Here is a 103,198-nt window from a genome sequence, read left to right as displayed (position 1 = left end):
TTATCCTCCTAACCAAACCTAGAGTAGACTCTTAAGTAGATATATACATTGCCTGAGTGAAGATTGGGTACAGACTTAGAATGGGGTGACAGTGGAGCACATCCTCATGGAACATGCATAGCTACACACAACTCATGCCTTTGTTACTGCAAGGCCCCAATGCCCTTTCTCTTGGAATCCTTGTCCCACCTACACCCCTCATCCAGGGCAACTTGCTTTCAACTTTTGGTGCTTTTTTCCCCTTGGCATCAAAATTAGCTCTCTTCTCTGCTGCCAGAGGTCTGTGCATGTGTCTCACTGGATGTGATTCTACTGTGCCCCTAATTCTCTCAAACTATTGGATTCAGGGTCTCCCACTAGACTGCCTGATGCCACACCTGATGGAAAATCCTCTTCCCCTACCTGCTGCCCTCCATTAGCAGAGCAGAGGTCACATTCCACAGAGTGATCTCTGCCATCAAATATCAGCTAACCTTAGTCTGGCAGACTTATTTTTCAAAGTCCTTCAGGAATCACTTAATGGCACACTGCTACAGGAATTAGTTTACTGCTAGGCACATAACAACAAGCACCCCTGTCCTCATGATCATTGGTCATCCCTTTCTCAAATTCAATTGTTGTTTTTTTATTCCAATTCTGGCCAGCTGATTCTAATGCACCTCCACTTTCTGCCACTTTCACAGGAGTAGGCTGCCTGAAATTGATGTGGCCAAGCAGTGCCTCCTTTATAAACAAACCACCATTTGTTACTTTCTAAAAATAAGCCTTTTTAGTTCTATGGAACATTATGTTCCATTCTCCAGAGCTGAAAGGCTTTATATTTTTAGGCTAACAAGTGGTGGTTTATATCTCCCCAGAGCTGCTGCAATCTCATTCTTTGTCAGTAGCTAACAGCTTCAACCTGATGGCAAGTAGCTATGGAAAATACATTGGACTTGATATCTCTTTTTGGGGACACCACCAGAATGAGGCTTTAGTTTAATAAATGAAGTGGTAGATAACTTGGAGTTGGAAAATCTTAGAGGACAGGGAACCCCTTGAACTTGTCCAAGGTAAATATCTGTCTAAAAAGAATGAAGACAAGAACATTTGTTTAAAATTATTATCTATAGCCTTTATAGAAACTAGGATCCTTATCCCAATTTTTATTCTCACTGGTAAGTTGGATTCCCAAACAAGGCCTCCTATCCCGCTCAGGAATCTAGGATTACCCCAAGGGGCTACTTTTATCTTCTTAATGTCATCAGCTCAAGCCCCCATCTCAATATTAATTGCCAGTCAGAGTTAGTATCTTTCATATCATCAATCCTTCCCCAAGTACCATTTAAACAATATTAATAATTTTTACAAAGGGATATTTGTTAAGAAGATAAGTGAGAACAGTAATACAAACATTTCTACCCCCCACTCAGGGGCACTTTCTTCCCCATGCCACTGTGGCCTCTGAGGAGAGCAGGCTCAAACTTAAGGCAATTTCCTACAAAGCATCTTTCTCCATTAAGATCTATACCCTTCCCAAAGCTCCATAGCCAGTACTATTGCTCCTCCTTCATTGCCTTCAATCTACTCCTATACTTGAGCTTTCCTTCTCATTAGGCTTGGCTGATTGCAAAATCTGGTGTGTACTTAAGCTCCTAGCTGTCTGGTGGCTCACTGTCCTATCCTTTTAAAGCTTTCAAAGTCACAGCCTAATTGGATATTCCTTCATTTAAGAACAGGAAAGAACAAATGTAAAGAGGTAAAGAACAGAGACCCATATTCACAGACCATATGCCAGCTCAGGTGAAGCATCTCTCCCCATTCAGAAGCTTACAGCTTGTTTCCCTTACTTCAATCAGGCAGGAAAAAGGAAACCAATTATTGATTTCAATGCCGTAAACATTTATTAAGTCCCTACTATGTGCTAGGCGCTGTGCTAAGTGCTGGGGATGCAATTAATCAAAAGAAAGACAAATTCTGCCCTCAAAGAGCTTACGATCTAAGGGGGGGGGGCAATACATAAAAGGAGGCAGGAAGGGAGGAGGAGAGGGACCAGACACTAGGGGTTATCTTGTTTCTGTGGAGTTGAAACCAAGCAGGCCAACAGATGAAAAGTGGAGTTATCTGAGTCCAGTTTCTGTGTTCAGTAAAGGAAGGCATTGGGAGGAATTTGGTGTTCACCCTACAATGCTCCATTTAGAGGGAAAGAGGAGGCTGAGGGAAGTGCTGTCAATAAAAGCTTGAGTTAGCAGCCTGGTGATAAGATTAGAAGTGATGAGTTTCCCGGGAGGGGCATCTTGTTCCATAGAGTTGAAACCAGGCAGGGTTTTGTTGTTGTTGTTGTTGTTCAGTCTTTTCAGTTGTGTCTGACTCTTCATGACCCCATTTGGGGTTTTCTTGGCAAAAATCCTGGGGTATTTTGCCATTTCGTTCCCCAGCTCATTTTATGGATGAGGAACTGAGGCAAACAGGGTTAAGTAACTTGCCCAGGGTCACATAGCTAGTAAGTGTCTAAAGCTAGATTTGAATTCAGGAAGATAAGTCTTCTTGATTCTAAGCCCAGTGCTCTATGCATGTATCAGTTAGCTGCCCCAAAAGACCCACAGTCAGTGTTATTTTTTTAAAGCATTCTCAGTCTAGCTCAGCAGCCATTTTTTTTTTTTTTTGGTGAGGCAGTTGGGGTTAAGTGACTTGCCCAGGGTCACACAGCTAGTAAGTGTTAAGTGTCAGAGACTGGATTTGAACTCAGGTACTCCTGAATCCAGGGCCGGTGCCTTATCCACTGCGCCATCTAGCTGCCCCTCAGCAGCCATTTTTAAAAAAGAAACATTTTAATTTAAAGTTTTGAGTTTTAAATTTTATCTCTCCTTCCTTCTCTCTCCTACTTCTTTTTTAAATTTTCTTTTGTTTTTTTCCAATTACATGTAAAGACATTTTTTTGAGTTCCAAATTTTTCTCCCACCCTTTCTTCCCTCCCTGATCCAAGGCCAGCAAGCAATCTGATATAGGTTATACATTAAAATCATGTTAAACATATTTCCACATTAGCCATGTTGTAAGAGAAGGATCAGAACAAAAAGAAGAAAACACAAAAAAAGAATAAATAAGAACAATAACAAAAAAGCAACAACAAAGGTGAAAATAGTGTTCTTCAATCTGCATTCAGATTCCAGTTTCTTTTTCTGGATGTGGAGGGTATTTTCCACCATAAGTCTTTTGGCATTGTCTTGTATTGCTGAGAAGAGTTAAGTCTATCACAGTTGATCATCCCACAGTTGATACCAGGTACAATGTTCTCTTGGTTTTGCTCATTTCACTCAGCAAGTCATGATAATTCTTGAAGACAATCTTCTGTGTTATAGAGGTGTTGCAGTTTCTGTCATTGTGGGTAACAACAATGAAATTGTATACCCTTGAAATATTTCAAATATTGCAGTATTTGTTGATACATTATATAACCCTTGACTTAAAAGTCCACTTGCATAAGTCTCTCCTCCTTGGTGGGGATTGATTACTCAATGTTCCTCCTGATTTGTGGGATGGAATTGAAGGAGGGGGAATCTTGGACTTCTGGCTTCCAGATATGAGAAAGATGTCACCCTGGAAGAGAAAGAATCTTGGAAAAAGTCAACATGTAGAAAAGCCCATAGTTTTTCTTTTTTTTTTCCCTTTTTTTTAAAGCCCCTAGTTTTTCTCTCCTTTCAGGCACCTGAAGAGGGTCTGACAATTTGTGACTTCTTTATAGAAGCTGAAAACCAGAAAACCAGCCTCTTTCCTCCTTTAATTCCAACCCTCATGTCAACTAGAGCATTGAGTAATCCATCTCCACCAATGAGGAGAGTCTTATGCAAATGAACCTTTAAGCCAAGGGCTACAATTCTATGCCTTCCTTTCCAGTTGTGGAAAATGAGAGCATCAAACACTATTTTTTCAAACTCAAGTAGCAGAATCAAGTAATAAGCATTTGTTAGGTGCCAAGCACCTTATATAGGCACTGTGTTAATTGTTAGGAATACAAATACAAAAGTAAGACATTCCCTGCCCTCAAGAAGCTCACCTTCCACAAGAGGAGAAAAGGAAAGGATAGGTATGACCACAGAGTCATAGATTTAGAATTGAGAAGAACTTTGGAGGCCACCTAGTTCAAACACCTAATTTTATAGATGAGGAAACTAAAGTCCACTTTAGTTAAATGATGTTCCCAAAGTTACATAGCTGTTAAGTGCAAGGTTAAGGTTCAAGCTTTAAATAGGTGAGCTATTTAAAAAACATAAAGTATAGCATCTTCCTAACAATTGGGCATACTTCCACGAGGTCCAGACCCGTGGGAGAAATTCAGCATTGGCTGGTCATTTAGCACTGAAACAAAAGCGAGTTGCTAGAAGGTCTACAATTAAAACTAATGTTATCTACTGTTGAACTTTTGGACAGTGACACTGTGCTAGACAGAAGAGGTTCCATCAGGGAGCCTTGGTAGGAAGGTTATAAAGGGAGATGATACTGTTGACTCATTGTTGACTCATATCATATATTGATTAATGTATTTAAAAAATTAAGCCTGAAAATAGTTTAGAGGTGAGTAACCATAATGAAGAAAAAAACTAGTAAGTAGGTCCTATGAGATAAGGTAATGCAATTAGTGTTATTTATTATGGGGGAAAAGATATTGAGGAGTTATTGAATAAGTATGACTTTATGTATATAAAGGACTAGGCAGAAAATGATTCCCAATTGCTTTCTATCTCCACTAAGAGTTGAACAAGAACATAAAGTTAAAATTTAAGGAGGGATTTTGTCTTAGGGAAACTTTTCCTCATATTAAATGTTAAGAAGTATAATTTAGTTGTCCAAATAATTTTTTAAATTCTCCTTCCTTCCTTCCTTCCTTTTTTTTCTTTCTCTTTATTTTTAAAAATATTTTATTTTTTCCAATTGTATGTAAAAATAATTTTTAGCATTCATTTTAAAATTTTTTTAGTTCCAAATTCTCTCCATTTCCTTTTTACCCTCCCCCCTCATTAAGGAGGCAAGAAATTTGACATAAATTATACATGTGCAGTCATATGAAACATATTTCCATATTAGTCATGCTGTGAAAGAAAATACAGACAAAAAAAAGAACAAACAATAAAAATAAAAAATTTTTTAAAAGTATGTTTCAATCTGCATTCAGACTCCATCAGTTCTTTCTCTGGAGGTAGATATCATTTTTCATCACAAATCCTTTGAGATTTGTTTTGGATCATTATATCACTGAGAATAGCTAAGTTATTGACAGTTTATCATCACATGATATTGCTGTTACTGTGAACACTGTTCTGGTTCTGTTCACTTTACTCTGCATCAATTCATGTAAGTCCAGTTTTTTCTGAAACCATCCTGCTCATTATTTCTTTTCTTTTTTTTTTTTGAGGGGAAAAGTTAAAGATAATTCTCTTTAACGTTTCCTTCAGCAGGAAAGAATATATTGTAAATTTTTACCAAAGAAAGCTTGAGACTTTTCCAGCCTTCTTATACCTTAGTCCGTTACTTAGAATCTATGGGCTAGTGACACTGGCCTTCGTGCTATTCCTTGAATAGGACACTTCATCTTCTGACTTGGAGGGTTGTTTAATTTTTCTCAATTTATTATTTATTTATTTAAAAAACATTCTTTTCTTTAAAAAAATTAGTGTAATATGATATCAATTATACACATGAAATCATGCAAAACATATTTCCATATTAGCCATTTTTTGGGGGGAGGCAATTGGGGTTAAGTGACTTGCCCAGGGTCACACAGCTAGTAAGTGTTAAGTGTCTGAGGCCAAATTTGAACTCAGGTCCTCCTGACTCCAGGGCTGGTGCTTTATCCACTGTGCCACCTAGCTGCCCCCTAGCCATATTTTTTAAAAGCAAAAAAAAAAAAAGGAAAAAAAAATATATTTCAATTTGCTCTCAGAGTTCATTATTTTTTTCACTGGAGGTGGATAGTATTTTTCATCATGAGTCCTTTGGAATTGTTTTGGAAAATTGTATTGTAGACTGAGACAAACCTCATTTCCCCCTCAATCTTAATAGTATATTTTATTTTTTCCAGTTACATGTAAAGATAGGAACATTCATTTTTATAAGATTTTGAGTTCCAAATTTTTCTCCCTCTCTCCCTTCTCCCCTCCACAAGACAGCAACCAATATGATATAGGTTATATATGCACAGTCATGTTAAACATATTTCCACATTAGTCATGTTGTGAAAGAAGAATCAGAATAAAAGGGGAAAACCTTAAGAAAGAAAAACAAAAAAAAGTGAAAATAGTATGGTTCAATATTCATTCAGATTCCACAGTTCTTTTTCTGGATGTGGAGATTATTTTCTATCATGAGACCTTTGGAATTATCTTGGATCATTGTATTGCTGAGAAGAGTCAAGCCTATCACAGCTGATCATCACCAATGTTGCTGTTACTGTGTATAATGTTCTCCTGGCTTCAGGAAAAACTCTCAATGAAATTTAAATCTCTAGTTCTTGAAAGGGGAAGACCAGAGAATGCAAAGGTCAGTTCTTGAGATTTAAATCCCCTTCTTCCTAAATGGGAAGGAAACCAAAGAAAGACAATGCCTATAAAGTTAAAGAAAGGTTTTTATTAAGCAAGGGAGAAAAGAAAATTTTAACAGGCTGCATGAGTACTGTCCAGCCTATGCTGAAAAAACACCAGGTAATAAATTATATGGGTTTATATACATTTTAAACAAAGACTGTTAAGGAATCTTGGAGGGAAAGGTGGGCTTAGAAAGGAATGAGTCAGTGGATTCCATTCCCAAGGGGAGGGGGATGAGGAATTCCAGGGGTCAAGGAGGTGGCCTTTGATACACAAATCAAAAAGCATCCTTGGTGATAAGCAGTTCCCAGTTCAAGGCTTGATTAGGAGTTGTCTTGATAAGGAGATCTCTTAAGAACAAGATAATTCTGAGAATCCCATAACCAGAGTTGGGAGGGAGCTGGAGACAATATGACCATAAATGGGATATGTTCATAGTCTCATAACTTGCAGTCAGGTAAGATAGGAATGTCATTTGAAGGTCCATAAACCACCATCACCAAATAGTTCAGGATCTGCTTCAATGCTGGTATGAGCTTAATTGGCTTCAGAGTTACTAATTTTCCAGCTAGGTCGACTCTGGTCATTGCAAAGGATTGTTGGTTGTTGGTGTGTTAGCCAGTGCAGCCAGTCCTCATAAGTTGTTCTGATTACCTGGATAATTGAAGGACTCAAGCAAATCAAGTTATTCATTTTCACATTGTGATCAAAGCAACTCTTTCACATTTAATGGTCATTATAACATTGCTTTTAGTGTGCACAATGATCTACCAGTTCTTCTCACTTCATTTTGCATTAGTTCATATAGGTCTTGCCATATTTTTCTAAAGCCATCCTCCTCATTCATTCCCTCAGCATAATAGTACTCCATCACAATCATATGTCACAACTTGTTCAGCCATTCCCCAATTGATGAGTATCCCCTCAATGTCTAATTCTTTGCCATCACAAAAATTGCTGCTACAAATATTTTTGTACACATAGGTCCTTTTGCTTAGATCGAATAGAGTAGCAGCTGCCCACTGCAGACTCAACTGACTTGATCCAGTTGGGCAACACAGATCTTTCCTTTCTTTTTTCTTTTTTTTCTCCCTCTCCTCCCTCTTCCTTTCCCTCTCCCTTACCTGCAAGCACTCTGCACAAAGGAATATAAATTTCTGCAAAAAACCTCAGTAATATTTCTTTGGGTTTACCTGTAAGATGTTTTCTAAGGATCACTCTTTTTTTTTTTTTAGGCAATGGGGGTTAAGTGACTTGCCCACAGTCACACAGCTAGTAAGTGTCAAGTGTCTGAGGCCAGATTTGAACTCAGGTACTTCTGAATCCAGGGCTGGTGCTTTAACCACTGCGCCATCTAGCTGCCCCCAGGATCACTCTTAAACCTAAATAACTCTGGCCCTCAATTGGCCAACAATAGGTCCCAGCCTAGGCCTCATTTTGCCATTGTTTGGCCTCTTGATGGCTCAGGGTGAGGCTAAATAATAATTACATTTTGGGGGGACAGAAACCCTGAGGGTTTTTCTCTCCACCTCTCCTTTTATCTATTTTTTTTTTTTTACTAAGTAAAAGAGGACTTTCTTTGCCTTCTTTCTTACCTAGCCTTTATCACTGAATGGGCATTGCCTCAGGCAAACTGAGACTTGGGAAAGGCCTTAACTTAAAAGCCAAGGTCTCCCACAGCATCTGTCCATCTCCAGTTGTTCTGGTAATATATCTTGCCACTAGACCCAGATGGCTCTGGAGGAGAGAGTGAGGTTGGTGACTTTGTACAGCCCTTCCTCACTTAAATCCAATTCATTGCAAGCCATGACATCTGTCACAGTCCTCTTCGAGAATGAAGGACAAACAACAATAGTGGCATTACTGATCAAAAGGCATGCCCAGTTTTATAGCATATTGGACCTAATTCCAAATTGTTCTCCAGAATGGTTGAACCGGTTCACTCCTCCACCAACAATTCATTACTGTACCTATTTTTCCTTCATGTTCTTCAGCATTTGTCATTTCTGATAGATGTGAGATGGTACCTCAGAGTTGTTTTAATTTGCATTTCTCTAATGAATAGCAATTTAGAGCATTTTTTCATATGATTATTAATAGCTTTGGTTTCTTCTTTTGAAAACTACCTATTTAGAACCTTTGACCATTTATCAATTGGGGAATGGATATTATTTTTATGTTTGACTTGGTTCTATACTCAGTATACAGAGATGAGGGACTTGTAAAAAATTTTGATATTACTTCATTGTCCATGGTATCTTATAGCAAAATGTAATTTCCCTGATTATCCCTGCTTTTACTTTGTCGGAGATCATGATTGTTATACCTGTCCTTTTTTTTTTTTTAAGTTTAGTTGAAACATATTACTTTGGGGGGGCAGGGCAATGAGGGTTAAGTGACTTGCTCAGGGTCGCACAGCTAGTAAGTGTCAAGTGTCTGAGGTCAGATTTGAACTCAGGTCTTCCTGAATCCAGGGCCAGTGCTTTATCCACTGCACCACCTAGCTGCTCCCAAAGCATATTACTTTTCATACCATGTCTTTATATTTCAGGTGTGTCTCTTGTAGACAACATATTATTAGATTCTGGTTTCTAATCTATTCTGCCATCTGCTTCTGTTTTATGGGAGAATTCATCCCATTGACATTCATAATTATGATTATTAACTGTGTATTTCTCTCCATTCAATTTTCTTCTGTATATTCTTCTCTCTCTCTCTCTCTCTCTCTCTCTCTCTCTCTCTCTCTCTCCTGTCTCTCCTCAAAGGTCTATTTTACTTCTAACTGCTGCCTCTTTTAATCTGTCCCACATTTTATTATCCTCCCCCCCTTCTCTTATCCTGTTCCCCTCCTATTTCCCTATTGGGAAAGTTATATATCTATACACAACTAAGTGTGTGTATATATATTCTTTCTCTTTTAACCAATTCTGATGAGAGGTTCAAACATTGCCTGTCACCCGCCCCCATTTTCCCCTCCATTGTAAAAGCTCTTCCTTATATGCCTCTTTTAAATGAGAAAATTTTCCCTATTCTACATTTCCCTTCCCCCTTCTCCCAGTACATCCCTCTTTCTCACCCCTTCCTTTTTTTCCAGATCATTCCAACATAATCGACTCAAATCCATATCCCTGTCTATGTAAACTGCTTTTAACTGCTCTAATAGTGATAGTTTTTAGAAGTTACACATATCATCTTCTCATATAGCTAACAGTTTAACTTTATTATAATTACTCTTTCATGTTTACCTTTTTATGTTTGTCTTGAGGCTTGTGTTTGAATATCAGATTTTCTGTTCAGTTCTGGTCTTTTCATCAGGATTCCTTGAAAGACCTCTATTTCATTAAATATCCATTTTCCTCAGAAGAATTATATTCAGTTTTGCTGGGTAGGTTATTCTTGGTTGTAACCCCAGCCTCTTTGCCCTCCAGAATATCATATTCCAAGCCTTCCAGTCCCTTAATATGAAAGCCACTAAATCTTGTATGATCCTTACTGTGGTGGCACAATATTTGAATTGTTTCTTTCTGGCTACTTAAAGCATTTTATCTTTGACCTGAACGCTCTGGAATTTGGCTAAAATATTTCTGGGAGTTTTCATTTGGGAATCTCTTTCAGGAAGTGATCAGTGGATTCTTTCAATTTCTATTTTAGCCTCTGGTTCTGAGATATCAGGGCATTTTTCCTTGATAATTTCTTGAAACATAACATTTAGGCTCTTTTTTTGCTCCTTGCTTTCAAGTGGTCCAATAATTCTTGTTATCTCTCCTTATCTTTTTTCTAGATCAGTTGTTTTCCAATGAGATATTTCTTTCTCTAATTTTTTTTATTCTTTTGACATTGTTTTATTGTTTCTTGGAGTTTTATGGAGTTGTTAGATACCACTTGCCCAATTCTCATTTTTAAAGAATTATTTTCTTTAATAAACTTTTGTTCCTCTTTTTCCATTTGGCCAACTATGTTTTCTAAGGAGTTTTTTCTTTTCCCCCCAATTTTAATAGTATTTTTTTCTAGTTACAAGTAAAGATAGTTTTCAACATTTGTTTTTATAAGATTTTGAGTTCCAAATTTTTCTTCCTCCCTTCCCTCCTCTACAAGATAGCAACCAGTCTGATATAGGTTTTATATACACACACACACACACACACACACACACACACACACACACACAATCGTGTTAAGCATATTTCCACATTAGTCATGTGAAAGAAGAATCAGAACAAAGAGGAAATACTTAAAAAAAACAAAAAACAAAAAAGTGCATTCAGATTCCATCTGAAGAGTATTTTCCATCACAAATCCTTTGGAATTGTCTTGGATCATTGTATTGCTAAGAAGAGCCAAGTCTATCACAGCTGATAATCACACAATGTTGCTGTTATTGTGTACAGTGTTCTCCTGGTTCTGCTCACTTCACTCAGCATCAGTCTACTTAAGTCCAGGTTTTTCTGAAATCTGCCTGCTCATCATTTCTTTTTGTTTTGTTTTGTTTTTTGTGGGGCAATGGGGGTTAAGTGACTTGCCCAGGGTCACACAGCTGCTAAGTGTCAAGTGTCTGAGGCCAGATTTGAACTCAGGTACTCCTGAATCCAGGGCTGGTGCTTTATCCACTGCGCCACCAAGCTGCCCCCTCATCATTTCTTATAGCACAATAGTATTCCATTACATTCATACACTACAACTTGTTCAGTCATTCCTCAGTTGATGGGCATCCCCTCAATTTCCAATTCTTTGACACCACAAAGAGAGCCGTTATAAATATCTTTGTGATACAGACCTAGTACTGGTATTGCTGGATCAAAGGGTATGCACAGTTGTATATTGAGTTCTTTTTTCAGTTAATTTTTGTGCGCCTTTTACCATTAGGCCAATTGTATTTTTAAGGTGTCATTTTCTTTAGTCAATAAAAGAGTGAGAAAAGCAGTACTGGGGTATAATCTCAAAAATGTCACAATGATAGCTATCCAAATTAAAGACAAACCATAGAACATCATAGTAGTACAAGTCTATCCTCCAACCAGTAATACCAAAAAGGACAGAGTTGTTCAGTTCTATGAAGACCTACAACATCTCCAGAAATAATGCCAAAAACATGTCACATTCATCACACGGGATTGAAATGCTAAAGTAGATAATAAAAAAGATAACTGGAATACCAGGCAAATTAGACCTTAGATTAAAAAATGAAGCAGGGCAGAGAATAATAGAGAGCTTTGTTAAGATAACTCATTGGAGATAGCAAATACTCTTTTTCAAAACCTCAAAAGTTGACTCTTCACATGGACATCACCAAATGGTCAATATAGAAATCAGACTGATTTTATACTTTGCCACCAATGGTGAAGCAGCTCTACTCAGTCAATTAAAACAAGACCTGAAGCTGACTATGGCTCAACTCATGAGATTCTTGTTACAAGATTCAGACTTAAATGGAAGACAGTAGGGAAAACCATCAGATCATAAAGGTATGGCTTAAATAACATCTCTTATGTATATGAAGTGGAGGTGATGAATAGATTTAAGGGAGTAGATCTGATAGAATGTCTGAATAACTCTGGACAGAAATCTGCAATATTTTACAGGATGCAGCAACAAAAATGAAAAGCTGTTCCCTGTGGTTGGATCTCTTCCTTATCTTCACCTCCTGGCTTCTCTGCTTTCCTTAAAATCTCAGTTAAAGTCCCATCTTCTGCAAGAAGCTTGTCCCAGTCCTCCTTAACCTTATACCTTCCCTCTGAAACTACCCCCAATATATCCTGCATATCTATTATTTGCACAAAGCTGTTTACTTGAGAAGAAGGGCTTTTTTTTTTTTTTTTTTTTTTGCCTTTTTCTGTATCCCTAGTGCTTAACACAGTGCCTGACTGGAGTAGATGCTTAATAAATGCTCGTTCACTGAACTAGTGCCATCTGTTGGAAGCTATGGGGAATTTCAGGGACAGTGATAAATTACATCAAGCTGATTATTAAAACTCTTTTGAAGGGAACCCCCAGTGAAAATGACCATAAAAATCTCAGTAGCAGACATATACTGAGGAGTCACCAGAGAAATAACTCCAGCTGGGAATCTATCCAGGACTCTATTCTAAGTGACTATGCTGCTCCTGGTTAAGTATCATTTCCCATAAATTCTGTTAAAGTCCTAGACAAACTGTAAGTAAATATATTCATTCTTTAAGCTTTATGAATTGTGTGTTTTCAAGGGAAGTTGATGATAACACCCTAGAGGGTGTCAGGTTGTGTAGTTCTCAGATTATCTGTATGACGGTGACAACTCAGAGAGGTGAGCAGGGTTCTGATGTCTCTTTATGTCATGTGAGGTTTTCTGAACCAAGGGACACATCCATAATTTGAGGATTTTTAAGATTAGTAGAGATGGAGTGATCACAGTATCATAAGATTTAGGGTTGGAAGGCACTTTAGATAGAGCTACCTATTTTTAAAATGGGGGGGAGGAGCCCAGAGAAGGAGAGCACAAGTGATGGTGGTTATTAATTTAACCCCCCAAATCAGTTAAAAGCAGGATAATGCAAAGAGAAGAGAGAAAGCACCAGGAGCTTTTGTTCGTTTGAAAAGTTTCTAAAATCCTTAAAGGATATTTTAAAACTATTCAGTGAAGTGATTAGCATTGTCTCTTATTTAGTCCTCTGGCTTCTCCTCAATTGGAGTGTGTTGGGGCTTGGGTTAGGGGATGGGCTTTAGTCAAAAGCCTGGGAATTACAATTTCACCAAAAAATAACCACTAACAGCAATATGCAGTGTGTGACTGAACCATTCATCTCTTCTGGGCTGCACACCAGCATAAACAGAAAGAACAACGGGGGACTACTGGTCTGGAAAACAAGGCCTCAATGAGTTTTGAAACTCTTTCCCTTCCTCCTACTCCTCTCCCCACCTCTGTTCCCTCTGTCCTGCCAATTACTTGAATCGGTGACTCGGCAACAAACTCTCATCTCCTTAGGCACACACTCCTTCTTGGGCTTGGACACTGGCTCCCAAGATCCTTTTCATTTTGGCCAAGTCCTCTCTACTGTAAACTTGGTGAAGCAGGAGAAGCGGCCGCCGCAGCAGCAGCAGAAGCAACAGCAAGCACAGCAGCTCCGGGACTGCTCCACCAAGCACCTTACAAACTTGGCGGCCTTTCTCAGTGCTTGGGAACGCAATGTGACTAAACTCCCTCCTCAGCGGCCTACACATACATCCCAGTAGAAGCAGTTCTGTGCCAAATGGCTGGGATTTAGGTGGTCGGAGTCACAAAACAGACCCACATTTCCATCTGTAAAGTACACGGCAGTATCACACTGCCGTTTCCATAGGTTGAATTTACTGATACTGTGGCTAATGTACTATATAAACAGTGTGTGTGTGTGTGTGTGTGTGTGTGTATAGACGCATCGAATGAACAAGGTATTTGACACTTTATGAAATGGCCCATATAAAAGGAAAGTCCTTTTAAAGCTCCTTTAGCATTATGACGAGTCCTTCCCGGGAGGAAACATAAACACGGTGTCTACTGCTTGTTAGCGAATACAGTTATGTCCCTCGAACAGTGCGTCAAGTCCCTGCTTTTCGTTCTGGGACCCTTCACAACAAGTGAACCCCAACTATCCCCCATCTCCATCACCCAAGGGCAGGCGAGCATGCGCCTGAATCTCCAGTTTTCAGTTTATTCCTGTGGATCGGTCTGGCGGACTTGCAGATAAGTGCGTCACGGCTCCCCATGTTCGTGGAAAAGAGAGGGCGCGTTTCTCTGAGGAAGGGAAGGCAGGCAAGTGTACGGCCAGTGCTCCTATTCCTCTAGTGGGAAGGGGGGAGAGCCAGTCGAGTGTTGTAGGGGCGGAGACACCCCAGCTGGGGGACACAGGCCACTATAGAAGCTCAAGTTGCCCAGCCCACCCAGAGCTTGTCTCTCCTGGCTGCTTGGGGGAAAGACTGCTTTCTCTGCGGTCGTACAGTAAAAGAGTTCTTTTCCTTTTTCTTTACTCTTCCTCTCCGGCTCCTTTTCTTCCTCTCCTCTTCCCCTTGCCTCTTCAAACCCCTCTTCTTCACTATCTCCCCACACCCCCCACGCCCTTAGTTTCCTCTATCGCAGTAGCAAATAGCTGCGATTTCCTCTTGGGGAAACTACGTGGATCCTTCCCCAGGCTCCTCGCTCCGCCCCAGTGTCCTTTCCCCTCTCCCGTGAAGAGACCTGAGCCGGGGTCTGAAGTGAGAAGAGAGGTTCTCTAGCCCGGGGCTGGGAGCAGGGAGAGTGGTGGGAGGAGAGCAGCTGGCATCTGACCCATCTCCGCCATGTGACTCTATCTTCCACCCACCTACCCCCCGCCCGGGCGCGCCCTCCCTCCCAGCGCCCCGGCCCCCATTTGCCGTTCGCCCCGCACCATGTTTCAGCGGGATCGGGGGCAGCTAACGTCGCCCCTGCAGCATCCCAACCTCAGGAGACAGGTAGAGCCTGTGCTACTATTTCGCCTCTTCTACTGTACCTTCTTGGTGTGCACCAAAGAGATCGCAGCCCTCACTGACTTCTCCGGTAAGAGGCGCCCTCCGTCATTCTCTGTTCACCTGCCTTCCCTCTGAGAGCCACAGGTGGGCCAGGAGAGACAACAGTGGTGGCAGCACCGGTGGTGGCCGCCGCCAAAATGGGTATGGCTGGATGGGTTTCTGGGTGGTTGGATGGAAGATTTTCAAGGCTCTAGCCTCCTCTTGTTCTTAGCCCTTAGCTTTGGAGGCTATCGGAGAAGAGAGTAGAATTTCCTTAGAAAGGTGAGATAAACGAGAAAGGAATGTCTAGACCTCTGGACATGTGGAACCCTCCAGGTATGTGGCCTGTCTCAGCTCTGAGCTGGCCCATACTAAAGTAAATTTGGTGACCCTTGCTATTACGCAGCTAAATACACATATTCTGTTCTAGAAAGTTTGCCTCTGTTGACAAGGAACGTGCGTTTTGCGGGGAGAACCCTTGTTCTCCCACCCAGTATCTGCACGTACTCACTTGCATCGAGGATAGATAGTTTGAACTGGAGACTAGGACTGAGAAAGAAGCAAGCAGCAGGAGAGACATAAACCCATTTTAGGAAGTTCACGGTTACAGTTCATTACTGGGAGAGCGGGGGCGGGGGGGTGGTGGTGGCAGGGAGGGCAGGTACCTAACAAACCAGGGCTTCTTAAACTTTTTCCACTCGCGAACCCTTTTCGCCCGAGAAATTTTTACGCGACCCCGGCTATATAGATATATAAAATCGGGATACACAACCTTTTACTGTTTTCGACCCCCACATTCAGTCACGCGACCCCGTATGGGGTCGAGACCCATAGATCCGTGGCTTGATCTATGTATACAGAGCGCAGGAAAGACAAAGGGGAGGAAGGGAAAAAGCAATGGAAATTATTTTATAACTAAGTAGCAACAACCCTTCATCTTTTCCTATCCCTCTATCCTTCTTTAAGCTGAGTGATTAGACGGTTTAATGGATTTAGGGGATTCTGGTCAAGTCTCTACTGTAGTTAGTGTCGGCATGCAGGTGCAGCATGTTTGTCAAAAGAAAAACATTCCAAAGGTTGGTTGTAGAAACAGCATTATTGTCAAAGTTGTGCTTGTAAAGAGCAGCACAGTATGATTGAAACAGGCTTGTGCCCACTTAACTTAACTTTGGAGTCTCTGACCTCCTGGAGCTCCTAATTTAGCTACTATGTTAAAGCTATGGTAAATATATGGCCTCTCTCCGGAGTGTTGCAGAGGGCTTTATAACAGGCATGGATGGTTGATGTACCCAGCAGCCAGGTCTGGTTGCAATGGGATATAATGCATTTCAGAGGACTTACTGAAAAACATTTCTTGTGTACTGAAAGTCAAGACTTAGGTATCTTATTTACTTATAGAGAATATGTCATTGTTAAATGAGAGAACTTAGGTCAGTGGTTCTTTGCTTTGAATATTTAATACCAACTTAATGTTCCCACGTGGCAGTAACCCTGGCAAAGCAAGCCAAGATATGCCTATTTGGCAAGAAAACCGTGGTCCTCAAAATCAAACAGAAAGGCAAGATAGCTTCACTAAATGTCTTGGGAAAATGTACTGTACTCTTTCAAGAATTATTGACTTAAAAAAAACCCTCTTAGTTGCGAAGTTCTGTATCTGTTGCTAGTTTGATCCATGGTAAGCACTTAGTTTAAAAATAATAGGTGGCATAACTATTAAACTCACTGTGTTGACATCATTGAAGCTGAACAAATTTTGTAGGTAAACTGGGTTTCAAACCTTAGCTTGTTCTCATAGAAATTACAGTTGAAATTGTTTTCTTGATGTTTTTTCCCACACCATCAAATTGATGACGTATAAAAATTCTATTTATAGGAGACATATACCTTAACAGTAAAATTCTGAACAGTAATGATTGTCAAATTCACTAACAAAAACACCTCCATTGAAGAGAATTGAACATTTTAAAAATAGAGAATATGTCCTGTCAGAGTCATAACTAGGATGCCATGACTGGAGTTTTGATAAAGGAAGCTAATATTTAGAGGGTACAGAATTTGAAATAATGATTTTTTTAAAATTTGTGCAATTTACCTGTGTAACCTGTATCTAATTACTTACCATCTCAGGGAGGGGAAAGAGGAGGGAGGGAGGAAGAGATAGAATGTGGAACTCAAAACTTTAAAACAATGTTTTAACATGTAATGGGGGGAAATTATATATGTATGTATATACTATATATATACATGTATATATATATACATTTTTACAGATGAGGAAACTGAGGCAAACAGGGTTAAGCAACTTGCTCAGGGTCACACAGCTAGTATGTGTCTGAGGCTGGATTTGAACTCACAGTCTTCCTGACTCCTGGCCTGGCACTCTATGAGCTTCAGCACCTAGCTGCTTCTAAACTGGTAAATTTACCTTGAATAATAAAGTCAGCCAGTATCAGGCAAGAGACACAATTAGCTCAAAACAAAGGTATTTGCTAAAGTGGCATCCTAAGAATGCTAATTACAGTGCAAAGAGTAGGCATAAACTTAGACAACAGTATCAGATATAACATTTTAAAATAATAATTTGTTATACCAGGAAGCTGCTAGTGATGCCCTCCTCACTCTATCCCCTCCAGTAACACCAAATGAAGTCCCTTCCTTGCCTCCCCCCCTCCTCCTTTGGGGAAATATCCAGCATCTCTCAAGGTGGCTCCTTATGGGCCAGCATCAGGGTCTTTCTTCTATGCACCTCTCCCTTTCTGCCTTATCAGTTGATTCAAGGGTTAGTTTAATGTTGTTTGCCCAGGCATCATTTCATCCTTTTACCTCTGGGTGCTGAAAAATGGCTTATGGCTCTGTATCATGCAAAGAAACTTGAGCTGTGACTCATTTTTCTAAATCAGATGATTTTCCCTCCCCATCATATCCCAACTTTTGGTGTGAAAGTTATGTTGGTTCCTGGTAGACAGTTCTGTGACTAAGTTGAGGCAGAGAAACTCTAGTAGCCCATGCTACTGTTCGGCCTTGTTACAATCTGTTCACGTTTCTTTCTCATCATGTTGGGACAATGCAGAGATCTGTAGACAGGTGAAAAAGTTTTTAGTGACTCTTTTAGGTATAGGTGGGGAAAACAGATTCCCTAAACCCTGTAAGTAGATTTAAATTTTAAAGCTATTCATGTGAAACATACAGAAAATATAGTGGAGGGGGAAGATTTTTAGAAAACCTTCAGGAATAAGATTAAGCCTCCTGAAATTGTCCTGATCTGGCCTATTCTAATATCTACACTGATCATAACTTTTGATGATACCTGCATCATCACGCAGATGTGACACCACCCAGAGATATGACAGCAAGGAAAACGACCCATGTCTTAAGATAACAAACTGAATGTTGCGTTTGTTTGTTTGTTTTTTGGAGGGTTTTATTTGATTCTGACTGCAGAACACCAAACCCCTCTTGAACTTCAAAGATGCAGGCATTCTTCAGGGCAGGCCCTCTGGTTTGCTTTTTATAAGCTTGGCAGGGTTTGTGCAGTAACAAAGCTGTATGCTATAAAGAACCCTTGCAGCCTTCCCTATGGAGAGCCCTGCAGTAATCACTGTATGTAAGAGTTTGGACTTTTGTGATGTGCATATACATTTGTTTTGCTAAATAAGGACAACATGAAAAAAAAAAAATGAGTCAGAAAGAGGGAGGAGGGCAAAGGGAACTTCATGCTTCCCTTTATCTTGTTTTCCCAGGGTAGAAGAACCACATAAAAAGGCAGCGGCAGAATGTCAAGAGGTCACAATCATCTTTGTTCCTTATAAAATTCAGCAGCAAGAGATTAGCAATGCAGGGTATTGGAAGGAAATTTTCATTGCAACTCTTTCTTGAAGTGGCATATTTTTTCCCTGTGATTTCTGCTTTGGGTGATTCTAGCTTCAGATTCCAACTCCCTGCCTTTCCCCCTTCTGCCTGCCGGCTCTGCCCCGCCTCTCCCTCCCAATTCGTTTTTATTTCCTTTGCTTTCTCCACATAGGCTCACATGCTGGTAACTTACTCTAATCATCCCTGAGTTTGTTTTGAGACCCTGTATGAAACCCCATACCCAGTTTTTTCTCTAAATATGTTACAGAGGTGTTGCCAGAGTTAACTGGAAAACTTTCACCACTACATTAAAAATGTATCCCAGGGAATCCAAGAGAATTTCATGCAAAATTGGTACTTCTGTTCTTTAATCCTGTTCTCAAATGTATTTGGACTTCATCCATTTTCCTCTTCCCAAACTAATTCTGTCCTTTTGAACACATTCCTAATCCTGAGAAGTGAGCTCAAGAAGGCCAGACTTTTCATTGACTTTTCCCCTAAGACAAGGATAACATCATTTCCAAAAATCTTTTCTGTTGAGAGAGCAATACTATGAAGGAAGGTCCGAGTTATAGCATGAGAGAGAAAGATAATAAAGACCCACCATTCTGTGCATTGTAAAAGGAACAACGTAAAACAATAGGGTCTTTTGACATCCCCTAAGGATAACTTTTAAACTTCCCACTCCTAAAGGCTGAGATTTTGGCCGCACCTTCATGCTTGGGGCCCCTAAGGGGAGCATATAAAGAAGGGAAACAGCTGATGACTTAAATTACCACTCTCCTTTGGAGGGAGCAAACTTCTTTATCTCCCTTCCTCTTTCTTCTGTTCTTCTTCTCATCCCTTTCCCTTTTCTCTCTACTTACTAAGACTCTAAGTAGTTGGTGAGATTGTGGTTGGGCTGGGGGGAAGAGAGGAGGGAGGAGAAGAAGGGAGAGTTTTTCCAGGTCATTTTTCTACTCCCTCACAAAAACTTTAATTTCTGCCCCCACCCCCATCTGTAGGCAGATACATTATGGTCACGCATGGTCCTCAGTCTTCACTTTCTCTTCTCTTCAGTCAGTTGCCAAGTCTTGTCAATTCTACATTCACAAGATCTCTCTTATCTGTCCCCTTCTCTCTATTAATATAGACAGTTCTCGGCACCTCTCACCTTGACCTTTACAATATCCTCTTAATCAGTCTTCCTGCCTCAAGTCTCTTCCTTTTCCAGTTTAGCATAACCATCCTCCACACAACTGCTAGCTAACATGATATTCCTAAAACAGAAGTCTAACTATGTCACTCCCCTACTCAATAAATTATTAGTGACTTCTGATTTCTTCTAGGATCAAAACCAATTTTTTCTCTTTGGCATTTAAAGTTCTTCATATCCGGACTCCAGTCTAACTTTCCAATCATATTATACATTACTTCTCTTCAAATAAAGGTAACTAAGTGGCACAGTGGATCGAGTCCTGGGTTTGGAGTTTGGGGTTTTGAGTCGGGAAACCCTGAATTCAAATCTGGTCTCAGATACTTGCTGTGTGACCCTAGGCAAGTAGTTTTATCTGTTTTCCTTAGTTTCTTCAATTGTAAAATGGAGATAATAATAGCACCTTCTTTCTACCCAGGGTTGTTATGAGGTAGAAGTGAAATAACATGTATTTGTTTTCATAAATTTTGTATATACTTGGGTATACTTCTTGTCTCCCCCTTTAGAATGTAGGTTCTTTGAAGGCAAGAACTGATTCATTATTATTTCTGCATCACCATTGCCTATCACAGTGCTTAACACTGATAATTTTCTTGTTCAACTGATTCAATTTTGCCCTAGTTCATGGGGTATGGTAGAGAGGATAGTATGGTGATTGAGGGCCTCATTTTGCTGAGAGGATTTCCTCTAACTCAAAAAAAAAGTTTCCAGATGGTAGTAATGATTTATCAGGCCCAAGCAAATAGTGCTTAATGTAGTAGGAGCTGATTGGGGAACCCTGATCAGTTAGGCCTAATCATCTGATTGATAAAATTAAGAGTGTCAATTTTTTTGAGTGCATATTAAAGGGTCAGCCATTGCTGGTGAGTGTTGTCAGAGCCGATAGACAATAAATTTGCTCCAGAGTGAATTTTTTGCACCCTTTCATTGACTCGGGCAAACTGGTCAGACTGGGAGTTGAAAATTAGTAAAACTGATCCTGGTCTAAGATTGAAGACAATAAGCTCTTAGGATCACTTCTAAAAGTATCAGTGAGAGAATAGGGAGGGGATTTGTTTTTTTACTCTCCTCTTGAGCAAGAGCATCTTGCAGCAATGTTCTTGAATTCCATGTTTCCTATAGCCATCCACTTCTTCTGTATGTGGGCCTGGAGATTATATTTATTTCCAAATACATAGCTATGCAAATTCATAAACAAAAAAAATTAGGAAATTCTCAAAAGTTGCCATTTGTCTTTGTAGATGTAAAGCTTGCCCCAACCAAAAGACAAATATGAAAGTTTTTAAAAAAAAAAAACAAAAAACAAAGAGAAAATGGGGGGTGGGCGGGGAGGGCTTATGACCTTTTCCTCTTAGAGGGAAAATCTGATCCCAAGTGTTAAGGGCTAAAATTCTTGCTAGTCTGTCTAAAATATCTAATGAGTGGTCGCCAATCAATTACAAGCTTTAGCAAGAGTTAGACTTTTAAGCATTTATTAAGGAGAATAAGAATTTGGTAAAGAGAGAGAGAAAGGCCTAGATTCCTATCTATTAAAGGGAGAGCACATTTCTAGCTCCCTTCTCCGCCAGCGTCCTCAGGAAAGAGACCCAGAGTCAGCGCCAGTCTCTTCCTTCCTCCTCCCACTAGTCTGCGTCACTTCCTCCCCGCCAAAGAAAAGACTCCTGGTCTTGCCCTCAAAGACCTTCGCTTCATGGGCAGAACTCTTCTACAGTAAGTATCCAGCAGGTGGCGTCATTCCAATCGTTACAGTCCCCCCTGTTGTTCCTCAAGAAACAAAATGTTTCCTTGACGGAACAGTAAAAACAATATAATAACTATTGCTAACTAATAATATGTGAACAACAATATAGAAAAGGAAGAGAGGAAAGTTTTGTCCAGAGGGGCGATTTTTTGTCCTCATGAACCGACGCTTTGACATTAGTCTTGCAAAGGGAGGGCCTCTGCAGAGAATACATGTTACAGATGGTGTATATTATAACAGAAAGAGAAAAAACCAATAACAACAACAAATCAAAACTGTTCATTTAAAATCTCTGAAAGTCTTTTCTCAGATGTCCTCTAGGTGTAGTCGTGGAATGGAAGTCTTTTTCAGGGGTTGATGTGTGGATGCTGGTAATCAGCCAGGAAAATTTCCTACAAAATCGAGCTTAACACAACTTTAAAATAGCTTTGTCAATAATCAAATCAAACAATGAAAGTTCTCAAAAACATGTCTAAGGGAATTCATAATCTTAGTTGTTACACATGAAACATATAATAAAACAAAAATTGAACCATTCTTTACAATTATATTATTATTATAGTCCCCCTTTATGGAGGGTAATTGAGAAGACAATTGCTGCGATATTAATTTTTAAAAATAATTTTTATCTTTGTTTCATCACTTTTTGCATCATCTGCCTAATTATCCTCATGCCATTATGAGAAATTAGAAAATCTAATATAATTGGTAACAGGTGTCAAGGCCAAATTCAACACTGTATTTATCATGACACCTGAGATAATTATGGGGGTTACCATAAAAGAACAGAGAAATGATGGGATATGAGCATTCCCACACTTGAGCAATATATACTGCCCATACAGTATGCCAGGCTTAAAATAGGTGGATGGAATATACGTCCATGCCACCGAACATATTGGAGGAAACTGAGTCAGACTTAATCAGATCCATGGGATTAAGATGTCCATGGCATCAGGCATATAGGAGGGAGCATAGAAGCCAGGTGTAGAAGTGAGATGGGTGGGATGAATACTTCCAGCCATCTGTACAATATTGTGGGGAAAAATAAAATAAAATATTAAACCAAGAGAATCCAACCTCAACATTTGTCAAAAGCCGTTCTCTCGGCCATACCTTGACTTCATGCATGTCTCCCCTCATGTGACAGTTCAGTGTCTGCTCTTGCATGTATTCCTCTTGTGATTGGATGGCACCTTGGCCAACTGGCATCTGATAACTCAGAATAAAGGTAATTAGTGTCTTAAATGATAAGTTCCCATAATCCAAGTCTCATATGGATTTAAAAATTGAGGATAATAAATGATTGCAAAAAATGTGAATACATCTTGACTCAGAACACAATATATAATTATGCAACAATTTCAAATAATACCCCTTTTTTTAACTTAGTATACAATTACTTTTTTGAAAAATCTGAACATATTTAAATACAAGTTAAAGCACAACACAATCTCAAAGAAAACTTTTACAAATGTTCCCCTCTTTTTTTTTTTTTTTGGAATATGCTTATCAAAAATAATACTTCTAGAATCAATTTACACTTGCCATGGCAAACAATTTGCCAGGGAAATGCTTTAAAGAGTTTGATCAAAGAATCAGTTGAGAAAAAATAACAAAAACAAACAACTCAGAATATGGGAGCACAATACTCCTAGAATTAACATTGTATAATAAAATCAAAACCATCTTGCAATGTTTCAAAATTAGATAGAGAAATGAATAGAAGAAAATACACATGGAACAATAAAATACAGTGAAATTCAAACTAAGGAAATCTAAATGAATATGAACTTAATATCAATAAGAGTATTATAAAATATAAACTTGATCACATGACTATAAAAAGCTTTTACAAATATTCTCCTTGTTTTAGAAACTAAGTATAAGACACAATCTCAAAAGCATGAAAATCTCTATGAAAATAAACCCATACCATTAATTTCAAAATGTATATATAATAGCACAGAAATCCTATGTAACCTCTGAACTGATACTATTACTCTGAGTGAATTCAGAACACTTTTGATTCCGATATCTAAAATCCCCAATACTCATATCAATACCTTGCTGTTTACTTCTACATTTCTGTAAAATATATATACTTCCATGGCAAAAGAAGCGGAGTCTTGAACTATGGTGATGATTGTCATTCTCATTCAGCTTAAGTTTTTCTTCTTTAACCCCTCTATATTGTCTGTCAGTCTTTTCACCATACAAATGCTTTATAAGATTACTAATTAAAGACAAAAGCAGGTTAGCAAAATTATGAACAAAATGAGTATATCTGGAATTTAAAGGGTTTTCTAAGGTTGTCTCAGAAGCACAGCCAGGCTGGGGAAGGGCTGAGCCTGAAGCTGCAAATGTAGTTAGACAAAGTTGAGCATGCGCATCAGATCTCTGGACTTCCCAGGCAGGGGAAGCTATGGGCTTGGCCATAGGAGGAGTAGAGGGTGGGGTCTGGAGAGGAGGGGAGGGACCAGAGCAATTTGAATCAGACTTGATTTTGAACTCAGGCCTGGATTCCTCTTCCCCCACTTTGCCTCCAGGTGCTAGGGGATTAAAAGCTTCTAGAGGGTGGGTCATTGCCTCTAGGCATGCAAAATTAGAGCAACAATTAGTGTTAGAACTGGGAAAAGCTGCAGGAATCTCTTCAGGTTTCTCTGAAAAAGCATGGTTGGGAGAGTGGGAGATATTTCCTTGTGTGAGTAAGTTGCTGGCTCTTCTAACAAAGATAAAAAGAAAAATAGAAAATCCACAAAAACAAAGCATTAACATGATCTTATCTCCCATTTGTCTGGTTAAACAGACTAAAATCAAAAATAGGGTAATTAGGGAGTTTAAAAGGTCCATTCGAAAAAATTTAAAGGGAAAACACAGCCAGTACGCTAGTACTTAGCAGTTAAAGGGAGAGGGAGGGGAAATTTCTTACCCAACCAGAAGATCAGAAGAAGACTGAGGGTTAGCTTTCCTCTTCGTGGTCAGCCATCTGTTAAGGGCTAAAATTCTAGCTAAACTGTCTAAAATATTTAATGAGTGGTCGCCAATCAATTACAAGCTTTAGCAAGAGTTAGACTTTTAAGCATTTATTAAGGAGAATAAGAATTTGGTAAAGAGAGAGAGAAAGGCCTAGATTCCTATCTATTAAAGGGAGAGCACATTTCTAGCTCCCTTCTCCGCCAGCGTCCTCAGGAAAGAGACCCAGAGTCAGCGCCAGTCTCTTCCTTCCTCCTCCCACTAGTCTGCGTCACTTCCTCCCCGCCAAAGAAAAGACTCCTGGTCTTGCCCTCAAAGACCTTTGCTTCATGGGCAGAACTCTTCTACAGTAAGTATCCAGCAGGTGGCGTCATTCCAATCGTTACACAAGTAAGCCCCTAGAGCATGTGGTACTCTTCCAACAGGTAGCGGGGACCTGAGGTCAACTAGAAGTCACCTCTCTCCTTCAGCTGAGAATACAAACTATCTAAGGTGAAAATTCCCAATGAGCCTCAACATTGTAGTGCCCCTTTTGGTCGCTGGTCCACTCTGGTCTAAACCTTCATCATCTTATGCCTGGATTATTGCAACAGCCTGCTGGTGGGTCTGACTGCCTAAAGTCTCTCCCCACTCCAAACCATTCTCCATTTAGACACCAAAGTGATTTTTCTACCATGCCCCTCACCTACTCAATAAACTCCGTATTGCCTTCAGGATCAAATACAAAATCCCATTTGACATTCAAAGCCTTTCGTTTTCTTTCTTTCTTTCTTTCTTTCTTTCTTTCTTTCTTTCTTTCTTTCTTTCTTTCTTTCTTTCTTTCTTTCTTTCTTTCTTTCTTTCTTTCTTTCTTTCTTTCTTTCTTTCTGGGGCAGTGAGGGTTAAGTGAGTTGCCCAGGGTCGCACAGCTAGTAAGTGTCAAGTGTCTGAGTTTGAATTTGAACTCAGGTCCTCCTGAATCTAGGACCAGTGCTTTATCCACTTTGCCACCTAGCTGCCCCGTTCAAAGCCTTTCTTAACCTAGCCCCACCCTCCCTTTCCAGTCTTTTTACACTTTACTTTCCACCATATATTACATCGATCCAGTGACTCTGGGAATTTTGTCTGGCTGTCCTCCATCTGTGGAATGTTCTCCCTTTTCATCTTTGCCTACTGGCTCCCATGACTTCCTTTAAGTTCCAACTAAAATCCCATTTTCCATGGGAAGCTTGTCCCAACCTTTCTCATTTCTCGTGCCTTCCCTCTCTTTCCTGTTTATCCTGTATAAAGCTAATTTGTACATATCTGTTTGTTTATCGTCTCCATTAAATTGTAAGCTCCATGAAGGCAGGATCGTCTGCCTCTTTTTGTAGCCACAGTGTTTAGCTCAGTGCCTTGCACACAGTAGGTACTTAACAAATGTTTATTGACTAATTGACTATATCCCTCTTTCACTTTCTAGTTAAATTCCCCTGGAGGCATCAGTATGCCAGTTCAAGAGTACCTTTTGAGTTCTACTCCCAAAACTCTTTAAGACCCTACTGATGTGTTTATCTTTCAATTGTAAGCCAAAGGAAACAATTAGCTCAGAGGCAAGGCAATTACTGGAATAGCATCGAAAGAAGATATTTAATAGAACATCCTCAACTCATAAACTTAGGGCACACTCTCCCCCACCATCAAAGGAGAGAGTGAGTGAGCAAGTATAGAGATCAAGCGTGAGGACGAAGAGTGTGTGTATGGACAACTCACACCTGGAACACCATAAGCTCTTGCTGTCCCCTTGTGATGTCCCCAAATTGCACCTCACTAGGTCAGACATTGTGACTAGTTGAATTGCTTTGCTGGATTTTTTTTGCCTGTTAGTCACAATTTCCATGGTCCTGACTAAACTGAACTCTGATTAAGCACATAGAACTAGCCTCTCCGAGTGTCAACACTGAGGCTTGCCATCTCCCAGGCGGTAGGATTTCAGTTTCTGGTTGGTGCCAAGTCTCTGTCTCTGTCTCTCTGTTTCTGTCTCTGTCTGTCTCTGTCTTTCTCTGTCTCTCTGTCTCTCCCTATCTCTCTGTCTCTCTGTCTTTGTCTCTGTCTCTCTCTCTCTGACTGTCTCTGTCTCTCTCTCTGACTGTCTCTGTCTCTCTGTCTGTCTCTCCCTCCCTCCCTCCCTCCTTCCCCCACCCCCTCACAGTCTCCCTCTCCCTCTCTTGACATAAGAGATTGGGTTTCAGGAAGTGATATCCTTGAATTTCCCTCTGATGCTGCATATAAACACATGTCTTTTATTGTTTTGTGTTTCTCCTACGAGATGCCGTTACATGGGAGGGCATAAGAAATCCCTTTCCCCATCTTGCTGCCCTTTGCTGGTTTCAACTCTACGTTTCAGCCAGGATCACTTTCACCATTTTTGAACACTGTCTCTTTCTTTAATTTGCCCATCTCCATGAGTAGATGGATAAAAAGCCCCATGACCATCCATGGGACAAGTCCATTGTTTCTGTCAGTCCCCAGTAATGGTTTCTGATCCTTTAATATGCAAAAGGACCACCAAAATCTAACACCCTTTATTTCCTCAAGCAGGTCAGATCCCTTGATCAAATTCACCTTCCGCACTACAAACATTGTCAGGACACCACCTCTTTTACATTATGAACTTGAACAAATTTCTAGGTCTCAATTTTTCCACCTGTAAGATGTTGTCAACGATCTCTTAATTTCCAACTTTAATGGCCCTTTCTCAATAGTCATCCTTTTTCATTTTTTTCTTCAGCATTTGAAATTATTGATCACTCCCTTGTCCTGTATACTATCTTCTCTCTGGGTTTTTGTGATGCATTCCCTTACTGGTTTTCCTACCTACTTGACAGCTCTTTCACAGTTTTCCTTTACACATTCGTTATTCATTTCATACCATCTAACTGTAAGATTCTGTCCTGAGTTTTCTTTTTTTCCTCTGTACTTACTCACTTGGTGACCTCATTCAGGTCTGATTAGTTCCATTACTCCCAGATCTATATATCCTGCTCTAGTCTTTCATATTAGAAAATTTACACTGGGCATTTCAAACTGAACGTATTGAAGTTATATAAAATTCAACATACCTAAAACAAAACTCATTTTCCCCCTAAAACATCCCAATTCCAAACTTTCCTATTATTGCTGAGGGCACTACTATCCTTCCAGTCAGCCAGACTCCCAACTTAGGTGTTCGATCCTAATTTTTGTTCAACCCACATGCTAATGAGTTGCCAAATTTAGCTTTTTTATGGCCAAATCTCTTGCATACATCCTTTCCTCACCATGAATACAGCCACCATTCTCATTCAGGTCGTCTTCATGTCTTGATTGGACTACTGTAGTTGTTTTCTATTTGGTCTCTCTGCCTCAAGTTTCTCTAACACTACCTTCACACAGCTGCCAAAGTGGTTTACCCAAAGGGTAAGACTTCTACCTTAAATCTGTCTCTTCTCCCAATATGACTATTTCTTTTGATGGTACCACTAACTTTCTGGTTCTTTACATAACTTCCAAAATAATCTTCCTAAAACCGCATTCCCATGTTCAAAAACCTGCAGTGGTCTTGAACATGTTGTCCTTTGTTGCTTCCGGAAATGATATAAAATTTTCTGGCTTCAAACTATCTTTCCAGCCTCTTTCACATACTCTCCTTTCCATCCAAATTGAACTACTCTTTTTAAAAATAGTATTTTTAAAAATTTCTTAAACTAACAAGCATTTGTTTTCTTTCTCCCACTCAACCCTCATTGGAAAAAAGAAAAAAAGCCCTAATAAAAATATATACATACATATACACACACATATACATAGTTCAATAAAACAAATCTCCACATTGATCGTATCCAATGTCTCATTCAGTATTTTGAATCTATCACTTCTTTCACAAGAAACATAGCATGATTCATCAACAGCCCTCCAGAATTATGCTTGGTCATCACACTGATCAGAGTTCTTAAGTCTTTCAAAGTTGTTTGTCTTCACAATGTTGTTATTGTACAAACTGTTCTGCTGGTCCTCCTCACTTCACTTTTCATTTATTCATATAAATCTTCTGAGGTTTCTGTGAAGTTGTATTTTTTGACATTTCTCATGGAACAATAGAATATTTGCCATTTCCCAACTGATGGACAGTTCTTTGCCACTACAAAAAATGGTTTCTACAAATATTTTTCCCATATGGCTCTTTTTTTCCTTTTTAAAAATCTCTTTGGAGTATGGACCTAGTAATGGTATTTCTGGGTCAAAGGCCATGGACAGTTAAGTGACTTTGGGAGCATAATTGCAAATTACTGTTTTTGGAACCTCTTGCCTCCATGCTGTGGTGTAAACCATCACCATCCCTGCCATATACTCCCTCCTCATCTCTTCTATTCAGAATCTTTATCCTCTTTCAAGGTTAAGTTTAGGTACTAGATCTTGTGTGTAGTTTTCCCTGGTTACTTCTATGTATTCTCTCATTCCCTATATAGATGTTCTCTCCTTCTCTATATTTTCTTGTAGTGTCCTGAGTGTACCTCTTCTTACCTACCTTGACCTCTAATATACTTATATTATGATATATTTACATAATTTATTTATAGATGTATATAATATGAATAAAATATATTTATAATGAGGTACTTATACCTAATTAGAATGTTAGCACCTTGAAGTGCAAAAAGTTTCATCTTTCCATTTTAAATTCCCTTACCCTAGCATATGACTTGCTTAAAAAATGTTTGTGGAACAGTTGAACAAAAAAAACTAGGAAAAAGTGGTATCCTAATGAAGTAGGGAATGATGGGGTGGCCTGGACAGGTGCTTTAATTTTTTAGGAAAGACAGTTAAAATTAAAGCATAAAGAGGACTATCTGGGTAAGTCTTGGGTAAGGCACACATTAGAGAAGAACATCAAGGCAGTAAGTAGTAAATAGATGTCTGGGTCCTGGGTATAGATAGCTGAAATGGAGGGTGATGAGGGATAGGGAGTGGACCAAAGATGACTTTGCCTACTGAACAGTTTTGTCCAATATTGGTCCCATAGGAGATTTTGTCAATTGTCCAAGATGGATGAATCTGCTTTTAACCTCAAATCTCAAAAGGAAGATCAACAGAGGAAAAGGTTGAAGTTACTGACATAAGTACAAGGGGGTGTAGGGGCCAAATTTTAATTGGGGAGTGTTAGGAGGCTCGACGAAATATTAGGGCAGGGAAGAAAATTAACAGCCTCTTTCAAAAACAGAACAGGGTTTATTAACAAGAATGAACTTAAAAACACAAGTAAGATTAGTAGAATTAAGGACAAGGAAAAAAGGGAATGGGGAAAGGAAAATTATATGACCTGTGATCACACCACCACCTGGGGCTCAGCAGAGCACACAGTTGTGTCCTGTCTCTCTCCAGCTAAAATGCCAGAATGGTGAATCTTCTCCCCTCTCCTTACCAGCAACCCTGTCTCTCCCAGGAAGCAGGGTGGACACACACACAGCCTGAAGCTAATTGGCTGACAGCCCTGATTGACAGAATTAACAGATGGCTGTAGAACAGTCAGCCTCCCAGCTTCCACATGCTGAAGGTCACCTGACTGCCCTCACCCAGATTCCCATCATTATAATTTGGCCAGGCCCACGTAGGCTTTGGTATGAGGTGGGTGGAGCACTGTTGCTGGCGCTGAGGCAGTGCTGGGGCTTCTAAATCACAATTAATTCTTTACAGGGGAAATGGGAAGATACATCTAACTAATTTGGTCAGCTGATGTGCTAAGATCCCCTTGTTTGGTCAAGCATTTTCTAGGGAAATGAATGGACCTCCCCACATCATACCACCATACTACCCCACACCCATTTTGGCCTCTGACATGGCCTTCCTCTGTCAGGTCTGTTGAGTATAACTAAGGCGTACTATGAGAGATTTCCCATCAAGTCTCAAGAGTGCCTATAGCCAAGTATGACATAGTGAAAAGAGTCGGGAACCTAGAGGATCTGGGTCCTGGTCCCGGCTTTATTATGTAATTAGCTTAGGTGATTGATTTAATTTTTATGGGCCTCAATTTCCTCAATATCTGTAAAATAAGAGGATGAGAATAAATGATTTATAGGATTCATTTAAGCTCTAAAATATTAAAATGTTACTGGCAGTTTATACTGTTGCCACATTTGAACTGGCTTTACAGCATTCCAGGTCAAGAGAGAGTAAGGAAACACTGCAGGATCAAGCCATATATTTGGATAGCTGTCTCATTTAACTGGTGACAGAACCAGGGACAATAGATACAGGTTTTCTCAAATGCAGTTGTGGTGCTTAAATAATAGACAGACTCTCTCTCTCTCTCTCTCTCTCTCTCTCCTCTTTGTTGTATGTGTTTCTCTCTCTTTGTCTCTCTTTCTCTGTCTATCTGTCTCTGTCTCTGCTGTCTTCTATGAAGATGTTAATATATCCAGGGATCATTAACTTCCAAAGGAATCTCTTGTAAATTTCTCCTTTCCTTTCCTTTCCTTTCCTTTCCTTTCCTTTCCTTTCCTTTCCTTTCCTTTCCTTTCCTTTCCTTTCCTTTCCTTTCCTTTCCTTTCCTTTCCTTTCCTTTCCTTTCCTTTCCTTTCCTTTCCTTTCCTGTCCTGTCCTGTCCTGTCCTGTCCTGTCCTGTCCTGTCCTGTCCTGTCCTGTCCTGTCCTGTTCATGCCTCAAAGAGGCAGATTTAGGCTAGTGGAACTTCTCAACAATTAGAGTTCAGCTGACTGGGAAGCCTCAGAAGTTAGTGGGTTCCTAGGATTGGAGGTCTTTCAGCAATATACAACTTGTTGGTATCTTGGAAAAAGGTTTCTTGGTTAAGTGTGTATGTGTGCATGTGTATAAGGATATATCTATCTATAGGTATAGCTATGACTGTACATCCATAGTTATCTGTCTGTCTGTCTGTCTCTCTCTCTCTCTCTCTATCTATCATCTATCAATATAGCTACAACCACTAGGGACAGTGAGTACTCAGCCAACCTTCCCATGGTCTTTTTTGTGTGTGTGTGAAATGTGAAATTTATTACATCTTTAAACTATCTTTATACACTCTTCTATATCACAGAGCTGACCACCAGGTAACCAACATTTTTGCATTTCCCTCTGAATAGCTTATTTTTCTTCTTCAAAGTCGGTTGGCTTCTTCCTCTTTGATTTCTCAAACTCCTGGGTTCCCCAGGTATAGAGGAAGTAAAAGCCTATAAATGGAGGGGGGGGGGGCGACCCGCAGAATGGAGTCCTGCGTCCTGCATAACATATTCGGGATGCCCTTCGTGAAGTAGCAGGGGAAGGCTTTCTGTTCGAACGGGGACAGGCTGTAGGAAATGATGTGCCTCACCCGGATCAGGTTCCCAAAGTGGCGGCCCATCTTCGCGGCGCCTTCGGTCCTGTGTCAGGACACTTCGTCCTCCAAAAGCTGCCTTCCCATGGTCTTTGATTTAATTATTTTGTATTTTGGCTTCAGGTGCAACACCTATATATACCTATTTGTCTACCCCTTCCCCCTCTTTCACCCCCCCCCCCACCTTCTCTGGATTTGAATTTCTCTTAAGGAATAAGTTGACCCTTATTGTTACTTATTGTCTGAGGCATGGGTTTCCCACACATCACATACAAGACAAAATTAAAATTCAAAACTCAATCCTATGGGTCTGAAATGTGTATTTGCAAACTGTTTTATTCAGTGTTTGCTTAAAATGTGCCATGAATACAAATGATCTAATTTAGGGTTTGGGGGAAGCAGGGGGCAAGAAATATAAGAATGATCTCTAAGATAAGTCTTTAATTCCAATGAGTATAATAGAATGTAATCCCATTTCAAATCTTTCAGCATTCCTTTAATGAGTACAAATGAGTTCCTTTCCCCTTGCAATGTGAGGTGAATAATCTGGGTAAAATAACCCTTTTTGTCTGAAAGGTTCCATGCTATCCATATTTGTGACAGCTTTCTGGTAGTATTCAGAGGCAGAGGGAAGTTGTCTTTTCTGCCAAGTTTTCCTTTTTTTCCCCTCTTGACTGGGAAGATTTTTCACTCTTTTCAGTAGCCCCTACTTCCAAAATTCTCAGGCTCTAGTATTATGAACAGAAACAAGAGAGAGTCCTTCTACATCAGAATCTTGTTCCTACATTAATTAGGAAGAAGAGATTCATCAGAGCCCATTCTCCTTAACAATATGAGTGAGCAAGGGAGCCAGAGAGAGGGAGAGAGAGGGAGGGGGGGGGGGAGGAGAGAGAGAAGGAGGGGGGGAAGAGGGAGAGGGAGAGAGAGAAAGAGAATGCCAAAAAGCCAATTTGTTTCATTTGAAGAAAATGTTTTCTATGTAAATCTGACTTGGAATGTATGTCTGCTAATTAGATCCTCTTTACCATTAACACAATCACTAAAAGAAAGAAAAAGAACATAAAATTTATTTGTTCATTTATTTAAAATTTAATTTTAAATTTTCATGTTTTCATTGCTATTATTTATATTTTTAAAAAAGAGAGAAATAGAACCCTTCTAACAAATATGCATGGTTGGGCAAAACAAGTTTCCATCTTGGCTATGTCCAAAAATGTATTTCAGGGCAGCTAGGTGACAGAGTGGATAGAGTACTGGGCCTAGAGTCTGGAAGACTTCAGTTTAAATTTTGCCTCAGATACACACCTCAGATGTGACCCTGGGAAAGTGCCTTAACCCTGTTTGCCTCAATTTCCTCATCTGTAAAATGAACTAGAGAAGGAAATGGCAAACATTCCAGTATCTTTGCCAAGAAAACCCCAAATGCAGTCACCAAGAGTTGGACAGGACTGAAATGACTGAACTATAGCACTAAAAATGTATGTCTCATTCTGCATCTTGACCCATCACCTCTGTCATGAGTTATACAGCATCCTTCATGTTGTAGTTGGTCCTTGCATTGATTAGGATCCTTAAGTCCTTTTAAACTTTTTTGTCTTTATAGTGCATTTATTGTGGCAATTGTTTTCTCGGTTCTGTTCACTTTGCCTGGCATCAAAATGAACCTGAAGAATTCATGAAATGGAAAGATTTATAGGAATTGATGCAAAATGAAGTGAGAACTAGGAATAAAATAGATACAATAATAACAATGTAAAGGAAAAGAATAGCAAAAACAAAATAGAAACCTATTGCTGTGTAATTATTTGACTAATTCACATATATATATAATTAGTAAGTAATTATATTACTATGTAACTATATTACCAAGCTTGCCCTTCCCACACCACTCCCAAATAGAGTAGTTAGTGTAGTCAAATGGAAAGCAGACTACTCATGGTTCCATTGAACCTGGATTCAAATTCCTGCAATGATGCTTACTGCCCATGTTACCTTGGACTAGTCGATCAACCTCTCTGGACAGCAACTTCACCTATATAATGACGAGGTTGGATTAGATGGCAACTGACCCTCTCCAGCTCTAAAACTATGACCTTAAAAGGTTGAAAATGTTCTTTCCTCCTCCTCCTCCTCCTTTCTTTGTGAATAGCAATCAAGCTTTCCCAGCCTGTGTCCCTGTGTGGTATGGTCACACTTTGGGAACAACTCCCATCCCTTTTTAGCACTTCAACTATATGTTACGCATTATGCTAAGAACCAGAGATGCAAATACAAAAGAGAGACAATTCCTGTTCTTAGAGGAAAATATATTCTAATGAGGGAGACAAAATATACAGGAAAGTGATAGCTCTGGAAAGATGCTTTGGCCTGAGTAGTTTCTGGGAGGATAGTGGAACCACAGGGCAATTTATTGATTTGATCTTTTCAGAAGTAGTGGTAATATTGGATTACTGTGTAATAGTGCATGTACAAAGTGCTTCTAATAGTGTTGTTTCTACCCCCACCCTCCATATGGAGGTGCTGAAGAACTTGGTTTCTGTTTCATGGACTGATTGGTGCCTTGGAAAGACTGGAGAATGTGTAGATATTCTATGACTGATTCTGGTCAGCTAACTATAGAGTGAAGAAAACACTTGGGTTATGTAGGTATTCAAAATGGTCTATCAGCTTCAGATGCTTCTTCTTTGCCTTAGCACTGTTGAGGAAGCTTGGTGACTCTTTATTTCACTTATGACAAGTGAAGGGAGTGGGGCATATGACCTTGTGAATTCAAAAGGTCTGGAAAGCACCTTGGCATCCATAGCATTCCATAGTTCAATTTGCCATAGCTCACAAGTTCAAAAGCTCCATTTCCTTCAGTTGTAGGTCAAGGAAAGATAATTTAAGAATAATTGATCCCCCAGAAAATCACAACCACTGTTGTTCCCTGCTCCTAGGACTTTTTAATGGTATTTTTTATTACATGTAAAGACAAATTTTAATTTGTTTAAAATTTTTGAGTTCCAAATGTCTCCCTGTCTCACCACCCTGGTCCGTAAGACTCTCCTAGGATTTTAAGAACATTTCCATATATAGAAAAAGAAAAAGAGGATTGTATATGAACCCACAAGTCTCTATCATTTACAACTTTTTTTTTAAGTTATTTATTTAAATGGTGTAACAAGAATAATAGTTACAAACCATCTCCACAACACTATGGCCATAGTCTCTTATAAATATAGAGAGTCCAAGAGGGTGGAAGAGTGGTCACAAATCCAGGTATAATTCTAGCTCCTCATCAGGCTCTTACAGCTTATTTTTTAAAAGTATATAATAAATTCAATGCATTAGTTCCAAAGGTCTCTTGCTTATCTGTCTCCCTCTGTACTTCTTTCTGTTTTCTTCCGTGCTTTAAAAATGTCATTTACAGTATTTCTTTTCTTTTTTTTTTGAAACAATCATTAGATTCCTTCCCCCTCTTTCTAGCTTAGTTCCCCCTGCCCTTCCCCATGCCAACCCTCCTTGTATATATACCCTCTGGGCGCACTGTCCCAGAGTCATGATACTGTCATTTACTTAGGGTTCTAGGGTTACCCTTAAGTGGGTTGAGGCATATTTTACTAAGCCCCAAAACTCTAGCCCTTTCCCAATTGAGTCCCCCCGCCCACTGTTAGCCACCAGTGAGTGACTAGTATGGTAGTTTCAGTTAATGAATTGACATTGATAATTTTTAAAAAGGGGAAATTTACTTCAAAAATAGAGTAATAACAGAAGAACAAACATTTCTCCCCCAAAACCTTGGGAACACACTCTGTTCTGTATCTCCTTGGTCTTTGGGGAGAGTGGGCTTAGACTTAATGCAGTTTCTACATAGTATTGGTCCAACCAAGTTTATATCCAAATGCAGCATTGTTGCAGGATAATGAGTCCTAGTCTTAGCTATCTTGGGCTTGGTGCTGAAGGTTGAAAGTATACTCTGGGCATCAATGCCAGGCTGACTGATATGGACTCAATTTTTAACCTCCTGGACTCCTAGATGGCTCGCTTCTCCTCACCTTTTGAAACTCACAAGGTTGTAATCTCCAACTTCCTTCCCTAGAATAGAAGAACAAACACCAAGAACTGAGACCCATCTTCACAGGCCCAGATGGCCTCTTATGGGGAACCTACAGCAATGTCTTTCACTAGGCACCATCCAGCAAAGAAGAAATCAGCCAAAGAGAAATCCAACCATGAGAGAGGAACAGTTTGAGGCCAACTAAAGTCTTTTGAAGGTGCAATGCTAGCCAAAGATGCATGTGTCCATCTTCCCAATTCACTCTGCACAAATTCTTAGAAGTCTTCCCAAGCTTTCACTGAATCTGTCTCTTGCATCTTTACTTATGGTATAATAGTATTTCGTTACATTCATATACTATGCTATGTTCAGGCATCCCCAGTAAGGGCACTCCATTAAGTTTCCAGTTATTTGCTACAACAAGAAAGTGCTGCTGTAGGTATTTTTGTACATCTAGGTCTTTTCCCTCTATCACTTCTCAGTGGGGGCATATGACTAGTAGTGGTATCTCTGTATTAGAAGAAATGTATGCATAGTTCTGAGATTCTGGAGGGTATGATTTCAAATTGTTTTCCAGAATGGTAAGACTTCCTTGAGTTATTTTCCAGTTCAGTCAGTTTTGATAATAGATACCTCATTTTTTTCATTTTCTTCAATTTTTAAACTCTGTTTTACTTTTTCTTATTGTGTCATGAATCCATTGAGTTCCATTTGCTTTATTCTATTTTTTAGGGAGTTCTTTTCTTGAGGGAAAAGTTTTCTACTTTTTGTTCTAAATGATTAATTTTTTTCCCCATTTTTTCCCTTCCAAACTATTATTTCATTTATTTAATTTCCTGCTTCACTTCTTCTAACCAGTCTAGTAGTCCTCATGGTCAAGTCATTTTTTTTCCTCTGAAAAAGGAAAGTAGTTGCTTGTGGTTGCTATGGGGTTACTTTCTTCTTGATTTACTTCTCGAATTTCTAGTATACTAAAATATTTCTTAATAATGCTTGTTATTTAAAACTTTTTACTCATATTCAATCTCAGTTCCTAGATTAGGGTTTCACATTTGGCCTAGTCCCCTTCAGCACTCTTAGATGAATTACAACGATCTTGTTTGATCCTGTGTGACTGTTTGCTGCTGCCAATATGGATGGTGTAGTTGGTATTGGGTCTCATCACCTGCCTTGATCCCTGGCTTATGTCTTAGTTTCCTGATGATCCACAGTGGGCTTAAACCTTGTCTGGTCTTTTTTTTTCCTAATTGGGAGTTGGTCCTTTTCCTTGCTGTGGCCCTGACAGTCACAAGTGGAATGTTGGAGATCTTATTGGTTTAGGCCCTCTTGGTGCAGGCATCCAGGCACTGAGTTGTTCTTTTCTACTGATGAGGGATGGGCAGTGCATGGTGGGGTTCTGTGAAGTGATCTTTCAGGGCTGATTCTGTTTTGACAGAATAGGGCCAGCCAGGTACTCAGTTATTTCCATACTTTTCAAGTACACTGGCTGGGTTCAAGTTCATGAAGGTACATTGTGCTTATTCCCTCCCTCTCTCTCTAATATCCGATCTGGTTATCAGAGTTTGGGCTGGTTTCCCTTGTATGAGCTCCCATTTCCACTTCTACTGCCACTTCATGTTTACCTGAACTCATCCTGCCTCTCCTGGTCCCTGTACCACACAACACTGGCTTCTGTCTATTTTTCAGCAGTTCTAGACTAGGTCTATTTCTTTTTAAAATTTCTTTGTCATTGGTCTTCCTAAGATCATTTTAAAGTATTTTGGGGGTTTCTATGTGAGAGCTGGGCTTTTCTATGATCATTCATACCTCTTTCATAACCAAAAGTCTTAGTTTTTAATGTGTACAAGTGTGTGCTTGTGTCTATATACTGAGTGGGCAGAGAGGGGGAATACATTGTACCATTTAACTTTGGTCATCGATTAAAAAAAATAACCTCAATGAGAATTGCCCCAAACATACAAATTTACAATAATCTGTTTTTTTCACCCTCTCCCAACACATATGCATATTTTTGCACATGTAAAGCTTAGGCTGTCCTGGGAATTGGAACCTTTACAATTCTAGTTTGATCAAAAGGAGCATCAGACTTGATTCCACAGAAATAGCTATCTTGCATGTCTCCCTACATCTTGCCTTACTTAGCTTTATGTCCAGCCATTGCCCAGAATACAATAAGCAGTCACTGGCCTGCAAATCTTTTCTTCCTCCTTCCTGCATCTTTCAGTCAGTTGACAGGTATAATTAAAATATTTCCCCCCTCTGGCCAAACACAGAGAAAATATTGTATTGTTTCAGAAGGATTTAAAGTGCAGGATCATGGTAGGATGGGTGTGCATGCTTTGCAAAGGATTGTGAGTCACTACCCTTGAATTTCTAAGCATTTTAAGAACTTTGTTGAAAAAGGTCTATTGTGTGGATCTTGGCAGTGAAGAAAATGCCATGCCTGTCCAAACTCTATTTCAAATTTAATTTTAAAGTGGGTGAGGTGAGAATGCTATCCAATCAAAGGACAATGGAATTCTGCACACATCTTTCTCATTCTCACTCCTTTTGGTGAGAAAGGACTTAGATTTTTCAGAATCAATGAACATTCTGAAATGAGGCATAAACAGGGGCCTTTTGATTCATTTGAAAGGTGGCCGCGTGGTGAGCTGCTGTGCTGAAGAATCCAGCTGGAGCTAGGAAAACTCTGAGCAGTTTTGGCAAACAGCTGCCTGTGATAAGCAACTTTTTTCTCTGCCCATACCACTTGTTTTAGAGCTCTCTTCCCAGCCTTCTAATCATTAGTAAAATAGATACTTCAACCTTGTCATCCAGAAAGTTCCCTTAAAGCCCCAAATTAACACAGAGGGCCCAGACAATAACTATAGGAAATAGCCTAAAATAAAGCAAAAGCCAATCAAAAAATTTAAAAAGTCATTAGTGAAAAATGAAAGACACAGATTAAACCCTTATTTTATTAAGTAATGATCAACAATGGTACTGTTGTGGGAAGGAAAGACTGGTTTAAAAAGTTTCCAATTACAATACATAACTAGACATGAAGACTGAGTCTCTTGTCTTTAAAATGCAATCAGACCTCCCAGTAGAAGGCAAGCTAGAATGTAGAGACTGTTAAATTGTTGTCTTTTGTTATCCCTGGAGCCTAGCACAGTGCCTGGAGCATAGTTAGTAAGCATTCAATAAGTGCTTATTGATGGACTAACATTGTAAAGGAAAGCAACTGTGAAAGACTTAATAATTCTAATCAATGCAATGATCAATCAAGTCCAGAGGACTAATGATGAAGCATGCATCTCACCTCTTAGCAGAGAGGTAATGGACTAGAGGTGCAGAATGAAACATACATTTTCTGACATAGCCTATATGTGGCTTCTCTCTCTCTCTCTCTCTCTCTCTCCATATTCATGCTTATACACATATACAATATATATGCACTATATGTGCATATACACACATATGCATATGTACATATATATCCATCCATCTATCTATCTATCTATCTATCTATCTATCTATCTATCTATCTATCTATCTATCTATCTATCTATCTATCTATCTGTCTGTCTGCCTGTCTATGAAAAGCTTTTTTTGGGTGAAAGGAAAGATGATTAGTGATAATGATCCCTCCCCAAATATACCTCCAATGAAAGAAAAGAACATAAATGCATCATAAAAAAAAACCAAGAAGAAAATTAGAAGCAAGTTCAGAAAAGGTTATAAACAATGTAGTATTAGAACTACCTTAATAAATTTGAAATACACTTTTTATAAAAACCAAGCTAAGGGGCAGCTAGGTGGCACAGTAGACAGAGCACTATGGAGTCAGGAGGACCTGAGTTCAAAATCTCACTTCATACACTTCCTGTGTGACCCTGGGTAAGTCACTTAACCTTGATTGCCTCCCCACCACTGCCTCCAAAAACACCTAAGTTGAATATAGAAGAGGTTTACATTTTAATGTTCAGACCTTTTTTGTTTGAGAAAAGAAAATCTTTTTAAAAGAAAAATACTCAAAATGGGTGATAGAGGCAGAAACTACTGTAATTAGATAAGCTAGAAGAGAGTGGCTATGTCTAGGCAAGGAGTTAGGGACAGGAAATGCAGGATGAGAATTGGGGTAGGTGAACTGACTGTGAGATATGGAACACTAATTCATAGAGAAACCCAAATTAGGAGTCTGCATTTTTAACAGGTGACCTGTGTATTTGAAAATGATATCTGTGTGCCATGAAAGTTTCTTCTAGTATATTAAAAGGCATGTTTACCTAGGCCACAGTTTCAGTGAAAACACTATGAAGAGCAGTGTTTCAACACTTTGCTTATCAAAGATAACCATTCAATTTCCTGGACTATTTTAACTGTTTATTATGTGCAATTTACTGGCGGTTGTTTTGTTAACCTTACACTAAGCATTGTATACAGTGATGAAGGTATTTTAATAACACACATTTCAGTGGCACTTAAATGCCACTAGGAAGACTGGATAAAGTAGTGGGGTTTTTTAAAAAAATGTTATTACAATTGGTCTTTTTTTTTTTTTTTGAGTTTTCATAGCTTTAACAAAACGAGAGCAGTGTTCTTGTCAGATAGAATAGAGCATTTGTTGAGAAAGCTTGCCTGGATACTGGATTTCAGGAATTTGTAGGATCAAAAAGTAACATGTAAGATGTCAGGGAACTCATCCAAATGAGCACATTATTTTCTTTGGAAAATAATACTGTGTTACTTTCAAAGGAAAATATTTCTTATTCCAAGTACCTTCAACCTGAACCACCTCACTGATCCTGGGATTATGGCCGACTCCCTGTCATGAAGATGAACATTGTCTTTTATGGTTTTTACAAGATAAAAGGAAAACAATTTGCTCTTTTTCAAGGTGCCTTAGACCTTAGGGTCAAGTCTGCAAAAAACTGTAAAATGGACTGATATTTGTCTTTGGCCGGCCCCTCTGCTTTCTTTCAGCACTTTTCCTTTTAGGATTTCCCAACAGATGTCCTCTTCCTCAGGTGGATCTAGGTTGTTTCTCAATAACCCAGGATCTAGTAGCACTCATGCCCTTTTGCTTTTCCCTCAAGCAGTACCCTGTGCTCTAGAACTACATTCAAACCCACCTTCTATCCATCTTTAGTCCAGGATCTTCAGGCATTTTAAGATTGCTGAAAATAAAAACAGCATTGGTGTTTTTATTTTGGATTATAAAAGACCCTAAAGGACAAGGAATCATCTGTATTTACTTTAGCTCACTTTGTGTAGAATCTGGCCCAGCATACCACCTTGATTGGAACTTAATAGAGTAAAAATAAAGGTTTATTCACACACACACATGTATATATATATATGTTTGTGTATATCCTATCTTTCTCTCTTCACTCAGGATTTTGAGAGGAATCACAGCGTAGTCAGTCAGCTGATGAACATTTATCAAGCCCCTGATATATGGCAGGCATTGTTACTATGTACATTGGGATTCAAAGGAGGCAGCCAGGTGGTACAGTGGATAGAACACTGGCCCTGAAATTGGGAGAACCTGAATTCAAATCTCACCTCAGACACTTACTAGCTCTTTGACCCTGGGCAAGTCACAACCCCAATTGCCTTAAACATCCTGGGCCATCTCCAGTCATCCTGATATATATCTTGCTACTGGACCCAGAAGGCTCTGGAGGAGAGAGTGAGGTTGGTGACCTTGTACAGCTCTCCCTCACTTAAATCCAATTCACTGCAAATCATGATATCACCCCTGATGTCATGGTCCTCTTTGAGAACAAAGGACAAACAACAACAACAGCAAAGGATTCAAAGCAAGGCAATTAATCTTCCATGCTTTCAAGTTGCTTACTGTCTAAGTGGGAGGATTACAACATGCAAACAGCCACTTCCAACTTACACCTTTCAGTCAATTATGTGACTGCAAAGGTACAATCTGTTATGGAATAGCATTTACAAGAGTCTTCCTATTTCCTTCTCAAACATTCATCAAGGATACCCTCAGTGAATTGTATCGGTTATTTTAATAAAAAATTTGTAAAGATAGGACAGTAGACACATAAGTGACAAGTTACTTTTATTTTTGGTACTGATGAAGTCTATTATTTTTCCCAGGTATTTTGTGTTCTCCCTTTTTATATGATCTCAGACTTTAACCCTAGATGCCTTCCAAATGGCTTTCCCAAGCATGTGCCACCTCTGTAAGTCCTTGGTCTAGTCTAGCTGCTCTTCCTATCTTTATTGTCAAACTGTCACACATGCAGCAGTGTCATAAAGATCTTTACCAGTCTTTAAAATATTTCATCTGCTTGTTGGCTTTCTATCAATAAATCAACTATTGTGTCAGGCTAGGGATACAAATACATTAACCTTGGGATCATCTGTCTTAGTTGAGTGTCTTGCCAGGTTTATTATAAACTTGTTTCCCTCCATGGTTTATTGATTTATATTGGTTGAACTTTGTTAGGAAATGGTGATAGTCTGTGTCTGTGCCTTTTATCCATTGCCCATTTTTAAGCTTGATCAGCTTAATTAAATAGATCATATTGGAGTTTCCTCAATTTTGAGCTGTATTTTATTTTTATTTTTTCCTTTAATATGGAATTGATTTTTATGTGTGTTCTAATAGATTGTTAGTCTACCTGTCCATGGACAACTTATTCAAAAGTGACTTCCATATTGTTAACCAGTCGCTTCCTGTCAAAATAGAAACAATTCTCTGTGTGTATGTGTGTGTGTGCATGTGTGTGTGATGTTATTGGATGTTCTCCATGTCCCATGCCTACTAACTTTTTTTAGGAGAAAGTATGGATGATACATAAGCATGAAGCTACTGGATAGTCCATAAACCTTTGGCTTCTTTTGTTTCTTACACCTGAACCAGGTTTTCCAACATACTTTTTGTTATATTCTGCTATGTCCACCTTTGCATTGAGGTCACTAAGGGCTCAAGTGTATGTTGACTTAATTTGGAAGATTTTATTGAACTCTTCTAGAACTTTTCTATCTATTCATAATATACAACAGATGTTGTAATAATAGCATGCTAGACTTGGAGTCAGAAAAAGTTGTGTTCAAATCCTGCCTCAGACACTTATTAGCTGTGTGACCCTGGACAGATTAGTTAACCTTCTCTTAGTCTCTGTTTCATTGTCTGTAAAATGGAACTGATATTAGGATTAAAACCAAAGGTACCTATGGAGATCGAATGAGATAACTCATATAAGGTATTTGGCAAATGTTAAAGAATTGTAGCTAGCTATTATTTCTAGGTGGTTGAAACTATTGGAGCTTGTATTTAACTCTCATATAGCCTTTGAGAATTTAGGATGTCACCTCCATAGTATAGTGAGGATTTGATGGAGAAGCAACCTTGACTAACCAAAACAACACACTTTCCTCCCATTTGCACAAGAGAGATGATGAGCAGCTGGCAGAAAGATTCCGATTTCAAATATTCCAGCCTTGTCCTCTGAGCATATGGGAAATAGATAAGGCAGTCTCAAAGGGCTTATTATCCATCTCACCTGCACTCATCTTTTAAAAAATAAGAAGGTAAACTCCAAGCTACTGTTAGATGATGCCAAAGCATTTCAAGATATTCCTTTTATGAAATTTCTAGCCTTGATGAAAGTCACTGACATTTCTGATGGTACACAATAGGTATATATTTACACAGATATTGCTGAGTTAAACATGTTCTAAAAATAAAGAAGCCTCAGAGCCATGTGAAAAAGATTAAGGACACTTTCTATAATACACCGTGGGTCCTCTGTTTAACAAGATTCAAAGTCTGTATCTTACTTTACTAGTGTGCTTCTATCTTCCTAAAGAGCAGTGTATGTATACACACACATACACACATATATATATATATACATACATACATACATATGATTACAAATAAGCCATGGGATCGTGCAAGACCTTACCTAAGAAATAAAGTGTTTTTGATTGACCTTACATAATTAAGTATAGGATTTAAAGAAGCTAATAAAATAATTACAATGTTATTTGTGTCATTCATTCCTCAAAACTATAGGTCACAAAACAGACAAGGAATTGTTGAGTGATTCGCCTGTCTTGCCTATTGATAGCAATCTGTCTTTTTTAACGAACAGAAATTGATTTTCTTTCCCCCACTACTGAAAGAAACATAAACCCAATAAATATGCCTAGTAAAGAAAAACAAATGATCACATTGACCATGTCTTATTCTGCACCTGAGGTGGGTAGCATGCTTTGTCATCTATCCTCTGAAATCATAGTAGGCCATTTAAGTCTTTTATAGTTGTTTGTTTTTACAGTAATGCAGTAATACAGTAAATATAGTAAATATAGTAAATAGTTCTCTCTGTATCGGTTCATACAGATCCTTTCAGTTTTCTCCAAAGATATCCCCTTCATCATTTCTTAAGGGACAATACTATTTCATTCCATTCATATATTATAATTTGTTCAGTAGCATAATGTGTCTTCATCATTACCCACTTGATGGGCACCCCTTTGTTTTCCAGTTCTTTGTTACTACAAAGATCTGCTATAAATATTTTTTAAAAATCTATGCGAATTCTTTTATGTTTGCTTTTACTTCTTTGTGGGTATAGGCATAGTAATGGTATTATTTCCATTTGTGCCACTGAGTTTCTTTGTGCCTCCCAGTGCAACAGTTTTATTCTCCTCTAGGAGGGAGGATGAGCTATGTGACTATCTGTATAATAGCAGGTAGCATATAAAAGTGTAATTATAGAAGTGGATATAAAGTTTTGTAAAAGCATAGAGGAGGGGGAGTTAATTGACTTCCCACTGGGAAGATCAAAGACTGTTTCATAAAGAAGATAGCCCTTGAGCAAGTCTTTGAAACATTGTATAAATCTTAACCTATAATAGTTTTACATTTATTGAAGGGTAAATTTAATTCATATCTTCCGTATGCTAGGACATCATTCTACTTGTTTGGTCAGTAACACAATAGTCAACCACAAAAAGGGTATTTTTATTCACATATGATGGGAGAGTGTGTATGGGGTAAATAATTTGGTTAGAGGACATTTACTCCCCCATGTCAGAGCCGCAAAGAACTTTAGTTGTCACCTAGTCAAACTTCCTTGTTTTACAAATGAGAAGATGTAGGTCCAGCAAACTTAAGTGATTTATAGAATGAGGAAATTTAGTCCAGCACCCCCAATTTACACATAGCAGCCTCTCTGGGAGTTACTGTGCTTGCAGGTTGTATCCATAGAGGGTGGCTGCTACTCTTACGTTCAAGGGGCAACACTCCTAACATTATAGTTCAAGATCTCCCACCTCTATGCTTCCCATTAATAGTAGAGACAGCTAGCTCTTAGCGAAGACATTTACTGATATGGTACAGTAAGACCAATAGCTACAAAACTTTCCCCTCCTAAATTTGGAACATGCTTTCTCACAAATACTCATAGCATCTATAAGACAAGTGAGCGTAGGTTTAGATGTATAATGGTAGTAAAGCACACTTATTTGGAAAATGTGGACGTGGCCGACAGGGCCTCAAATGACCCTTCTTTCCATGTGCACTCCTCATGAGGCTCTACTAAGCACAGCATTTCTGCCAGACAAGCTGCTCAGCTGGGCTTCCAGGGTCTGTTCCTCTTTGAAGCTTGATGCGGGAATAGCAGGGTTGGCTGTCTCTTGAGTCCACAGCTGACTCTCTACTCTTCTGTCAGAGGTCATTCTCTTTGAAGTTGGTTCTGGCTATGAGCGATAGCTTCCCTGGATCTCTGTCTTCATGGGGATGTGTGTGCTTCTGGGGATTGCTGGCTCCTGCCTGAATTTCCCCAAAATGATGAACTCTCAACCTTAATCATGAACTTTTTCCTGGACAGGTAGCTCCTCTGCTGGATGCCATGGCAAGATGGGGGAAGGCTGGGAGAGGTTCCCTCCTCTCCTTCCCAGCTGTAGAAGTCTCCTCTACTGGCAGCTTTCAGTCTGTCCTCCCCTAAACTGCCTGCAGGCTTAGCTATTTAAAACCTCCAAGGGATGTAGTTAATTTTCATTCCAGCCAATTGGATTTTTTCTGCAGACTCAATCAGAGAGGGGCGATTATTGTGTGTTAATATGTTGTTAGTGCATCAACATTTCATACATATTTTGATTACAGGGAGTGAGCTGAAGGTAGGGCAAGGTGAGAGGTAATCAAAGCCCTCCTAACATACAGATGAAGCACTGAGACCCAGAGAGATGAAATGACTTGCCCCAGGGTTATAGAGAGAGTAAGTGGCCAAGCTTCAAATCCAGGTTCTCTGATTCTAAATCCAACACTCGTTCCAATGTATCCCACTGTCTTGACCAGTCATCCAACTGTAGGTGGCAAAGCTGAGATTTGAATCCATGCCATCTTTACTCCACATCCAGGGCTCTTTCCACTGTGCCTCTCTGCCTTTCAATATTCTTTGTATCAAATCCGTTAGGAACCATGACCATAGAAACATTCATCTTCAAGCATCCTCGGAAAGGATGAAGTGCTATCAGCTTCAGAACCAGGTGTCATTATTCCAGAATGGCGTGGGTGCTGAAGTTTTGCATAAAAGTGGTTGTAGGATAACCCTGTATGATATGATTGATGTCTTCCTCCTCCCCCTTCTGCATTGCTGTACTATGTGCAAAATATCTGGCTTAAGGCATGGTATCTTCCTGTAGATTCCTTTCCAAATGCCAATCTGTTTCCTATGTGTGATAACATATTAAGCCAGGACCATTTCAATAAGAATCAGTTCATCTTTAATAGTCTTCATCAATAGTTCTTCAATATCCAAGACAATCCCAAAGCACTAATGATAAAGCAAACTATCCACCTCCAAAGGAAGAACTGATATGGATTGAACATAGACTGAAGCATGCTATTTTTCACTTTCTTTCATTTTTTTCTATTATTCAAATTTTCTTTACAAAATGACTGTTATGGTAGTGTTTTACATAATGCACATGTACAACCTATATCTGATTGCTTACCACCTCAGGGAGGAGGAAAGGGAGGGAGGGAGGGAAGGAGGGATACAATTTGGAACTCAAAACTTTAAGTAGGGGGCAGCTAGGTGGTGCAGTGGAGAAAGCACCAGCCCTGGATTCAGGAGGACCTGAGTTCCAATCCAACCTCAGACACTTGACACTTACTAGCTATGTGGCCCTGGACAAGTCACTTAACCCTTATTGCTCCATGTTTTTTATTAAAAAAATAATTAATCAATAATGGTGAAGCCATTAGAGTATGTGACACAGGACAGGGTAGGCATTAGGGTAGGATTAGGAACCAGTCTGGTGCACTTTCCTTGGTGAGGGGGTTGATAGTGGACTGAACACTGTGCTATGTACTTTAAAAATATTATCTCATTTTATTATTATTCCCATTTTATAGATGAGGAAACTGAGGCAGAGATTAAATGACTTGTCCAGGGTCACACAGCTATTGAGTGTCTGAAGTGGGATTTTAATTCAGGTCTTCTTAGCTCTAGGCCCAGTCTCTATCCACTGTACTGCCTAGTTACTGTATGACAGCCTAAAAGCATTGAATTTCTTGTAAAGGATGGAGCGATTTGGAAAGGGTATAGGAGAGAGGAAAAGAGAAGATGGAGAATGATCAACATGGACAGTTTGTCCAGTGCTGTCCTGTTTTGTATGTACCTTAACAAAAGAAGGAATGGAGCTTGAAGGCCTAGCTTGAGGATCATTTTTGAGTTGATTACCAGTCTTCTGGACATTTGTGCAGCATGAAGCAGATGGTGTTGCCCTGGCTGGTTAGTCTGACTTTTTTTTTTTTTGGTGGAGCAATGAGAGTTAAGTGACTTATCCAGGGTTACACAGCTAGTAAGTGTCAAGTGTCTGAGTCCAGATTTGAACTCAGATCCTCCTGAATCCAGGGCCAGTGATTTATCCACTACACCACCTAGCTGCCCCAAAATACTTCTGATTTTTTTTTTTGGCGGGCCAATGAGGGTTAAGTGACTTGCCCAGGGTCACACAGCTAGTAAGTATCAAGTGTCTGATGCCAGATTTGAACTCAGGTCCTCCTGAATCCAGGGCCAGTGCTTTATCCACTGTGCCACCTAGCTGCCCCCTGGCTGGTTATTCTGAATCCCCTCCAAGGCTTGAGTATCTGACCTCAGATACTTCCTAGCTGTGTGACCCTGGGCAAGTCATTTGACCCCAACTGTCTTAAAACATACAAGACCATCTCCAGTCTTCCTAATATATATCTTGCCACCGGACCCAGATGGCTCTGAAGGAGAGAGTGAGGTTGGTGACCTTGCGCAGCTCTACCTCACTGAAATCAAACTCGGTGCAAGTCATGACATCACCTCCATGTCTTGGTCCTCTTCAAAACAAAGGACAAACAACAAGCCTCGAGTACACCTTTCATTATATTTGTTTCTTGTATAGATCATAATTCAGATGTGTTTATTTTATTATTATTATTATTAAGATGTGCCTTTGCCTGATGGTTTTCCAAAAGAAGAGGGTGAGAGAAAAGAGGGTTGTTGAGGACTTGAGATTTGGGACCAAATTTAGTGTCTAACATAACACATCTATTGAATGCTTCTGGTTGGGCAGAGTAGCTCCTCCAGGACAAAATTCTCTCAGCTGTTTGAAGGTTTGCATCAGGTTTAGAGAACCTAGAGCCTCATTTGGAGGCATTTTGCTATTAAATATAGTAATATGAAAGATTTTAGGACAATTGAAGAAACTCATAGATCATTTTGTTTTGTTTTGTTTTTCTTTCCTTTTTTTTTTTGTTTTGCGGGGCAATGAGGGTTAAGTGACTTACCCAGGGTCACACAGCTAGTGTCAAGTGTCTGAGGCCGGATTTGAACTCAGGTCCTTCTGAAACCAGAGCCAGTGCTTTATTCGCTGCGCCACCTAGCTGCCCCCACTCATAGATCATTTTGAGTAGAAATCTAGGCATTTAGAAGAAATTCTAGTTCCACCAAGAGAGGACTATTGCCCTTTTACTTTAAGAAAGACTTCTCTCTCTTAGAAACCAACTATTGCCAAACTTATCTCCCACGTACCTCATCAGAAAGTCCCTGGCTTTCTTCCCAGCTACCTCACTCTCTTGACCTCATTAGGTGTGAGAGGGAGGAAAGAGATTCACTCAGCTTGGATGAACCCTTTTGTCCTCATGAGAAAGATTCCAGACCCTCCTGTGGCTTTTTACTCTTCCTCAGAGGGGGAAAAAGGCCTCCCATCACACTATCCCAGTAGCTTCTGAATGGTGTTCATTCAGTCTCTAGTGCCAGATGCCAAGCACTTTACATACCCTCAAAAGCTCTGAGGCACTTAGTTTGTTTTTGTTGTTGTTGAAGTTATTAAACACTATCACAATAGAGAAAATATTGGGAAGTTTTGACTCTTCTTGTTCTCCCCATTCTTATACTTTCCCAGCATCTCTTCTTCAGAAAACTTAGCCCTAACAGGTCTTCATTACGTGTAACTTTCCCGGTCTTTCATGACTGTAGGGGCAAAGTTGTCACAGGAACTGTTCTGTAATAAACATGTATCCTGTCCATACAAGAATGCATGGCACTAGCCAATGGACGAAGATAAGAGAAGTTGAGTATGACTCATTCAGGGCAGGCAGCTACGTGCCTAAGTGGCATTTACACAGAAATCCTTGAGTTTGTGGGGGGTGTTTCTTCCTGTAACAGTAGGTACTTTAGAATGTCCATGATAACTGGGTCTTGACTTAATCCTCACTCTTGGGGAAAATTTTCACCAAGTATTACAAGGCACAAAAGTCTGAGAGCCTATACATTGTCTGAAAGTTTATAGCCTCCTGGTGACATGGGACCCCAGATTCTAGGAAGGTTAATTTTATGGATATCCCCAGAACTCCTAAAATCATGAGCCAAGATGAATGTGCTATTGTTCATAATGAAAAATAAGCTTTTGGCTGCTGAAAATAATGAGATCACATTTATATAGTGTATTAAGTTACAAAGCACTTTACATATGTCATCTCATTTGAGTTTCACAACTGTCCTGTGAAGTAGGTGTGGTTATTATCCCATTTTACAGATGAAGAAACTGGGAAAGTTCAATGATTTACTCATGGTCACAAATAAGAAATTATCTGAGGTAGAATTCAAACTCAAGCATCCTTGACTACAAGTTTAATGCTCTACAACCAGGGCTTCTTAACTTTTCTAGTGTGCCATGGACCCCTTTGGCAGTCTGGTGAAGCCTATAGTTCCTTTCTCAGAATGTTTTTATAAGCAAAAAATAAAATACATAGGATTACCAAGGAAGCCAATTATAATAATAGCTATAGCACTTACTATGTATCAGACTTTGTGCTAAGTGCTTTATAAATAGGGTCTCATTTGATTCTCACAACCACCCAGGAGAGAGATATTATTATTCACATTTCACAGATGAGGAAACTGAGGCTTATAGAGGGTGACTTGCTCAGGGTCACACAGCTAGTAAGTGTCTAGGCCAGATTTGAACTCAGGTCTCCCTGACTGGACTCCAGGTCCAGCATTCTCTAGCTACTGTGCCATCTAGCTGCCCTCAATTATATTGAAAGACGGTTATCAAAATATTAAAAAAAAAAACCCAACAAGTTAATGTACCAAAGAGTAAGAACCTTTGAGTCTCCACTGTGCCTCTTGTTTTCCTAATATTTGAAGAAATTGTATTTCTGGCACAATTGTCAACTGTTAACTATTTTCTAGGTTACCTAACCAAACTTCTGCAAAACCACACCTCGTATGCTTGTGATGGTGACCGTTTGAGTCTTCAGTGCCCTCGGCATTCTACAATTAGTGTCCAGTCAGCATTTTATGGTCAAGATTACCAGATGTGTAATCCACAGCAGCCTGCAACCATGATGAAAGACCATTTAACCTGTATGGCCCCCACAGCTCTACAGGTATTGCATTTCACAGATTTTTTTGAATGCCAGAATTTAAAAAATACATACACACATATATGTGTATATATATATATATAATATAAAATTTATATGTACCTCTCTTTAAAGCAAACCCTTAAGAGTCTAAACTTCCTTCCTTCCCTCTCTCCCTCCCTCCCTCCTTCCTTTCCTCCTTGCTTTATACAATGCAGTTTCCCTTCAGACTCAGAAGCATCCCCCTCAAATCACACCTAACATTAGAAACCTATGAATTTTTTTTCCCTCTTCTTTATGACTTTCACTGAGTGGCCAGAATGAGTATGTTTGAGATGAATTCACTGACTTAACTTCTAGACTTTTCTACTGGGTCTTAATGGTGTCAAACACTCTGCCTGAGAGCACTCCTGGCCATAATCATAACCAGATTAAAATGTAATGGGAAAATATTTAACAAAACAAATAAAAAATACAATAAAACATAATGTTTCATTTTAAAAACTAAGTTAATATATGGCCCACAGGGATCTTTTACAGCATTTCCTTTTGGCCTCCTTTTTCCTTAACTAACTATTTTGAAGGCAGTATGATTTCTGGTCTGCCTCTAGAACTCACCCCTGTCACAGTAGTTCCTGGCAGAGCGACCCATGGCATACCAAACCCTTGCACCTTGGCAGTCTATTGCCTTCCTCAGCCCAATCAAAAATTTTATGGGAAACTCCAAAAAGCTGCAAGTTCTACCCCTTTCAAAGTGTTGCGTCTGGTACCTTTCTAATTCTATAGTATAGGCATCCTATTCATATAGGCCTTTGACCAGGAATAATAAAAAATGATTATTAGAATATTCTTGGGGCTTGTTTGATGTTAGCTTCTCAAAATTCAGTCATCTTGTTTTAGAGACAAATGGTTATTTTGGTGCCTTTAATTTGACGTTGGTAGCTTGAGGCTAGGTTGAATGTCACCACAGAGGGCAGGTCTAAGTGTTCCCACAGAAATGTTAACAGTAGTTGGAGTCCATGAGTGTAGGTCAACAGGAAATCCCTACTCAAAGTATTTACCAGCCCAGAAAAGATTGTAATGCACTTTCAATAGATCCTCTTCTGAAAGTACAGCTTCTCCTCCATCATTATCTAAGGACTGGATAATTTAACAATGACCTTTAGGCCATGTGAAAGTACAGATATCATCTGGAAAAAATGCAATCTCATGAAATTTTGCAGTTTCCTGAGTCAGGTTCTTGTCTTAGCTGTGGATCTTGCTTTATAGCTGATACGTAAAGTGATACTGTTTGATGAGGACAACCAACAGGCTCACAGACATTTAGTGCATTATTATGAGAAAAGGAAGATGAAAAAAGAAAGGCTTGAAAATATTTGCTAATTTCAGTCTGACATTCAGCCAAAAGCATGGATGGAATTCTTAAAGAATAATTTTATAGCAGTCAGTGTCTTCTTACTGGAATTAAGTCCAAGATGCATGTGCTTATTACAGACCAGATTTGTTAAATTTTGCGACTAGGTATTGGAATATTGTGCTTATAACTGGACCTTATCGGGGAGCCCTCAGTGTGCCTTTGTAAAATAGATTCATTAAGAAACTCACAAGCTAACTAAGAAAGAGAGAGACACAGATAGATAAGAAGGAAAGCTTCTAAACCAAATTTTGCAAAGAGATTTAAAGAGTATTCTACTGGAAATGTGAAAATTATATCATAAAAGAAATGTGTCTCAAAGACTTTTTACTGTAAGTTTTAGAGGGGAAAGTCAATATTGCATGTAATTTTGTGGTCTTGGTTAATAGTAATAGAAGGTAAAAGTAGAGTTTGGACTTCAAAGCTGCTACAAATGGCAAAATTATTCTATCAGTTCATCCCATTGTGAAGAGATCATGTCTAGGGATTCATTGTGTGACACTGACCACCAGGTCACTTAACCTCTGTATGGTGGTTTCTATATCGATCATTATGAAAAGAGCTGGGTTAGAGCATTGTTAAAAAGGTTAGATAATTATTAAAATTCCTTCTAGTCAAAATGTCCTCATCCAGTTTGAAAGCCAATAGTTAAATTTTCAGAGTGAGCATTTACACCCCAAAATTGGCAAACACTACTCATAAGAACTTGACTGATTATTTTGTGATTGTCTAGAATTAAGAAAGTGATGGAGAAAATATTAAGGGTGCAGATTAAACTTTAAAAGTGTGTTATAAATACATTTTTAAAAACAGACCAACTATTAAACATTTATCAGCATGCCACTACTCCTAGCTCAAAACTTCTGTGATTCTACTCATGTTCGCTGATACTTAGTTAGCTCTTGGCCTTCTGTAGGCCTACTAGCAATGGTGTAATAAATAAAACCTGAAGGTGGTGGTTTTCTGATCTGGGCTTGCCAGTATTTGATTAGGTATTTTCCCTTTACTTTAGCAGTATAAGACAAGGAGCCAATCTGATTTACCCACAATCACCACCAAAAAGCCAACAATTATCTTCTGATGTGTTCTGTAGCAGAATGCTTCCTTTTCTACTTAGAATACAATTGCAGCTCAGGTTTTAACTGTATTGCAGATTTATATATTTTTCAAGGCTTTCCCTTTTTACTTATTATTTTAGAAAGTACTGGATGAGTGCCAAAACCAGAGAGCCTGCCAACTTCTTGTCCATAGTCGTGTTTTTGGACCTGACTTTTGTCCAGGAACTACTAAATACCTCCGGGTCTCCTTTAAATGCAAACCTAGTAAGTAACTTTTTTGGTGGGCATATATTCAAGGGCTACATGACTTGTTATGGTTATTTGTTTTATTCAAGTTCAAGCTGAAAGTTCTGTAACTGCCAATGTATGTGATTTTTAAAAACACTATGTTATTATAAAACTTTATGAATGGGGGAAGCTAGATAGTGCAGTGAATAAAGCACTGGCCCTGGATTCAGGAGGACCTGAGTTCAAATCTAGCTTCAGACACTTGACACTTACTAGTTGTGTTACCCTGGGCAAATCACTTAACCTTCATTGCCTTGAAACCCTTCCCACCCACAAAACCAAAAACAAACAAACACACAAAAAAACAACTTTATGAACACATTCAAAGTCCAGATCAGGGATGGGCAAGGTGTGTAGCTGCCTGGGGCGCATTATGCAGAGGGCTTACATGATGAAAATTATAACATTGTATAAGTCCGTATCTGTTCAATGCCAGAAAGTTCTGATCTCTATGACATGGAGATATTATTTTTGTGACGTCAGATTGTATGCATTGCCGTGAATGGCCAAACCCTCCCAGGGGAGAGTGACACAGAGGAACACACAATTTTTCAAAAGCATAGTCAGGGTGCAGAAATATCTCATTTCAACTCTGTCTCCATCTGACCATATTTCACTGCTTCAGTTTTCACGTGAGAGGTCCTGTATTTATTTAATGCTTCCTCCTACTCTAAAAATCAGTTTGAAAAACTTCCTTTGGTGTTCTTAAGATAATAGAATGTTATGTGATTATGTTACTCTGTGTTTTGTGCTGTGTTCTTATAAAAAGCAATTCATTTGTTACTTTGTATAAACTTAAGTAATTTTTTACTGTACTTCAACAGATTCATGGTATCATCAATGTGGGTACTCATTCCACTGATATAGATGCATTGCCTTTTTAATCTGTTCATTTCTTGGCCAGGTCTTCCCATAAAACCTTCACAGGAGAGTTATACAACAAACTAAAGACCTCCCTCTAGCTCTTTTAATGATTCATAAGTATCAGTTCAAGATGCTCACTGTACAAATGTTAACTTTCGCTCTTATTCTGTGACCAGCCCACCTACATCGTAGATGTTTTTCTTTATTTGACTTCTAGCATTCAAGTCATTATTGGGAATATGCTGTGGCTTATTTATTCCCACTGTGTGTAGTGAGTCCATTCCCTTTAGTTCAATCTTGGAGAGTCAAAGATCAAAGTGACTTTAATAAATATATATTACAAACTACTTTAAAAGATTGTCTGATTCTAGAAATTTTGATTAAAAGCAAATAAAGGAAACCATTGTCAAGTTAGGGATGGGTTTTATTATTGTTGTTCTAATTTTTATTTATTTTTTAAATTTTTAAATTATTTTTTGCAGTAGTTCAAAAGAAACTTGAGATGTGCAGATTTAGAGATATCACCACATAGACTCTTTGTGCCCGACCTGTGGTAGAGCCTTTCAAGCTTTTATTGGTTTTGTTACCACTAGATTGGTTCTGAAAATGTTCCTCCTTCAAAGAATTACTCACCCACACAATCCAATCAAAATTTAAGTAAAAGTTTTTATTATTTGGCACACAGAGGTATGGCCGGGAGAAGAAGCCTAGACTTCAACTCCCAGAGACATACAGGTTTCTGGCATGTTCCTTAATCAGACAGCATATGCAGGTATGGCTGGGAGAAGAAGTCTAACTTCAACTCCCCGAACAAAGGAGAAGGTGACAATTTTATAGAGGTGAGAAGGGGGTGGGAGGAAGAGACCCGAGACTGAAAAGTTACAACAGCCTGGAAAATGATGATGCTAGCTATTTGGATATATGAATAATAAAAATTCCACATTTCTAACTTGAGATTATTGTCACTACCTGGTCCTAATCACATAGCAAATACAACTGGCTCCCAACTAAACTCATGCCATAAATTCAAGGCTCCCAGCTTTCTGGGTGTCCCTGACGTGACTGCTTTATTATCTCTTTGACCAACCACTACCTGGGTAATCAACTACTTTGCTTCTCCAAGGAAAGAGTCATCTCTAACTGACCCCAGCAAGCTGATCCACCGTATTTCTCCATGGTCACAGTGTCCCCCTCAGGGCCAGAGCATCTCTAACTGGTCCCAGGCCCACCAGGCTGCTACTACAGTTGGATCAGCCATAGTTGGAGACACTGTACATTAATCGCTACATTTTGTCATTTTGTTCCTCTTCAAGTATGAAGGACAACAACCTTTTTTTTTTTTTACCAACTTTTACATTCACATTTTTTCCATGCCTCATATTGGGAAGAATAAATTATTTTTGGTGTGCCTGTGTACTCCAGTCTATTCACTATTGCCTTTTGAAAACAGGTAAAACTTTGGAATTATTTATAAGGCATACAGCAGCCACTTGGTTTTAATTCTTCAGGGTTTTTTTTAAAGTACCAGGTCCCAGCTCTGGGCTCATGGATCTTGGTCAATCTTTAGGAATCCTGACCCCAGAGAGAGGGGATTCAGGCTTTTTCTCCCACTCATGTGGATCATTATGCCACCTACCTCAAATTTCTGGAGAAATTCTTTTAAATAATACGGAGGTATGACTCATTTCTAGGGTATCGCAAAAGGAATGAAATTCCTTCCATAAAAGTTGCTCAATGTACAATGTAATAAATATTAAGTATGGGACTGTGATTTATTACCTCCACCACCAAAAAAAAAAAAATACAAAGAACCCGGGGGCAGCTAGGTGGTGCAGTGGATAAAGCACAGGCCCTGGATTCAGAAGGATCTGAGTTCAAATCTGGCCTCAGACACTTGACACACTGTGTGACCCTGGGAAAGTCACTTAACCCTCGTTGCCCTGCCCCCCCCCAAATACAAAGGACTCTTAAGGTCTTCTATGTATCTTTAGTGCTTTGCACAGTTCCAAGAACACAGTAAATATCTAATTAATGCTTGTTGCTGATACTTAAAACATAAAGTAGCCCATCACTCCTATTATACTCTCCTTATTTGTTTTAACTTTGCCTCATTTTTTATCCAGCCTTAATCACTGAATGGGCATTGCCTCAGACAAACTGAGACCTGGGAAGACCTTAGCTTAAAAAGGTCAAAGTCTCCCACTGCATTGGGGCCATCTCCAGTCCTCCTGATCTATATCTTGCCACTGGACACAGATGGCTCTGGAGGAGAGAGTGAGGTTGGTGACTTTGCACAGCCCTCCCTCACTTGAACCCAATTCACGACATCACTTCCCGATGTCATGGTCCTCTTTGAGAACAAAGGACAAATAGCATCAACAAGGTAGGAAAGACTCAGTGGTAACTAACAGGACAGATGACCAAATTTCACTTTTCCCTCACCCTGCTGAGCAACAACTCAAGATTCAAATCTTCTGACCACCTCAATCATGACTTGGATTTTCAGGCTCCAGGATGATCCCATCATATTGTTAACTCCTACTCCAAATAGCAGTACTGTTTTGGCACCCCTTAGATTCACAGGGTAGTAGTCAGGGTTGGAAATATTTAAGTGTCAGGATTACTATTTATACTGAAAAATATATGATGGAGCCAGTTTGGAAAGGGTCTTCCATGCCAAAGAGAACAATTGATATTTGCCCTTATAGATAATAAGGAATTATTGGGGTTCACTCAGAGGAAGGAATTGGTCAAATCTATGTTTTAGGAGAATCACTTTGGCAGCTGTGTGGAGAATGGATACGAGTGGAAAGAGGCCTGAGGCAGGAAGACCAAATAGGAGGCTATTGCAATAGTCCAAGCTGGAGGTGGTTGAAGGACTGAATTTAGGTAGCAGCTTTGAAAGTAAAGAGGAGAAAATATAGATGTGATATGTTATAAAGATAAAGATGACAAGATCTGGTAACCAAATAAATACGTGAAGTAAAGGAGAAAAAGGAATTGAAGACAACGAGCAGGTTATAAACTGTAGTGACTGGTCCAGGTTGCTCTCTGGACTTCCCCTATCATTCCTAAATCTTCATCCTGAAGCCTTACTCCAGCCCTGGAATTCATGCATTGGATCTATCCTCTGCTCTTGTGTCCTCTCTCTGATGGGATGGCTTCTCTTAAAACTCCCCTTTAAGGAGGATTTATAGAAGGACATGGACAAAAATTAGACAGGATGAAAAGTTGTAGATAAGTCGTGATCTTCACCAGTCCAAGATCTAACTTCATCAGTTAAATCACAGATGCATTGAAAGATTTTCCTACTCCAATGTGTCCTGTAATAATTGTGACAGTGTGGCAGAAAAGGATGCAGAGAATCATTAAGGTTTTCATTCACTGTTTGGGTGGCAGGACTAAGAACTGTTAGGAACTTATAAAGGTAGCTGAAAAAAAAAAACCACTTTTTGATGGTACCATCTCATTCTGTTTTGGTTTCAGATGAATTCAAAACCAAAACTGTCTGTGAAAACCAAGAGCTGAAACTTCACTGCCATGAGACAAAGTTTCTTAACATTTATTCTGCAACCTATGGTAGAATAGCATCTGAAAAGGACATCTGCTCTTTTGAAAAAGATTATCTTCCTCAATTTGGTAAGTGTTGCTATAATTATAGTACTTTGTCAAAATGGATTAAGGGCTGAGGTAAAACATGTGAAACCCTGGGTCCCCCCCAAAAAGATACAGATTGTACATAGCCATTAAAGATTGACTCTATGTAAAGTTTATAATAAGTACACAGGAAAATAGAAAAAAAAATAAGGAGAAAAGTGATAGAATAGTTCCATTTCCTGTAAATTGTTCCACAGTCTGTAAAGGCATCCTCTTAGGCTAAAAACTCAGAGTTGGGAGTCAGAAACCTGCCTCATATTTTAATTTCCACCAGGCATTCTTATTTGAGATGTTACTGGGAATTTATTTTGTAATTTGGGACTGAAATCTACTCAGGGTCAGAATTTAGGATTTTTAGCCCTTCCCTCTAAAAAGCACCCAACTTTTGTTTAGGACTAGTGGGTATGAGAAGGCAACATGTTATAATGAAACAAACCACTGGTTCTAAAATAGGTGATCTATATTCAAATTCCACAGTGTTTTCCCTCAACCTCCAAGTTACCTGTGTGACTTTGGGCAAGTCATTTAACCTCTTTGGTTCTCAGTTTCCCCTTAAATGAGGGGGTTGGATTAGATGGTCTCTGAGGTCCCTCCCAGCTTTGGATCTATTAGCCTAGCCTGAGAAAAGTGGGATTCTTGTTCATTCTTCTCAAAGAGGACCAATGACATCAGGAGGGTGATTTCTTGACTTGCAAGTAAATTGGATTTAAGTGAGGCAGGGCTGTGCAGAGTCACCAGCCTCACTCTCTCCCCCACAGTCATCAGAGTCCAGTGGCAAGACATAAGTCAAAACGACTGGCAATGGCCCTAGATGCAGTGGAAGACCTTGACTTTTTTAAGCTTAAAAAAGTACATTGTCAAGTAGGAATATCTCTTTTTCTGTTAGTTGAGAATAGGGAATGTAGACACTTAAAATTCTGCTACCCAACAGAATCTGAGAGGCAAAGCCAGGAAGTCAGATTAGTAGATGAGCACCAGGAAATTTTTGAGGGCCAGGCATTAGGACAAATGCTACCGAATCAGAAAGCTCTGCAATCCTGAAAAGTCCCTGCTTTACAGGAACTCAGCATTGAGGACTAAAAATCAATGCTGCGAAAATACAAAACTAAACAAGAGCAAGCATCGACATCTCATGGATACACTTAAAACGAGCCATTATTCTAGATATCAAAAGGGAACAATTTTACTCTTTTTCATCAAGCTGACTGCCCTTAGTACAGGAACACCTTGCATTACTGAAACCCTAAGAGCTCCAGAAAGGGGTGCTTGTTTGTTGAGAATACAAGAAGACACAACAAGCCCAAAGCAATGAGACTATATAAGAAATTTATGGGAAAAAATGACACTATTCCTTCTTTGCTTTTCGCTGATTCCATGGTCCATTGACTTTATACAGATCATTAATAAGAGGCATCCAGAATGTGCTGGACATTTTAAATGTTATATCATTTTAAAAGATCAACTTTAAACCAGAAAAGAATAGCTGACATTCATGACTTTAAGTTTATAAAGTGCTTATGTTCGTCATGTTATTGACCCTCATGTTAACCCTTGTGAAGTAGATATTCTTATACTCACTAATTTTAATCATACACACAAACACATATATTCTTATATATATTTTACCGATGAGGAAACTGAGGCTCAATGGCTTGCCTATAAGCACAGAATTAGCATATGTGGATTTCAAACTCTGGTCTCTTCTGACTCCAAGCCTCCCACTTTTCCTACTATATCATTTTTGTTGTGGGAGTTGTTGTTCCACTGTTTCCAACTCTTCATGCCCCCATTTGGGGTTTTCTTGGCAAAGATACTGGAGTGGTTTGCCATTTCCTCCTCCAGCTCATTTTCCAGATTGAGGAAGTGAGACAAACAGGGTTAAGTGGCTTGCTCAGGGTCACACAGCTAGTAAGTGTCTGAGACCAGATCTCAACTCATGAAGATGAGTCTTTCTGACCTCACGCACTCACTAGCTTCCCTCTATCACACCATATTTCCCTCCAATTTTACCTCTAAGGATCCCTCTTTTCCCCCACCAATTCAGCCTCTAAAGCTATAATAAATTATGTTTGGGGAAAAATAGATCCTCAGTGGAAAGTATACAAATGTAAGTTATTTTGGGGAGACAAGAGAGACAGAGATTGTCAATGCACAATAAAAGAGACATCATGGGAGAGTGAAAAGACTGAAATTGGAATTAAGACATAAGGGTTCTGGTTCCAGCCCAGCTTCTAACTAAGTTGTATGACTTAGGGAAAGTCAATTAACTCCACAAGCCTACACACAGTTGAATTCCATGTGCCATACCTTCTCCAGCCACTATGTTTTATGATTCTGTGAGAAGGGAACAAACATAGTGAGGGGGAAAAAGCTCTTTGTGACAGGTTCTGCTAAGTAAGGCTGGGGTTAATTAGCATCAGAAACCAAAAAAAAACCCCAAAAAAACAAAAACCCAACAACCCCACAATAGTCTCTCTTTGAAAAATAATTTCCTGCAGAAAGATGCTTTATTCAACCTAACCCTTGATTGGAACTGCCTGCCCTGACCCCAGACGGAATTCTTTTTTTTTTTTTTTTTTTTGGTGAGACAATTGGGGTTAAGTGACTTGCCCAAGGTCACACAGCTAGTGAGTGTCAAGTGTCTGAGGCCAGATTTGAACTCAGGTCCTCCTGAATGCAGGGCCAGTGCCTTATCCACTGTGCCACCTAGCTGCCCCCTGAATTATAATCATTATTCCTCTGGGAAAACAGTTCCATTCCCCCATTTGTCTTCACTCATGTGGACAGACATGTAGGTTAACCAACACACACATGTGTGTGTATACACACATACATATATTCATATAATGTATCTATGTTTTACTGGACTTGAGATTTTGTTGTTATAGCAAACATGCATATTCACATTTGCTCCAAAATTTGATGTTACCATTCACAGTCCTTTTGCCCAGTAGAAGGATCATATTGAGAATATGATCATTAACCCAGAGTTATTGTGTTGCCCCTAGGAATCTGAGATTTCCTAAAACCTTAATATAGAGGGAGAAAAAGGTGATTAATGTAGGGGCCAAATTTAATATGGGGAGAGTTAATTGGGTAGATCACCATAATATTGGGGTTCAGAAAATAATGAGGGGGGCAGCTAGATGGAGCAGTGGATGGAGCGCCGGCCCTGGAGTCAGGAGTGCCTAGGTTCGGATCCAGCCTCAGGCACTTGACACTTGCTGGCTGTGTGACCCTGGGCAGGTCACTTGGCCCCAGTTACCTCACTTAAAAAAAAAAAAAGAAAGAAAAAAAGAAAATAATGAGGGACCTCTAGGTCCAAAGTTTCCTCTCCTCTGAACTGCCCTTTTTAGTTATTTCTCCCAGGCCAATAAGAAAGAAACTTAATAGTCTCTTTTCCACAAACAAATCAGGTTTTATTAAAAGTCAAGGACAAAGGAATAGGGAAAGAGGAAAATGGATAATCAACCTGGCTCTAGCAAAGGCTGTCTCAAAACCCAAACTTGCTTTCAGCACAGCTAATTCAAAGAGCTGGATTTTATTAACTCACTACCAGGAGTGCGTAATTTCTATGTGCAGCCAGTCTCCAGTCTGCTCCAACAGCTCCTCCAAGGCCAGAGAGCAAGCTACTTCCTGTTGGGGTCCCTTTTTCTACTTTTTTCTCCCTCCCCCAAAAGGGGAGGTCCTTCAAGTTGTGTGGCTAAGACTGGCCCTCTGTTGATGATGAAGTCCACAGCCTCTGAGGACACTCCTTCTCAGGGTTGGCCAAGTTAAACTAGGTTAATCATCTTGAGTGGGTACTTAGTAGTTTCTCATTCACACCTAATTCAAATACTACTAAATCAATCAAGTCAGATCCCTGGGCATCTGCCAAATTTCATTATTTTACCACATTAAGAATAGCCAGTATTGGGGGCAGCTAGATGGCGCAGTGGATAGAGCACCAGCCCTGGAGTCAGGAGGACCTGAGTTCAAATCTGGCTTCAGACACTTAACACTTACTGGCTGTGTGACCCTGGGCAAGTCACTCAACCCCAATTGCCTCACCAAATAAAAAAAAAATAGCCAGTATTTGCTACAGGCAGGAACTCAGATCTTTCTGAGGCCACCTCCCTATCTACTGTACTGGTAGTTCTCAAATGTTTTGCCCCGAACACCCCTTTACTCTCTTAATATTATTGAGGATCCCCAAAGAGCTTTTTGTTTATGTGAGTAATATTTGTATGGTCTGTTGTAAGAACTTTAAAAAACAACTTAGAACTTAAAAAATACATATGAATTGATATAGATATACAGATATGCCAATACATACTTTAAATTAGTTGATGGGTTTGTTGTTGTTGATGTTTTTTGTTTTTAGTGAGGCAATTGGGGTTAAGTGACTTGCCCAGGGTCACACAGCTAGTAAGTGTCAAGTGTCTGAGGCTAGATTTGAACTCAGGTATTCCTGAATCCAGGGCTGGTGCTTTATCCACTGTGCCACCTAGCTGCCCCTGTTGTTGTTTTTTTAAGTGTGGAAATATCAAGATTAACCACTGGTCTAGTTCTGTGGAGAATCGCTTGCAGATTACCAGTGAGAATCTGTAGAAGAGAACATTTTCTCTAGCTTGATTTGCACTGTGGAAAGGGTCTATTCTGGTGTTGTGTAGGCTCAACCAAAATTAAGATCAGATACCTTATCATGAGGTCTGTAGGAGATTGCTGAAAGGCCGTCAAAGTTCAGTGCATTGAAATACATATAATCACTTGAAGAGCAGCAAATGGGCCAAGATGGGACCAAAGAACTCCCCTTGGACAAAGATGAATGCCAACTTAATCCGTGTTCCAGTATGGGAAGAGCAAAAATAAGCAGTCCAGGAGACATGACCATGCAAGGTATCTGGCAAATTCAGTGGGCAGGTAGGCCTTGCCTCTTTTTCTTTAGCAGGCTATTTTCTAGGTAGGCTCCAGGCAATCTGCTATTTCCTGTAAGAAGAGAGTGAGAAAACCAAACAAAGATCATCAAAGGCCTCATTGAGCCTCATCTCAAGGTCAAGTGTGGGCAGGCTTGGATTTTCTTTTAAAGATCAAGGAGCCAGTACTAGTAGCTTTCCAATGAGGAGGGCCTGGCCCAATTATCTCTATAAACACAGGTTGTAAAGTACTGCTTACTTAAATCTCTGAATTAAGCAGCAGCCAAAAAATAATAACAGTAAAGTGGCTGAAATATCTTGTTATCACGTGTTGGAAACACATGATCCAACAACTTGAGAGTTTGCCGAGAAGAAATTGCACAAATACCAGCCTGGGAGTAGAAAACTGGTTGGTTTGTTTGTTTGTTTTTAAAGGGAAGCAAGTCAGCAGGCACGTGACCATAACTGAGTCATCTCCAGATCACCATGGGATTATCTGTGAGGATGTGCCGTGGTTTCACTCTCTTACCTCAATTCAATGTATATTTAATAAGCCTTCCTAAGTGAAAGGTACTATCTTAGGTCCTAGGAATACAGAGGCATAAATGACATGGTTCCTGCCTTCAAAGACAGTTCACATTCTATTGGGGCAGGAAAGGGGAACATGTTGTACAATACACACACAGAGAAATATATACAAAAAAATATAAAAATTATTTCAAAAGGGAGATAATGCAAAAAACAATTGGAGGGATCAGGAATGACTCTATGTGGGAGGTGGCATCTTGTGTAATGAAGGAAGTTAGGCATTATTTAAGATGGTGGTGAAGAGAATACATTCTAGACATGGAAAACCACATGTACAAAGGAGGTGGAGGTGGGCAATGAAAGGTCCCACAGAGTGAACAGCTGGTAGGCTGGTTTGATGGAAGAGTACATTAAGAAGTACAGTTTGAAATAAGATTTGAAAGGTAGGTAGGAGCCACATTGGGCAGGTCTTCAAATGCCAAACTAAGGATTTTGTATTTTATTTTAGGGGCAGTAGGGAGCCAGTGAAGATTTAGCACAATGACAAATTCTTTCATTTCCTAAAGAGTCTTAATATAATTAGCATGTGTACTTTAAGTGACAGGCTGTTAGGTCCTTCGGGCTTAAACAAGGGACATAGGATCACAAGGTCATAGATTTACAGGGAGAAGGAAACTCACAGGCCATCTAATCCAACCCTTCCATTTTACAGTGGAATAAACTGAGGTCCAAAGTGGTGAAATGCCTTTCCCAAGGTCACTCAGGTAATAGAAGTATGTTGTAGTGTTGCTTCTAGTACTTTTCTGCTAGTCTAAAAAAATGTAATTCTACTAATTGGCAAACAGTAAGATTTTGTGGGCTCAATCTTAGCTCATACAGAAGCCATATACACTATAGGCATATAGATATTCATATAAGCATGTAGAATGCCATTCTGGCATTTCACAAGATGTAAGCTTATTTTAGTATTAAAAAACCAAATAAAAATGGGTTTCCAGTTCCATTCCATTTTTTAAATTAAATCATTTTTATTATGCATTATTACATAGCATTTCTTTACATGAACACAAAAGAGGGTTGTATATGAAACCATGAATTTCTATTTCATACGACTTGCTTTAAATATATCTATAACACACACACAACATAAAATCCTCACATTTACTTTAAAAATTGTCCTCTCTGCTTCCTTCTGAAATTCTGTTTTCTTTTGTTCATTTTAAAAAATGTTTCAGAGGGACTCTTTTTTATGCATCATTATTGTCAACTACCTGAAGCTCCCACCATTTGATTAAAAATTGAGAGAGGGAAAAAACCCCACCTTCTGTAACAAAAAAGCAAAAGTAATCATATAGTTGTTGTTCAGTCATTCAGTTGTGTCTGGTGCTACATGACCATATGGACCATAGTATACCAATACCATCCATGAGGTTTTCTTGGCAAAGATATTGGAGTAGTTTGCCATTTCCTTCTTCAGTGGGTTAAAACAAACAGAGGTTAAATCACTTGCCCAGGGTCACACTTCTTGTAAGTGCCTGAGGATTTGAACTCAGGTCTTCCAGACTTTAGGCTGAACACCATCCACTGAACCACCTAACTGCCCCAATTCATATAGTAGCCTTATGCAAAAACACATTTCTGTATTTCGATTCTCTAATTTCTCTGTCAGAAGGTCAGTAACATGCTTTGTCATACATGAGTCCTCTGGAGACACGATCATTACTTTAATCATAATTCTTAAGTCTTTCAGAGTTGTTTTTCTTAACGATGTTGTTGTCCTTGTATAAACTGTTCTCATCCTTCTGCTTAATGCATTCTGCATCAGGCCAATCCTGCACTCAGGATTCTTTGAAACTATCTCTTTTATAATTCCTTATGGTATAGTAATGTGCCATTATATTAATATGTCACAGCTTGTTTTGCCATTCTCTTGTTGATCAGCCCCTCAGGTGCTTTATTTTTTCTTTTTAATTCTCTTGATACCCTTGGATTTTGAAGTTCTGAATACCAATAAGGTTCTGAAGGGTATTTTCTGAGTTGGCTAATAAGGAATGGGGAATGAGGAAGAGGGACCCGGGAAATTTAATTGTAACTGTGCCAAAGCAAGCAAATGGTTGGGAAGAAGCCCAGTTTCCCAGTTGAACCTTAGTATGCATACATCCTGAAAGTTGTACATCTATACAGAGAAAATTGGAGTTTTACTTGTCATACCAGTTTTTACGAGACTTACGATGACACTACATTACCATACAGCTCCTTTCAGGTGATCAAAAAATTTACCTTTCCAGGTTTCTCTCGACTCTCATATATGTATTTCAAAGTTTCTTCTCAGTTATGGTTTTTTTTTTTCATCAGAAAGGCTTGAAAGTACTTCATTTAATCAAAGGAATGCCCATTGATTGGGGAATGGCTAAGCAAGCTGTGGTATGTGATTGTGATGGAATATTATTGTGCTGTAAGAAATGACAAGCAGGATGATTTCAGAAAAACCTGGAAAAACTTGAATGAACTTATGTATAGTGAAGTGTGCAGAACCAGGAGAATGTTGTGCACAGTGACAGCAATATTGTTTGATGAAGAAGTGTGAATGAGTCAACTATTCTCAGCAATACAATGATCTAAGACAATCTCAAAGGACTAATGATGAAGCATACTATCCACTTCCAAAGAAAGAACTGATATTGATTGAACACAGACTGTTTTTCACTTTCTTTCAGTTTTTTCTTTTATTCAAGTTTTCTTATACAAAATGACTAATATGGTAATGTTTTACATAATTGCACATGTATAACCTATATTTGATTGCTTACCCCTTCAGGGAGTGGGGAAGAAGAAACAGAATTTGGAACTCAAAACTTTAAATACAAATGTTTATTAAAACTAAAAATAGTAATAATAATGACTATACTATATATCCCCCAAAAGATAAAGTACTTTGTTTCAGTAACATCCATTTTTTCTCCTATATGATCATACTCAGCTTTATAAAACTGTATCTTTTTCTTTTTGGAATATTGAATTCCATTCTAAAAGAAACTGCCAGGTGTTGTACTTGGCAGTGTTTATGTGTGTGCATAAATACATATATACATGAATATAAACATATACACATAGCTACACACAGACACATGTTTATGTATATATGTACATATATACATGACATATGTTTATGTGTATATGTGTACATATATGTGTGTATATACGTGTGTATTTGGAGAGAGAGAGAGAGAGAGAGAGAGAGAGAGAGAGAGAGAGAGAGAGAGAGAGAGAGAGAGAGAGAGATGTGGATTTTGGCATTCATTCCTGGTACTTTTCCTTTTGAGGTTTCTTTTAGGAGATGATTAAGGGATTCTTTCTACTTTCACTTCCCTCTGGTTCTGAAGAGATCTGGGCCACTTTTATTGTATCCTCTCTTGGGACTTCCTTGTGGGAGCCCTCCCCTCTGCTATCTGTGTCTTCTCCAGACACAGAACCTTAGGAGCTGTACTTATTTCCGGTCTTTCTGGGAGGCTTAGGCTTACACTGGTGGTAGATTTCCTAATGGTTCCATCCCTGTTGCCTTTGGGCTTTTGGATAAGTTTTCATGTAGTTATGAGTGGAATAAATAATTTACCATGGTTTCTCAATGGTTGACTTGATCAGGTTTTTACTGGAGTAGGTATGTGGGAGTTAGGCTGTATGACTCCATTTAGGCAGGCATCTGGGCTGATAGTCTTCCAGTTATAATGTGTAGACTCTATGGACCCAAAGCAGGATGTCTTAGTTTGCTTAATAAACACCTGTTAATGTCCTTAGGCAACAGTTCCCCAATAATTATCATCATCATAATTATGAAACAACCTTCATCAATTATAATTATTCATGAAGTTAGTAGAAGTAACCTGGGGGTATAAAGATAGTAATAATAGCTCTCATTTATTTAGTGTTTTGTTTTTTTTTTAAGTGAGGCAATTGGGGTTAAGTGACTTGCCCAGGGTCACACAGCCAGTAAGTGTTAAGTGTCCGAGGCCGGATTTGAACTCAGGTACTCCTGACTCCAGGGCCGGTGCTCTATCCACTGCGCCACCTAGCTGCCCCTATATAGTGTTTTAGGATTTACAAAAATTTGATCCTCAGAACAACCCTGGAAGGGAGCTATTTCTATCCCCATTGATTCCAAACTGAGATTAAATGACTTGTTCAAGACCACATGGCCAATAAGTGTCTGAGGCAGCATTTGAATCCAGGCTGCTCTAAAGATAAGGGTCACATGATGACAGTGCTTCAGCTGTATTCTCCTTCCTTTCAGCCCATTAAAGATTTATTTAACAAGAACTTGTTCTTTTCGGGTTGTGTTTAATACACATAAGAAGTCAAAAATTACTAATAAAACTTTATAAAAAGATATTTTAAAAGCCAAATCCTTTGGGCACATTCTTTTAGAGTCTAACCACAAGATCCTAAAAGTTACATTTACATTTTAGAACCACCCCCCCACAAGTAGGCAAACTGGTACTCTAACAGCAATTCTCAGTTATCTGTGGGCAAGTTATCCACACTATTTTATTTCCAGCAAATGATTCTTTCAAGTTGAGGCATGTTGCATCAACTCTTCTTGCTTCATTGACATCTCTGCCTCAGAGAGTGACATGGCAGGGTTTGTGGTGGTTTCATAGGTATTCCTTAATAAAGAATTACACTCTCAAACACAGTCCAGTTAGAATTAGAGAGGTCTTTTATTTGGCGCTAGGGAAAGTGACTGAGTGGGAAGTCAAAGACTTCACCCCTGTGGAGGAGGGCTTAGAAACATTCTCCTCCCAGAACATAAGGAAGGCAAAAGCTTTTATAGAGGATATATGGGGTGTCCACTTGAAAACTGGAAAGTTCCCTTGTTGGGTGGGGTGGGGTGGGGAAAGCTTGGATGCTTGTCATATTCCTGAGAGTCAAGGGGGGATTTTTTTTTTAAATGATGGTCCTGACCTTTGCGGTTATCTCAGTCTACTAGCTCTGGTCAGGTAGTAGCCACGCCTAGCTGACTTTCCTGCTATAGAATTTTATCTCCCCTTACTTCTTTTTTTTTTGGTGAGACAATTGGGGTTAAGTAACTTGCCCAGGGTCACACAGCTGGTAAGTGTCAAGTGGCTGAGGCTGGCTTTGAACTCAGGTCCTCCTGACCAGGGTTGGTGCTCTATCCACTGTGCCACCTAGTTGCCCCTCCCCTTAGTTCTTAGGTGTGTCTGTCCTGATAACTAGTTGATCAATCTAAATTTTAATAGTCCCTTGATTCCTTGATATGTCTGTCCTCTTATGTGGTCATCCTTGGTTTTGCTTCTCACAGGAGAAACTTCTGATTTATTCCAAGCCCATGTCAGAGAGGCTAAGTGACTTGGCCAGAGTGCTGTAACTTATTAATGGCAAAGCCTCCTAATCCTCCCCCCTACCCCTCCCCAGAGGTCTTTCCACTGGGACTTGCCAACTTGAGTTCAGTGGAGAGAGAAGATGGGCAAACAGAGCAGCTTTCTAGGGGCTTCCAAATCAGGTTTTAATCGTGTGGCTTCATTTAAAAAAAAAAAAAAGTAAAAATTTTAAGCTCTAGACTTGAAATCAAGAGATACTTGGATTCAAACTGTACTTCTTAATGCTTAATTAGCTCTGTGAATATGTGTATGTATGTAGGAAAGTCAGATGTTCTATGAGCCTCATTTTCTTTATCTGTAAAGCAGGGGTAATCATACTAGTTTGTACTTATCTTGCAAGATTTATCCTGAGGATAAAACGAGATAATATATGTAAAGTGCTCTATTACTGTCAGCTGTTATTATAAGTATAAAAACACAATCTAGAGTCAAATATAAATGACTTTTTAAGTTCTCTTTCTTTCTGGATTACCCATGCCTCTGCTTCCTATCAGTCAATCAGAAGTTCAGCTAATCAAAAATGACTGAAGTTGACTGGAGTCCAGTTCCTCCAACCAGTCAACCAGAACCTTCTTGTGCATACTTAAAGAAAATATTGCAAATAAAATACTTTAAAAAAAAGAAAGGAAACATTACATAAATGCCTTGAATTTGGAGTCAGGGCACCTACATTCAGATACTGGCTCTGCTCTTACCTATGTGACGATGGCCAATTATTGAACTAGGTGATTAGGACTAGGTGACTAGGATTAGGTGACCTATAGCACCAACCTTATAGGATTGTTGTGAAGATCAAATGAGACAATATTTGTAAAGCACTTAGGACACTGCCTGGCATACAGCAGGCACTCAATAAATACTTGTTCTTTTCCCTCTTCCCATGCTCTGAAACAACAATCCTCTGATACTATATGTCCCTCACTTGGCATTATTATAAATTGCCTTTAAAAAAATAGGGGGGCAGCTAGGTGGCACAGTGGATAAAGCGCCGGCCCTGGATTCAGGAGGACCTGAGTTCAAATCTGCCCTCAGACACTTGACACTTACTACCTGTGTGACCCTGGGCAAGTCACTTAACCCCCATTGCCCTGCAAAAAAAACCACCCCAAAACAAACAAACAAACAAACAAAAATAAAACCTGGCCTGGGTTATTGTGAGGCTTAAATGAGATAGTATGTGTGAAAGGACTTTGCAAACCACACAGTATTTGTAAAATATCCATGTCTAGCCTGCTGCCTCATTCCCTCCCTAATCCCCAGGTCTTTTTCAGTTCTGGAACAACTCCTTTTCAATCAATCATCCATCCATCCATCCATTCTTTCATCCATTCATTCATTCTGTCATATTACTTAAGTTTCCTCTAGTTCTCTTTGTTTTGGCTAGTCCAGGCCAGGTTATCCAGACCAAAAATTCCTTTTCACAGACTCTTGGCTGTTTCTTTCCTCAATGAGCTCTGATTTCCACTCTAATTGTACTTTTTTGTCAGGCCACTTTGGTCTTGCACTCTTTCTTCCATGTTTTCCAGTCTACCAATCCTTAATCTTAATTCATTTTTCACCATTTGATGCTTTGGCTTTTCTTCATGAGCTACTAACTTCCCCTGAAGGAAATTCATGCTTCCTTCCAACTCCAACTCATTAAGTTCCCACTTTTTGGACACAGCTTGGAGCTAGCCCTTGCCAAACCACAGGGGGGGGGAGAGGGGGAGAGAGGGAGAGAGAGAGAGAGAGAGAGAGAGAGAGAGAGAGAGAGAGAGAGAGAGAGAGAGAGAGAGAGAGAGAGAGAGAGAGAGTGTTCTCCTTTTTTCTTGAGTTTCTCCAAAGTCCTCACTGGCTATGTTCCACCTTCAGCTTTTCAACTCTTCTCCAGGAACTCTCATTTTTCATACGTTTTCTCATAGCCAGTCTTAAAACTGTTCTATACTGCTGATGAGAATTAGATCCAAAATAGATTTTTCCTTTTATTAGTTCTTCCACCTTTTAAATAATGAAATTGTCATTAAGTCAAATTAAAAAAGCATTGTTCCACTTTTGACACATAGAGAGAACTAAGAGACTTATTTTGCATCTTTTTGTATCTCCAGTGGTTAGCACAGTGCCCCCACATAGTAGTTGCTTAATAAATATTGATTTATTGATGTGTCTGGATAACTGAAGCCCCAATTATTACTATATCATGCCTCTTATCTAAACTCAATATGTTTCCTAATATCCTTAAGTCTTTTCTCTTTCTGTTCAGTCTTTAAAACCTTGTTTAAGAAAAGGTAGACATTTTTGGATGCTGTCTCTTCCCTTTTTCTCTTTCCCCTCTATAACCATACTATGTATTCTTTCTCTTCTTTTTTATCTGTCTCTCTGCCCATTCTCTGATTCTGAGATTGTATCCTTGTATCCCAGAACTTCCCATCTACTGTATACTTAAGTTTTCCTTCTCATCATTTCTCTATTGATTTGGTGTAATGAAAAAAATTTGCCATCTAGCATGAGGAGGCAATATGTTCCCATAAAAGTAATGATTATAGCTAACATTTATTAACACTTTAAGAAAAATGATTATTGGGGGCAGCTAGGTGGCACAGTGGATAAAGCACCAGCCCTGGATTCAGGAGGACTTGAGTTCAAATCTGGCCTCAGACACTTGACACTTACTAGCTGTGTGCCTCTGGGCAAGTCACTTAACCCTAATTGCCCCACAAAACAAAAAAACAACAAAAAAGAGAAATTATTATTTCTCTCTTATATTAATAACCAATTAATATGGGGGGGGGCGGGGAACTCAGGATTTTTTTCTTTCTAGTTCCTCAATTCAAAGTCTAGTCTCTCAAGGACATTTCTGACCTTGCCCCAAAATTTACCCCACCTAGACCATCCTATCTAGGTGGAATTCTCACCTCTGCCAACTAAAAGTCCCTTACAAATAGAATCTAATCTAGTTGTGTTCCATTGTATTCCATTCAGACAGGCTTGGGTGGGGGGTAGGTCCCTTTGTCTAGACTGCTTGAGGCTAGGAATGGTCTGGTTAGAGAGGAGTAAAAGTCACATAATCAAAGTCGGGTCCCCCAGCCCCTCATTAGAATAGGTCCACCTCTCTTTATAATATTCATTCTCTCATTAATTGTTAACCAGAGTTGATTTCTGCCTGTCGGGAACTCACACTCTTCCAAAGACATATAAGCTTTGATCAGTCTCCATGATTCTTATTTGGTATATGAGAAAAAACCAAATGAGCATCCTTTTTATTAATTATTCACTAACCATAATTAATAAAATTATTAATTGCCCAGAAACTACATCTCTTGAATTTTTCATAGTCACAACTTAAAGGCTTGTAAGATACTATCTTTGTCCCTATTTTTACATATTCTGAAACTGAGGCAAATACTGGTAAAGAAAATGGCAAACCAATCATGGACAGTATTGACATGCTATGGTCCACAGGGTCACATGACAACAACAACAATCACTTGGTGGAATGGCACCCAGTTAGAATATGGCTCTGAATGGGTAGACTTTATTCTAAAGAAATAGGATAGATAAAAGAGTGGGGTAGTATAGTACGATGGCCACCATTCTCATCTTCTCCCTAACACTTCCCACTGGAACTGTGGACTCTGCCCTTCAGATAAAAGCTAAGATTGAATAGGTTAAGTGGTCTTGCTGGGATCAGGACTCTGTCCCTCTTGGCCAACATTTCCACACCAGACCCAGGCCATCATTCTTCTCTCTCTCCCTCTGCAATTTTGGGCTTTGCCCACTCCCTTCTAACTCTGATCAATTGCATGTCCCCTTGTATTACTTCCTTTCTCACTACCCAGAGAGCCAGATGTATAACAAAGACATTTTTTAAAAGAAGAGGAAAAAATAATTAAAAGCACATTTTTAAAAATCTAATATTAGGGGTCAGCTAGGTGGCGAAGTAGATAAAGCACCGACCCTGGATTCAGGAGTACCTGAGTTCAAATCTGGCCTCAGACACTTGACATTTACTAGCTGTGTTACCCTTGGCAAGTCACTTAACCCCCATTGCAAAACAAAACAAAACAAAAATCTAATATTATATAACAATCCACAGCCATTCATCCTGACCACTGCCAAGGAGGAAAGGCATGTGCCTTCTCATATTTTTTCTTTGGGATCAGGCTTATTTTTCATGATTCCATGGTGTTTCATGTCAGTTGTTTTCTGTTGTAGTCATTGTGTATATTATTTTCCCGATTCTGCTTACTTTACTCTGCATCAGTTTGAAAAGTCTCTCTAGGCTTCCCTGTATTCATCAGTTTGTTGTTTCTTACAGCCCAACATTACTGTTACATTAATGTTTCACAATTTGTTTAGGAGAGGTTGTTACTTCCAGGATTAAAAACTCCTTAACCTTCTTGTCATTAGGTACATCTGGATGATGCAGTAGAGTCCAGGACTGGGAGTCAGGATAGACCTGAGTTCAAATATTACTTTAGACACCTCCTGGATGTGTGACCCTGGATAAGTCACCTGACTGCTGACTCAGATTCCTCATCTGTAAAATGGGGGTTATAATAGCAACATATGGTTGTTATGAGGATCTAATGAGATAATACTTGCAAAGGGTTTAACGCTGTGTCTGTCACATAGCAGGTGCTTAATAAATACTTGTTTTAATTTTTTTTTTAATTTAAATAGAAGGGACACTCTGTGATCTGCTGCTTCAGTTCTCTCACCTTATTTCCCACTACTGCCTTAAACAAACTTGTTTTCCAATTAGCTTGGTCTAGTCACTCTTTTGAGAATATTCCATGTTGTCTTCTAATTCTCCACCTTTGTGCACACCATCTCCTCTTACCTGGAAGACCCTTCCTATCCTTCAATGTCTCCTTTATTTCCTTTGAGAAGTCTTTTCTTACCCCATGCCCCCCTTCTCCCCCCACCCCCTGCCCCAGCCTCCCCTTCCACAGGAATCTTACTTTCTTCCAAACCAATAGAGTAATTGCTGTCTGTTCTACTCATCTGACACAATTTTCTGCCTTATATTATTAAGTACTTTTTATCCAGACTGTTTTGCTTCCCCAACTATATTGTAAATTGCTTGCTTTATTTGTGTGTGTGTTTCCCCACAGTGTTTAGCACACTCTACCCAGATATTGGAGGTAGTCAGTATACATGTGTTTATTGTATGGATGGGGAACCAGCTTGTGGGTTATATGAGCCCACATTCCTATCTAAGAAAAAAAATACAGGCCTACCCCCTACATGGAGCACCTAGGTGGTATAGTAGATGAAGTGTTGGGACTGGACTCAGGAGGACTTGAGTTCAAATCCTGTCTCCAATACTAATTGGCTGTGTAACCCTGGAGCAAGTCACTTAACCCTGTTTGCCTCTCTTTCCTCATCTGTAAAATGAACTAGAGAAGGAAAAGGCAAACCACTCAGTATCTTTGCCAAGAAAACTCCAAACAGGGTTATGAAGATTCGGACATGACTGAAAATGATAAACACACACAACCTCCTACAAATACCATTTGTTAATTCTTCTCAGTTTCCTTCATGACACATACACCATAACATTTATATTTTCACTTTGATATTTGAATACATGTGGGGGTACCTAAAGGCATAAAATAACAATGAAAGTTTGAATTTCTTTTTGCTTTAATGATTTTTATGGGTTAAGGTTAATTTCAAAAGCACAACCTTAGCCTTTTAGATGACTATTAGATGATCAGATGTTACAGTAGGGATGCCCTTTGTGTATGGTATAAACGAGATGGTGACTGAGGTCCCTTCTTATTCTCAGATTCTCTAACTCTGAGAAAAACTCTCTCTGTATCTTACAATTAACTAATACCAACTGAACACACCCTACATAGAGTGTTGGATATGGAGTGAGGGGACTTAATGTCCAGTCTAAGCTCGGCTACTCTTACTACCCCTTGTGACCTTAGGCAAATTACTTTACCTGTCCAGGCCTTAGTTTTTTCATATATAAAATGAAGGGGTCAGACTAGACCACTGGGGTCAAACTCATACTAAACCATACATAAGGATCCTGAAGCCTTCATATTGACTTAGAAAAACACATTAATATTATCTGTTTTATTGTGAATTTATTTATTTTTAGAATATTCCCCAATTATGTTTTATTTTGTTTTTGTTTATTTTTTGTGGGGCAATGAGGGTTAAGTGACTTGTCCAGGGCCACACAGCTAGTGTCAAGTGTCTGAGGCCAGATTTGAACTCAGGTCCTCCTGAATTCAGGGCCGGTGCTTTATCTACTTCGCCACCTAGCCATACCCCCCCCCCAATTATATTTTAATCTGGTTCATTCTTGGGAGTGTTGTGGGCCACATTGTCCCCTATGGGCTGCCCCTCTCTACAGTTTCCCTTCAGATTGAAATCTAGGATTCTTTGAACACCAGATTCCAGTTTGAACTCTGAAGGTCAAGGTATCTTGTACATTGAAGTGATCTGAAAAGTGGACCTAAAACCTGTGTAACTGCTTCTTTCCTTGCAGATTGTTTATCTTATTCAGCCTTGGATGTATTATCAAAGAGGTGCTATGGAAAGCAGAGATGCAAAATAATTGTCAACAATCAACATTTTGGAAGTCCTTGTCTTCCAGGAGTGAGAAAATACCTCACTGTGGGCTATGCATGTGGTAAGAATAAATCATGGACTATTTTTTTTAATCCCTTGACCCTTTGGTAGGGTGAAATCATGTAGAAAAATGTAATAATAGCATTCTTCTAAAGTCTGCACAACAAGCCAACCAGACCACAACTCAACTCTGTTCTTGTCCCCCCACAAATCCCGGAAAGACTTTTTTTCATTCTTTGTCCTCAGTTATATTCATATCAGATAAGCAAATTTAGTCAAAATTTGTTTTAAAAGCCTTTTATAGCTATCAGATTGGCAATGAATTGGTGAGGTATAAAAGAACAAGCAAGTGTAGGTAAGATTAATGTAGCCAAGTACAATGATTTAAATCCCAGTACTTAGAAGTCTCCAAAATGTAATGATTTGTCATGAGAGTTTAGCAAAAGCTTTGGCAACCCTTTGACCCCATGAGGTAGTTTGTGTGTCTTAAGTGACTAGCTCTTTCTCTTGCCAGCAATTAATCAGACTGTTATATGTATGCCTGAAATAAAAAAGATAGTCAGTAATGGCACTTGTTCAGGTTTTTTTGAAGTCCCCTTAAAATAAGAGAGAGTAGCATTTGTTCTTTCCCAGATTCTACTTAATTCGTTAGAGTCACATAAGCATCAGCTAGAAGCTAAACTAGGGACATCATTGCTTCTCAATTTGTATTCTTTTATTTAATAGTTTTGGAATAGTCAAAAACCAAATTGTTTTATTAGGAAAGCATTCATACCTAAACTTCCCATATTATACTTTCCCTACCTCCACCCAAATGTCCCTAAATGATTGCTACCTTCATAGAAAATTTGATGCCTACAGCGAGACCAACACTAGCACTTCCAAGATACAGAATGTCTTATAAAGTCCTACTGCAGTTTTAAGTTTTAATGGCTTAAAACTGCACTAAGACTTTTGGGATTCTTTGTATGTTATATTAATATTATATAGTATAATTGGTTATATTAACATTATTAATATTGCATATCATATTGCATATTAATTAATCTATTAAAACTTAAAACTGCACTAAGACTTTGGGGAGAGACTGTATACACCACACCTGGCTGTTCTTCTTTATGCTGATCTTTGAGAGCTCATCTAAATTGCTGCAGATTTCTTTTTTCCTTAACATTTTTTTCTTGCTACCTCAAAGGATCATGCTTACAGCACTGTATGTGTTGATTTAGGTAGGATTAGATCCAGAATTGGTTGGGGATTTTATTTTCTTAACTGGTCTAATCTTATGTGCTTGGGTTAGATTATAGTTTTACCGTTATCTACACACAAATTCCAGGACTTTCAGATCTCTTTTGTAGATACTTAAAGCAATTTCTAGCATGTATATAAATAGGCTTTTCAAAAACGCTTTGTAAGTCAGAAACCTATTGTGTTTAGTTTTTACACACACACACACATTCACCAAGACCATTATTGATGTTGGTCAGTGATGAGATGGTTTTTTTCTTCCAGTATCCTGCTTTAATTTGTCCTAAAGATAGTCTCCATCTCTGTGGGTGTTCTTTACCTTCTCCCTGATGCAAAACCTGGAACAGGCTGTAGAATGCTCCAAAGTGAGTTATTCCTGAGGGAGAAGACTTTTACTCTTGGGCATTTTTGTGTTTTTCCAAAAGCAGACAGATTAAATGAGTCAAATCTCCTAAGTAGCTGGCTTTTAAAAACATCTTCGTCTCTGCCAAATGTCCCTTAACTGTGTAACCTGAAGCATTCAAAAAAGATTTGCAGCTTTTAAGTATTTTTCAGCTAGCTTTAATGGCCTCACAAGTTTTGACATTTTTGAAATTCACCCAAAAGAGACAAGAGTTCATGTTGATTAAAAAAAATACTTCAGAGAGTAATTCAATAATCATTTTTCAAAGCAGACCTTTGTGAAAAAGATTAAACTTAAGCATTTAATTAGTTTTATTATTTCTGCACCCTTTTTACCTTTTGCTTTCTCCTAAACCATGCCAGCTATCTTGCCCTGCATAGCCTGAGATCATTAGTCCTATGTGTAAGTGAGGGAGGGTGGGCAACATTTATCCCTTCCACTTAACCATTTTTGCAAGGCATGCTGATAGTATTTTCAGAAACAGCCAATAACTAACAACATACTAGACTAATTTGGGGTACCCCAAAATTCACTTTTCAATAAATAAGGATAATGTTCCATGTTTGACCATATTAAGTTGGAAGGGATCTTAGCATTCATCTACTTCAACATTCTCATTATCATCAAAAGATCAATCTTCCTTTTTGTTTCCATTACTGACATGCAAATACCCTGGGCCCCAGTCAGCTAGTTATCCTGTGGGAGAAAAACTTTTTTTAAAAGGTTTATTTATTCATAGCTTCACTCAACTTTTTGTACAGGGTCATTTCTTTCAGGCATGTTTGGGGACTTTTGCTCATTTGCATTGGCAATAGATAGTGTATACATATTATCAAAAAAGTTTAAACTCCAGACATTCACACAATTAGCCAGACAAGCATTAACTAGGCAGATCTTACCGATATTAAATCTTTCAAAAAATAAATAAGGAAAGTTTGCTCATTAATTGGTCTTATTTTGTCTCTCACTGATTTTTTAAATTTAGTAATAACAGACTTGGAAAATGGTTTTCATGAGTTGCTATGGCTAAAATAAATAATTTTCTGATAGCTAATCTAGAGATGAGCCTTTTCAAAATTAGGCTGGATACAAGTGGTTCACTGGGCATGAATTCAGAGCTTTTCCAATTTTGATAAAATGTAGGTACTACAAAAGCTTACATGCTACCACACATCTTAGTAGAGTCCAGGGTCATCTTCCTCTACACTGAAACATCAGAATAGGATTTCAGCGGTTGGATAAAAGGGTTAAAGTCAAAGGGGGTTGGAGGGGGGGCAGCTAGGTAGCTAAAGCACGGGCCCAGGATTCAGGAGGACCTGAGTTCAAATCCAGCCTCAGACACTTGACACTTACTAGTTGGGTGACCCTGGGCAAGTTACTTAACCCTCATTGCCCCCTCAACAAACAAACAAACAAAGGGGGTGAGAGGAAAACAGGGTGGTACACTGGAAAGAACACTGTATTTGAAACTAGAGGACCTACACTGGAATTCTCCTTCTGCCACTTACTGTTATTATCTGTGCAACCACTAATGGGCAGGCCACTTAATCTCTCTAGCCTCAAGTTTCTCCTCTGTGAAATGAGGGAGTTAGACTAGATGACCTCTAGCTCTAAATCTATGATACTGCAGTCCTTCCAAAATATAATCATACTTCTCTGGCTAATGTTGACGTCATTGTAGTTTTAATTCTAAAAATCATACAGAAAGAATTGTACATGCATTTCTATTTAGCTAATTTCTTTCCCATTCAATTCCACAGTGTACAAATGTGTACCTGCTGGAGCTATGGGAAGGGGAATTCCTATGTCCCACCACATTCTGAACTCAAATTAAATCATATCCAATATACAACACCCATAACTCTGACACTTTCCTAGGAGCCAATCCATAGTATACCTTATCACAGAATCAAAGTCAAAGAATCTCAGAATTGAACAGTGCCACAGAGGTCATCTGATTCAACCTATATCTGAACAACAATCTTTTCTACAATATATCTGACAAGTGCCCATCCAGCCTCCACTTGAATATGTCCATCGGAGGGTAATCTGCTCTCTCTTGAGGCAGCCAACTTTGGGATAGCTCTTATTGTTAGGAAGTTTTTTCTTATGGCAAACTTAAATCCATTTCTAACCCCCGCCCCACCTCCTAGCCCCCACTCCCAATTTATTCTAGTGCCACTTTTGTGGTCAAGCTGGACAGGTCTAATTTCTTCTCCAAGTAACAACCCTTGAAATAATTGTAGAGAGCTATTATACTGTGTAAGTTATTTCAACATTCCACATTCATTAACTAGTATTCATATAACATGATGTTGATGCCAATCTGCTCTATCAACAAACATTTATTCAATGCTGACTACCTGCCAGGCACTATGCTAAGCCCTGGGTATTGAAATAAAGGCTAACACACACACACACACACACACACACACACACACACACACACACATTTTCTGCCTTTGAGGAGTTTAAATTCTGATGTAAGTAAATAGATACATTCAAGGGACACAGAGTAGAAGGAAGGGAAGATACAGCTGGTTGGCAGGACAAGGAAAAGCCTCCTGCAGAAGGGAGAGTGTGAGATGAGTCTTGAAGGAAGCCAGGGATGCCAGCGGGGCAGAGGTGAGCAAGGAGAGCATTCCAGGTATAGGGGATACAGCCAGTGTAAAGACATGGAGATAGGGGCCAGCTAGGTGGCACAGTGGATAAAGCACCGGCCCTGGATTTGGGAGGACCTAAGTTCAGATTCGGCCCCAGACACTTGACACTAGCTGGCTTTGTGACCCTGGGCAAGTCACTTAACCCTCATTGCCCCACCAAAAAACAAAAACAAAACAACAACAACCAAAAACAAAGACATGGAGATTGAGTTTCATATGTGAGGGAGAATAAGGAGGCTGAATCACTGGAGCACAGAGTAGGGGAAGGAAATAAAACATAAGAACACTGGAAAGACAGGAAGGTTCCATGTTAACGAGAGTCTTACATATCAGAGAGAGGGCTTTACATTTGATCATGGAGGCAATAGAGAACCCCTGGAGTTTACTGAGTAGGTGGGACATGGTCACTTTGATAGTTGAGTGTCATGTGGATTGGCAAGGGGAAAGGCTTGAGGAAGGAAACAATTAGAAAGCTACTTCCATAGTCCAGGTGATAGGTAATGAGGACATAAGGTAGGGTAATGGCCGTGTGAGTGGAGAAAAGAGGATGTATGTAACAGATGTTGTTATTCATTCATTTCAGTCGTATTCAACTCTTCATGACCCCATTTGGGGTTTTCTTGGCAAAGATACTGGAGAGGTTTGTCATCTTCTTCTCCATTTTACAGATGAGGAAACTGAGGCAAATAAGGTTAAGTGATTTGCCCAGGGTCACACAGCTAGTAAGTGTCTGAGTCTGGATTTGAATTCATGAAGATGTGTCTTCCTGACTTCAGGCTCTCTCTATTCACTGTGCCACCTAGCTTCCTTCAGAGATGCTGTAGAGAAAGAAATTACAAGATTTGGCAAGTGACTAGACATATGGAGGGAGTGGGAGAGAGGAGTTGAGAATGATGTCAAAGGTGTGAACCTGGATGACTAGAAGAATGGTGGTTTCCTTGACAGTAACAGGGAAGTTAAGATGGGAGGGAAACTTGTCAGGGAAAGATATTGAATTCTGTTTCAGATTTGTTGAATTTGAGATGTTTGTTCATTGTTGTTCAGTTGTGAACAACTCTTTGTGACCCTATTTGGAGTTTTCTTGGCAAAGATACTAGAGTGGTTTGCCATTTCCTTCTCCGGCTCATTTTACAGGTGAGGAAACTGAGGTAAACAGGGCCAAGTGACTTGCCCAGGGTCACACAGCTAAGTAAGTGTCTGAGGCCAGATTTGAACATAGGAAAATGAGCCTTCCTGACTCCAAGCCCACTGCTCTATCCATTGTGCCACCTAGCAGCCTTATAGGACAACCAATTCAAAATATCTATTTGGCAGTTGGTTTTACAAGACTATTGCTCAAGAGAGAGATCAGGACTGGATAAGATTGTTATTGTTTGTCCTTCATTCTTTTTTTTTTTTTAAGTGAGGCAATTGGGATTAAGTGACTTGCCCAGGGTCACACAGCCAGTAAGTGTTAAGTGTCTGAGGCTGGATCTGAACTCAGGTACTCCCTACTCCAGGGCCAGCACCTTAACCACTGCGCCACCCAGCTGCCCCCGTCCTTCATTCTTTTTTTTTTTTTTTTTTGCGGGGCAATGGGGGTTAAGTGACTTGCCCAAGTTCACACAGCTAGTAAGTGTCTGAGGCTGGACCCGAACTCAGGTACTCCTGAATCCAGGGCCGGTGCTTTATCCACTGTGCTACCTAGCTGCCCCCTCGTCCTTCATTCTTGAAGAGGACTAAGATGTGGGCTGGATGAATAAATCTTTGCAACACATGCATATAGAGATAAAAATTGAACCCATGGAAGCTGATAAGGTCACCAAGTGAGAGATTATAGAAAGGAGAGAAGAGGACTCAGGACAGAGCTTTTTTTGGAGGGGCACCCACATTTAGTGGGTGTGATATGGGTGAAAAGCCAGCAAAAGAGACTGAGGACTGATCAGACAGGACAAAAACCAAAATATAGCAGAGTTGCAAAAACACAGAGAGGAAAGAATATTTAGAAGAAGGTGGTTCACAGTGTCCAATGCTATAGGAAGGTCAAGAAGAATGAGGTATGAGAAGAGTAGTTTTGCTTGAATAGTGTTCACTCTCCTCTGGATGTCCTCTAGGTTACCAATGTTCTTTCTAAAATGCTCATCAGGAATGATCAGGGCATATGACCAGGACATAGCTTAGTGCTATTACCTTCCAAGTCCTGGACACACTACCTCACTTTATGCATACTGAGGTGGCATTCGCTTTTTTGGCTACCATATTACACTTTTAATATGGTAACACATGTAGAGCTTGTGGTATACTGAAATCTCCAGATCTTTTTCAGATGAACTGTTCTCTAACCATTCATCTTAAACTTTTGAAATCTTTTTTTAAACCTGTGTAAGACTTTACTTTTAATCCTATTAATCTTATTTTACTAAATCCAACCCAACTTTCTAGGTGTCAAGATCTTTTCGGATTATGATTCTGAAACTGAATTTATGAGTCATGTCCCCCTGGATGTGTACCTTCTATAGATTTGATAATCATGCCATTTATTCCTTTGTCCAAGTCACAGATAAAATTGACAAACAATATAGGATTAAGTACAGATCCCTGGGGCTCTTCCCTGGTGACCTTCTTCCAAGCTGATGTTAGATCGTAGTGACTAGTTTTTGTGTGTAGATATTCAACCAATTCCATTCCTCTTGCCAGCCCCTCCCAACTGTACTTTCATCTAGCTCATTTTTTACCATCTATTCCATAAGAATGGGCATCTGGATGGTGCAGTAGATAGAATAGTGGGCCTGTAGTGAGGAAGACATCTTCTTGAGTTCAAATCCAATCTCAGACACTTACTAGCAGTGTGACCCTGGGCAAGTCACTTAACCCAGTTTGTCTCAGTTTTCTCATCTGTAAAATGAGCTGGAGAAGTAAATGGCAAACCACTCCATTATCTTTGTCAAGAAAACCCCCAAGGGGGTCATAGTCAGACACAATTGAAACAACTGAACAACAATAACAAATTCTAGGCAAACTCTTATGTATAGCACTGCCCTTAGTAAACAGTAAACTTGTCATAAAAAGGAATATTCTTAATTTGCCATGATTCTTTCTTCCTCGAGCTGTGTTGGCTCTTTCTGATTGCTGGATTCTTTTCTAGGAGTTATTTACTATCTAATGATATATTCTAGAATCCTGCCAAGAACTGACATCAAGCTCCCAGGCCAATAAATTACTGGCTCCATTCTCTCCCGTTTTTTGAAAATAAGGGTAACATTACCCTTTCCCAATCCTATGGAACCATATCTATTCTCCAAGTATTGCCAACAAATACTCAAAAATCACATGTACTAGTTCTGTCATAACCCAAGGATGAGGCCTAGGGACTGGAATTCATAAAAGCACCCAGATACTCTCTATTCTCACTGTTGCTTTCTCATGCTTGTCAGTTACCTTTTATTCCTTTTTTGTTTTCTCCTTTCCAAAAGCCTGAAAAACACGCTCCTTTACAGAGAAAATGGAAGCAAAATAAGAGATGTGCAACATTTCCTTCTCTGCTTCATTGATTATTATCTCGTATGACTTCACCTCTTCTTAGAACCTTCTGTTTTCCCCAATACACCGAACCCCACTATTCGTTGTTTGCAGCACTTTTTACCATGCTTGGCATACTCTGAATTTAAGCGCTACAAACACTATTCCTGTCAGGCTCTGAAAGATGTGTAAACTCCTCCTCTGTTCCCTGACCTTGTTTTGATCTTTTTTTTTTTTAAATGAAGTTGTTTAATGAGTTGCCAATGCATCCACATTGGTCTCTCCAGGTTGGTTTTCCTTTATCTTCTTGTCAGAATGTTTTCTTTCTGTGTCTTCAGGATTATATTTCTGAGAGTTTCCTGTACATTCAGAGCTGACTTTCCTGGGAGAATTTTAGTTTGTGGGATCCTATGCATCCTTCCTTTGATCCCTTTTGAAATCTACTCATTTAATCATACAGTTTATGAGATGGAGAAGTCTCAACCCTCCAAAGCTCCTGTCATTGCCACATCTGCTTGTTAGTTCTCTCTCCTTCACCCCTGCCTTCCATCCCTGGCCAATTTCAGTGTATATTTATTTTGTATTGTTTTAGACCAGGTGCATGGCAGCTCAAAATACAAGGTCAAGATTTGGAAAGAATGAGTCAGTGAAGCAGATTGGTTAAAAACAAACCAAAAAACCTCTCACTAAATACAAACAATCAGCAAGGATGTACATTAACAGGTGCTACTCTCCAGGTCCTCACCCAAGGGAGGTTAAAAAGAGCAACAGCTCTTATGGGAACAGAAAGTTCCTTAGTTCTGAAGAGCCACACCTCCTTCTCCATCCTGGTTTATGTAAGATTCACCAAAAACTTGGCCTCGGTGCATTTAGCTTATTCCTGTTCTGGATCTCCATGACGAAGGACTTTGCAGGCCTTTTCAATCATGAATGCCCGGGAGGCCTAATTAGTCTTTTAGGATCCTTCCCGTTGAACTAAAAAGGACAAAAAAACCCCACAACCCCAAGACTGAAACCTCAAGTCCATCTTGGGGGCCACACAGTCTAAAGGAAGGGGGAGGGTGATCCTTCTCCCCACTCTGCTTATGGCATGATGCCCATGCTTCAGATGAACAAAACCTTCACCCCTGCATGCTACTGGAAAGAGAGAGATTGCCCCAGATTGGTAGTTTTAAAGAAGCAGGCAGTTTCTGCTGTAACCAATAGAAAAAAGCTTCTCTCATCCATGTTGTAAGGAAACACAGAATGTCTTTTCCTACAAGCAGGTCCCTGGCATCATGTTGGCACAGGTGTGTGTATATACAACACACAACATACATGTATGTGTTCTACATAGACGTTTCTACATACATGCACACATGTGATGTATGCACGAATGTGTATTGTGTGGGGGTGCATGTGTCCAATGCATGCATGGCATATACTCACGCACACATGTGTATGTATGTGTATTTATACATAGAGACGTGTGGGTGTTTCTTATGCACATTGTATCTATTCACAGTGCAATGTATGCCTATATTAACACACATGTACACACACAGTACATATTTATGTGTGTACACATTTACCTGCATGCATGTATGCACACATATAGACATACACCTACACATACACAGAGATTGTCTCATTTTTGTATTGCATCCCTAAGGCCCAGGGAAGTACTTGTTATATCATGGATACTTAGGAAATGCTGACATGCTGATTGAACTGCAGGAATCAGATCCAGAAGAGCAGTTCTCCTCGTTGGTACTTCCACCTTTTAAATGCTAAGTTATTAGTAAGTAGAGCCAAGAAATTATTAGGCACTCTGCTTTGGGCAGCTGAGTTCTAACAGATCATTGAAGCCTCCTATTGCTTCTCTCATGCCTCCGTACTAAGTAGGTTTTTGTTTTTTTAATCTGTTTCCAAAACTACTCATCTATTTCCTCTTTCTATCTAGTTTGTAATAAATGCCAGTGAAACTCACTTTTATTTTTGCCTCCTTTCATCTTTTCCCAAAAGCCTCCTGCCATCCATCTTCATCTTCTGGATTTCCTCATATAAGTGTGCCTTTTAAAATATGCAGTGCTACTCTTTGCCTCATTTTTATGTATCCTATTCCTATTGAATAAATTATTACTTTTCCAGTGATAGTTCTTTTTTAAAATAATAAATATTTTTATTTATAGTTTTGGGTTCCAATTTTTACCCTCTTTCCACCCCTCTCCCTGAGGCAGCAAACAATCACATATGGGTTATACATGTATTATTATGCAAAGCATTACAATATTTGTTATTTTATACAAGAAACTTGATTAAAAGAAAAAATGAAAGTGAAAAATAGCATGCTTCAGTCTGTTTCATCAATATTAGTTCTTTCTTTGGAGGTGGATAGTATGTTTCATCAATAATCCTTTGGGATTGTGTTGGATCCTTGTTTTGTTGAGAATAGTCAAGTCATTCACAATATGTCTGTCTCTGTGCACAATGGTCTCTTAGTTCTGCTCACTTCACAATACATCATTTCATACGTTTCTTTCCAGGCCTTTCTGAAGTCATCCTGCTTGTCCCAGTGATATTTCAACTGCACAACTCTTCCTATCAAATCTCAGTGATATTGATGCAGGCAAATTTGCTTCAGTGCATCACCATATCTAGTTCACTTTGCTTATTACCCATACTTTCTGCATTTGTGTGCAACTATCTAAGGCCATGGATTTTATATCTTTTAAATTTCTAGCTCTCTTTACTGCTCTTCTTTCCATATAATAGTTATAGTCTTTAAATTCAGGTAGGTTCTTCCTTATCTATTTATGGTCAACAGAGACCATCATTCTGTCTCCCAACAACATGCCCAATCTCTTTGCTCTTCCAAAACACACCAGGATCAGAACAGCTTACAGAGACCCCACTTCATTCCTAATTACAAAAAATGAGAGATTAAGCATTTTTAAACTTGCAGAGATATGTTTCCTAAGGTCTTTTTTTTTTTAAAGCCCAGGCCTTGACCCATGGGTTGGAGTATCATATACAGAAAGTTTCCCTGCTTGAAAATATCCAGGTAGGGGGCAGCTAGGTGGCACAGTGGATAGAGCACTGGCCCTGGATCCAGGAGTACCTGAGTTCAGATCCGGCCTCAGACACTTGACACTTACTAGCTGTGTGACCCTGGGCAAGTCACTTAACCCCCATTGCCCCACAAAAAAAAAAAAAGAAATATCCAGGTAGAAAAACCATTTAAAGCCATCCCATATCATTAGTATTATTAGCTCCAGATTTAGTTAAAATAGACAAAATTAGTCTCTGTTTGAATGTGAACTACTTTTGATGTTTTTATGTCCTTTTAAGGTCCTCTAAACAAAGCTAGCAAAGTCAGACTATCTCCCATTTCCCTCTAATGAGTTTGCTGTTTTGTTATGGCCCAAAAAACTTTTACTTTAGCATTATTATCAAGTCTCTTTAAAAGGATGCTAAGACCAATATATTTTTGAATCATTCTGAATGGTTTGCTCTAAACCTGGCTTTTTTGCACATAGTGGATAGGTAAGTTCATTTTTTAATGTGTTACCAGTTTCATATTTACATGAAATATCTTCTTTTTATAGGTTTTTCTTTCAAAAAGATCATGTTGGCATTTCTACCACTTTGGGCTTCATGTCTGATAAATCAGATTTATTCTTCCTTATCTCTTAGAGTCTTCAAGTAATGTCTGATTATTCAGAATTCTTCTTTCTCATCTCTTAGTCTTCAACTATTCATCAAGGATCAAGGTGCTTTTCTCTTTTGGGCCATCTTTTGAAATCTAGTTTGTAGACATATAGATATATGAGAGCAAGTCACTTCCTGGCAGGGAGAGAACATGATACTATGCCAAAAAATTAGGAAGCTCCCATTATTTCTGTGGAACTGAAGGGAACCAGTAATTTAAAGGACATTTTGTAGCAGTGCAGCTGAGGTTTCTCATACCTGATCCATGAGGCATCATTTTGTCATTTAACCTAAGGGCCACTTCTTTGCTGGGCAGATAGGTGGTATAATGGATAGAGTACTGGTCCTGGAGTAAGGAAGACTCATCTTCCTGAGTTCAAATAAAGGCTCATATATGTATTAGCTGTGTGACCTTAGTCAAGTCATTTAACACTTTTTACCTCAGTTTCCTCATCCATAAAATGATCTGGAAAAGGAAATGGCAAACCACTCCAGTATCTTTGCCAAGAAGACCCCAAAATGGGATCACAAAGAGTCAGATATTACTGAAATACCTCAACAACAACCACTTCTTTGACTGCAAGAAAGGCAGATTCAGCTGGTTTGAATGTCCTAGGAAAGATGTGTACTAAGGAATAATACTAACAGCAGTTTGGGTAGAAAATACCTGGATCCTGCTGCATCTGAAAAGAAGACAATTCAAAGGACCTTTATTTAGTTGCTGACTATCCTTATCTCAGACAAAGCAAAATCAAAAATTGACCTAATTAAAAGAGATAAGGAAGGAAACTACATCTTGCTCAAGGGCACCATAGACAATGAAGCAATATCAATACTAAACATATATGCACCAAGTGGTACAACATGCAGATTCTTAGAAGAGTTAAGTTAGTTACAGGAAGAAATAGATAGCAAAACTATGTTAGTGGGGGACCTCAACTTCCCCCTCTCAGAACTAGATTAATGTAACCACAAAATTAATAAGAAAGAAGTTAAGGAGGTGAATAGAATTTTAGGAAAATTAAATATAATATACTTCTGGAGAAAACTGAATGGGAATAGAGAAGAATTTACCTATTTCTCAGCAGTTTATGGTACATACACAAAAATTGACCATATATTAGGGCATAAAAACCTCACAGTCAAATGCAGAAGGGCAGAAATAGTAAATGCATCTTATCATGATGCAATAAAATTATGTGTAATAAAGGGCCATGGAAAGATAGACCAAAAATTAATTGGAAACTAAATAATCTTATCCTAAAGAATGAGTGGATCAAACAACAGATCATAGACACAGTCAATAACTTTATCCAAGAGAATGACAATAATGAGACAACATACCAAAATTTATGAGATGCAGCCAAAGTAGTTCTTAGGGAAAATTTTATGGTATAAAATGCCTACATGAATAAAATAAAGAAAGAAGAGATCAATGAATTGGGCATGGAACTAAAAAGGCTAGAAAAAAAAGAAAAAATTAAAAATCCTCAATTAAACACCAAATTAGAAATTCTGAAAATTAAAGGAGAGATTAATAAAATTGAAAGTAAGAAAACTATGAAATTAATAAAACTAAGATCTGGTTCTATGAAAAAAACAATAAAATAGATAAACTTTGGTTAATTTGATTTAAAAAAAAAAAGAAAGAAGAAAACCAAATTACCAGCATCAAAAATGAAAAGGATGAACTCACCACCAATGAAGAGGAAATTAAAACAATAATTAGGAGCTATTTTGCCCAACTATATGCCAATAAATTTGATAATCTAAATGAAATGGATGAATATCTATGGAAATATAAACTTCCCAGATTAACAGAAATGGAGATAAAATCCTTAAATAAGCCCGTTTTAGAAAAAGAAATTGAACAAACTATCAATAAACTCCCTAAGAAAAAATTCTCCAGGGCCAGATAGATTTACAAGTGAATTCTATCAAACATTTAAGAAACAATTAATTCCAACACTATATAAACTATTTGGAAAAATAGGCGAAGAAGCAATCCTACCAATTTCCTTTTATAAGACAAATATGGTGCTGATATCTAAACCAGGAAGAGCAAAAATAGAGAAAGAAAATTATAGACCAATCTCCCTAATGAATATTGATGCAAAAATTCTAAATAGAATATTAGCAAAGAGATTACAGCAGTTTATTACCAGGATAGTACACTGTGACCAGGTGGGATTTATGCCAGGAATGCAGGGCTGGTTCAATACTGGGAAAACTATCATCATAATTGAGCACACCAATAAGAAAACTAACCCAAATCATATGATTATCTCAATAGTTACAGAGAAAGCTTTTGACAAAATACATCACCCATTCCTATTAAAAACACTAGAGAGCATAGGAATAAATGGAGCTTTCCTTAAGATGATAAACAGTATCTATCTTAAACCATCAGCAAGCATTATATGTAATGGGGATAAGTTAGAAACATTCCCGATAATATCAGGGGTGAAACAAGGATGTCCCTTATCACCACTATTATTCAATATTGTACTAGAAATGTTAGCCTTAGCAATATTTGGTTGCTGACTTAAACATATACATATATAGGTGTGTGTATATATGTGTGCATGTGTATGTATAATATATACATGTGTGTATATACATGTGTATTTATACACATGTATACATACACACATACATACACACATATCAGGCTGTAAAGATTTACAGAGATAGTAGCCACCTCACTTACAATTCTTGCAGTCATCATCCCCCACCCAACCCCTCATTGAGGCAGCTAGGGAATAGAGTCCTAGGCCTCAAGTCAGGAAGACCTGCGTTCAAATGCATCCTCAAATATTTACTAGCTTCGTGATCACCTTGGGCAAGTCATCTAAAAACAATCTGCCAACCTCAGTTTCTTTAACTATGAAATGGGAATAATAACAATGCCTACCTCCTAGGATTGTCATGAGGACCAAATGAAATGATATGTGTAAACTCCCACAGTAGGCTCTTAATAAATGCTTGCTCCTGGGGCAGCTAGGTGGCTCAGTGGATAAAGCACCGGCCCTGGATTCAGGAGGACCTGAGTTCAAATATGACCTCAGACACTTGACACTTACTAGCTGTGTGACCCTGGGCAAGTCACTTAACCTTCATTGCCCTGTCCCCCAAAAAATGCTTGCTCCCTAACACTAGAAGGAGAGAAAAAACAAGCATCTATCTTCAACAAACAAAAACCAAAACACTTAGGGGCAAAGGATGTTCTTTCACACTTGATGTCTGGTTTCTGTGAACCCTACCAAAGATTTCTGGACCATTGGCTAGAGCTATTCTCTCAGCTGAATTAAAGCTATTTAAAAAGAATTGTACAATTGTAAAATGGACTCAATAGTGGGCCATAGAGGACCCTAATGAACCTCAGCCTGCTATTCATGGGTCTTCACTTACGGTAGAAATGAAAAACTTTTTATATAGCTGTTTTGCTTGGCCATGCTCTTTATTTACCTTTTAGCTTTCTTCCTCAAGGCTATAAATCAGTTATACTTTTCATGTTTCCAACCTTGTATATTGATCATTTTCATGGATTTGGCTGCATTAGATGAAGGCGGTAACACACTGAGAAACTCTTATCATGTGATTTCCAAGAAAATCTTCATGTTTATTTGAAAGGAGGAGTTATGTAAAGCACTGAATAAAAAGTACATTAGATCAGGACAGGTGTGGGAGGGAAGAATTAAATCTTGCCATCGTTGACTATTGATCATTTTAGTAAAAGTTATGTCCCTCAGGTCAACTAATTGGCCTCTGTGCTTTAGGGAAAGCCATATTTAGAGAAGTTATCTGTTAGGTTTTTCTTTCCTTTTTCTTTTCCTTTCTATTTGTGATTTCATCAGTGTGGGGAAGTCTTGGCATGGAAACTTCCTCCACCAACGTAGATCAATACCTCTTAAGTAACTTAGAGTCATGAGGAGTTGCTTAGAATACTGAGAGGTAAGATTCCTTTCCCATCATCACATAGACAGTATGTATCAGAGGCAGATCTTGAGCCTAGGTCTTCCTAACTGCAAGGCTAGCCCACTATTTGCTATCTTGAGACCACCTCTCTGGATTTTAAGATTAAACTATAAGTACAATTTTCTGGAATAGTTCATTTCAATTCAATTCAGTAAACATTTATTAAGTGCCTACTATGTACTATACACATTGGATTTATGTGACCAGTAGACACAGTGACTCAAATACGGTTTTGAAAAGTGATTCCCAATCTATGCTGCAAATCAAAGAAAATCTCAGTTATAAGTACTTTCAATTGACAGTTCAAAAATTTCTCTTTTTTATTTTTAGTTCCCCAAAACATACTTACAGCGGTTGATCCAATGGTTTCTAATCTAAATCCTTCTTTGAAGCACAAAGATGGTGACTATGGTAATATTTATGGCTTTACTTAATTGAAATCTTTTTAAGTAAAGGTAGACAGTCCATGTGACCACAGTTAGGTACATACCTTTTAGAATGAAAGGAAATATTTGGGAAAGGCATGTGTTTGATTGGCTAGTAATGGTTAGTGATTATGTTGCTAATATTGAGGTTGTTGGTGGAGGGAGGCGGCATTAGTCACAAATGCCCTTTTGTACACACAAACATACACACAGGAACTCCAAATGAAAAATAGAACACAGTATACACTCAAGATTCTGAGACCTGAGGTTAGTTCTCCCTCCAGAAGTCTGATAGGCTTTTTCATAAACTAGCTAGCCACAATCCAAAGGAACCTGCTTAAGATAATCAAGATGGCAGATGGTTTTATGCATCACTGGAAGCAATGACCATCTTTTTCTTTAGAATTTCACCTGAAATCTCATCTAGTTACTTTTCCTTTTTCCATGAATGAGGAATGATTCAGGCCTCCATATCTCATCTAGATTGGGAATTCCATGTCTGGAATTCCTGAATGAAAATGACAGCATTTCATGAGATCATAAAATAATTAAGCTTTTGGTAGCTACAGGCTCTTACATGACAGAGATAATGGAAGTAGATGTGTACAGAGATGAAACTTGCCTCAACTGTCCCTACTTTGCTGTCCCACCTATATATGTTATAATATAAGCTTGTGAATTCCAGCTAGATGCCAGCACCATTCATTTCTCTCTGGGTGTTGCTTGTCATCGTTACCCAGTGTGAGTAATTTCATGTGCTGGAAGTAACTGCAGGGGTCTGGCAGAAGCAGTGAGGTCTTCCCAGAATATCCACAGGTTTACAGGGTCATTTTACTGATTAGACCCTGGTCTTTCCAATTTCTGAGCATCTGCCAGTACTAATGAAACTAACCTGTGTTTAACACCAACCTTAGCATAGAGCAAATCAGGCAAAATCTCAAGTCTCATAGTTGGGTGGGAACCCTGAAAATGTATACCACCTCTCTATCTTCTGGGCCACTAGGAAAGGGAACAGAGGGAACAGGAGGTGGAGGGCCCTTTGACATCTCCATGAAAAACTGAGAGGTGCCTAAGAGGATCAGAATAGAGTATTTCCTTCCCAGGACTCTACCAGCCTTTTTATATTTGCCACTCCCTCCCACCCCCCAATACTCTAGGCAGGGATCCCTGCCCCGCTGTCCAGTCCATTTCCTCCACAAGAGCATGTAACATCAGGATATTTCCCATCTGCTTTTCCCTTTTGTCTCCCTTGTCCATCTCTTCAGTGCCCCATAACCTGCAGCCCCTAAGGTTGTCCCATTAGAAATTGATAGGGATTGCATCCATTACTTCATTAATACAGGGAATTTCCAGTGAGAAAAATGCCTCTACTGATGCTAGTTGGCATCTTCTCTGCCATTTATAATTTTAGAGGACCTATTTAAAAAAACATTTAAAAAGTCATGGAAGAAATAATTTTAAAGTTTTGTCAAACCTGTATTTTTATATTTTTTTCAGCCCTTACCAGAAAGCTAACATAACATAATTTGTCTTTAACTGTGGGCAAGAGATGTAAACAACAGAGCTTATTTGTGACTGTTTTTGGTCTGCCCCTCCCTCAATTCCTAAGGATGTCCAGACTGGGGGATTTAATGAACTTTTAGGAGGAGAAAGCAAATTGTGCAGCCTTCCCAGTCTAGGTAGATAGACAGATAAATAAATAGATGTGCATTTATTAAATGCTTCCTACGTGCCTGGCACTATGATAGATATTGCAAATGTAATGCATACTTTTCTTTTCATCATTTCTTGCCATAATGGAATAGATGAGGGGTGGCTTTCAGCATCACTGCCATTTCACAGTGAGACCCTGTGGCTTTTTCTAACATGTTTCTCTAAAAATCTTGTTGCTTAATGTGTTACAGGGTCCACTGGCACTCCGAGACTATACTGTTGCTTTGTAGCTTAGCTTTGTTTTTTCCTGTGTTTTAATGTCATATAAATGATCATGATTTAGCAGCATCACTTATAGATATATGTCATGCGAATCAACTGTGATTAATCGGTCTTACGTCTTCATAAAACAGATATAAACTTTGACCCAAGCGAATCAAAGACTCTGGTGAAAGATGGAGTTATTGTCAGCAACTCTTTGGCCACATTTGCTTACATTAGAGGTAGGTCAACAAATCGAGGTTATCTACATTGTGCTAATGGATTTATCTTAGTCTTGCTAACAAATGCACTGTTTAAAATGACAGTATTTAGAGTCTGAATGATTAAAGAAAAACAAGTTGCTTCCTTTGACCTTTAATCTTCCTTCCACAACCCTAAACCACAAACCATTCAAGCTGTAAGTCTGAAAATTAACAAGGAGGACCAGTAGAAGAATACTATCATGAAATAACCCATTTTAGGAGCAGTGGTCAAAAGATTATTTTGGGGGCAGTTAGGTGGTACAGTGGATAAAGCACCAACCCTGAATTCAGGAGGACCTGAGTTCAAATCCAGACTCAGACACTTGACACTAGCTGTGTGACCCTGGGCAAGTCACTTAAACCCCCATTGCCCCAGAAAAAAAATAAAGAAAAAGAAAAAAATATTTTTTTTTCTATCCTTTAAAACAGCAAAAAGAGCTTGAAGACTATGGCGAATTGACTAACATTAAAATTGGGGATGGATGTTAGGGATATCCGAGCCCCCTAACTATGGTTGGAAGAACAATAAGTTGAAAGGTGAGGTCATGAACCAGAGACAACTATACGTTATTTCTTCAGCCCAGTGGCAGACTCATATGATGCTAAGGTTGCTTCACTATCTGAACCAACAACATTATTTCTTGGAGTTGCCATGGTTTTCCTTATTAAGCCTCCCTTCAAGTATCAGTCAGACTCAACTCTTCTGAATTATCAAGGGCCAGTACATTTATAGCTTAGCGTAGTATAGCTGCAGATTTTCCTCAGTGAATGAACATTGTATATGACAGTACCCTCCCTGGTCACTTTTTAAATGACCACATTTTGGGGTTTTACACCACAAAATGTTCCGTAATTCCTGATTCTCTTTCTTTTTTGAGGGGAGGGGCGGGGCAATGAGGGTTAAGTGACTTGCCCAGGGTCACACAGCTAGTAAGTGTCAAGTGTCTGAGGCTAGATTTGAACTCAGGTCCTCTTGAATCCAGGGCAGGTGCTTTATCCACTGTGCCACCTAGCTGTCCCCTATTTGTTTGGCTGTTTGTTTAGTAATTGCTTTTAATAAATGTTTGCTGATTAATGGACAGAGAGAGAAGAAACTCATGATCAGGTAACTAGACAGGGGATATGTGGAGTGTGCACAGTCTGGTGTGAGGGCTTGCTGAGTTCTTTTCAGAGCTGCTCATCTACCTTTGGTGTCTACCTTTACCCAACTGCTTTAGCATGTGTAGCAGCCACACCCTGGTAAAACTGTCTTGGCAGACGGACTAAACCAGGTTGAGGGTAACTGACAGGCCTCATACCTGTTGGTGAGTTAGTGGAATTTCTACCCCAACCACGTGAAAACTTCTCCCAACAGAATGGCTGGGTGAGAACAATTTGTTTTAAGGGCCACGAAAGAGGCTGAAACAGGTGCCATGGAACACTTAGAGCTTAGTCAAACATGAAGCACGACAAGGTCATCCACTCTTGCCACTGGACTTAAGTGACTTTGGAAGAGAGAGTAAAGGGAGACTTTGTGCAAGTTGGCCTCACTTAAATCCAATTTATGTACAAATCAAGATATAACCCATGATGTCACTGGTCCTCTTTGAAAATGAAGGATGAACAACAGGAGTGGCTACCTATAGGGAGAATCGAAGACGGCAACTACCCTCTGGGGACCCCCACCTGCAAGTGAGAATAAGCTGGAAAATAACTTAGAAGGGATGTTTCAGTTATTGCTACCAAAAAGTAGTTGTGTCCATATTGAAAGGCCTGGATATTCTGAACCAGGGTTCATAAACTCAGAAGAACGAGGCAAGTTCAGGGCTAGTTCTTGGGAAAACCTTTGAGAATTGGGCAGCTGGCTCTCATATGTATAATGAGTGAGGATGGAGGAAGAAGGCAGTAAAAGGATGGAGCCATGAAAAAAAAAAGGTGATGATGAACAGTGAAGACTTGGGCTGAAGATAAATCAAATGAATAGGATGAGTTGAGACATCCATTGCCCTGCCCAGCCTTAAAGGCAGTACAGCTCCCTGGGAAATAGAAGACCCACAGGCCCCATGTGAGGAGCATCCATTCTATCTGGTGACCTTTAATCAAGACTACTGTTCCTTGGAACAAAGTAGTATGTCCAGGAGCATAGAGAAAATTGCATAACAAACTATATCCTTTGGCTGTTTAAATCAGATTTCAGGTTGTTTTCCTGGTGAATGAAGAGCAACATTCTCAAGAGCATATTTGGTCAGTAAACACATTTTTATTCCTGGATATCATTTTATTTATTTATTTAATTTGTGTGTGTGTGTGTGTGTGTGTGTGTGTAAGGCAGTTAGGGTTAATTGACTTGTCCAGGGTCACACAGCTAGTAAGTGTCAAATGTCTGAGGCTGGATTTGAACTCAGGTCCTCCTGACTCCAGGGCCAGTGCTGTGCCACCTAGCTGCCCCCTGGATATCATTTTAGATCAAAGTTTTAGAGAAAACCATGAACCTTACTGGTAGAAATAAGGTAAAGGGAGAGGATTTGAAAGGAGAATTACTAGCTAATTCAGAAAGTGAATTGAAAAGCAATGAAGAAAAATCTCTCAGTTATCAATAAGTAGATTCACTTTATGTTAGCCTATCTTCAGAAAACCTTTTATTCATATTCTGACAACACCTATTCAACTTCATTACTTGCTTTTTATTTTAGACAATTTGCTCTTTCTATTTACTCTGCATATGGGCTGTGGGGCAGCTAGTTGGCATAGTGGATAGAGAACTGGCCCTGAAGCTGGGAGGACCGCTAATTTGACCTCATTCACTACTTGTGTGACCCTGGGCAAGTCACAACCCCAACTGCCTTAAACACTGGGGGCCATCTCCAGTCATCCTGATATATATCTTGCTACTGGACCCAGACAGCTCTTGAGGAGAGAATGAAGCTGATGACTTTGCACGACCCTTCCTCACTTAAATCCGATTCATTGCAAGTCATGACATCTGTCATAGTTCCCTTCAAGAATGAAGGACAAACAACAATAATAAAGGCAGCAGGTATGCTTTTGGAAACCTAAATACAGCCACTAACTATTTTCCTTTAGAGGTACACTTCTAGTACCTTGAAACCATAGAAGAAACTGTGCTTTCTGTCCCCAGTATAGTGGAGTTTGCCAACAGTAATTGATTTGGTTCAAGTGAGGTTATTAACTAGCTTTTTCTCAATCCTTCATTATAGTGTGACTTATTTTGTATAAGGTTAATTCCTTGGATATTAGACATATCCATTCTCAAATATAAGTTCTTGAATTAGGATTCTTTTTGGGGGTGGGTTGTTGTTCTTCTTCCTCTGTAAAGAGAATACTTGGCCTCTTCCTCCTCTTCATCTTCTGTTTTTTTCTTCTTCCTCTTTCTCTTCTTCTTCTTCTTCTTCCTCCTCCTCCTCCTTAATCTACTTAAAGACAATTCTGTTCCCACAGAATTTTCCCCTTACTCTCAAAATTCAACCTCTGCTCCTGTTTGTCACCCCTTTACTTAGTTTTCTAATTTTGCTTAACGTTAATTCCTTTTTGCTTACATCCTATTATCTAGTTACCTAAATCTTCACTTCTTTTTTTCCTCAGTTAAAGAGTCAGATAAAATCCCTCTTCTCCTCCCCTTCAACTTGTTTTGTTAGGTTTTTTTTTTTAATTTTCTGCATCTTTTTTTCTTTAAAAAAAGATTTCTTTCATTCATTTTTATTAATTCTCTTTTCTTTCTATTTATTCTTTGATTCAAAATCTTCATACTTATTTATTCCTTCTTTAGCTTCTTTGTTTTTCATAGAATTAATCTCCCCCTTTTAAACAATTTCTGTATTATTGTTTTGTAGATCTTAGCCTCTCTACTCTTTGTTGTTATTGTGCCTTATTCTTAAAGATAGCAATCCCTGAAAGAGTTAGAGAATAATAGGAATATTGCTCCATGGAACGAATTTTCCCGTGTCCCTGATTGTGCAGTTCATGATGATTTCCCTTCTCTGGGTCTGTGCCCTCCCACTCTTCTGGATATCAGTTCCCCCACCCCCACCCCCCAGGAGTTCTCTTTCCCCTTTTTCAGAAATAGGACGCTGTCCATGGTGGCACAATACTCTCATAGACATAATGGTCTTTCTAAGCACCAAATCTCTGTAGATTACACACATTGTAAGGTCCTCATCTTCCATTATAGAATATTTTTCTTCCACTCCATGGGAACATTCTTCAGTGGGACCTCCTCCTTCCTTTGAATTGAGATTTTCCTCTTTATTTCCCTGTTTCAATACCTCTCTTTGCCATCTCAGCCATTCTCCCATAGCCCTTCTTCTTGAGAGAACTATAAACATTATTTTCCCTTCATTTGTTTACCATTGACTTGATTAGCATACATCCCACATTCCCCTCTCTTTTTCCTCCTTTCCCTGCTTTTATGCATCCCCCATTCTTCAATTCTCTCTCTCTCTCTCTCTCTCTCTCTCTCTCTCTCTCTCTCTCTCTCTCTCTCTCTCTCTCTCTCACACACACACACACACACAAAATCAGTTCCCCTAAATGCAGGGTGTTAAGAGTTTTAGTCCACAGTGCTTCAGGCTTGTTCCTTCCCCTTCAATACTTTCATTTAATTTCCACTTTCACCCTTTTCTCCCTTGTACTTTTAGAAAGACATCTCTTAATGGTCCCTCTCTTGTTATGTTGCTGTTGTTTTATATTCCATAACAGGGATGTATTGGAGCCAATTTTTGCTGACTCCCAATAAGTGATTGTTAATTTTTTAGTGTGAACATCTACACCTTATAAATCAGCGGACGCTACAAATCTGGGCTTGATTTATTGTTTTATTGATTGTCTAGACTTAAGAAAGTGATGGAGAATATGTTAATAATGCAGATTAAAAGTCTGTTTTGTGTGCATTTTCCTCTCCCTTTCCCCTAAGCTGGTTGTTAAACATTTACTAGCATACTTTTATTTAAGGCTTACTCATATCTGCTGCTAATTCATTAGGTTGTTACCTCCTTAGGGTTCCTGGAGGGTTGTTTTTTTTTTTTTTTGGTGGGGAGGTAATTCATATTTTGGAGGGGGTCAAGAAGTTGCGAGGATTGAAAAAAATGTGTAGTCTTTCATCTTGTTGGTCATGTGACCTGGTTTCTAAAATATGTTTTATAACATATTGCAAAGTCAAATATAAGTGTAGATCAATGTATGGATAATTTGTTTCACTGGTATAGATAATTGAGTTGACTCTCCTTTTGTCATACTGTAGAGATCCAAATGCTAGTTTGCACCAACTGCCTATAAGTTTTGTGTCTCATGACCTATCAGGGTGAAATTCTGCACAATTCACTCTTTTTCTGGGAGGCTCTTGTACGTACTGCTCCTGCCTAATTTCTCCAACAATGGGAAAGCCATAATGTTGCTGATGAATTTTAAGTCATTCATTTAATATTATGAACCAATAAATGTATTCTTACCAAATAGAGAGTGCCTTCCGTATAGCCCTAGGAGTATTATAAATATATATGTACATACACACACATACGTATAAAAATGTGTGTACACACATACATATATGTATATATGTGTTGTGTGTATGTGTATATGTATATATAGTGGTATGGAAAAATATTGAAAATTGTTCAGTAATGAAAATTACTCCAGGAAGACAAGATAAAGTATTTCAAGATTAGTGGTCTTGCTGGATCCAGAAGCACCTGTTTCTGATGTGAATTAGATAGCCTGTCTTTCCAGGAAGCTTCCCCAGCATTGCCCATTTTCTTTTTGAGTTGAGGATATCAGCCGAGTGACTTATAGACACTACATAATGGATGATCAGTGGCCAACTTTAAGACTCTGATGTTCCTAAGTTGTGAGTTGCCTTGCCTACACGAATTCCTTGCACATGTGATTTACTTTCACTGTATTTAAGTTTGTTCCCACTCTCCCCCATGTGGATTCTGTGTGGGGGAGAGCATACCACAGTATTTGGGGGAAACTGCTTTGTAACTACTTTTTTTTATTTGGATATTTGAGTAAATGACTTTTCTAAGAATTAATTATGTCTACTGGCTTATTTTTAAGGGTAAGTGCCCCTTTTGGGCTCATCAGCCATCCATAAGGGAACCCTAGATCCTAAGGTCACAGTTGCCTCACTGTAGCTGCAACCTTGTGAGTTGGGAGAATTAGCTGAAAGTGGGTATCTCACTGCTTTAGTGTCAGGGATAAGATTATGCTATTGGAGACAATGGGCAGCTAAGTGACACAATGGATAGAGTGCTGGCTCTGGAGTCAAGAGAAACTGAGTTCAAATCCAACCTCAGACACTTACTAGCTATGTGATCCTGAGCAAGTCACTTTACTCTGTCTGCCTCCATTTCTCCAATATAACATGAACTGGAGAAGAAAATGGCAAACCATTCTAGTATCTTTGCCATTGAAAATCCCAAATGGGGTCATGAAGAGTCAGACATGACTAATTGACTAAACAACATTAGACGCAACTACAGCAGTAATAAACATATTTCAGTCTAATAACAGGATGATAAAAACTTTGAAAAGAAAGAATGAATGTGACAGTTTTAGACTTTAATAAGTTTAGCTTACATCACTTAAATGGTTTGCAAGGATAAGAAATTTACTAATTCTCAACACTATTTATTTGTGTACTGTGTTTTTTTAAAACCATCAATTCACTCTCTCAGGAGGTATACAATAAACACAATCAGAGTTCATTTTTCTTCTGTAATAAAATTTCCTAGAAAGAAAAATCTAGTGGTAAAAATTAGGAAACGTGGATTATGGTCTCAGGACTTCTACTAGCTAGCTGTGTGACCCAAGACAATTCTCCTCACTTCCATGGACCTCTGCCTTCTCATCTCTAGTCAGGGGTTTAGACTACAATTACTTAGATAAACAGATGTGCAACTATGTGGTTTTGGTTTTGGTTTTTGTTTTAGTGAGGCAATTGGGGTTAAGTGACTTGCCCAGGGTCACACAGCTAGTAAGTGTTAAGTGTCTGAGGCCGGATTTGAACTCAGGTACTCCTGACTCCAGGGCCGGCGCTCCATCCACTGCGCCACCTAGCTGCCCCCGCAACTATGTGTTTTAAAGGCTGAAGTTATCCATGCTGTTTCTTCACATAATTTTTTTTTTCTGAACTATCAAGATCTTCATCCTTTTTTTGGTTCATGTTTCTTTCCTCAGCTCACTCTGAAAGAGCCGCTCTGCTGTTTGTTTCCAGTGTTTGCATTGGCTTAATCGTCACGCTATTTGCTGTGGTGATCAGAGTTTCATGTACCAAAGACTTTCAGAAGCTAAAGCAGAGGAAGAAACTCTTAGTGCCAGAAATCGACAAGGCAGAGGACGACACTGAGGATGAAGAAGAGGAAGATTCTTCAGACTCAGACTTTCCAGATGAAATGACAGGATTTTTCCGGACTTCTTACCCAGTCTATAGTTCCACGGAAGCTGCCGAGATGGCAGAAAGGATAGAGCGCAGGGATCAGATCATTCAAGAAATATGGATGAATAGTGGTTTGGATACTTCTTCTCCGAGAAATATGGATCAGTATTATTGAAAACCAAATATGGATTGAGGAGTATGTCCTTTCACATGGGGGTGGAGGGAGGATCTCCAGTGTGAGAAGGGTGAGACTTCAAAATCCCCCTTAACGTTTGTGTCATTCGTACCTTCTGTGAAGGCAAATTTGCAACAACATCCAATATTAGTGAAATGGAAAAAAAGATAATAAAAAGGAATGATTTTATTTGTCTGGTACTATGAATAAAGCATAAGGAGGAAAGTATTCCTTAATTGTGCTTACTTTTACACTAAAGCAAACATCCTTTCACCTCAAAATGACAGTGAAGAAACCGGGACAGTAGAAAGGAGCCTAGATAAAGTATTGGCCAGCATTAGAGCTTATCATTCTCTTGAATCTAATTCTGTTTTCAAACCCATGTTCTTCTTTTAACAGAACATCAAGTTATTGTCCTTTCCCTAATCCTAGCAGGAATAATAACAAGTAACTCAATTAGAAAAGGTCAGAGTAAGCAATGGCCAGAGATGAGTCATAGCCTATTAGGCAAGATTAAAGAGCTCTACACTGGAAAGCAGGAGTCCTGGGTTGATGTAGAGGTAAGTTGACTGCTTGTATAAAAGAGGTAATAGTTTAAGATAAGGTATTTGAATAGTGATAATATGGTGTTTAACATTTATGTAGTGTTTTAAGCTTTGCAAAGCACTTTACAAATATTCTTTCATTTTTTTCATTACAACCCAGGGAGGTCAATGCTCCTACCTAGAAAATGGTATTCCCATTTTAGATGAAGAAATTGAGGCAGACACAGGTTAATTGACTTGTCCACAGTCACATGGTTAGTAATATCTGAGTCTAAATGTGAATTCAGGTCTTCCTGACTTGAGATCCAGTGTGCTATCTACTGTTCCTTCTTTTTTCATTGGATACCCATGGCCTAGCACAGTACCTTGGCACATAGTAGGTGCTTAACAAATGCTGGTGATGATGAGTGAATACATCCAAGGTTTGTGGTATACCAGATAGCCTCTGGGGTCCTTTCCATTTCTATGATTCTATGATGGGTCCTCATTAACTAGCTCTATGACAACTCATGTAACCTCATTAAGTCTGTTTGCTCTAGTACAAAAAGGAAGGGATTAGACTCACAAGATTGGTGGTCTCCTCTAGTTCTAAAGTTCTTTCTGCCATCCCTAATTATAAAATCAGCTGGGACAAATAACAGAAGGTTCTTGTAGATAGTCACCCTAATGAAATCCAGCCAAAGTGTAGAGGGGAAAATGAAAGATAGGGGAATCCTTGCCCTAGAGGGCCTGAGGGAACTTCTGTTTCTCCTACAGTTAAAAGGAAACATTTGATATTTCCTGCAAATCCACCACAGCAGCTGGGGAGAGGGCAAATCCATTTCAGTCTCAAGGAGATGGAAAGACCCCACCAGTTCTTTGGTGTGTGGATTGAGGCAAAGCAGCTTCCTCTCAGGTTCTTCTTCTTCTTCTTCTTCTTCTTCTTCTTCTTCTTCTTCTTCTTCTTCTTCTTCTTCTTCTTAGTGAGGCAATTGGGGTTAAGTGACTTGCCCAGGGTCACACAGCTAGTAAGTGTTAAGTGTCTGAGGCCAGATTTGAACTCAGGTACTCCTGACTCCAGGACCGGTGCTCCATCCACTGCACCACCTAGCCGCCCCCTCTCAGGTTCTTCTGCTGCCAATCTGATGCTAGAGGATCATATAAGCCTAGATTTAGAACTGGAGCTACCTTTAGAAATCATCTAGGCTACCTACCCCTCCTCATTTTACAGATGGGAAAACTGAGACCCAGAGAGACAGGTTAAGGGATTCACAAAAGTAGGGAAGAGCCAGGATTCAAACCAACATCTTCAGATGCTCAGCCAGGCACTTTTCCCATTAC

The 103,198-nt window shown here is 39.1% G+C and overlaps 1 protein-coding gene and 1 pseudogene across 7 annotated transcripts; one reads left to right on the top strand and one right to left on the bottom strand.

Annotated features, from left to right (window-relative positions):
- The first annotated feature begins 14,231 nt into the window (after positions 1 to 14,231).
- Positions 14,232 to 101,545, top strand: EVA1C (eva-1 homolog C). Of its 7 annotated transcripts, none has more exons than XM_043999116.1 (8): positions 14,232 to 14,331; positions 50,862 to 51,058; positions 53,647 to 53,770; positions 58,145 to 58,297; positions 75,622 to 75,765; positions 91,515 to 91,595; positions 93,676 to 93,765; positions 100,960 to 101,545. In XM_043999116.1, the coding sequence occupies exons 2-8, from the start codon at positions 50,987 to 50,989 to the stop codon at positions 101,331 to 101,333; spliced, it is 1,038 nt and encodes a 345-aa protein (XP_043855051.1). In that variant the 5' UTR covers positions 14,232 to 14,331; positions 50,862 to 50,986; the 3' UTR covers positions 101,334 to 101,545. The 7 variants fall into 7 exon arrangements, with proteins under 7 accessions (XP_043855051.1, XP_043855053.1, XP_043855049.1 ...); XM_043999118.1 differs by having other exon boundaries at positions 14,243 to 14,325; XM_043999112.1 differs by lacking the exon at positions 14,232 to 14,331 and adding an exon at positions 14,400 to 15,087.
- Positions 31,898 to 32,153, bottom strand: LOC122751895 (annotated as a pseudogene).
- Positions 101,546 to 103,198: the final 1,653 nt, after the last annotated feature.

Source organism: Dromiciops gliroides, chromosome 3 (assembly GCF_019393635.1).
Source record: "Dromiciops gliroides isolate mDroGli1 chromosome 3, mDroGli1.pri, whole genome shotgun sequence".
In the NCBI taxonomy this organism is placed as follows: Eukaryota; Metazoa; Chordata; class Mammalia; order Microbiotheria; family Microbiotheriidae; genus Dromiciops; species Dromiciops gliroides.
Note: the sequence above shows the minus strand (reverse complement) of the source record. Positions and strands in the feature narration are given on the sequence as shown.

Excerpts from the sequence above, each read along its gene's own strand:
- EVA1C (XM_043999112.1), top strand. The coding sequence starts at position 14,940 with ATGTTTCAGCGGGATCGGGGGCAGCTAACGTCGCCCCTGCAGCATCCC. Across the intron at positions 58,298-75,621 it reads AGATTATCTTCCTCAATTTG|ATTGTTTATCTTATTCAGCC; the intron begins GTAAGTGTTGCT and ends CTTTCCTTGCAG. Across the intron at positions 75,766-91,514 it reads CACTGTGGGCTATGCATGTG|TTCCCCAAAACATACTTACA; the intron begins GTAAGAATAAAT and ends TTTTATTTTTAG.